This window comes from Hippopotamus amphibius, chromosome 12, assembly GCF_030028045.1.
Source record: "Hippopotamus amphibius kiboko isolate mHipAmp2 chromosome 12, mHipAmp2.hap2, whole genome shotgun sequence".
Taxonomy (NCBI): Eukaryota; Metazoa; Chordata; class Mammalia; order Artiodactyla; family Hippopotamidae; genus Hippopotamus; species Hippopotamus amphibius.
This window is the reverse complement of record NC_080197.1, coordinates 11,822,561-11,966,739: the sequence shown is the minus strand read 5'-3', so window position 1 is coordinate 11,966,739 and position 144,179 is coordinate 11,822,561. Positions and strand designations below refer to the sequence as shown.

Genomic DNA, 144,179 nt, shown 5'->3' with positions numbered 1-144,179 from the left:
TCTACTCCCACCCACCCAGGGTCACAGACTGTCCTGAGTTTAGTGTGCTCCCCTGCAAAGGGCAGAAAGGAAACTGGCCCAGCAAAGCCCAGAAATAAATGCAGCACAAAGAGTTCAAGTTTAATATTTACTCTGAGCTGCCAGCCAAGACTGAGCTTATTAAATACTGTTTGCTCTGCAGCTATAAAAAGGAATGAGAAAATGTCCAAGCATGTAAAGTGATTTCCAGTACACGGTAAGTAAAAAAAAGCAAACTGCAAGAGTGTAAAAAAAAAAAGGGGGGGGGTGTTAAATTTATGTATACAAATACATACACATATAGACAGACACACAAGTGTGTGTGTTTATATGCTTATTTTTGCAAAAAGAAACTCAGGAAGGATAAAACAGGAACCATGGGAATTAATTTCCTACAGCAGGTGGGAGGGGACAAGATGACACTTCTGAATATATCTTTTTGTATAGTGTTGACTCCTGGAACCATTTAGTGTCACATATATTAAAAATATAAAAAGACAACTGAGTTGGGGAAAATACTAAAATGGAATATGAACAGAAATCTAAGTATTAAAGTGATTACATAATCACACAGAAGGAAAATAAAAATCAAATCCAACCTACATTAGCCAAGATACCCTTGAAAGGAACTAGGTTAACAGACTTACACAGCCAGATTTCAAGACCTTCTGTAAAGTTACAGTATCTATGACATCATGGTATTGTTTAAGGATAAACCAAAAGATCAATAAAACAACAGAATGCAGAAATATACCTGCACATCTACAATCTCTTGATTTTTGGCAAACACACCAAAGCAAATACAAAGTCTTCCTTTTTTTTTTTTTAATGTCATTGGAGCAACTAGATATCCACATGGGGAAAAAACTGAACCAAGATCTCAAACTCAACCAAAAACAAAAATTAATCGAAGCTAGAATACAGACCCAAGCATGAAAAGCTAAAACTATAAAGGTTTCAAAGGAAAACATAGGAGAAAACTTCATGACCAAGAGGTTGGCAAAGAATTCTTGAACGTGAAAAACACAAACCATAAAATAAAATTAGAATTGTTCAAAATTAAAAACTGCTCATCAAAAGACAACATTTAAAAAGGAAAAAGGGAACTCACAGAATGGGAGAGAATATTTGCAATATATGTACCAAACAAAGGAATTATATTCAGAACATTTAAAGAACTCCTACAAATCAATAATAAGAAGGCAAATATTCAATTAAAAAATACTTCAACAGGTACTTTTGGCAAGGATGCAGAGCAAGTGATGGGAGTGTAAACTGGTACAATCTCTCTGGGAAATAGTTTGATAGTTTTTGTAGACACCTACCCTTTGACTTAGCACTTCTGAGTGCATATGCACCCAAGAAGACTTAGCAGCCTTATTTATAACAGTTCCCAACTAACCAATGTCCATCAACAGGACAACGGATAAATTGCAGTTTTACATTCATATAGTGGAATAATACCACTGAGCATTAAACTACTGATACACATGGTTGAGACTTAAAAGCATTCTGTTGAAGATAAGAAACTCAACACCAAACAATCCATACTGTATCATTCTATTTATATGAAGTCTAAGAACACAGAAAAATCTATAGTGATTGCAGAAAGCAGCTTCTTCTAGGTGGAAAGGGGCACAGTGACTTATGGAGGTTATGATAATGTTCTATATCTTGATCTGGGTAGTGAATCATGGGTTTTTACACAGGTTAAAATTTAGTGGGCTGTGCACTTAAGGTACATACATTTACTATCTAATAGACTGTTAGCACAGGGAAAAAATAATCCAAGTAAGTTAGGAAAACACTGGTCTGAACATATACCTTCAATGTAAAGATAAAAAGAACTGCAAAGATAACTTGGACTTTACTTGGTGTGTTTGTTGTTGAAGATGTAGATTAAATATATTGATGTAGCTGGGAGCCAGATTCTCATGATGGGAAAACGGAGATCCAAACATGGAATAAGGAAACAGAGAGGAAGAAGCCTGTGATGATGGACTGAAATTAGAAGAATAAACTTGTGATTTTAAAAGTATTTCCTAACACTATCTGTTAACAGGGTCTAGAAGCAATGACTCTCCAGCAGCAGCGAGCATACCTCCACCTCACCTCGGCCTCTATATTCCACTCTCTGTTAGAGGGAACCAGGGCTCCTTGGATAGGAACAGCTGAGACCATTTGCATGAGAATTTCCATTTCTGCTGGGGCCAAAGCTAGAGCAAGGAAAGTTCAAAGCAAGGTGAAAACGTTGTTGTACTGGAAAGTAAGGAAGTTCTCTCAAAATCTGAAGAGGAGAGTTCAGAGTAAGGACGCAGGGACAATTAGACATCCACGTACAAAACACAAAAGAAAAAAGAACCTTGATTCTTACCTTACAGTAAATATAAAAACTGCAACTCAAAATGAATCATAAACCTAAATTTAAGAGCTAAAAACTATAAAACTTCTAGAAGAAAACAAAGGAGAATGAGCCTCAGGTTAGGCAAAAGTATCCTAGATAGAACACAACCACCACGAGCCATAAAAGAAAATTTAACAAATTAGACCTCACCAAAATTAAATATTTCTGCTCTTTGGAAGACTGTTTAAAAACTAAAAGACAAGCCACAGACTGGGAAAAACTATTTGGAAAATACCTATCTGATAAAAGAATTCAAGGGGGAGGGGTGGGATGAATTGGGAGATTGGGATATACACTAACTAATATGTATAAAATAGACAACTAATATACTACCAACTGTAAAATAGTGGGAAGTTGTTGTATAACAAAGGGAGTCCAACTCGAGGATGGAAGATGCCTTAGAGGACTGGGGCAGGGAGGGTGGGGGGGACTCGAGGTGGGGGGAGTCAAGGAAGGGAGGGAATACGGGGATATGTGTATAAAAACAGATGATTGAACTTGGTGTACCCCCAAAAAACTAATAAAAAAAATAAAAATAAAAATAAAAATACATACAAAAAAAAAAAATAGACAACTAATGAGAACCTGCTGTGTAGCACAGGGAACTCCACTTAGCTGTACAGTAGAAACTAACACAACATTGTAAAACAACTATACCCCTTCAAAAAAAAAACAATCAACAAAACAAAACAAAAAAAGAATTGTATTCAGAATACATAAAGAACCTTCAAAACCCAATAATAAACAAGTAAGTCAAAAACCTGACAAAAGATATGAAGAGATACTTCTCCACAGAAGATGTACAGATGGTAAATAAGCATATGAAAAGGTGCTCAATATTGCTAGTCTGCATGGAGATACAAATTAAAACCACAAGTTACGGGACTTCCCTGGTGGTGCAGTGGTTGAGAATCCACCTGCCAATGCAGGGGACAGGGGTTCAATCCCTGGTCCAGGAAGATTCCACATGCCCTGGATCAACTAATACCATGCACCACAACTGAGCCTGCATGCCACAACTACTGAAGCCCACATGCCTACAGCCCATGCTCCACAACGAGAGAAGCCACCACAATAAGAATCCTGCATATCACAACGAAGAGTAGCCCTCTATTGCTGCAACCAGAGAAAGCCCACGTGCAGCAACGAAGACCCAATGCATCCAATAAATAAATTTTTAAAAAAATTACCTTAAAAAAAAAAAGAAAACACAGTTACTACTACTAACCAACTAGAATGACTAAAATTTTTAAAACTGACAATAATACTAAGTGTTGGAGAGGACACAGGGCAACTAAAGCTCTCAGACACTGCTAGTGGGAAGGTACAATGATACACCCAGTTTGGAGAATAGATTGGCAGCTTCAAAAGATAAAAAGAAAGTTAAACGTATATTTATTATACAACCCAGCAAATCTGTTCCCAAGTATTTCCCAGGGGAAGTAAAAAACATGTGTATACAAATATATATACATATATATGATAGCTTCAATCATAATCACCAACAACTAGAAACCATGAAAATGTTCTCTAACTGCTAAATGGATGAATAAGTTGTGGTACATCCATACAATGGAACATTACTCAGAAATAAAAAGAAATGAACTATTGATACATACAACACATGGACTGCATTATGTTAAGTTAAAGAAGCCACACAAAAGGCAATATACTCTTGTCAACAGATTCGTAATTTGGCAAGATTACAAATTTCCAAATGGACAACACTGAACACATTGCATCTGGTTGGCCATTTGTTAAAAGGTGAAAGGCCTGAGGGAAGGAACAGTACAAGGAACTTTGGCCTTTGTTATCATGATTTACAGTTATGGAAAGGTCATGTCTGGGTTGTGTTTTCTAAGATGGCTTTATATTTTTATGTGCTCCCTCCAGGCTTCTCAAAATATTATTACTCATTCTATTAAATAAATAGACAAAGGGAAATCCCAGGGCCAAAAAAAAAAAAAAAAGGCAACACACTCCATAATTTCATGTATGTAACATTTTGAAAAAAAGCAAAACTGTAGGGACAGACGTCAGATCAATGGTTGCCGAAGGCTGAGGATGGAGGGAAGGGATTGACTGCAAGGGGACACAGGGGAAACTTTATGGGGTGAAAGATGTTCTTTATCTTAATTGTGGTGGTAGTTATGCAACTATATCATCGAATCATATACTTAAATAGGATGAATTTTACTTTATGTAAATTATACCTCAAGAAACCTGACCCCTCATCCCCCTGCCCCGCCCCCAAAACCTGACAGAGGCAAATCAAGGATACAGGAGCCAGTCTGAATGGCAATCTGAGCATCAAAATGATTAGTGATAATAATGGAGTAACACTTTGAATGCATCCATATTAATATAAATCCATGTAATACAAAACAGGGGACATTTTCTTTGCACATGCAGAAAATCAACATTTGACCTCCACCACAGTAATATTTGGTGCTGGGAAGAATTATCAATGACTGCTAGAAACACTAGGGAACTCTATAAGGGCATAGCCTTCAAGCAGTTCCCCATAGTTTATGGATTAATTACAAAGGGAAAGAAAGTCTCCTTAGAGTGGCACACATCTGGTGGCAGCAATGAAACTAACATCACTAACACAGATAAAATGACATCATGTGATGCTGAGAAGAACCAATATTACTTTTGTAGCGTTCCTGCCAAAAAAACACATAACCTGAAACTAGTCATGAGGAAACAATCTGACAAACCCAAATTGAGGGCCATTCACTCTCCTATCCTTGAAACTTTTCCATTGGTTTGCAATGTTTCAAAGTAAAAAGTTGAAAATACTGCTAGGAAAACTGTGTGAGCTCAAGAACTGGCTGTGCTGTGCTCCAAGGTGAGAACAGGAAGCACCTGGGAGGGCGGCCTCTCTGCCCCACAAAGGAAGAGGTTTGCTGGGAAGAGCCCCGCTTGCACAGGCACCTGCAGACTCATCTCAGAGAGCCCCCCGGAAGCCCTCCCACACTAACAGCCTACACTCCAAACGCTACCTCCCTGAACAGCGCTCTTCACGTCCTCAGATGAGAGTGGAAAATTAAGAGTAGCCACCCTGATGGCTCACTTCAAACTCACAGTCCATCCTGGTCCCTCAGCAACCATTTTCGTTGTCTGCTCACATCATAATCCCACCAATCTGTAGCTGCAATTTGACCTAGAATGTATTTAGTGGGATCAAGTCACACCTGCCTCCCAGTGACTATATCAATCAGCACCATAACGTTTTCTATTCTATCAAAAATCAAGCTGTATACATTTTCTGAAAAACTTTATGAATGGCTCCTGTCTTCTCCTATCACACACTTAACTCTGCTTCCAACACGACATACCTCACTATCTGTCAAAAAAACAAAAACAAACAAAAGACAACTATTCTATTCATGTATTCGATAAATATTTCCCAAGCATCCAATATATGCCAGGGAATCTTCCAGGTGCCAGAGACAGAACTGTGGGGAAAAAATGAAAGCTCTCAGCCTAATAATGGAAGCAAATATAAACCTCTGACATACGAAAGCTACTGAATGTAAGCACTCATATTAACAAACTCAATGCCACCACCTACACACAAACTATCATGTTTTAAATTATTACTTTAAGAGATATTCACCACCAGAGGGCACTCTCACAATTTCTTTTGTGACCACTTGACAATTCCCTGCTATATGTTTCATATTCCTGAACAGAAGTTTGAAAGCCAAATCTAAAACTTAAACAGAAGTAGAGGTGGGACAGAGGCAATCTGGTCCCCAAATCCCACAGAGCAAATATATTAAATGGTAATCCCTAAGGTCCAGAAAGCTCTGTGACTCTCAGGCACAGCAGCAATCAGTGTGAGCAGGTGGCAAGCTTCACAGGATCTAGGACCCTAATCCTAGCAGTCCTCTCTATAACCCCTAGGTGACCCAAGAAGCCAGACATCTCCCACTCTCACAATCTTTGTACTCCTCCCTCCAATCTTTAAACATCCATTCTTGTGCCTCAAGGAGGGAAAAAGCAGCATTTCTTCCCTTTCCCACAGCAGGTTCCCAGGAAGACCTTTTGCCTTCTTTGGGTGAAGCTCCCATCTAGTTCCCACCCAACAACTAGCCCTGTTATTCTGTATGACCCCTGTCTCATGGCCTCCCCAACCACCAACTCCCACAAGGACAGAACAGAGAAAGAAAAGCTGCAAGGGATGTAGGTCCAGGTAAGAAGGGCCAGCCCTAGGTCCATCTGGAGTGTGCGTTCTGGAAGGGGAACAATATAAACTGGTCTTGCCTGCCAGGGCTGGGTAGGGATGGGTGTTGGGGGATGCAGGGTGGCCCTGTGACCTAAGTGCAAATCCCACCCCCACCTGCACCTCATGACAACAGGTGAGCATGGCCAGCTTGTAGGTCAGAAATCATCATCACTCAGCTGATGGGATAAGGACTGCACTCAGAAGCCAGTTTAGGGCACTAGTACATAACAGGAGAAGGTATGTATTTTATGAAAGTCAGACATGAAATTTGGGGATTACCTAAAACTACAAAATTAAAGTATTTTACAGGATAATAAACTTCAGGTAGGCTTTTTAAAAAAGAAATAGGCCAAAAGACATTTACAAGCCACTTTAAATTGTTTTAAGCAGATGTCCCACCTCAAATTACATTTGCCTGAAGTAACAAATCTTGAGCTTTAAAACTCTCTGAAAGACTAAACATATACTCTTCATAACTTTGAAAGACCAAATAACTGATAAAGAAAATCTATTAAAAGACAACCTTGAATAACGAAGCACAGAAATTGAAATAGAAATTGCAAAGAATTTTCAAAAATTAGGGAAACTTTAAAAAAATTCCCCTTACCTGCCTAGTCTGTTTGGACTCACTGTGTCTTTGAAGGAAACATATTAAATGTATCTTATTTTCCATTTTGAACTAACAATTTTTTTTTCCTTTAAAATTTAGACTGTGCCAAGTCTTAGTTGCAGCACTTGGGATCTTTAGTTGCAGCACGCATGTGGGATCTAGTTCCCTGACCAGGGATCAAACCTGGGCCCCCTGCATTGGGAGTGCAGAGTCTTAACCACTGGCCCACCAGGGAAGTGCCTTAATTGTTTTTAGACCACAGAGTCTCCAACAACAAGTGAGGTTATTAAATGGGCAATTTGGGAGGCACACTGGACAATGACAAAACCTATGTCCTTTTAACAAGTACTCTGACATGATTTTTAGGAACCACTTAGGGAGATTCTTAATATTGAGAGGGGGGAGCAGATGCTTTGGAGAGACTTTTATGAAGGCAATGGACTCTCCCTCCAGAAGAAAACACATTTCAACATAAACACAATCCCCTTCAGACCATTTTAGGAGGTTCGTAGATCTCCTGAGGCCATCCATGGACTGTCCAGAGATCCATGGCTGCTTTGCTAAATATAAAGTTTGAATCTTACATTTGAAGATTCACATATATGTGATTATCATTCCAATGTTATTTAGGAAAAATACAACTCCGATGATGAACGCCAATAGCATTACAGATGTATAACAGATGTGTAAAATAAGCTTACCTCAAAATTCACAGGCAAGTTCCGTTTAAGTGCAATCTCAAACACTTGACTTATTTCAGATTTATTGAGATTTTCTTCTTCTGATTCTCTTCCATTCACCTAAAGGAAGAATAATCGGTCAGTAAACTCTTGGTAAAGCCGTCAAGATCCCAGGTGTGATGATAAACCTTAAAATTAAAAGCACTGAACCTAGGCTTTATGTACTGAGCACTAACTAGTGAAGAGAGCCTCATGTGTACCATGTGTCAGTGAAATTAAAAGGTTAAAAAAAGTGTCCTACCAAACTTTGGTCAGTTTGCACCTCTTAAATCTAACAAAACAATCCACACACAACAGGCCCTTTGGGGACTTTCCTGGTGGTCCAGTGGTTAAGACTCTGTGCTTCCACTGCAGGGGGCGTGAGTTCCATGCCTGGTCAGGGAACTTCCAAATGCCACGCAGTGTGGCCAAAAAAATAAACAGACAAACAAAAAACAAAATAACAGGCCTTTGGGTATGAATCAGCCTAACTGTGTGGCAGTAAGAGCCATGGCTGCTCAGTGAGAGGGAATCCCAAAGCCCCATTGAGGACTGGCAAGCCACATTCTGGAAAAAGTCCAAGTACAGACAGTGTATGTAGGCCATGGCAAGGACAAATGTAAATCTCTCCACCTAGGTATGTGGGTTTCTTATTTGGACAAAAAGACCCTGGGAACCACTTTTTAAAAAAAGTTGCAGTGAAACAATCACAAAACTGCCCTGTGTCTCACAGTTAACTGCTGCTGGCAAAAATGCAATGTGCAAACTAATAAAGTACCTTGAACAAAAGCTGACTCCAGCATTGTAACAAGGTTCATTTACAGTCCTCCGCAGACGGGGACTACAGAGGGGCAGAGACCTCTGTGCATGCAGACCACGTGGATTCTATACTGTGCAGCAATGATAACATGAGAAAAGAGATAAGCTCAGTAATAGCAAAGTGACCCCAAAACAGGGCAAGGCAGCTGTGTTTTTCTTATTACTGGGAGTCTTTTGTCAAAGAATTTGTAAAATCTTATGTCCAAGATCAGAACTATATGACAGGAATCCATGGCTGAAATCTCAGAACAGGCACTATCCAGGATTTGATCTCTTGTACATTTCCTTAGGTCTATCAGGTAGATCCTAAACCTACACAGGATCCATATTTCAAGCTATAATTAAAAGAAAGAAAACTCTAAATTAAAAACAATAATTAAGAATATAATCCTGCACAAGTAAATTTAACCAGACACTGTAATTCCTTCCCTCCTTCCATGATGATAATGTTTTCTTTCCAATATGGTTTCACTTCACTTGGTACCTGGACAAAACTGTTTGCACAGCAATTTCTGGTGGTATATTAAGCCAAACACACTTTTATGCTTGTTGCTTAAATCCTAAGGAGAAAGAGGGCCTGCCTTTTTATGAGTGAATCCTTAAAGCCGGAAATCTTCAAGCAAGGTGTTTTAGATGGCTAGAGTTCCACAAGAGGTTCGGTTTGAAATTTATTTTTTAAATAGGGTTAAACACACAAACAAAAAATACTGTATTTTAAAAAGTAAGCATGTTCAACAAACAGTGCTAGGAAAACCAGATATTCACACACACAAAAAGTGAAGTTGGACTCTTATCTCATACCACATACATAAATTAACTCAAAATAGATCAAAGACCTAAACACAAGGGCTAAAAGTATAAAACTCTTAAAACACAGGGGAAACGCTTCATGACACTGGATTTGACAATGATTTCTTGGATATGACACCACCGAAAGCATAAGCAAAAGAAAACCGATAGATACACTGGACTTCATCAAAATTTAAAACTTTAGTACAAAAAACAAACAACCAAAAAAAAAAATCACCCCAAAAAACTTTAGTACATTAAAGGACAAAATTAAGAGAACAAAGACAACCCACAGAATGGCAGAAAACATTTGCAAGTCATATATCTGATAAAGAATTAATGTCCAGAATATATAAAGAACTACAACAACCCAACAACAACAATGCAATTCAAAAATGGAGAAAGAACTTGAAGTCACTTCTCCAAAGAAGACATACAAATGTTCAACATCACTAATCATACAGAAGTGCAAATCAAAACCACAATGAGACCACTTCACACCCATAAGGACAGCCACAGAAAACATTAAGTGTTGTCAAGATGTGCAGAAACTGGAATCTTTGTACACAGCCAGGAAGAACGTAAAATGGTGTAGGCTCTGTGGAGAACAGTATGGTGGTTCCTCAAAAAGTTAAATACAGAATTACAACATGATCCAGCAATTTCACTGCTAAAGAATTGAAAGTAGGGACTGAAACAGATACCTGTACATCAATGATCACAGCGGCATTATTCACAATAGCCAAAAATGACAGCCACCCAAACACCCATCAACAGATGAACAGATACACAAAATGTGGACTACCTGACACAACGGAACAGTATTCAGTCTTTAAAAGGAATGGGGGAATGGAATTGTGAAACAAGCTACAACATGGATGAATCTTGAGAACGTTATGATAAATGAAATAAGCCAGACACAAAAGACAAACAGCCACTTGCACATGGTATCTATAATAGGCAAGTGCAGAGACAGAGGAGGTTTACCAGGGGATGAGGACGGGGGAGAGGCAGAGTTATTGTTTAATGTGTGCAAGAGTTTCTATGTGAGATGATGAAAAAGTTTTGAAATTAGTGATGACAGTTACACAACACTGAGAATATATTTAATGCCACAGGACTATACACTTAAAAAATGGTTAAAATGGCATCCTTTGTATTATCTATATATTTTATCTTAATTTTCTGAAAAGCAACAAAGAAAAGTATGTTTCATACCAAATAGTAACACACTAGAGACCATCAACACATTAACTTGTGCTAACACGTTAACTCACTTTTTGTGCACAACCAAGTTTTTTGACAGCTGTTTATTTGAAGAGTAGCCAGAGATTTTTTTAAATAAATGAGCTATTTTTAAAAAATGGTCCACTCTCATGATAAGTAACTGTGTCAATTAGAATGCTTTCCTTGGGTGCAACCAGAACCAAATTTGGAAGTAAACCAGGTGCTGAGGCATAAGACTTCAACTGCCATGCAGTACCCCAATTTTCAATTTCTCTGTTCACTGTACCAGCTCAACTCCTTTTAACTTTTTAGTTACGACCTATTTCAAATATACAGAAAAGTACAGATAATAATGTAACAGGCAACTGTGCTGGATTTAACAAATTCCAACACTAAACACTACTGACATCAATTTTTTTTTATAAGGAGAAGAGTGAATGAAGCCCTTCTCACTCTCCTCACCACAGAAGAGTTAACCACTATTCTAAAAAGGGACTGGATCTTTCCTAGCCACGTGGGTTTTGTTTTTTGGTTTTCTAATGGACAAAAACAAAATATAGTATAATTCTGTGTTGCAAGAATTCACGTAAATCATTCTCACTGCTTGCCTTTATCAATATTCTAAGATTCAAACTTACAAGTTTTACTAATGAAATGTTATTTTTCTATTTACATATTGAGGTTCCACATAAATCTGAGAGAAAACAATGGTCTACTACTAAATTCTAAACTCTCGAGCCAGTGGTTCTCAACCACAGCAGCATCAGAATCACTGGGAGCTTTACAAACAGAGATGCCAGAGCCCTGCTCCAGACAAGTGAACCCAAATTTCTGTAGGTAGGGCCTGGATATCCATCTTATATATAGTATTTTTATTTTTTTTTTTAAGTCCCCAGGTGATTTTACTAGCAACCAGAGTTGAGATTCACTACTCAAAGCTTTTGCTTCCAAAGGAATTGCAAAAGGGACAAGTAGCCAGTAAAATAAAAATGCAAAACAGGAAACAAAGATATACATTTATCTGGAAGTGAGATTATGTTGCTCTCTTACATAATTTCCATATTATCTGGATTGGACAAAATGTTGCAATGCGGGAAGCAGCAAATGACTCAAAACAAATCCACAAATACCATTCCCAGTGAGATAAGGAAAGAGTAGGGGGGCCCTTAGTCTTACCTTGGTGAAGTGGGAATTACTGTTAACATCAATCCCATAGTGTATGGTTCAGCAATAAAATCTAGGCAACATTAAGAAAAGAAAAAAACACTCTGAACCATGCTTAACCCTCAATATGCCAGGGAAAAATAGTCATCACCATTTACCATCTGGCTTCAATGGACCCTCTTTATTTTTCTATATTTAAAGTCATTTTACAAATAGCATACAGAATAAAAGAACAGCAGAAATCATTTCATTAGAGCTTTTAATAAAAAATTAAAATAACAAACCTAAGTTTTTAATTCCAGGTTTGTAGTCAGGAAGGAAGGCAAATATACCCAAGATGGGCAAGGTCATTAAATGCAACTAACTGCTCACCAGCTGTCACACCTGAACTTAGAGCACAGCCCACAGCAATGCTGCCAGGTTTCAAATCCATCTCCAATGGGCTCTAGCTTATCATAATTCTGATTCTTCTTGTACTGGTATTATCAAAACATATTACTTTTGAAATTGACTCATAACTTTGCTGAAGGGAGAAGAGCCATCTTCTTTGCTCCATAACTACAAAATGCTTTCATTTCTAGATTTACAGACACCAAAAGAAGGATCAATCTAATGATTTTTTTTCATTGTTATATCATCAATTTCCTTCTAATACACACACCTCCTTCTGCGTGTATCCAGTTATTCTGTGGACATTAAGTGGTAAGAAAACTCTGGTGGCCAAACATCATATAAGATGACAGAATGCTGTCACACAAATTTCTTAGAAATCAAAACAGGATAGTCCAGTTCTTGTTGCAAAATATTGTTTGGTGAAGTCCTTCTTATTGAATGACTAACCAGAAGAAGACGCACATTTCTTTTTCATACACCACAGAAATACACAGTTCACTTGTCAACCCTTGAGTTTAGGAAAATTCATCTAAATTATCACCTGAAGACTCCCAGTCTGAGTCACATCAACACTCAATCTCACCATCACCATTAGAGTCTAGAGTGCTGCTATCTGTCTCTTCGCACCCATTTTCTGATTTGTCTAATAATGAAAATGTCTTCCTCCATCAATTTTCTTCTCCTTGCCAGTACGAACAGAAAAAGAAAATTTCTGAATTCTCACCTGGGTTCAACGAAAGCTAAAAGTAGAGTAAAAAAGATAGTGTCTCCATTATTCTTTTGTGTCTTCTTGAAAGATAATGTGATACAGCAGGCAATGCAATAAGAACATTAAAGGATGATGCAATAATGACAATTATTTCACTACTGTATCATCCACCCAGGGATTTCATCATTCTTCCATTTTCTTATTACTTTAGTCTTGTTTATTGTGTATTTGGGAATAAATGATGAATAGTGCTGAAGTGATATGTAGGACGACAAGCAGCAAAATGTTTCAAAGCATAGGAAAATTAAGATTCCATAATATAAAGATTTATAAAAGGGTCCAAAGGACCCACATGATCATTGTAAGAGAGAAATCATTATTCTATTTTCAAAAATAAGTATGTTTTCTCTTTGTTCTTTTTAAAACCTTCTAGAAAAATAAAAGTCATGCAGTATCAATTCTTACAGAACTAGAAAAAGCTCACAAATGAAAACTGGGTCCAATGGACCCTGACAGGATAATGAAGATTAAGGTCTCCAATTTTAGTGTTAGTCCTACTTAAACACGCCCCTGGCTCAAGTGAAGATAAGAACTCAAGACCAGGAAGAGCTGCATTTATTTATTTTTACAGAAGTAGTATTAAAAAAAGAAAACTTCAAACATTACAACTAAAAAAAGTCTGTCTTCTATCCACCAAGAGAAAACTACTTTTAAAATTTGATATAACCTTCAAGATAGAAACTATGTACATCCAAATATATACAGATAAACACATAGTTGGCAGTTTTGATTACTTAACACAAACAATCACACTATACATGTAGTAACAGCTCTGGATCGTGGTTCCCCCCATTCAATAGATTATAGGCCTCCTTTCACATCCATGGAAATAGATCTACCACATTCTGGTACTCCTGGGATAAATGTATTCATTTATTTAACCATTTCCCTACTAATGGACATATTAGGCTAGCTCCTGTTTTTCTCTATTACAGATACTGTAGCTATGACCATCTTACTCCTAAGACTGCAACACTGAATAAGTCACCCTTTATTAGCCGAGCCATAGAAAAGAAAAAAAAGATGAGAAAAGAAAAGGAAAGGGGGACTTCCTAGGTGGCACAGTGGTTAAGAATCCACCTGCCAATGCAGGGGACATGGGTTCGAGCCCTGCTTTGGGAAGATACCACATGCCGCGGAGCAACTAAGCCCATGCGCCACAACTACTGAGCCTGTGTTCTGGAGCCCGTGAGCCACAACTATTGAGCCCATGTGCTGCAACTATTGAAGCCCACACGCCTAGAGCCGTGCTCTGCAACAAGAGAAGCCACTACAATGAGGAGCCCACACACCACAATGAAGAGTAGCCCCCATTCGCATCAACTAGAGAAAGCCCGTGTGCAGCAAGACCCAAAGCAGCAAATAAATAAATAAAATTAAAAAAAGAAAAAAAAGAATCCACCTGCCAACGCAGGGGACACAGGTTCAAGCCCTGCTCAAAGAAGATCCCACATGCCATGGAGCAACTAAGCCCATGAGGCACAACTATTGAGCCCAAGTGCCGCAACTACTGAAGCCCATGCTCCTAGAGCCCATGCTCCACAACAAGAGAAGCCACACCACAATGAAGAGTAGCACCCGCTCACCACAACCAGAGAAAGCCCATGTGCAGCAACGAAGACCCAACGTAGCCAATAAATAAATATTTTTTTTTAAAAAAGAAGGAATAGAAAAGAGAAGAGAAGAACAGAAGTGCTTTCCCAACTCAGGACCTCTGCATAAGCTGCCCCCTGCTGGAATGTACTCCCCTGCTCTTTTGCTCATCTGCACTCTGAGCTGAAATGACTCGTCCTCGATGCGCCACCAGCACTCTAATCTAAACAAGACACTCGTGATACTTGCTACTTCCATCCCAGCCCTGCACTTTTTGATGATACTCCATTCAATCAAGCTCCACATGTTTACCTTCAGGGCAGGCTGAGCACAATACCTGTCATCAAGGGACCAGGCTACACCTGTCTTACAGACAGAAACCACTGCCTTTATTGGCTATATTTTAGAGAAGATGAATTGATCCACCACACCATCACATGTGCTAAAATTTTCAATAGCAAAATGGACAATCTGTTTAAAATGATAATTTCCAATGCTGGCAGGCTATGGGCAAACAGGCTGCTCAGGCCCTGTTGGCAGAAGCCTAAAATGGTACCATCTTCCTGATGGGGAACTTACCCATATACATTACCACGCAATTCCACTTCTAGGACTGTGGCTCACAAAAATAACCACGGACATACACAAAGATTTAACTACAACGATGTTCTTCGCTACCTATTTTATAACAGGAAAAACTGCAAACAACCTAAAAACCAAACCTCTGTTGTTGAAAAAAATAAACTGGTATGCTCTCAGAATGGAACACTTTGCAGCCATTAAAAAGTGCTTAGAAAAAAAAAAAAAAAAAAGTGCTTAGGAGACTTCCCTGGCAGTCCAGTGGTTAAGAGTCCATGCTTCCAATGCAAGGGGCACAGGTTCAATCCTTGGTCAAGGAAGTAAGATCCCACATGCCACTCAGTGCGGCAAAAAAAAAAAAAAAAGTGCTTAGAAGCATATTGAATTTGAGTCCTCCATGGAATTATAAGTAAATGATGTAACATTTATAATAAGCACTTCAGTGAAAAAAAGGTGGTTACTGTACAATATCATCACATTTTTGTGAAACAGGTGCGTGTACTTACATATGCACTGACATTCACAAAAATGTTTACCACGACTATCTGCCAAGTGGTAAATTTATACATTATTTTTTTTTTGAGTTTTAAAATATTTATAGTTCACAGGTATTACTTGTAAGAAAAAAAACTTTAAAGCTATCTTTGAAAAATGTCTTTCTCCCCTGCTGCCCACCCCCTCCAAGGGGTCTGGTAGACCAGGGACAGCTCATTTAGGTAGGAAGCCAAGTGTTTCATTTATTACTTCAAAGAAAATGTCACATCCTAGTTAATGATTCTTGTTTCTGAAGCACTTTTCCGGCCAGTCTTTGGGCCATTTCTTAAGGGAACTGTATCTACTTCAAACCATACAGAACCAGAAAAGGGGCAAAGAGGAAGGAAAAGGGGGCACAAGTGATGGCCATGACTCCCAGGCAAGCTGCTTACAGACATCAGGTGAGCCAAGGAGAGGGCGTCCACTAAAGCCCCTGCCCTCAGGCCTGAGCCAAACATCTGCTCCAGTGAGTGATGGGTCACTCTGAGACACTGACAGGCACTTTCCCTTTGCAGCAGTATGATGAATACATACTTCCAAGGAGGATTCAAGGAGGGAAAACTGCCTGGGAAGCACTGAAAATACTTAGGATCTGTGATTCCCAAACCCCGACTGTGCTTTAGAGTTACTCTAAGAGCACATTAAAAAAGAAAAAAACACCAGGACTTCCCTGGTGGTCCAGTGGTCAAGACTCTGCGCTCCCACTGTAGGCAGCGCAGGTTCGATCCATGGTCGGGGAACTAAGATCCCACGTGCTGTGCAGCACGGCCAGAAAAAAAAAAAAAAGCCAGACTCGTGAATCTTAGCCTAGACCAACTGCATTAGAATCTAGATTCATGTGTGTTAGGCCAAGGAATTTTTTCTTTAACTTCTCAAGTGATTCTGAAGCAGACAACCCACATACCAGTGTTCAATGATCGTTTAACAACTGCTGGCTAGAAGGAACCAAGAAATACCTACTCCATCTGACTCCAATTAGATTAGCACCAAAGTCAACTCAAAAAATGAAAAGCCTCCAAAAATGACTTAGATTTCACTACCTTTGGTGTTTTAACAAATCTCACCACTAAGGACCTCATCCTTTCACTTCACTAAATCCTCCTCTTCTAGGTTAGAGTCCACTCTCTTTCATTTGGTCCTCAGTGGACCCTGGAAACAGATCATCTCTGTTAAAATGTGTGATTACACTCAAGATGGAAATGCACTGTAATGAAAGAAAAACAAAACCTTCCTGTGCAGCCAGCGGTGAAGCCACAGAGTACCACCCTGAGCTGGGTCATCCTGGGGGACAGCTGGACACAACGGACCTCAGCAAGCACCCTGCCAAGGGTCCCCTCAACTTCATACCTATCATTACCCATTTAGCCCAATGTCCTGTGCAAGGTCTTCTTTTTCTTTGAGGACTAATTTCTTAAGGAAGAAAAGTCAAATGCTCCCCAGGGATATTTTCAGGAAGCATTTCGTGCTGTGATTAAACAGAATCATGAAATCTCAATGTTTTCTACTCAGTGGGTTTCTCCTGGACTTTTGGTGATAAGACTGCTTTATCAGAAATAGCCACTAATGCTCTGGCCCTTCAATGGCATGGAGTCACTGACTTTCTAAGACCCAGAGACCTATTTAGTCACAGTTTAAATCCTTTACCTACTGTGATAATTTTGAAACAGCCCCCAAGGGAATTCCCTGGTGGTTCAGTGGTTAGGGCTCCACACTCTGACTGCCAAGGGCCCTGGTTCAATCCTGGCTGGGGAACTAAAATCCCACAAGTCGTGTGGTGTGGCCAAAAAATCAAAAATAATAAAAAATAAAACACAGCCCCCAAATTCTTTGATACTCCTCTCATCCAGAAATAGGGTTCTCAACATTGTGAAAGTACTAAAAGTCACTGAATTGTACACTTAAAACGGTTAAAATTGTGAAATTATGCCATGTGAATTTTACCTCAATACAAAAAAAATAAGTGAGATTCTATATCTCCTCTTTTTGAATCTGGGCTCGATGCCTGCTTGATCTATAGCTGTGGCAGAAGTGATGCTGTGCTGGTTTCTGGGCCTAGGTCCTAAGAAACTGGCAGCCACTTCCATTTCCTGTCTTCTAGAATGCTCACTCCTGAAACCTAGCCACCATACTGTGAGGATGTGGAAACAATCTCCGCATAGGTTAACTAGGAGAGGAACTGAGGTCCCCGGACCAAAGCCCCCCCTTAGTTCCCAAGTGACAGCCAGCAACAACTCACCAGCCATGTGAGGGAGCTATCTTGAAAGAGATCCTCCAGCCCCTGCAGAGCTGCCTTGGCCCAAGCTATATGTGGCAGAGACAAGCTCCACCTAAACTGCAGGCTTGTGAGCAAAACAAAGGCCTATAGGTGTTTAAGTTTTGTGAAAGTGTGTTGTTACACAGCAATGGATAACTGGCACTTCAAGATAACAAAGAAAGAAAAGCTGGTCAAATGGCTTCAGAAAATGCTCTAACCTGGAACCATAAATCACAGGTTCTGACAAGAGTAATCTTCAGCACCAAAGAATACATCCCTGCATGTTCTTCACAACTCAGGTGAGTCAATCTTTCTAACATGGTCACTCAAGACTATTCACTGAATGCAAAAGGAGCCTGACTTTCTTGCTAAGAAATTTTTTTTAAAGGGGAGAAAAGTCAAGAAAGCTACATGGTACAAAAACCTGTAAGCTATCAAATAACAAACATTATGGACAGCTCTCAGTACATCCTCTTAGAAAAAGCAACTTAAGATGATGTCTCTCCTACCACCCTCCTGCAACACCCAAAGCGTCAAGGAACGCCAGCTCTGCTCTCTCCTCACCTCCAGCCTCTCGGGTGGCGGTTCGTTCTGCAGGATCCTCAAAGCTTTTGCAGCAGCATCGTGTTTCGCAGCCTGTCTCGTCTTTCCTTTCCCATTAAATTGCTGTCCCCCCACAGAAAGTTCAACTTGATAAAGTAAAGGTGGTACTGGAAATGGGTAAAAGTACCTAAAAATAGAAGGGGGTAAGGAAAATTAGTCTCAGGTAAGTCACCATACATTCTCTGACAAATTCCAGGTATTTCCTTCATCACAGGTCCTAATCACATCAGCGCCTGCTTGCCAATAATGACTCCTCATCAGTATATCCAGAGATTTCATATGTGTATGCTGGATTGGAACTGCCACACTATATGAGCAAACACTGTTTATGTTCCACAAAATGCACTGCCTTACAAATTCCATGAGCTCAATGTATAAAGCTAACTCATATTTACAGAATCTTAAACGGATCAGGCTTTGGCTGAGCCAGAAAACAACTTGCTTTACTTTTTCATACCTGAGATTCACACTTCCATGTCTCCAGAAAAGGACAGAAATTTTTTAAACAGAAGTCTTTTAGAAAGGACCCTCATTTCCAGAAATCCCAATAGCTTATAGCCTGGCAGAGGCTCGTTTCTATTTTAAAATGGCTTTTGGCCTCTATCTCCCTCCCACCCCAACATAGGGCAGGGAAATAAAGACCTCCAGTTTGATCATCAATCTATCCACTCGTGTTTTATGACCACAAGCAGAAGGTTTTTAACGCATGGCATTTTCAGGTTTCAATTAATATTTTACTGCACCTGCACACTAAAGCTATTGACAAAGCACAAAAGTAAGTTCAAAAGTCAAAAAGTACCCAACAAACGGTCATCAGGAAATCTAAGAATGCTGAGAATTGTGGTGTTGTAGGAATCATGTTCAAATATGACTCAGCTGCACAAAGTAGTTAGAAGGATGATCTTTAACCAGATTGCTTACGGCATGAACCATACTGCTTGAGAGGAATGTGCTCAGCCCCTTTCCAATAACAGGAGTTAAAAGAGCATCAAGATACAGTTCCAATGACACCAAGACAATTAAGACTGACTTAAGCATTTGGCAGGACAAAGATGACCAAACCATTATGCACTCTACAATCTACAAATCTTATTATTCTATGTAAAAGATAGAATACATTTTCACCTGTATTTAAAACAAAACAAACACATACCTTGGGGGATAAGCACCTCCTCTCATGTTGTAGTTATAGGTGGACTGCATCCGAGAGTAAGGGTCGACAGGCTTATACATTGGTTTTTTTCCAAGTTTCATGCACAGTGCATTTAGCTCTACAGTAGGGGTTATGCTTTCTGCAACACAGAATGAACACAAAGAACTGTTTTCTTCTTATATGAGAAGGATGCTCGCTAAAATCAAGAATAGCACGCTTTCTCCTAACTGGATTCATGATGCATTTCATGAAAGGCTTTATGTACTTCATTGCTAGGCATCAGGTCAGGAAATCCAAGAATCTGCTGTAATTTCTAGGTGTTAATACACAGTCAACAGCACAAAATACACTGTGAGGGTTATTAGGGGAGCGGCAATGTAACACAAGATGTTAGCAGTGAAAGCCAGTTGTCAGAAATAAGTTCCAATACACATCAAATTCCATGATTAAAAAATCCCATAGGACTGTCCAAATCATCTCACTGTTTGGGAATACTAAACCAATATAACTTTGGTTGTACTGACTGACTGGCTTACACTTAAAAGGATGTTTGTACACACTATCTCACAGAACAATGCATTTATTCAGTACTAACTGGAGGCAAAGCACTGTGCTAAGCTTGAAGAACATGATTCTTGCCCCGGAGGAGTTCAAAGAACACAAACACACTCAAAGAACTACAATACTACAACATTATGTGTGCTACAGGAAAGCTGCAGTATCACTGAGGAGGAGACAAGTAAATTCTACCTGGAGAAGTCAGATGAGACCCACAAAATATTTAAATGTTTTCATTCTTCATTAATTAATTAATTAATTAATTAATTAATTTGTTTTTTGGCCATACCTCATGGCATGCAGAACTTTCCCGATCAGGGGTTGAACCCACGCCCTCAGCAGTGGAAGCTCAGAGTCTTAACCACTGGACCACCAGGGAAGCCCTAGATGTTTCCATTCTTGATATTTATAATGGGATTTGACTTCCGGTAATACTTGTTAGAAAAATGAGTTCTGTTTCCATGTACAACATGAATAAGTATATCTTGGGTTATCTCAGAATTATCAACTTTAGAAAATACTCATTTACACATCTTTTTTTCCCTCTCAGTTCATTTAATTCATAAACCTTTAAAAATCATTTAAAAAGAAAACCAGCCTGGAAAGATTAGTGTCGGCGCACAATCACATTTAAATAAAAATAACACTTTCACGTCAAACACAGAACAACACTAGCAATGGCAAAGTTCAATTTAAATGCACACAAAAATCTACTTTAAAATGCCTCTTTAGGATGTATGTTGAAGAAAATAAAAATGCCTTGATTCTGTACCATAACTGGTTTGACTAAATTTAGTGCATAAATCAAATTTATAAGAACATCTCTGAGTTTGCAAAGTCAGAGGGTCACACGAGTAACCAACCCCTCTCTAGCTAACATAAGAACTATATTTTTTACACAATTCAAATAGTTGCATTTTAAATAAGAGCAGCTCTGACCCATAAAATTTATCTGCAGTAGAGAATAAATTTGAAGAAAGAATACCACAAGAAAATCAAAAGCAACAAGAAAGCTATGACTGAGATCTTTTGAGATCTTCCAGGATCATTTCCACGTGCAAAGGGCCTTGGAGTGACTTCATGTACTTAAGAGTAACTCTCCTAAAATAGCCACTTCTACCTAGAGCCGCCAGGTCAGTGGTTCCCAAGCTTTCACCAGACACTCCTCTTTATCAGTATTCTCCCCGATTGCGTCCTTTGCTTGAAGTGATATTATCTACTGATTTGTATTTAAGAAATAAATATCTAAATTACTTTCTCATTCTTGTTAATGATTAGGAGACATAAAACTGACAATCAGGGGTTATAATCAATATGACAACAGAGTTGAAGTAATTTTAGCTAAAACCCACATTCTTGGCAATCTATACTACCTTATCAAAAGAAAAAAACGTATTTTCATTAAGCTTTTCTAAAAATCTCAGAAATTCTTTGGTGACATCCCCCACCTCCCATGACCACCTCTCCAGATCATTAGGGACTGTAGATTGGGAACCACTGCTTTAGAGTAAGGTTAAGATTCTGAAAAGACAAGCATTTGCCACTGGTAGTGCAGAATCTGTGCTTTCAAAATCATCATTAGTTAAGAAAGAATTCATATACATACTAAACAGATACCTCTAGACACACTTTTGAAAGGAACCTGTCTTGGCCCACGCATAATACCTGGATTCCTTCCTTCGCTACGAAAAGGGCGGACTATAGGTTTAGGAAATTTTGTTCCTTCCAAAGCTTTGGCAGCAGCTGTGTGTTGGGCTTTTTTAATACTAGTTCCTTCAGCTTCCCAGTGCTGATCTCCAAGTGTTAGCTGTACTGTAAACACCTACAAATGAAAATTGTGAGCTCTCAATTCATGAAACCTGATGTTGACTATAAAATGTCACTTGGTCCTTGAACATAATGTATGGTCATGGTTTAAAAGGCCTGGTCATTATCTTGATAATTTATCCCTTCGTCCCCTTTTTTGTTGTTTTTATAAACACAAAAAGATACATATATCATTCCCTTGTACTGCACAGCAGTCCATGAAAAAACTATGCTTTGAAGATGGGGGTACAGAGATTAAGAAATGTTCTCACGAAGCGAGAGAGTAGCACAGACATATATATACTACCAACTGTAAAAGAGATAGTCAGTGGGAAGTTGTATAACAAAGGGAGTCCAACTCGAGGATGGAAGATGCCTTAGAGGACTGGGGCGGGGAGGGTGGGGGGGACTCGAGGAGGGGGGAGTCAAGGAAGGGAGGGAATACGGAGATATGTGTATAAAAACAGTTGATTGAACTTGGTGTACCCCCCAAAAAATAATAAATAAATAAATAAAATTTTAAAAAAATGTTAACCTCAAAGCAACTATGCTCCAATAAAAATTAAAAAAAAAAAAAGAAATGTTCTCATATATTAAAATATTAAATGCTGATTATTTGGAAGCTATCCAAATAGAAATTGTCTTCCCAATACTTCTCACAGAAGAAACTTAGCAAACTTTATTTAGACACATAGTAGTACCCCATACAAATGAAGTATTTGTTTTGATGATGTAATTTGTTTGTGGACTCTTGTCTGAAAACGCAACCCCATTTGGACAAAAACTCAAAAAAATTTGAGAATGTCAGCCAGGTTCTAAAATGTTGCCTTTTAGTCTCCTAAGACTGCACTATTCAGACATTGCCTCCACTTTCAGAAGAAAATCAGATTCACAGCAAGCAAAGATCTAAAACCATTCCTGAACTCAATTCTAGGGAGGCATCCAAAACAGCTCATTCTGTCCTCAACAAATACTGACAACGGCAAGCTTCTTTTTCCCTTTTTAAGTACAAAGGTAACTCATGTGCACACTCCATTCATAAAATTAGTTATGTTAATCCTATCAGAACTGGACTAATACTCTATCAAAAACAAAACTATGACCCATCACAGCACAGTGATTCTTTAACTTTGGTGTGCATCTGAAGAATAACCTGGGAAGCTTGGTAAAACACACACGCCCAGGCATTTCTGAACTGCGTGAGAGGACACCCAAGCATGTGTATTTTTAATAGGCTCCCAAAGTGATTCTGATGCACTTCAGTGATTGACACTCACTACTTTGGAGCTTTTATTCTTCTGATTTTCTTTATCACCGAATACCACTTTATTTCATTTACAAATAATTCACATGAGAAATGGTAATGTGAGTATGTCTAGGTCATTTAAATTTGATGCCTAAAGGGATGGGGCCAACTTGCCTTCATAGCTGATTTTTCTTGTAGGTCTTAACTTCAGGATTCCCTCAGTGCACAGCTTCCACTAAAGGGGAAAAATTAAAGAATCCTTTATCCCTCCCCTGAAATATTAGGGGTCTCCTGTATTTATGCTGCAGTTCATAAAATTACTCATTTAAGCACCAAGAGCATGAACTCAAAACCCTGGCTGGTATGAGAAGTCAAATGGCAGAAGAAACCTGCGATGCTGTGCAACCCCTGAGGCATTTTTGTGATCCTTTCATGGAAAGACACTGAAGGGGAAAATGCTAAAAAACAGAAAAGAGTTAATTTCATGATCAGTCTTGCCTTTCTCCAGGACTGTCCCCATCGGCGCTGCTACCACTCTGCTGCCTTCTTTGTGGAGGATTGGTAGTGAGGTTAGATCCTGGTTCAGACAGAATTAAAAGTACACCAGACCTCTAACTTTTTAAATAGTCTAAATAACTTTTCCTCTTTGAACAACTTGTAGGTAAAAAAAAAAAAAAAAAAAAGAATGCAGTTACAGATTGAACACACAGCCAAATTACCTAAAGTACTAAAGTTGAAGTGAGAAAGTACATATTTCCAAAACACCAAAAACAGTTAATAAAGGGAATCCCAAAGTTAAGATCTGCAAAAAAAAATCCTGTAGAGGAAACAGAACAGTTATAAAAAACGGCTAATTGCCTTCTAATAATAAAGAAACATTTCAAATATAATTACGCTTTAGAATAATATTAAAACTAGCTTCATGTGAGTGGGAAATTTCTGTTTTTCTTAAATGCATAATTGCTTAATAATAATAGCTACCATTTCTCAAGCATTTACTATGTGCCTGACATTGTGCTCCACACTTTAATATATATTCTCACTACAGACCTATTTGGTAGGTATTATTAACCCCACTTTACAGATGAGGACTCTGAGGTTCAAAAAAAGTAGCAACTTGCCCAAGATCACACAACTAGTAAGAAGCTAAGATTCAAACCCAGATCAGTTTGACTCCAAAGGCAACTCACCTAACTGCACTATCCTACCCGTGCCTATTTATGACTGTGGTTGATGTTACTTTTAGTCAAATGAAAAGAGAAACTCGGTATCATTCAAGGTTTAAGGTTTGCATGTCAAGAAAAATAAGGCACAAAGAGACAACTCATCCTCATAAAAGTATTTTACCTTACTACAAGGCTAGGATCAGAAATAGGAGGCCCAATTCCTTTTCTCTCATACTACAGCTGCAAAAGATAAACCCAGATACGCAAACACTTAAGTTCCAAGATGTACGGATACATTAGCACAGATAACAAACAAGCTTAAAAGACTGAACTCCTGAATAACAAATAGTAAAAATGCAAATTACAGACAGTCTTTCATCCTCTAAGATGAGGGCAATGACAAGGGTACCTGAAATAAGAGATAATCCAAAATACTCACCGGGACACTAATTCCTACCTCTCATATTCAAACCTTGTATCTAATTGCTAACAAGTGGCAAAACTGATTTTCCATTCACCTCCTCTCCCTGCCCAGCCTAAACTACACATGCACCTTCGAACAACCAGGAAAGGAGCCAGAGGTAGGCTGCAGCCAGGAGGCCCAGAGCCTGGAAAACTCACAGGAAATCACTCACAGATCCTTGGGAATTGTCTCTATTCAGAATCCTAAACAACCACACACTAATTGGAGTTTTAAAAGCCATGTATCCCCCAAAGAAGCGTATCTTTTCTTTGACCCATTCTGCAAGGATGAAAAAAGTGACTCGCCCCAATCTGTACTTTAGCATCTCTTTAAGACAACCTCAGCAGTTTGAAAATATGTATTTTGAATCACAGAACCACTTGCAACTATATAAAATGAAAGAAAACATTCCTAGTGGGTTACAAATGCACAAGCAGTACAGACAATATTTACCTTACAGTGAGCTGGACCTTGCTCACGCAAAAGCTTATACTCAGGCTGAATCTTGTTGAAACGGGCTAACTCATTCACAAGACACATTGGGGTTTTCTCTTTGGGGTGTGCCATGTTAGAAGGAACTGAAAAATAATGCAAGAGCATTGAAGTCAACTAACAGTATTTAAGACTGCGGCTCTCCAAGGGATATGAAAAAAGAGGGATAACAAACTGAAGGTCTAAGGATTTAAAGCAGCAGTGATGCAGAACTGCAAACGGCACTGGGGGCACGTATCTGAAGACACAGCTGGCATCTTTTCCGAACCAGCTGAAGCCAGGTAACCTAGGAGGGGGTGTGTCTTCAAAAGAGAGAGAATATAAGTCAGAGGAATAACTAAACCATGGCAAGCACGCAAGATTTGAAATCAGATGAAGTACTGCTATTATAACCAAGGGAATATCAAGGAGGTCTTCTGAGCAGAGACACACTGGTTACCGCAACAGCTGTCAGCCATACCCTGTTCGTTATTTCACAAAACTCAATATGCCAATAACATTTCTCAAACAATGACTGGCCTTTTCCACACAGCTAACTTCTCATTCCTGGGGTGTCCTCTAGTCTTATCTCCAGAGGCTGCCCTCCTCAGACCTTATCTATTTCTGATAATTACATAAGTAAAATAAAATGGCTTTGGTGGGTAGGAGTTTTATAAAGTCAACAAAATGTGGATATAAGAACACATTTGAAGAAAAAGCAATAAATCCCAGAGGACTGAAACAGTCTGTGCCATTTCCTATTGAGATGGTACAGAAATGGCAAATACGGGGAACACTGAATCTCTAGGGAACCATGACAAGTCAAGAATGCTATCTGGTGAGCTGGTCCAAGGAAGTCTAGAGGTAGCAGCATGATTGATGCCATGCAGCTGAGAGCAGGACACGCTAAAACTCTAAGAACAGACTTACAAAGTAAAGGAAACGAGAGGATGAATGAGGAAATGCAAGGGAAACTGTTAAGCATAAAGGGTTGAAAAGAATTTGTTACAAGGTGACTCTAGTATAGAGACACCTATGCTGATACTCCCATTTAATCAGTTTTGCAACTTGGGGGAAAGGGAGCAGAATATTATATTTAGGGTTTTTTCCACCCAGGGGTTTCAAGTCTTTTCTGATCAATGAGCACATTTATTTCATTTTTATTTTCCTAATATTCAAATTCAAATGCTTCTAAACTTACTTCCCTTTTTAAAATCTCTGCTTCTTTGTTCAATTTCTAGTTGGTCCTCACTATGATTTCTTAACTACCTCTGGAATCTCAACTTAAACGTACTTATTCAAAATAAAAATGATCAAATGCCAACACACTATTTTGCTTTCCAATAAACCTGGCTGCCCCTCTGAATGGGATAAATCTTACAGACATTCAAAAAGGGGGCTTAAACCTACAAATCAGTTCTGGGAAATAATTTTAAAAGCAGAATTTTCCCATATAACAATAAATACCCAACGTGGTATTTATTGTTCAATTCTTTATGCCAGCTACCACTCTGTAATAGACTAGGCTTTACAGTTTAGTTTCCAATTTTCTTTCTTACACGTTGAAATGGTCTGTCAAAGGCCTCCATCAACCCAATATACAACCAAGTGTGTTTTATATTTGGGATAAAGAAGCGTGGGTGGTATATTTTCTTCTGCTTCTTGAAGGTAAACATGTGAGAGCTCCCTACATCTGCAATCTACTTATCAGATCAGAAAACAGGCGAAGAAAACATTTGAAACAGAAGACACTTGGAGTCATACGCTTACCTGCAGCTGCACTGGTGGATGTAATAGATGCAGAGGGTAAAGCAGAGTTTTGAATAGGTCTACCTGCATTTTCAGAGGGCAGAGAGCTAGCAGTAGAAGGAATACTCATCAAAGGCTGTGAGAGAAGAGACTGGTTCTTGTTCAGTATTTGGCTCCCTGAGAGAGCGGCAGATGGGTTCTGAACTTGCACTTGAACTTGAGACATGGTCACTTTCAACAAAAGTGAACAACTGCAGGTAAACAGCTTTCAGTGCAGGTTAATTCAGTGCTATGAAGTCTAAAGTTCTACCTGAAAGTTGTAAGGGAAAGAAAATAAAAAGATAAATTATAGAGGAGATATGTAATTGCCAATATTCAGTCAAAATTGGTGTCACCTACTCAAATATGATAATAGCCCCGTTTAGTATGTAGCTATGTATTAGAAATGTGTTTCTCCTTGGTATACAGTAAAGTTCACTAGCCTTGTGAATTTCTCATAGTGTTTTTAAATGACTTACAATAAATACCCACATGCCCTGCATGTTCATTTTACAAAGAGAATTGGCATGGTATAATAATATTTATTGTTGAATATTAAGAATTATAAACTATAGCTTATATTAAAAAATATGAAGAGGTTTTCCATTGTATATGGGATATGGTAAAAGTTTCTGGTTTCAAAATGATAAGAAATTGAAAGCAAACTGGGTTTGTAATACCATTAAATAGGTGAATGTAAACACTGCTTCCATTTTAGGGCCATGTGCTCAGAATGGCACCCTTAGAGCTTTCCTTTTAGTTGACTGGAGAAAGAATTCCTCACTTTTGCTGTTTCTTTTTCCTTATGATGATAAAAGATCTCTTTGTTTTCCTACGAGGTTTGTTTGAGATGGTCTCATCTATTTACAGATCCCAAACAAGAATTGTTGCACCAACATCAATGCTCATGATCCTGAGAAATTATTTGAATAGCAAAGAACATTCTATAGTATTTGTATTATTAAAAGCAAAAGTGGAGAAGATGAAGAAGAGGAACAGATTTCAGACTGACGATTTTGCTAGTGTGACTTGTGGGGGCAGAGCCTGGGGAGCAGAGGAGATTGTTTTGTAAGTTCCAAAGGCATTAATTCTAAATACATTTAAACTTCTTCACAAGTCAAAAATAAGGACAGTTCTGCTCATTTTCATGGCCATCGTTCAAAAAGCTGAAAATATCTAAGCAAATCAAAAGTATTCAAAAATAACCAGTAAGCAACAAAGAACAGAAAAAGGCAACCAAAGCAGAAATGAGCAAGCTAACAAATCAGAAGTTCTATTATAGAGTAATTTTTGTTACTTCAACTTCTTTTTTAAGTCTCAGGATGATTTTTAATTAAAGCTGGACCTCTAGAAAGAGATGAATGACCAGAGCAATTAAGTTCCTCGAGGAGTCCTGGCACACCCTCTCTTGCTGAGAGCATAAGGGACTATAACATTCAAGACAAGACAAAAAACAAAAACAAAACCTCAGCTAAACCATGGCTTTGGTTAACAGATGCATAAACATTACCTTATACAACAAAAGTCTCCAATATTGCAGTTGTTCCTTGTTTACTTTTGAAATCAGAGCAAAATAACAGAGGAGACGCACTGAAGATCAAGGTAATGGTCTTAGCGGACAAGTTGCCAGTGTCAAGTAACAAGTCCCTTTTAGAAGTCAGCTATGACCTTGTTTCATTGTTGTTATTTCATTCAGCTGCCAAAATATAAATATTTCTCTCTCAATCTTCCCCTCTCCTTCTCTTATTCACTCTCTCCCCATCTTTCTTAAGCTCTGTCTTGAGGACATTTTTCTAACCCCACCTCCCCAAAAAACATTTAGAGAGTATACTCACAACTTCACAACACCAACCACAGATCATAGGTCAAAACATAAGCCAAAAGCAAAGTGTTTGCTCCAGTGTCTACCCACATCCCAGAAGGTGCAACCAACTCTGCCCTGGGTGGCTCTGAGAGTCTGAGGCTGAATGAACTAAGTTTAGAAAGGGTGGGGCCCAAAGGGATCTTTCTTGGCTAATATTCTCTACAGCAGGCCCACTGCCAGCATTTCCAGTCAGACATAAATTCATAGGCTTTCTAGAAGCTGAGAAAGGGAACCAACAGGTTATTAAAATTGCCCCCAAAATGTTAACCTCAGGTACACCTGGAGGAGTTATGTCTTTAAAACAACTGGTTGAAACAAGTAGCTCAAAACTGCAAGTAAAAAATGTTTTAAACCCTCCTAAATAAGGCTCTCTGTATTTTACAAATTTTTAACTTTAAATACGACTAATTATTCAACAAACTGTACTAATTTACTAATTTAACATTTCTATGTGTCTTTAAGCCTGAAAAGAGAATCTGAAGCAGTGGTTCTACAGAGGGGGCAATTTTGCTCCCCAAGGACATTTAACAATATCTGGAGACACTATTTGGTTGTAACATTTGGGGGATGGGAGAACCTACCAGTATCTAGTGAGTAGAGGGGCGAGGATGCTATTTCTAGTACATATATACAAATCCACAAAATAAAGTCTTACTAATGTATTAAGTAGCTTATATTCTCAGACAGGAAAAGAAAACCCTGCTTTCATCTCAAAAGGCTCTAAAAAAATTGATGCTAGTATTTTACCCAAACACATGGTCTTCCCCCTAAGACAGGCAGCTATCATAGTTATGAGTGAGGGAAAATATATGGTTTACTCACATAATTCAAAGAACAAATAAAGCTTTTCACTACTGCTATCTATATAGTTCACAGAAGCATTCAGGGGAAATCACAGAATTTCAGAGATATTACTTCTATATAAATTTAGAGCCTGTTGCTCAACAGTACTCCATCCTGAGATTAAACCCTTAAATGAAAACTTATCTTTTCCTTTACACCTGTCTTTAAGGATTGTTTTCCATCAGATAAATTAGGGACTTAGATTAAAATGCTTTATTAGTGTCTTCTTATAGAACAGTATTTCACACACAGTAAAATTAGGTTGAAAAAATCTGAAACACAAAGACCAGTTTTCCCCAGTGTTGGAGTGTTGGAAACACCTTTGACTGTTAAGCCTGTGTTGTGCTATTTCCCTGACTCCAGCACAGATGAGAACCTTTAATCTCCTGTTTGTTTTGTTTCTGTTTGAAGAGCTTGAGACACCAACTCAAGAAAATGTTTTCATTCTATCTGCAAATCCTAAATTTATGGAGTATATATAAGCGCTATAACATTATGAAGGGTGAGATGATGCAGTTATGGGTACCACTATAAAAGCATTTTTAAAAATTGTACATGATGTGCTAAAATGTGATCAGGCACAAAATGCACACTCCTAACTTGGCAATGAATCTACCAAGACTGGGCCATACTGAGTGCACAGTCTGAGTGATTTAATACATAAAAAGAGATTCTTCTAGAAACAGTTTACAGAACCACCTACAGTACTACTTAATCCTAACCACTTTCAACTAACAGACTGTTAAACTGTTGCAGTATGAAATACCGACTTCAGCAATTATGGAAAAACATTATTTTTAATATCCAATTTAACAGGATTAACACATGACATAATGAAGTATCTATACCTCTGTGCAATCAACATATCATTCCCCTTTGTAATAAGTGATGTTTCCAAACAAGATGTGTTTAAAAGAAGGAAGAAAGGAAGGGAGGGAGGAAGGAAGGAAGGAAAAAAGAAAGAAGTCATCCCAACTCTGGACAAGCTTTTAAGATAGCCAAAACACTGCACTAAATATCTCTCCTTCTCTTCTGTATTACATCTTACACAGTATGGGTACACAGATACAAAGGAACATTCCACTTCCTCACCATGACGGAACATTTGCAGTACCAACAGCAACTTTAGGATATATTTATTCACTATTCAACAAAAGTTTATTAAACATCTACTATATGTGAACCCTTTTATGGCAGAGTGTACATTCTCAAGTGCTAGAAACCACTTGTTAAACTTTTCCTCAAAGACACAATAAGAGCTCTTTAAGTAACCAACTGTACATCTATTATTAATCTGCCCTCTACAGCTTCTGAGAGGCTTCACTCTCAGAGAAACTTTGTCAACAACAAAAAGTTAAGCAATAAACCACTTTTCCTATAAAAGCATTGAAATACACCTAAAACATCCACATTATTCCCTTACATCCAACAGTTACTTCCAAGATCCTTGTCGGATACATCTTTCTAGCTGTTATGTGGTCGTATGTTTTCTGCAAGTGAACTCACTCCCCCACCACTACCACAGCACCCTACCTTCACCTCCCCCCACCAGCATCCACCATCCCTTGCTCCCTAGAAACAGCAATTCACTGACTCCAAATGTTATGTCCTACCTGTGTAGGCAGGACAGCCGCAAGTACAAAAACATGACAATCACTATCATCCTACATAATCATTTTCAAAAAGACAATGTCAATGTCAAGCAAATACTGTCCAATAGCAGGTCCATATATCAAATCACACAATAATAAAAGGTTCTTGAAAAGAAATATGACCAAACTACTTAAAAGAAAACAAAACAAAAAAACCACAATGTACTTGGTGCTCAAGAGAAAGACACAGGACAAACAGCTACGATGAGGTAATCACTTGCAAGACAATAAAATGAGCCAAAAATAATGCCTGGAAACAACCCAGACTGTTCAAGACCTTTGCATCCAATACAAGTGACCGACTGCAGCCGCCTCTCACATTTGGCCCAATGCCAAGTAGGCAATGGAGGATTTCCTTTCCACACAAATGTAACCATTTGGGTGGTCCACTTAAAGAAATATTTCCTAAAAGAGAATTCATTATTAATTGTTCATCATAGAAAAACCATCACACCATACTGTGTACTAAAGAGGAAAAAAAAAAAAAAAACATTACCTCTGCAGCCCAACAAGCTGCAAACCTTATTTTCTTTTCTAGGTTTGAAACCTTATCAAGTTCCCCTCCCCCTTCCCTAGGAGAAATTCTTAAAAATAACACAAACACTATTTTTGTAAATATAGAAGTGGGGTGTTTTTTGTTTTGTTTGTTTTTGTTTTGTTTCGCCACGCTGCACAGCTTGCGGGATCTTCGTTCCCCAACCAGCAATTGAACTCAGACCCTCGGTAGTGAAAGCGCCGAGTTCTCACCACTGGACTGCCAGCGAATTCCCAATATGGAAGTATGTTTTTAAATCAAAATGATTACCTATTTGTGATTTGCTGGAGATTTTTAAGAGTAATACTGTGAACACATTCTTGAAAAGGAAGGGATTTGGTTCAACACACTTAACTGGCTTTTCCTTTCAGAGAAAATAAATTGTAGTCTGTAGCCATGTGCCGTGTACCTAGAAACATAAAGGCATTTACCATCATCTTCACACAAAACAGACCAGTGCCAAGACTTAGTTTCTAAGAAACCAGCCTTGAGGCTGAGTAGCAACCAACAACATTAAATCAGATCAAACTTCTGAGTTGTGGCTTTCAGTTCTACTCCCAACTCAGATAGCAATTATATGTCTGACTCTTGGTAATCCATTGCGTGCTGCCTCAGTTTCCCCAAAGCACTCTATAATAGGCTTTCTGACAAAGCCTCAGTTGTAGCAATCTGAGAGCTGAAACACTGAAGGAATCCTGAGGCACCGTAACAGTTATTCATTTCTTTGAAAAGAAAAGCATTATACAAATTCAGTGTGATGAGTGCAAATCCATTCCCTGAGCTTTGTATAATTTCTCTAAATTCCTTCTGCGTCAATTTCCTCATTCCCAAAGAAAGCAAGGGTTAACTTGTCTACTAATTACCACCTCAGAGATAGGGTAAGATGTTGTGCTTTCAGCTCTTAGAGGGAAAGTGCTAAAGAACACAAAGCAGTGTCAATGCCTGTGGTGTTTTGCAGTGTCCTGAGAAAGGGCTATAAAATCCTGAACACTCTTAGACTAAAACTTTTTTGGTCAAGATGATCACAAGCAGGCAGTGGTAAATGGAACCTGTTTTCATTCACAACAGAAAACAATGCTGAATTATTTCCACAAGTTTGAAAACCAAGTTTAACGTAAGCAATCTGTGAAATCAAAGGCAAACTACAAAAGTTTCTATGACCAACATGCCACTGACCGAGTTATGTTTAATGACGTTTCAGTGGTCAATGTTCATGTCTCTATGTTTAAAGTATATGGCAAAATAAATATAAAGTATATGGCAGTGCTGCCTAGGTTTTACAGTCTTGCCAACAATTTTCCCTGTATTTACTTTCTAATTAAATCCCAAGAATAAAAAGAAATCAAACTGAATAAAATTTTTGTTTCTCTAATAAAGCCAGAAGTAGAAGTACTTTTCCACACAAATCATTGAAGAATTCAAAAACATTACAGATTATGAACAGGCCTGAAATTATAGAGCCAAATTATGTGTACCTTAAAAACAGGTGCTCCAGCAACAATGTCGTTTTGGTTCAGTTCTGAGAGGTTATGTGGTTGGGAAACTCCTGGAAAATAAGGAAAAAACAGTAATTTACTAGAGTAGATCTTTTTCTGAAAATTAAGATACATATTGCTAAAGTTTGGGGGAAACCTAAAATTTATAAGTAGGGAAGTTTCTGAAAGCATGATGTCATGGCTTGAAGCAGCACACTATAGAATCTAAAAAAGACACAACTGCCTGGGAACTAACCAGGTAAAAAATACTTTGCAGAGACACAAACATAAGAGACAGTAGAAATTTCCTTGTTAAGTCTTAATTCTGCTAAGAGAACTATGAATACCTTGGAATTAATTTTTTAAAAAGGAACTAGAGGGAACTGCCTGTTGGTCCAGAGGTTAGGACTCTGCGATTTCACTGCCAAGGGCACAGGGAAAATAGAATTGTTTACCTTGAGATGCTTTTTGCAGTTTTACAACATAAAGTAATTTTGCTCATTTCAACTTCACATTGCTACTATGACCTAATCAACAACAAAAAGTAGGTGTTCACTGTCCAAATAATTTCAGAAATAAAATCATGGGCTCTAATTGGTTCTACAGTATTTTAACAACCCAAGTTCTTTCTGTAAATAGTATATTATACTAACAATTCTCCAATCTATGAGGTTGGCCAAAAAATTTGTTTGGTTTTAAGTAAAAACAAAAGCCACATTTTTCATTTTCACCAAGAATGTTACTGAACGTATTCACTAACCAAACTTTTTGGCCAACCCAATAGAACCCTATTGTTCCACAATCTCACCCATTCAAAAGACTAGCATGAATGGAAACTGAAAAGGGTGCTGCACAGCCCAAACGGATGTCTAAGACCACCTAACAGAGCCCATGCCTTTTACCAGTGGGGACTTCCCTCAATTCAAGCCCATCTAAATCTATGCTGAACACCTGTGGTAGGTTTGGTTGTCTAGTTTTCTAGCCCAAACCTGAAGTTAAAAAATTAAAATGGAAAAAAGGAGCTGCTAGAATCGCACAACAGAAACAACTGCCAACAACTTAACAGCAAGGAAAAAGGGGGGGAATGAGGAGAAAAAGAGCAGCCTACAACCACTTGGATTTCAAACATCTCAATACACAGGTGATAGCTGAGATTCATATACACATCCACACTTCCATGAGCGAACTTTTTAAAATCCCCAACCATTTCCAAAACCATCATGATTATTACTAGTGTATCTCTATAACACTTAAACTTACTCCAAGCAGCAGCAGAGAAAAAAAGACTATAGGTTAAGCCCAATTCCCTTTCTTTCCCACTCCAGAAGCACACCAGAACGCGAGAGTGAATTAAACTCACTGCTTTACTCACTCAACAAATAATTACTGAACACCTACTAAATAGCAGGCACTATTCTGGGCACTAGGGAAAGAGGAGTACACAAGTAAGATGTAGTCCCTTTCCTCATGGAATTCACATTTGTATTGGAATAACCTTGAATCCAACACAAATTTAAATAAATAATTCACGGTGGCATTTTAATTAGTAGTAACATCATTTATAACACACATTACCTCATAACTAAAGAAGACACAGAAGAACATAAAAGGCCCCTTGGCTGCAAGACATTGATTTAGGATAAGGGCAAACCAGCTATTACATGGCTGACTGGGTGAGGGAGAGAAAACTCTTGACTGGGAATCTGAGTTTGGATCCCAACTCTGATGCTCAGCTGAATTACCCTAAGCAAGTTACTCTGTAGGCTTCAACCTTTTAATATATTAAATAGGGTTACCACCATCAATTTTATACATTTAATAAACAATAATCATATTATTCCTGGGTGGATTAACTGGTAATGTAGGTGAAATGCTTGTAAACTATGACATGTCATACCAAAGTTAGCTATTAAACATCACTTTCTTAGGGTACACAGTAACCAATATTATAAGATAATATTAATAAATTATGTTCAAAGCACACCAAGAAAGAAAAAAAATGTAGCAAACTTAAAAAGAACCTTATCCCCTCCAAAAAAAAGTGTTGTTTTTTTTACTTTATGTTTGGTGCTTAATAAATTCTGAGTTAACAGGGAAAATTGTTCCTTGAAGCAGTCATCCTCTAAATGTTCCAGACTGTAAAGGTTCACTCTACTACAAACCAAAAGGAAACTTATTTACCTGACTATATTCGACTGTCATCTAGGTAAAGAGTCACAGAGCCTCAATGAGCAGGTTAAATTGTGCAACAAAGAACATAAGCCTCCAAGAATAATCACACTTATCATTACACATAAACTATCTACTAACAGAGGAAAGGACTGCCCAGCATTTTGTACCAAATCACAATGGCACTGGCAGACAATGGCCCTATTTGTATCAGGATGGAATCTGCAAGGGTAGAAAATTCATGCCTCGGTTAATTTTAATCTATAGACAGCATGGACTTCAAAAAAGCAAGCGAGAATCAGACAAGATCTAGGTAGACAGATCATAAAGCTCATGCCTGAGAGGAGCTAATATAGTAACAATTTAAGAAGAATTATCTGGAATATTACTCAGCTATAAAAAGGGATGAGATGGAGCTATATGTAATGAGGTGGATAGACCTACAGTCTGTCATACAGAGTGAAGTAAGTCAGAAAGAGAAAGACAAATATTGTATGCTAACTCACATATACGGAATCTAAAAATGGTACTGATGAACTCAGTGACAAGAACAAGGACACAGATACAGAGAATGGACTGGAGAACTGGAGGTTTGGGAGGGGGCGGGGGGTGAAGGGGAAGCTGAGACGAAGCGAGAGAGTAGCACAGACATATATATACTACCAACTGTAAAATAGATAGTCAGTGGGAAGTTGTATAACAAAGGGAGTCCAACTCGAGGATGGAAGATGCCTTAGAGGACTGGGGCAGGGAGGGTGGGGGGGACTCGAGGTGGGGGGGGAGTCAAGGAAGGGAGGGAATACGGGGATATGTGTATAAAAACAGATGATTGAACTTGGTGTACCCCCAAAAAAATAATAAATAAATAAAATTTAAAAAGAAGAATTATCTGCTCACTTCATTCCCAGGAAAGACATTTACAACACCTTTTCATGATTAATGAGATACACTTAAGCCTTGGTTGAGGGTAAACAGAATGGAAACCCATACACTATCTCACTAAAACCCCCACTGATCTAGCCTTTTAAGACTAGCCATAAGAGATGCCTACTGCCTACTTGGAGAACCAAAGAGGCTATTTATTGAGATCAGTGATTCAAAGAAAGTAAAAAAGAAATTAAGATTTCAATACCAAAAAGAAAGTTACATTAAATATTCTGAATACCATTAGCCAGGAAATGAATGTTAGAAATGGCTGGGAAGCAAGGAGGGCAACAACCCCATGAAGTTAATTAGAGGCTTAGTTAACTCATTTCCAATAAAGCAGAATTATACGATTCTAAAGAAACTAATTTTCTTAGCAACAACCTTGTCTATAGTTAATAAATCATTCTTAATAAACTTCATGAAAGATTACAGCAATAATTTAGCGGAGAGCATCCTTCAACACAAAGGCTAACGAAACATCCTCCTCCCCTCTTACTTTTAAACTCCACCCCCAACCTTTGAAACAGCTTAAAAATTTTAATTTGATTGCAGCAACCTATCACAACAGACAAAAGAAAATTGTAAATCTTCAAACTATTTCAAGGAAATTACAAATAGCATTCACTTAAAAGACTGAGTATTACTGAGCCAGGCTTTTTTCCAAAGTGGTCTGAAGTCCTAGCGAACAAAATTCATTCTAACTGCGGTGGGTGGGAGAATTGGGGGAGAAAGCACTGGTGACATGCAGAATAAATTACCCTAAACAAAAAGCACCTGAGAATAATTAGAGACTCTGCAGTTCAGTGTAAAGAGCTCAGGACCCCGCTCCAGTTACTTGGCCTCTCAGAAGGGCCTGAGCACCTCAGCTGCAAAGATACTGGAGAGTATCAGAAATACGACATAAACCATCCATTTCAACCTCCGGCACAATGAAGAGCTCAATCAACAGCAGCTTTTATATTATTAAAGTCAATCTGACCTTTCAAATTCCTTTGCTGCATCAAATAACTCTACCCTGTAATCCTAACCTGGCACATGGTAAGAGCTCAATAAATAGTATCAAATATTATTATCCAGCAATTCACTGATCCTGTCCTCAGTCACATAAACATCTATAAACTTACAGTTACACGCCACTTGTAAAAAAACATTTTAAATGGGAATAAAGAACACACTGGGGCAACCAATTCTAACCCTACTTCAAATACAGAGACAATCTGAGGAGCAACTATTTTCATTTTGGGAAAAGACCCCAGGGCACTTAGATTTTCTTAGACTTTGTAGTCCAGTAGACATTTCCAAAAAGGCTCTAGGACAATTATGACCTCTGTATTATATTATAATACAATTATCTGTTTTGCTTCCATTACTGTTATAAGCTCACAAAATCATCACACTTTTCCAAATTAGGTTCCAGATTAAACAGAAGCAGATGGACTACAGATTTAAATATTTAGAAGACTAATTTTTAATTGAAAGCAAATACATTCTTGGATAGATTTTTCTACTTTTCAGTAAATATACTTTGAGGGAGCCCCCTGAATATACCCTTTTAACAAATAATTGAACATGTGTTATTCCAGAATATATAATCAACTCTGAAGAGAGTTTGTTTCTACCTCTCACTTATCTGGTGACATAAATCACTTTACATCAACCTTATCCGCTACTATGGGAATGAAAATATTTTAAAAAATAAACTATTTGCAGTAATATCCTCATTTTACCATTTTATTAACATAAATAATTCTCTCTGGTAAAGTTTTTTAGTTCAGGGCATTAATCTATCATCAAAACACACCCAAGCCAGCCATCTGGTGGCATTTGTTAAGATCAACATAGCTGCATATTTATAATCTTATTATCTCCTTATGTGAGAAGAAAGGATTTGATCAACATTACTTAAACTTCATAATACTTGATTCATAGGTAAGCATATCTTGGTGCAAAAAGTTCTTTAAACAATTTCCTTTAAAAACCAGAGTTCTGGGACTTCCCTGGTGGTCCAGAGATTAAGACTCTGTGCTTCCACTGCAGGGGACACAAGTTCAATCCCTGGTCAGGGAAGTTCCACAAGCTGCGTGGTACAGCCAAAAAAAATTTTAATAATAATAAAAAAAAAAAGCAAAGAGTTCTGTAATCAAAGTAAAATTGGTAACAAAAGTCAACGAGGCTCTTGGCTTTTAAAGACCTTGTAGAACTGTCTCAATTTAAAATTAACTGTGGTAGGGACTTCCCTGGTGGTCCAGTGGTTAAGAATTCACCTTCCAATGCAGGGTTCGATCCCTGTTCGGGAACTAAGATTCCACATGCCGCGGGGCAACTAAGCCTGTACTGCAACTAGTGAGCCCATGTGCCACAACTAAGATCCATCACAGTCAAATAAATAAATACTTTTTAAATAAAATAAGTAAATAAAATTAACTGTGGTAGATACACAAGCTGTGTGCTAGTGTTATAATTTACTTGGAAATGTATTGAAAAATAAAATGGATTAAAAGATGGACGGATGGAAGAAAGTAAATATAAGTAAAATAATGGCAGAAAGTAAATGGTAAATATAGAGGTGTACACTGAAATTCTTTAAACTTTGTTACATGTGTGATATTTTTCATAACAAAATGTTGGGGGAAAATAACCATAGCAACTAACATGTCTATCTCATGGTTCGATCACTAAGCTATAAATTAAATTTTTTGGAACAGCGTAAATAAAACCTGGTCAAAATCAAGCATTTAAAGAAAAGCTCATGCAGAAAATTACACCAGAAGCATTTTAACCACAAAGGTCTCCGTCATAAGAAGTTAATTTGAAACAATCTGTTATAGGTCTAGTGTGAAACAAAAATTTGTCATAAAATCCTCTAAACATTTTTTTAAGGTTAATTTGTACTTTTATTTGCCAGTATAACTTAACTACAGTGGCCTGCAAACTTTTTTGATCTAAAAGAATACATTTTACATTACAATCTGACAAACACATATGTATATAACATGTATACACATACATAAGTGAAACAAAAGTTCTGTAAATATTTTCGAAGGCCCCAAAGTCCTGTTCTGAGAGAATTAAAGCAACTCCAAAAGTTCTCATTTGAGGGGGAGGAATTTATATTTCCCCAAACTGAGCAATTCTTTGTCACTAAGTATGACATCAAATGCGATCCAGTTGGGAGGTTCATAAGCAAGGCTCTTTGGATTGATTTAGGACATCCTACGGAAAGATAACTTTTTCATGAAAGTTGCATCTTTATGCTGGTGAATTTCGCTCTTACTCACTCCACCTAGTAAAAGGTCATCAGAGAAAAGTGCCCCAACAAGCTGAGACCTACTCTGCCTCCTTACTTTGTCACTGTCTTATTGGGGAGACACTGGATAAAGCAGCACAGTATAGCCCCATGTTTAATGATTACACCCAGAATGTTAGTGGGTTAGACTTCAGAACTGGAGGGGGGGAAAGTTCCATGAGTCATGCTCATTTCTAAACTTAAGATAATCTGTATATAAATAGGCTTTCTGGCTGAATCGTAAAAGAGAGGACTATAGTCTGAACAAACCGTATTAACAGTAACAATTTCAAATACTTAAAAGTTTTACTTAAAGCCTACTGGAAAGCACTAAGTATTTTTTTAAATAAAGTACATTTTGTGTCCTTCCTTAGATACCAAACTGGTTGGGGCTTTTCCCCCCTAATTTTAAGAGGTATGCATAGCCCTCCTCATCTCCCAGCTTGTAACACTTAAATCATAAGTTAACTGTAACTGATCAAGCTCAAAAGTAAACCTACACAATTTTAATAATGACGTCACAGGTCTACAAGTTGAAAACCGTTCATGACCAGAAATTTCAAATGTAAGTAACAATGACAAACATAATATTCCTGTCAACTTCCATTCTAGGAGAGATCTCTTTTTAGAAGAAAAACATGAACTTTCATGCTGTGAATTCATTCATATTTACAAACCTGGTTTGTAAATACAGCAGACTGCGGGGGGTGGGAGCAGTCTTCAGAAAATAATTCTACAACAGTTTTGAAATCAAATATCCTTTGCTTAATTCTTAACCTAAGGTGATAGCAGGATATTTACACAACTACTGTAAAGAAACTCTGCAAGTTTCATTATGAATTATTAACTGTACTTTAACTTTGACACAAAGTTATTCTCCATTAAAAGTGGGTTTAACAGGCCTCCACCAAAACAGGATTAGGGATATCTGTATTTCTGATTACTTTTCAATTATAGTCATTAATAGCTCAAGAATTGTTGCTCTTGTATGCAAAGAAGCAAGGCAGCATTCTGCATATGACTTTGAGGGGGGTAAGGGTTTTTTTTTTTTCCTGCTGTACAGTAATCATGTATAAACTAAGATAAGAAGCCCAACAAACAAAATGAGAACTATATTCTACTAAAAGTAAATTTTGTGACAGATTAGAAGTCTGGGGCAATCTGGTAAAATTATATGATATTCAGGATTTATTTCAAAGTAGCCCAGTTTGGGGGAGGGAGTACTACATGAAACAAGATTGACCTTGGCTGAGTTAATAATTATCAAATGTGAGTGACCACTTCAGGGCGGTTCTCTATACTATTCGACTTTTGTATGGTTTCCATAATGAAAAGTTTTTAAAAATTAGATTATTGACTGCAATGTTAAAACATCACTTCCCCAATTTTTGATATGGCAGAAGACATGCTTTGTGTTGCTTGTATAGCTGTTTGCTTAGGTGCTTTTAGAGTCATCAAAACAAAACCTTTAAACTATTTCTTGACAGTAAGACTGTGCCAGAAAATTCTAGGAAAATGTCAAAAACTGGGCGGCCACTTTGCATCCTGTGTGTTACTGAGGGATGGGTGTAAATCAAAACAGTTTAAGTTCAGTAAGGAAATTTACCACCTAAAACAACCCTATGATGTTGAAGATCAGTCAGTAGAACACACACACACACTCCTTACTCTTTCGTAAATTTGAACCTCCATAAATTGAATTGCCTTAATGAAGGGTACATCTATACAACTACGAACAGAATTAAAAGAAACAGTATCCTTAAAAGAAGTTGCTGTTTTAAAAATCCCACCTGTCACCACGATGACTGAAACTACTCCTTCTACAATCCCACTATATTTTTAGTTTCTACTTCAACAAGCTGCAATGTAATCTACTGAATACATGTGGTAAGCACACTGATTCCTAAAAGTCCAAAATCAACCAAAAATCTGGTCTCTTTTTCCACCACCCTATAAACAATTAACGCTACAAGCAGAAGGGAAGAGTGACCCTAAAAACGTCCCTACAGCAACAGAACAGAGGCAGAACAGACTGAAGCACACATCTTCGCTCGAACAGAAGAAAACTTCCACATAAGCAACACTGCAACACGGAGGTGGGGCAAGGGCTTAAAAGGAAAGTCGGCCAACAGGGACGGAGGGAATAAAAGCAAAGCTGCAGTGAGAAAAAGTCAGAAGTTAGAGATGCAGCGGCAAGGACAGAGAGACATTTTTCCAGCTTCGTATACCCTCCCCTTCCAGAGCCTGACACACAGCAAGTTGCTCCAGAAAGGTCTGCTAAACTCAAGGAAACTTTCCCAGAAATGGAATGACAACAAGAAGCCGGATGATGGCAGAAAGATGGTCAGGTTGCTCATACTGAGGGAGCTGGTGAAAATCCCGCAGTTGACTCAGCGGAGGAGATGGAAATAACAACACTATCTTTTACAGACTGCCCACTTACAGAGTGTCCCAACTAAACGCATGCCCCTTTCAGATGTTAACGACCTAAAACAATGCCCCGGCGCTGGCGGTGGGCACCACGCTGAACGCTTCTGCCTCTTAAGGAAACCCAAACGGGTAGGTAGGTCAACTTTGGTCCGCTCTACCCATTAAGTTATACCTTAATATCACGCTAATAAATTATGCAGACGGTTTATTGGGACACGCTGTGGGTCTGGCACTCTGATAAGCGCTTTACACGCCCCATTTCACCGAACCTTAACAGCCTTCAGAGGCAGGGACGGCATTAGCCCCTTTCTCTAACCAAAACACAAAGACTTCAAGCGACTTGCCCAAGGGGACAGCGCTGGGATTTGCGCCCGCGTTGGACACCTGGGCCGTGCTCGTAACTATGACGCTACAGACCCCGCTAGGGAGACTTAGGTGCCCCGCACCTCAGGGACTTGAAGCGGGGATCCCTCCGCCCCCCGCCCCGGGAATAACTTCGGCATCGCGGCGCGAGAAGAGGAATGAGGAAAGGCGGCGTGGCACCTGTTTCTGGGCCCAGCAAGGGGTGGAGGGGCTGGGGGCGCCCGAGGCCCAGGCCGCCGAGCGCCCCGAGGCGGGGGTCGCGGGGGAACCCGCCTCCCCCGGGAAGGCCCCGTGGGCGGGAGAGAGGCCCAGGGAAGAAGGCCGAGCGCGCGGGCCCGCCGAGGCCTAAGCCCCACCCGCCGCCCACCTCCCCGCGGCCGCGTAGCCTGCGCGGGGCCCGCCAGGCCCGGCCGGGCCGCCTCACCTGGCTGCTGCCCCGAGCTCGTCCCCCGGCCGGCGGTCCTGGGCGGCGGCGGAGGCGACGGCGAAGAGGGGAAGGAGGAAGGAAGAAGGGAGAGGAGGATGGGACGGCGGGAGGAAAGAGGCGGAGTGGCCGCGCAGGAGGCGGGCGCCGCCGGGCCGGGGGTCAGAGGAAACGGGGAGCCGAGCCAGACGCGGCCGCCGCCGGCGTAAACGCTGAGGAGCCGCTCCGGCGCCCGCAGCCCGGCAGGAAGTGACGGGGGAGGGGCCTGCGCCCGCCCTCGGCCCCCGCCCGTTTCCATGCCCTGCCCCACCCCCCCCACCGGCGACCCGAACCACAAGTCCCGGCGGGCGCTGCGGCGGCGCCTGCGCTCGCAAGGCATGCCGGGAGCTGGGCTGACTGGAGTATGGCTGGTCCCACCTGAGCCTCCTGGACCGACCCTGGACCCCGAGGCCTGCTGGGAGATGTAGTTCTACTGGGAGTTGCAGGCTGCCCGCTGGATCCTAATGGAGGCTGGGTCTTTCTTCTTTCCTCCTTCCGCTTCATTCTTCCCTTTTCCTTTTCCCTACTCCTTTTCTCCGACCTTCGTTACTGCTTTCTCTCCTTCCCTGAAGTCCTTCTTTCATAAATATTTATTAAACGCTTGCTACGTGCAAAGCACTGCTCCAAGAGCTAAGCGCATAGTGGTGAACAGACAAAAATCCCTGCCCTCATGTAACTTACGATCTAGTGAGGGTGAAACGCAATAAAATCTATAATTTTTATAGTGAGTTAAAAGGCAAGAAGTGCCAGATTGCTATTTCTTTCACCCAGTTCTAAATAAACTAAATGGTTTTTTGCAGCCCTCTTATATGAGAGATTGAGATTTGGTCGTGAGGAATGTTGAACCTCTGGAACACACTCAGCAAAGAATCACGCGTGTGGTAGGTCCAGGGAACAGTAAGTGAAGGGACTGCAGATATCCAAGCAAGCTCTCTCTTGCTCATTCTAGGACTGCTAAAAATAGTTTATCTCTGTCTTACTATCTCTCAGTCTAACTATTGCTCAATCTTTCTTGCCAAGGCAATATAGTTTAATTTGTATAAGTTCGTGATATGAAATGCAGTGGCTGACGGGGCCATTCCAAATGGTGCTTTGGGACCTTGCCCCAGCCATGGAGGACTCCCTTCTCTGGACAGGCAGGCCTCCTTACTCCTTACTTTGCTCCTTGTAAAATACAATGAGACTGAATTTCAGGACACCACAAACGGTCAAAGGAATTTCACTGTCCATTTAGTGCACATCTAAGACATTTCTAAGCAACATTCAGATATTGTCCAGCCCTCTGCTAAAGGTGAATTTTTTTTTCTTTCTAACTTCCAAGCAATCTGGATCCCACAGATCAACTTGGGTAAAGGAGCAGACACAGAGGGGGTTTCTCTAAACCCAAAGCTGAGGTCTCTGCACAATCAGACAATCTCTTCAAAGGTTTAAAGGACTCCTGGGGACCCAAGTGATGGACCTATGACTTCTAGTCTCAACTGTTTTCCCTCCTTCTATTATGTTGAAGGGAGATCTCTCTTTTCCTTCCCGCCGCCCCCTCCCCCCAACCCAGTCTTTGGATTTTATGCTATGACTTGGGCCTCAAAACAGCTGGGCCTCAGTTTCTCTCTTAGTTAAATGAGAACAACAGTTTCCTATTTTACCCCGGGGTCATGAGCATTAGAGTTTGATGACACCCTGTCTCAACTTTCCCATCTAAAAGGTGACAGGACATTCCTTAGTGTTGTGAAGTCCTAAATGTGCTGCTCTGAGCAGCCAAGGCTACTACATACTCTTGCTTTCTCGTTTTTTCATTTGTTTTTTGTTTTCGGCCACTCCTCGCAGCATGCAAGATTTTAGTTCACCGATATAGGGATCGAACCTGTGTCCCCTGCAGTGGAAACATGGAATCCTAACCACTGGACTGCCAGGGAGTTCCCTACCTGCTCTTGACTGATCACCCATCATCCTAGAGAATCACTTGTTCTTAGGGAATTGCATTCACCTCCCTCCCCCAATCCCTGGTAACCACTGACCTTTTAACTGTCTCCTGCAGCTTTGCCTTTTCCAGAATGTCATATAGTTGGAATCATGCAGTATATAGCCTTTTTAGATTGCCTTGTTCCACTTAGTAATATGCATTGCATGTAAGTGGTTGTCATGTCTTGTCTTTTTTTTTTCTTTCGGCCACAACTCGAGGTTTGCAGGATATCAGTTCATCAACCAGGGATTGAATCGTGGCCATGGCAGTGAAAGCACCGAGTCCTAACCACTGGATCACCAGGGAATTCCTGCCTCCATGTCCTCTCATGGCTTGATAGCTCATTTCTTTTTCTATTTTTTTAACAGATACATTACATAACAAGAAGTATAAGCTTTCAACTTCTCACAGGGCTTTTATGGGCTTTGCATGTTCCCATTCCTTATTACAAATACATATAATTTATCTTCTGGGAAGGAACACAGGATTTAGTGTAACTTACTTAATGGTTACAATTTCTTTTTTTATATAAATTCATTGATTTATTTATTTGTTGGCTGTATTGGGTCTTCGTTGCTGCGTATGGGCTTTCTCTTGTTTTGGTGCAAGGGCTTCTCATTGTGGTGGTTTCTCTTGTGGAGCACAGGTTCTAGGTGCACAGGCTTCAGTAGTTGTGGCACGTGGGCTCAGTAGTTGTGGCCCATGGGCTTAGTTGCTCCACGGAATGTGGGATCTTCTGGGACCAGGGCTCGAACCTGTGTCCCCTGCATTGACAGGCAAATTCTTAACCACTGTGCCACCAGGGAAGTCCCTAGTCACAATTTCTTACTTCTATTTTCTTCCTAAAGAAAAATAAATAATTCCTAAAATAATAATAATAATTCTTTGATTATTAGGCAAGAGTCAAGAAGTATTCTGGCCCTTGGAAAGGAATTTGACTGAAAGTCTCTAGATCCAAATAGAGAAAAACAAATCCAAGCAACCCACTTCTGAACCCCAGCCAGTCCATGGCAAACCTATGCCTCAGTTAAATACAATCTCTTGGTTACACAAAGTGAGACTTCAGAGTTGTTTTCAAAAAACAAGGAGTATAGGCCTAGAGTCTATCATACAGAGTGAAGTAAGCCAGAAAGAGAAAAACAAATACCATATGCTAACGCATACACATGGAATCTAGAAAAATGGTATTGATGAACCTAGTTGCAGGGCAGGAATAGAGACACAGACGTAGAGAATGGACTTGAGGACACGAAGGGTAGGGGAGGCTGGGATGAAGTGGGAGAGTAGCATTAACATATATACACTACTAAATGTAAAATGGATAGCTAGCGGGAAGCTGCTGCATGACACATGGAGATCAGCTTGGCGCTTTGTGACAACCTAGAGGGGTGGGGTAGGGATAGTGGGAGGGAGGCTCAAGAGGGAGAGGAGATGGGGATGTATGTATACATGTGGCTGATTCACTTTGTTGTACATCAGAAACTAGCACATTGTAAAGCAATTATACTCCAATAAAGATAAAAAGAAAAAAAAACAAGGAGTATGAAATCTTCAGGTGGTTGTTTTTCTTTTCTCTCCTTTTCTTTCTTCTGGATTTTTAGTTTTAATTAGTTGCTATCATTCTAACACACACATAATCTGGGTTTGTGTCATCTCCTTTAAAATGAGGCAGATTTCTGCTGAGTGGCAGCTGTGCCCTAGAGATGGGTACTTTTATTTCACAACAGTCCCCACCCTGCCTGCATATCTCATTTATGTTACTTTCCTGTTCCTGTTGGTATTTGAGTTTGCAATGCCTGGCTTACTGTGTAACTGCATGACTGAACGCTGCTCTGTGGAGCTGAAGACTTGTCAGAAAGACAGTGAAAGCGTGTCCAAATACAACCATGTATAGAAAGCAAAGGCACCCAGTGTTATGAGGGCATTATGAAACCCTAGTTTCACAGTTTAAGGACGGAGCATCCAGAAGCATTGTAGCTTTAGCAAAGATCTGAAGAAACACGTAGGTGGTAACTAGGCAAAAGCAGTGCAAGTGTTCCAAGTAGGAGGGAAAGCATGTGCAAAACCCTGTGGTAGGACACGTGGCTCAGGTCCCAGTTACTATGCTACAAAACAAACTGCTCCCAAATTTAGTAGCTTGAAAGAGCAGCAATCATTTTATTATCTACAGTAGATCTGTGGATCTGCAATTTGGAAAGAGCATGGCTAGGTTTTTCTAACTTGGGGTCTCTATTGTGGAGTGGCCCACTGGGGGATAGAGTGCCTGGGTGCTGGCTGAGCTTCTCTCTCTTCAGGAAGTCTTAGGGCCTACCCATGTGGCCTCCAAATGGGCTACTTTGAGCTTCCTCACAGCATGGCAGCCTCAGGGCTCTCAAATTGTTTACACAGCAGCTGCAGTCTTCAAGAGTGAGTATCCCATAGAGCAAAGCAGAGCTGCACTACCTTATGTGACCCTGGATGTAACAAAAGAGCCACATCCACTGTACTTAATTGGCTACAAGCAAAACACAAGCCAGTCCAGATCGGGGTAGGAGAATTAGACTCTACCTCCTGATGGGGAAGTGGAAATGGAGTTTAGAGGAGAGGCAGGACTGGAGACACAGGTGTGAATGAGTAGCATTTGGGTGGTAATTGAAGCCTTGGGTGTGGATGTTAATCTGATGTTAATACCTGACAATTATCTCTGCTGCAATCTCATAGCCCCTTAGCAGAACTTTGCACCCTTATAATTATTGAATCATTTGCTGAGTTTGCTCTGTTTGGCTAGATCTATGTGATCAACTTTCATGAGGGCAAGCGACTCAGGCTGTCTTAGTCACCATGGTGTCCCTGGCCCTCAGTACGGTATCTGGTACACATAAATTTCCATCAACTGCTGAAGAACCACAACCTCTTTCTCTGTTGGAGTCTCTAAAAAACAAGGAACACCTGTAGGATTGATTGGCATATGTTAAGGTCACCTAAAGTATGTGTTGCAAGGGGAAACAGATTGAGAACTATTTACTAGTCTAGGTGAGTAATTCTCAGGATTATTTAAGGCCGTCTGAACTCCTAGGGCTATTTCAGAAATCTTAGGGATATAAGAGAAGATATAATGAAAGACCCCATTTCCAAATAAATTTTTAAAAATTCCTAGGAATAAACTTTACAATAAAGATTCACAATCTATGTGAAGAAAAAATTTGATTTCACAGAAGGACACAGAAAAAACCTCAACAAATAGAAATATAAGCTATGTTCTTGGCTAGCAAGACTCCACACCACTAACCTATCAGACAGCTAATGAGATTTAATCTAGACATTTAGAGAGAGCCCAATAAAACAAACAGGATTTTGTTTTGGAACTGGATGAGTCACTTCTAAAATTCTTCTGGAGAAGTAAACAAGAAAACATTTCTGAAAATACCTGATCACGTAGTGAACATATTATAAAACCTTATTCCTTAAGACTATTAGGTACTCATAGCTCATTAGTTCCACAAATTAGTGGAAGAGAAGAAAAATTCCCAAACAGACCCAAATACATAGTCATTTAATATTCAATAAAAGTATTTCAAATTGGTTAAGATAAGATGGATTTCATTCAGTAAGAGGTTTGGAACAACTACCTAGCCTTTGCAAGAAAAAAAACAGACTTAAACCCATACTTCATATCTCATACCTGGAAAAATGCCGAAATGATCAAAGATTTAAATGGAAAGAAGGAAACCAAAAAAGTACCAGGAAAATCCCTGGGAGAATTCTTTTATAACCCTGAAGTGGAGAAGACCCTTTTAATTATAACAAAATTCAGGAGGCTTAGGGGAAAAGATCGATGTATTTGACTTCATGAAAATACAAACAATAATCATGTGAAATAAAAAGACAAATGACAAACTGGAAAAAGAATTGCATCTCAATTACAGAAAAGGCAAATTTCATAACATATAAAGAGGACCTAAGAAATGGGGGGAGGGGAATTAGATGAAGATGGTCAATATGTACAAACTTTCAGTTAGTTATAAGCAAGTACTAGGGATGAAATGTACAACATGATAAAGATGATTGATGCTGCTGTATGTTACAAACCAAAGTTGTTAAAAGACTAAATCCTAAGAGTTCTCATCACAAGAAAAAAATTTTTTTCCTATTTCTTTAATGTTGTATCAATATACGCTGATGATGGATGTTCACTAAACCTATTGTGGTCATCATTTCATGATGTGTATGTGAGTCAAATCATTATGTTGTACACCTTAAACTTATACAGTGCTGTATGTCAACTATATCTCAGTAAAACTGGGGAAAAGAAAAGTTTCTATGAATAACAAAAAGATTAGGGCTTCCCTGGTGGCACAGAGGTTAAGAATCCGCCTACCAATGCAAGGGACACAGCTTCGATCCCTGGTCTGGGAAGATTCCACACGCCGCAGAGCAACTAAGCCCATGCGCCACAACTACTGAGCCTGCACACTGGAGCCCAAGAGCCACAACTATTGAGTACGTGTGCCACAACTACTGAAGCTCGCACGCCTAGAGCCTGTGCTCCATGACAAGACACCACAATGGGAAATCCGCGCACTGCAATGAAGAGTGGTCCTTGCTCTGCAACTAAAGAAAGCCTGCGCGCAGCAACGAAGACCCAACACAGCCAATAACTATTTTTAAAAAAACATTAATGCATAAAAAATAGCAGCAAACAGTTCATGGGAAAGGAAAAACAAATTGCTTTTAGAAATAACAACATAAATTCAAGGAGACAAATTGTAATAGCAAAAGTTTGGAAATAATATCAATGTCCGTCAATCTAGACTGGCTAAATTAATTATGACAAATACATACAATGGAATAATAATCAATGCTTTTTTTTAAGAAAAGGAATTAGGAAATATACCATAAAGAAAATGAAAAAACAAGACACAGAGCTGGAAGAAAGTATCTGCAAATCATGTATCTGATAAAGGATTTGCCTCTAGAATACATAGAATACTTAAAGCTCAATAATAAGAAAACAAACAACTCAAGAAGAAAAAGTGGTCAAAAGAACTGAATAGATACTTCACCAAAGAAGTTACAAGGATAATGCATGTCAAATAAATATATGGGGACTTCCTCGGAGGTCCAGTGGCTGAGACTCCACGCTTGCATTGCAGGGGCGTGGATTTCATCCCTGGTTGGGGAAATAAGATCCCGCATACCGTGCAACATGGCAAAAAAATTAAAAAATGAGTATAAAACAAACATATGAAAAGACGTCATTAGGGAAATGCAAATAAAACACACACACATGCACACACACACACTGAGATACTATTACACACACAACAACACCAAATAGAAGAATGCAGACCAACAGGAACACATTCATTGCTGACAGGAATGCAAAACAGTAAAGCCACTTAGGAAGACAGCATGGCAGTTTCTTATAAATTTAAACTTACACTTGCCATACAACCCAGCAATCCTAGTCCTAGGTATTTACACAGGTGAATTGAAAATTCACCTTAAAACCTTACACTAATGTTTACAGTAGCTTTATTCATAACATCCAATCCTGGGTAAAACCAAGATGTCCTTCAACAGGTGAATGGATAAACAAATGGTGGTCCATCCATGCAGTGAAACACTGCACAGCAATAACAAGGAACAGGAGCCAAGTTTGTGGAATTACATGGATGAATCTTCTTTTTTTTTAAGCTCTTTATTGGAATATAATTGCTTTACACTGTTGTGCCGGTTTTTTCTGTACACCAAAGTGATTCAGCTGTATCTATACATATATCCCCATATCCCCTCCCTCCCACAGCTCCCTCCCACCCTCCCTATCCCAGCCCTCTAAGTCATCACCCATCATCGAGTTGATATCCCTATGTTATGCAGCAACTTCCCACTAGCTATCTATTTTACATTTGGTAATGTATATATGTCAATGCTACTCTCTCACTTTGTCCCAGCTTCCCCTTAGCCTCTCCACACACCCCGTGTCCTCAAGTCCATTCTCTACATCTCCATCTTTATTCTTGCCCTGTCACTGGGTTCATCAGTACCATTTTTTTTAGATTCTGTATATATGAGTTAGCATACGAAATTTGTTTTTCTCTTTCTGGCTTACTTCACTCTGTATGACAGTCTCTAGGTCCATCCACCTCACTACAAATAACTCAATTTCATTCCTCTTTATGGCTAAGTAATATTCCATTATATATATGTGCCACATCTTCTTTATCCACTCATCTGTTGATGGGCATTTAGGTTGCTTCCATGTCCTGGCTATCGTAAATAGTGCTGCAATGAACATTGTGGTACATGTGTCTTTTTGAATTATAGTTTTCTCCAGGTATATACCTGGTAGTGGGATTGCTGGGTCATATGGTAGACAGATGAATCTTAATTGTATCTCTCTAGGTAAGAAAAACAAACCCCAAGAGCCTATATACTTTTGCTTCCACTTATATAACATTCTGGAAAAGGCAAAATTATAGGGACAGAAAACAGATCAGTGATTGCCAGGGTTGGGGGAGGGGGAGGTAGTTGACCAAAAAGCTACATAGGAGAATTTTTAGGTGTTTAGGTGATTGAACTGCATGCTTCTGAAGTGGTTGATATGTGACTCTGCATATTTTTCAAAACCATTACAGAGCAAACTTTACCACAGGGAAATGTTTAAAAATCAACAAAGATCACAAGATGGAATGAAGACCATAACAAATGAACCTCACTGATGGGGTAGGGGAAAAAAAGGAGCTGACCTAATTAAGTTTGGAAAATGGTGTTTTGAATGGTAACTGTAAAGCTAAAGGCAAAAAGAACTGCATATGAACACTGCACTCTAGTTGGTAAATTTGTTTCTCTCAGGGATGAGAAATTTTAAAGTATTTTGAACTGAATGAAAACGAAATTACAACACACCAAAAATTGGGGGATGCAGTTAAAGCAATACTTAGAGGAAAATTTGTAGCCTTAAATGCTTATATTAAAACAGCAGAAAACTCTCAAATCAAGTCTTAAGAAACTTTAAGTCTCTACTTAAGAAATTAGAAAAAGGGACTTCCCTTGTGGCACAGTGGTTAAGAATCCGCCTGCCAATGCAGGGGACATGGGTTCGAGCCCTGCCCCAGGAAGACACCACATGCTGCAGAGCAACTAAGCCCGTGTGCCACAACTATTGAGCCTGTGAGCTAGAGCCCGTGAGTCACAACTATTGAGCCCATGTGCCGCAACTACTGAAGCCCACGTGCCTAGAGCCCGTGCTCTGCAACAAGAAGGGCCACTGCAATGAGAAGCCTGTGCACCACAACGAAGAGTAGCCCCCGCTCACCACAACTAGAGAAAGCCCGTGTGCAACAACGAAGACCCAACACAGCCAATTAAATAAATAAATAAATAAACTTATAAAAAAAAATTGTATCTCAATAAAAGTTCTTGGAAAAAATAAATAAATTTTAATTAAAAAAACTCTATTCTTTTGAATGTGCATATATAATCACCCATTAAAAGTAAATAAAATGCTTTTTTTTTTTTTTAAAGAAACCATCTGCATTTGGGGGCTGGTAATTTTAGAAAGCATATTCAGGGACTTCCCTTGTGGTGCAGGGGATAGGACTCCATGCTCCCAATGCAGGGGGACAAGGTTCAACCCCTGGTCAGGGAACTAAATCCCACATGCATGCCGCAACTAACTGTTTGCATGCCACAGCTGGGGAGACTGCCTGCCACAACTAAAGAGCCCATGTGCTGCAACTAAGGAGCCTGCCTGCTGCAACTAAGGCCTGGTGCAACCAAATAAATAAATAAATAAATAAAAAGCATATTCACTCATTCATTTGTTTAATATCTAGTATTTCTTATTTCCATGCATTTTTATACTTACACTGCAAATGAAGGCTTCCTTAAACAATATTGTTTTGTATATTTTAAAACTTTATATAGGGCTTCCTAGGTGGTGCAGTGGTTAAGAATCCGCTTGCCAATGCAGGGGACATGGGTTCGATCCCTGCTCCAGGAAGATCCCACATGCCGCGGAGCAACTAAGCCCGTGTGCCAAAAAAAAAAAAAAACAACTTTATATAAATGGCATCATACTAATATTTGAATTCCTCTGTGACTTGCTTTTTCCCCTCAACATTACATTTTTCAGTGGTTCATCTATATGTGCATGAGTAGTTCTAGTTGTTCATTTTCACTACTATAGAGTATGCCATCAAATGAGTATACCATCTTGTACTTACCCAGACTTCTATTGATAGACATTTAGGTTAGTGCCATTTCTTGCTATTATAAATAATACTGTCAACATTTTTGCATATCTCCTCATGCACTTGGTAGATTTCACATTTCCAGTATTTGTAATTGGCTGTTTCACAAAACATCCAGTGAAGTATGCTTGTCTAAGGGCTATCTTACCTTTTGTTTTTTATAGATCTATGAACTGTAAATATAACATAATTTTATTCCAATGCACACAGACTTTGAGAAAAATGGGGAGTGAGGGTCACTCATTATTTATTCAATAGATTCTTAGATACTTACTGAGCATTTCTATGTGCCAGACACTGAGAATACTAAAATGAACGAGACGGGACTTCCTGGTGGTCCAGTGGTTAAGCCTTCACACTTCCACTGCAAGGGGCCAAGTTCTCCTAGTTGGGGAACTAAGATCCTGCATGTCACGAGGCGCAGCCAAAAAGTTTAAAAAAAAAACAAATAAATAAGTAAACAAATAAATAAAATGAACAAGACAGGCCCCTGTCTTCATGGAGGTGACATGAAGAACATATCTCTGTTTTTCTCTCATGGTCTTTTTCTCTCACCCATTGTCCTAAAAAATCTTGATAGGGTTTCATCACCGGGACGTTATGGGCTCCAGAATAAGTAAGGGGAGAAGTGGTGATCATGAATCAGTTCTAGGTCAACAAGGTAGCCCCTATTGGCTTAGCTGACCTGGTTATTTCTCAAATTTAATACCAAGTAACCCAGTGGGAAAAACATATCCTTCACGATATAATTTTAAATTGATCCTGTAGGAGAATCCACTGCTTATCTCAAGATTATTTGGAAATAGGAGGGTGTATTTTCATTTTATACTGGAAGCAGAAAGCTAAAGGGAGTCATTTTCTCTGTAACATTAGAAAGCTTTCTGGTCACGCAAAATAACTTCTGGCTTCGTGCAAATCATTTCTCAGTAAGAGCACAAGTGCTCTTGTTATATTCAAATATTATTTAGTCTCTAGATAATTTCTATGTTTTATTACAGTTTTAAAAATTAAATTGCTTAGTCAAAGTAATGTGTTCATAGTTTAAAGGGTCAAATAGTTTTAAGAAGCTTATCATGAAACAACATTCCCACTCACTCACTTTGAACACTTTCAGCTCTTCTGGTATCTTCCTTCCTATTTCTAAATGACATGCCTGTACAGATAATTCTTGATTGTTTCATTTAGACTTCTGCTTACTTACTGTGGTATACGAGAATTGTGTTCTCTTAATCCTGTTCCCACCCACTCCAACACACAAATTTCCCCTTCTCCTATCCTTCCAATACGTTTGTATCACAATTCCTTTTTTTAAATAAATTTATTTATTAATTGACTGCATTGGATCTTCGTTGCTGCGTGCAGGCTTTCTTTAGTTGCAGAGAGCGGGGGCTACTCTTTATTGCAGTGCGCAGACTTCTCTTTGAGGTGGCTTCTCTTGCTGCGGAGCACAGGCTCTAGGCACGCGGGCTTCAGTAGTTGTGGCGCACGGGCTTAGTTGCTCTGTGGCATGTGGGATCCTCCCGGACAGGGCTCAAACCAGTGTCCCCTGCAGGCGGATTCTTAACCACTGCGCCACCAGGGAAGTCCCAGTATCACAATTCTTGATTCAATCAATATTTACATTATTAAGATTGTATAAGTAGTATTCACCACTGAGTATGTAGAGTATTATGGTTAAAGTTCACTTCTTACATAAATTTCCTTGCCCGAAGTTATTAACTGCCTTGGTTTTTCATTTTCCTGTGTAACAGGATGTAATAGAGAACTATTTCAGTCTCAGTTTCAGCTGATGCTTCCCCATTCCAAAGTAAGTCCACCCAGGCGGGACTTGTAAAAGAGGTGATTAAAAACTGGTTATAGCAGCTTTATTTATAATTGCCAAAACTTGGAAGCAATCAAGATGTCCTCCAGTAGGTGAATGAATAACTTGTGGTCCATTCAGACAATAGAATATTATTCCACACTAATAAAAAACAAGCTATCAATCCATGAAAAGACATGAAGAAAACTTAAATGTATATTACTAAGTGAAAAAAAGCCAATCTGAAAAGGCTGAAAAAGCCAATCTGTGTGATTCCAACTCTATGACATTCTGGAAAAGGCAAAACTATGGAGACGGTTAGAAGATCAATGGTTGCCAGGTGCTTGGGGGAAAGGAGGGATGAATAGGCAGAGCAGAGAGGATTCTTAAGGCAGTGAAACTATTCTACATGACACTATAATGGTGGATACATGCCATTATATATTTTTCCAAACCTATAGAATACATAACACCAAGAGTGAACCCTAGTAAACTATGGACTTTGGGTGACAATAATGTGTCCGTGTAGGTCCATAATTGTAACAAATGTACCACTCTGGGGAGGGATATTGATAGTGCAGAAGGCCGTGCATCTGTGGGGTCAGAGGATATACAGAAAGCCTCTGTACCTTCAGTTCAATTCTGCCGTGAACCTAAAGCTGCTCTGAAAAACCAAGTAAATTAAATCTACTGAATTAAAAAAACAAAAACTGATTTTATCTTTGGTCCCTTACCCATTCAAGAGCATAAAAGGGCTAAGTTTGAAATTTCCAGAGATTATAAAGAAAAAGTTTGGAGAGAGCTGCTGATGAGCTGTGACAATACATTTGCCCATTTGTGGGAAGGGGAAGAGAAGGATGCTTTTTCTTTGAGCCTGAAGAAAGGCGCTTCAGTCAGACCTCTTGTAGAGCTTGATGTGCCTCCAGAAGCTCAGGTGAGACAGTAAGTGGTGTCTGACTTGCACCTGACAGGGATAAATGAAAGGCACTGTGGCTGGTTAGCAGCTTTGATAGTGGCAGAAGGAAGAGGAGGTGGTGTTTAAGGGTAAGGACAGTGTCCTGATTGGGCTGTGCTGGGGAAACACCAGCATGCATCCTGTCTAGTAGGTCTACCCCATCGTATGAGGTGACCCCATCAAAAGAGGCTGGATGCCTGGGGGCTAAAGGTGGAAATGTAAGCAGTCATCAAATCAAGGCATCTTCAGGTTGACCAAGGCCCCACGCATGGAGTGGAGTGCAGGGTGGGGGCTGAGGGGTGGAGGAGTATCTGTGAAGCATCACAAATGCCAGAAATGGGACTTCCCTCGTGGCACAGTGGTTAAGAATCTGCCTGCCAGTGCAGGGGACATGGGTTCGATTCCTGCTCCAGGAAGATCCCACACGCCTGGCAGCAACTAAGCCCGTGTGCCACAATTATTGAGACTGTGCTCTAGAGCCCATGAGCCACAACTATTGAGCCTGTGTGCCGCAACTACTGAAGCCCACACGCCTAGAGCCTGTGCTCCACTACAAGAGAAGCCATCACAATGAGGAGCCCATGCACCACAATGAAGAGTAGACTCCACTCGTAACTAGAGAAAGCCCACGTACAGCAATGAAGACACAACGCAGCCAATAAATAAATAAATAAACAAATAAATATTTAAAAACAAAAAGCAAAAAGCAAAAAACAAATGCCAGAAGTACCCTGAGAGAGGTTAGAGTCCATTGCGAACACCTGCCAAGCTCAGAGACTGCTCAGCCTGCCTCCACATAGGATGACTCCTGAGTGGAAGAGGGTGGTGGAAGGCCTGGGTGGAGAAACAGAGAAGCCCACCAGGCCTCTTCTTCTCACCTCAGGTGACCAGTCCAAAGTGCCAGAAGGGGAGGTGATTTTATTTTAAATATATTTGGAACTTTTGACTCATTAAAATGAATCAAATGAAATTGTCAATATTCAACCATCTATGCTCACAGACAGCAATTTCATGTGATTCAACTTAATGCATAAAAGCAGACTTTTTAATTGCTGAACTGAGACTGCTTGGGGGTTTTAAGTGATGGAGAGAGTTTTATTACCTGAGAGTAAGATTTGCCCTAGACTTCATCCAAGGGTATGAGGGAAGAAGTGGCTTCCCAGAGACAGTTTGAACATGCAAAGAATAAACTTCGTATCCAAGAATAAACTTCTTTTCTGCCTACACCCCATAGGTCCCATCTGTTCAACAAACTGGCTACACTTCATTTTCTATGTGTTTATCACCAGTCAACCCACAAAGGCTCTGACAGGAATAGAAATCTCTCAATAGAGTCAAACACATCAGGTATCTTATTAATTTCTTTCTTTCTTTCTCTCTCTTTTTTTTTTTTTTTCTTTTTGTCTTGGAGACATTCCCCCATGCCTCTCTGTTCTCCTGCTCTGATTGAGACTGATTCCTCTCTAGACCTGCTGGAAGCTGCAGCACTAGCCCTTCCTTTTGCCTTTTTCCTGGGCTGGGACTCCTGTTTCCTGGATTCCATAAGTTTCCTTTTCATGGCTTTCTCCCTTATGCTCCATTCAGTTTCTGAGAAAGAGAAAATTTTGAGAGATTACATATTTGGAAATATCTTCATTCTATCCTCACATTTCATGGGTAATTTGGCTGGGTATAGAATTCTAGGTTAGAGATCATCGTCCTTCAGAACACAGAGGTTTTCTTTCTCACACTGGCAGAGGGAATGAGGGCATGGAAACCTGTTCCTTAGAACTTTACACTTAGATGGGAAACCTACTTTTCTCTTATTTCTTCCCTTTCTCTCTCTGTCTCTTTTTCTTCTCCTCCCCCTCCTTCTCTAACACCTTCTCTTTCTTCTTCTTGATGGTGGTGGGGAAAAATTCTACATCACTGGGTTTTCAAACTTGAGAGCTGTCAAAAAGCACAAAACAGTTTTCCTTACAGAGACTTGTATGTACGTATGTATGTATGTATGTATGTATTTATCTATTTAAATTTATTTATTTGGCTGTGCTGGGTCTTAGTTGTGGCATGCGGGATCTTTGTTGCCATATACAGGACCTTCATTGCAGCATGTGGGATCTTTAGTCGTGACATGTGAACTCTTAGTTGCAGCATGTGGGATCTAGTTCCCTGACCAGGGATTGAACCTGGGCCTCCTGCATTGGGAGTGTGGAGTCTTAGCCACTGGACCACCAGGGAAGTCCATAGACTTGTATTTACATAATAGAGAAGAAACTTGGTGCTTACACTTTGTACTGTGCTTGAACTACTGCTATAGTGAGAACACATATCATGTACTGCTTTCTTCAGTTAAAAAATTAGCTTGTACCTTGATAAGTGACTTTTCTACTATTCCTAATATGACCACTCTTCCCCTTAATTTTTACTGAGGTGAAATTCATATAACATACAATTAACCATTTTATAGAGAACAATTCAGTGGCATTTAGTACATTCACAGTGTTGAGCAATCACCATCTCTGTCTAGTTCCAAAACATTTTCTTCGCTCCAAAAGGAAACCTTGTACCTATTAAGCAGTTACTCACCATTCTCCCCTCCCCCAAATCTCTGGCAACCACTAATCTGCATTCTGTTTCTATGGATTTACCTCTTCTGGACATTTCATATAAATGGAATCATAAAATAAGTGATCTTTAATCTCTGACATCTTCCCTTTAGCATAAAGTTTTCAAGGTTCATCCACATTATAGCATGTATAGGTAGACCTTCATTCCTTTTATGTATTTATGTATGTATGTTTGTATGTATGTATGTATGTATTTATTTATGGCTGTGTTGGGTCTTCATTGCTGCACATGGTCTTTCTCTAGTTGCAGAGAGTAGAAGCTACTCTTCATTGTGGTGCATGGGCTTCTCATTGTGGTGGCTTCTCTTGTTGCAGGGCATGGGCTCTAGGCACCTGGGCTTCAGTAGTTGTGGCACTTGGGCTCAGTAGTTGTGGCACACGAACTTAGTTACTCTGTGGCATGTGGGATCTTCCTGGACCAGGGCTCGAACCTGTGTCCCCTGCATTGGCAGGCAGATTCTTAACCACTGCACCACCAGGGAAGTCCCCTTCATTCCTTTTCACAGCCGAATTTCCACTGTATGGATATGCCACAATTTGTTTATTCGTTCATCTGTTTGTGGATATTTGGGTTGTTTTCATCTTTGGCTACTGTGAATAATTCTGTTATGAAAATTTGTGTACAAGGATGTTTTTGAGTACCTGTTTTCAGTTCTTTTCGGTATATACCTGGGAGTGGAATTGCTAAGTCACATGGTAATTCTATGTTTACTTTTCAAGGAAATATCAAGCTGTTTTCCACAGCAGCTGAACCATTTTTATATTCCCACCTGCAATGTACAAGTGTTCTAATTTTTCTACATCTTTGCCAATGATTGTTATTTTCCTTTTTTGAAATTATAGCCATCCTAGTGGGTGTGAAGTGGTATCTCATTATGGTTTTTTGATTTGCATTTTCCTAATGTCTAATGATATTGAGCATCTTTTCATGGGCTTTTTGGTCATTTGTATGTCTTCTTTGAAGAAATGTCTATTCAAGTTCTTTCCACATTTTTTATGTGGGTCGTTTGTCTTTTTGTTTTGAAGAGTTCTTTATATTTTCTATATATTTCCCTTAATTTTTGAGGCTACCTCAAAAATTTGAGGCTACACTGTTGTAGTATCTGTTAACATCTGAGAGAACACAATGTAGAAGAGACCATTTGTTGCCTAATGATATCCATTTTCCCATTTTTTGCAATAGAACCCTAACTTTATTTTTGGAAGAACTATGCGTCCAGGGGGAAAAATGCTATATTTCCTGGTCCCTCTGCTTCTAGACTTAGCCACATTGTTAAGTTGAATATATCTATTAGACATCTAAGTGGAAATATTGGATAGATAGCTGAAAATTCAAGAATGAAGTTCAGGAGAGAGGTAATTCAGCTATAGCCCTGTTGTCCTTTCCCCACTGCCTTCATTCATCACATTTTTGTACCTGGCTCACCTAATTTCCCTCCACTCACCATCCTAGTGACCTCAACATTCACACACACAGCCAATCAAAGACTCTAGTCATTGAATTATAAGACCTTCTCATTTCCAGCGGCCTCCTGCCTCCGACCTTAGTCACCCAACCTATGGCCATACACTGGGTCTTGACATAAAAAATAAACATATCCAAAACATCATTCTGCATTCTGGCTACAATCCTTCCCGCGTCTATATTCAATGACCCACTAAGACTGTTCTTCTAGCTCATCAGGACTCTAGTCTATTTCCCTATCTAGCTTCTTCCCTTCCATCAGCTTTCTTATTCTTCATGCTCTTCCTTACTTAGCAAAATTTTATGGTCCATCATTTCAGGAACACTCTTTCCAACACCCTAAACTCCCATGACCATTTGTATTTTGACTGTACTTGCCTATCAAAACCTATTTATCTGCTTTGTCAGTGTCTATATTGAAAAATTCATTCATCCTCCCCAAACAAAACAAAAACCTACCCACATCTGAACCAATCTTCTTTCAGTTGCCACAGGATTGGTTGGTACCTCTCCTATCCAACCCAATCTTTATCTCCTCCTCTCCTTCATATAAACCTCACACTTTCAATGATTCATTTTCTCTTCTGGATATCTAGGCATTAGCTCTCAACTAGATTCTTCCAATCTTTATTTAAGCATTCTCAAGTCTCTCTTACTGAAAGGACAAAAACATAACGAACAAACAAACAAAAAATGCCTTAGTCCCATTTGCTCTCCAGCTCTATCCCATTTTCTTCTTTCCCTTACAGCCAAACTTCTTGATAGGTTTGCCAATACTTTATTAAAAGATGTCACTAAAGTCATTGGACATTTTCAGATCTCTTGTTGACCAGTTTTTCAATGGCATTTGACATGGTTCATCACTCCCTTCTACAAATAATCTTCCTTCTGGGCTTCTGGACCTTACAGCCAAACTTCTAGTTTTCATCCTATTTCTCTGATCACTCCTTTTCTGTCTTTTAAGGTCTCAAAATGAGATAGATGAAAGTGTTTTGCAAATCTGAACACTGTAATTAGCAGAAATCAATATTTTCTTGTTACTCATATAAAGAGAGGAATGCATTTGGAGCAAATCTGGAATGTGGACTGGAAAATGAAAGTGGTTTTGTTGAAATGGTAGATTACAGGTGTTATGGTCTATCTTTCTCTAATTTCCTTTATACTCTAACAGTGCTTTATACTACATATGTTTTATTTGGGTATAATTAACATGCATTAAAAGCGTTTTAACAACAAATATAAATCAAGCATATATTTTAGAAAAAAAATTGACTCATAGTACATTCTGAGAATGTAAATGTTGGCAATGGCACGGTAAAGTTGGTGTGGCCACAGAAGGAAATGAGAACAAGGCTCTTCTTCAAGGAAAAAGTATTTACTCACAGGTCCCAGAGAAGAGATCGCTCTGTGCCATGCAGGGCCACAGGAGAAGCACTGGGGTTGGTCAGGTGGCAGAAGACAGGAGAGAGCGGAAAGCCTGGGCCAGGCTTTATTGGAATAAGGGTAAACAGTTTAGGATTGGTTAGTTTGAATAATCCCAGTGGGCTCTGGGCTACAGGGGTAGTGTCTAGTTGCCTGGTACTTAGCCTTGGGATGCTGTAGGGCTACAGAAATATTGGCTTGATGAGTGAGTTAGATAAGGAGGTGATTAGAGCTATATACTAGAGATTGGTTGGTTTGTATATGAAAGATATGCCCTGAGCTGAGCCCTCTGCTAGCTCTAAGGATTGAGTAGCCTGGGAAGAGCAGCCTCCACCCTACCAACAAGATTTTTAAGAGGTCAAAACATCAGAAAATACAGAAAATTTAAAACATGATTAATACTACACCTCCTAGGGAATTGCATTACTCTTTCAGATGCTGATATTGTCCATCAAATATGAGAAGGATAATGCTTAGGTAGATAGACCCTGCATAAAGCAAGCATGGTACTCACAGTTGCAGCTGTTGCAGGCCTAGATCAAAGACCATGGACAGTATTACTTAGATTAAATGTCCTCCATACTTAAAAGAATAACATTACCCAAGGCAAACAAAGTGTTCCAGTGAAGCAAAAGCTTTTGGAGGGTGTGGGCATGAACTGCACTTCTGAAAGGGTGGAGCTGGCTTGACAAGTTTTTGTTTATAAGCCCTAGGAGAATGCAAAAGGAAGTAACTGCTAGTGGGGTGGGAGAAGGAACAGCCTTCAGTTTTCATCAACGTTTAGGGGGAAAGAGGGAGAATCATGGCTCAGTTAACATTGTGATAAAGGCTTCCTGGTAAGTTCAGGTTTTGGTTTCCGGTGGACTTGGGTTCAAATTCTGCACTGGCCACTCATTGGCTTCTTTGGACAAGTCGAGTTAATGATAATAAATAACATTTATGGAGCACTAACTATGTGTCAGGCACTCTAAGTGTTTTATGTGTATTAATTAGTTTAACCCCGACAACAATCTCATGAGGTAGGCACTGTAATTCCTCCATTTTATGGATGCAGAAACTGAGGCATGGAGTAGTTAAGTCATTTGCCCAAGATCAACACACTTTTATTAAGCGGAGGAACTATTTCCAACAGAGCCTGCCATATATCCCATATCCCTCCAGTAAATTCCTTTTCCTGCTTGAGTTAACCGGATCAAGCTTCTGAACTCTGACACAATATATTCCAGGCTTTTTCACACGTGTTGTCACAGATGTACAAAGAATAAACTGCCACATAAATGGTAGATATTACTTATATTCAATGAGATATGAGAGAGATTGTAAAGTGAAGAAAAGATTAATGTTAAAGTAAGTTAACAGAGGGTACTTCCCTATTGGCCTAGTGGTTAAATCTTTGCACTTCCAGAGCAGGGGGTACAGGTTCGATCCCTGGTCAGGGATGAAGATCTCATACACTGCGATCCCACACACTGCAGGGCGCAGCCAAAAAAAATAAAATAAAATAAAACAGCCTATTCCCAAGCTCTCTTAAAAAAAAAAAAAAAAAAAAAGAGTAAGTTAACTGAGAAAATTTGAAACCTCACTGAAAACTACTGTATTTGTTTTTAAAAAACAATCTCAGATTTACAAAAAAAGTTCATTTTTTTTGTCCTGAACCATTTGAGAGTAAATGCTGACTTGATACCTCACCATCCCCAAACACTTTGGTGTGTATTTCCTACAACAAGGACTTTCTTCTATGTGATACACACATCTAAATAAAATTAATATGATACAGGACTATCATCTAATCCTCACACCTCTTTCAGGTTTGCTAATTTGCCCAATAATGTAACTCCCAGCAAAAAAATCTTTGCATTCAAATTGTTCTGTTTCTTTCAGTCTGGAACAGTTCTTCAGTCTTTCCTTGACTTTTTCATCCTTGACACTTTTGAAGATTGCAGGGTGGCATGTTCCTCCGTTTGGGTTTAACTGAGGTTTCTTCACAATTTGATTCAGGTTTTTGGCAGGAAAATCAAACACCAATAATGGTGTCTTCTCATTGCCTCTGACCAGGTGACACGCGACCGTGATTTATCCCTTGCTGATGGTTTTCACTCTGATCGCTTGATTCAGGCAGCATCTGCTGGGCTTCACATCTGTATAGTTACTCTTTTTTCCTTTTTTTTTTCCCTTTGATTACATATTTTGTGGAAAGACACTTTGAAGTTAGGTAAATATCTTATTTCTCATCAGACGTTCAATTTCTTAAAAAAATTTTTCTTTCGTTGAGGTATAGTTGATGTATGATATTATATGTTTCAGGGGTAAAACATAGTGATTCATAATTTTTAAATATTATACTCCATTTATACTTATTATAAAATATTGGCTATAGTCCCTGTGCTGTACAATATATCCTTGTAGCTTATTTCATGCACAGCAGTTTGTACAGACTTCAATTTCTCTATTTTTCTCTTTCATTCAATGGATTATAATGTTACTTTTTTTTTTTTTTGACCATGCCATGGATCTTAGTTCTCCAACCAGGGATCGAAGTTATGCCCCCAGCAGTGGAATTGCAGAGTTCTAACCACTGGACTTCCAGGGAAGGCCCTGTTACTTTATTTTTAATTGAGATGTAATTCACATACCATAAAACTCACCCTTTTATTTTTTTACTTTTTATTTATTTAAAACTCACCCTTTTAAAAAATTCACTCTTTTAAAGTATACAATTCAGGAGTTTTTAGTATACTCAGAACTTTCTAATTCCAGGACATTTTCATCACCCCAAAACAAACACTGTACCCATTAGCAGTCACTCTCTGTTCATCACTCTCCCCAGCCACAGGCAACCAGTAATCTACTTTCTGTCTCTGTGCATTTGCATAGACCATATCTGGACCTTTCATACAAACAATCATAAAATACGTGGTGGCTTCTTTCACTTAGCATAATGTTTTTCAGGCTCATCTGTGTTGTAACATGTATCAGTACTTCATTCCTTCTTGTTGATGACTAATATTCCATTGTATGGATTTATTTACCACATTGTGTTTATTCATTCATCAGGTGATGGACATTGGGGTTATTTCCATTTTTGGTTATTATGAATAATGCTGCTATGAACATTCACATACAAGTTTTGTGTGGATAGATGTTTTCAATTCTCTTGGGTATGTATTTAGAAGTGAAATTGTTGGACCATATGCTAACTCTATGTTTAACTTTGTAAGGAGTTGCCAAACTGTTTTCCAAAGGGGCTGCACTATTTTACATTCCCACCAAATATGTATGAAGGTTTCAGTTTCTCCACACTCTTGCCAACAGTTCTTCTTTTTTTTTTTAACAAAGACATTTTTTAAATTTTATTATTTATTTATTTTTGGCTGCTTTGAGTCTTTGTTGCTGCACTCGGGCTTTCTCTAGTTGTGGCAAGTGAGGGCTACTCTTCATTGCAGTGCACAGGCTTCTTATTGCGATGGCTTCTCTTGTTACAGAACACAGGCTCTAGGCACACGGGCTTCAGTAGTTGCAGCACATGGGCTCAGTAGTTGTGGCTCGCAGGCTTAGTTCCTCTGCGACATGAGGGATCTTCCTGGACTAGGGATCGAACCTGTGTCCCCTGCACTGGCAGGAGGATTCTTAACCACTGCGCCACCAGGGAAGTCCCTTGCCAACAGTTCTTATTGTCAGTTTCTCTTTTTATTATAGCCATCTTAGGGGATGCAAAGTGATAGTGCCTGTGGTTTTTATTTACATTTCCCTCATGATTAGCGATGTTGAGCATCTCTTTGCCCAGAACACTCTTTGCCCTCATCATCTCCAACAGCCTCTGAGTTTTCAAATCTCAAAGTAAAGGTCATCTCCTCACAGAAGCTTTCCCTACGTCATTTTTCTAACATTCACTGCAGCTGTCATTATTAATATAATTCTGTAAATGTCTCTAGTTCTCTTTTCAGCACTTTAGATAAGACTGTACTTTCCTGTCCCCTTGATGTTGAGTGTGGCTCTGTGTCTTGATTTGACCAGTAAAATGTGAACAGAAGTGATTTATATCATTTCTGGACAAAAAATCTAGGAGGCAGTTCACTCCTTGTCATCTATCCTTCTCACTGCTGCAGTAATCATCAAATCCTGTGTTGAGATGAAGCCTTTGTGAGCCTGGGCCCATGAGTGATTAAAAGAAGCAGAGTTCCTAACCTGATGATCCTGATGTTGTTTTGATGAGTTTTGCAGCTATTTAAGAATTTAAACATAGAGTTAACATATGACCCAACAATTCCACTGCTAGTACCCAAGAGAACTGAACACATATGTCCACATAAAAACTTGTACATATATGTTCACAGGAGCATTATTCATGATAGACAAAAAAATAGAAACAACCCAAATGCCCATCAACTGATAAATGAAATCTAGCATATCCATACAATGGAATACTTTTCAGCCATGTATAGAAGAATGAGGTACTGATACATGCTACAACATGAAAGAACCTGGAAAACATGCTAAGTGAAGGAAGCCAGTCAACATATTATACAATTATATGAATGGTCCAGAAGAGGTAAATCCATAGAAACAAAGGGCTGGGGAGTGTGTGGGAGGATTTCTGAGAAATCTTCATTTGGTGCCTCTTTCTTCACTTTCAGTTCTCAGCTTTGGAACAGCCCCTCCTATCAACCTGCCTTTTTTTCTTCATCTCACTTATTACCTGTTTGTACTGGTTCTACAACCTACCAAGGGTGTGACCTTGGGCAAGTTCCTTTATCTCCCTGTGCCTCAGTTTCTTCACCTGTAAAATGGGGGTATGATAGCACCATTAGAAGGTAACATCTCAAATTCATGAGAATGTTTGTCTCTGGTGAGAGGAGAGAGAAGGAAAGAGAAGGCAATGTCCCCAGTGAGTAGAACAGAGGCTAGAACAAAGTAGGAACTCAATAAATACTTATGGATTAATGAAAACGTTTGGTACCACCATTCAGTAGTAGCATACTGCTCAACACTAATTACTGAAGAACATCCACCTTGACTCTGAGAATGAAATCAGTTGGAAACTCTCTGCATTGAATTGGAGTGGGAAAACTTGGTTCTCCCAAATACAGCTAAAGTTCTGGGGCTGATGTTAGACCCCCAAGGAGAAAAATAAGAAAGCTCTTTTCCTTTTCTCCATTCTGTTCTTCTTAGACGTTAGTTTGGAGAGGAAATAAGAAATTAAGTGAGGATGGTGAAGAGGAGGGGTGGAAGTGAGAGTCAAGAAGGATTTTACAGGCAAGTGCAGAAAATCTCCAAAGCTCCCAACATCTTTGACCTTCAAAGATTTCAGAGGAGTTGCTCATTCTTGGGCAAGGTTGTTAAGATTTCCACATCTACCTAGATCTTATCTATCACAAATCATTTCAGAGAATTAAGATGTGAAGGCAGCCTGGATTCAGCTAATAAATATTTAATGAGGTTTAAGTCCTTGGGGCACCAGTGTGGTACAGGGAGATGCACAGCGTCCTGGAACACAGTCTAGTGGCAGGAGAATGCAAGTAGACACATGTCAGTGCAAAATGCCTCGTGCTGTGACAAGTCCAAACAGATCATCCTGGCATTCTGGGGAGGAAGAGATCTTATCTGTAGATGGAGAGGACCAAATACGGTTGCTAAAGGAAACTGCATTTCCAGGGAAGTTTTACTTCCTCGGGAGCATTGCACAAGCCCTTCTGAGAGCAGAAGTTCTTGGTATCATTTTAAAACCATGCAACTCAGACTGGGACTCGAACCCACGCACTAGCACTCAAACCCGGCCAAAACCCAGATTGGAATTTGTACCCACAGTCTTTTAATTAAAGTCACACACCTGGTCTCAGGACTTAGTGAAGCTCAGGTTCTCGATGTCTCGTCACAGAGAGAATTCAGTGAGAGACAAAGTGATAGATAAGAAGTGGATTTATTTAGAGAGAAACACACTCCACAGAGTGTGGGCCATCTCAGAAGGCAAGAGGCCCTGAAATATGGCGTGTTTAGTTTTCATGGGCTGGGTAATTTCATAGGCTAATGAGTGGGAGGATTATTCCAACTATTTGGGGGGGGGGGGGGCGAGGAAGGGTGGGGATTTCTAGGAATTGGGCCACCACCCACTTTTTGGCCTTTTATGCCTAGCTCTGAACTGTCATGGTGCTGGTAGGTGTGTCATCTAGCTAACATGTTATAATGAGGCTCAAGGTCTGCTGGAAGTTGAATCTTCCGCCATCTTGGATCTAGTTAGTTCTAACCAGTTTTTATCATGTCCTATGGCTATGTCATTCTTTTAACGGTTGTACCCTGCCCCCTTCCCTTCTGTTTCATTTTTACCATTTCTTTTACTCATATTGTATTTCCCCCTCAAATTGAAAAGAGTGACAATGCTTTCCCTTCCCCTCTGATTACAAACATATGGTCAGTTTTTTATAAAAAGCAAGTATTATGGAAAACTATAAAGAAGTAACTAAAAATCACCCATAATTTTACCCCCTTTCCAGAGATGAAATTTGGTGTATGTGCCTCTTGACTGTGACAGATTTCTTGTTGTCCGCAATAGCTGTTATCCATTGCTTCCACTGAATTTTAGTTGGGCATATGGCTGCTCAGAATGAAACCTATATTTCTCAGCCTCTTTGCAGGTAGGTGTGCCCACAGACTAAGTTCTGGCCAATGGAATGGAAGCAGAAGTTCTAGAAACGTGATTAAGAGTAGGATATGTGCTCTTCTTTCCCTTCCCCTTCCTTCCTGCTTGCTGGAATGAGGCCTGATGGCTGGAGGCTCAGCAGCTATTTTGGACAGTGTGGTGGAAGCCATGTGATGATGATATGGAACAAAAGGATAGAAGGAACCTAGGTCCCTGATGACTTTGTGAAACCACTTTACTCGCCCTTTTATTCGAAAGAGAACTCGATGTTGAATTTATTTGATTCAGTCTCCATTCACCAAGTTTGTCAGTAAATTCAATGTCAACTCTTTTGGGGGGCTCTTTCCCATCACTTGGAATCATGTAAAACCAACCAATAACCAACCAACCCACCAACCCAGGTTCCCATAAAACAAGAAAACTGGGGAAGGCCCAATTTAGTTTTCTGCTCATGACCACTGCTGATTTGCTCAGAGACCAAGTCCAAGACCTAGCCCCTCCAAAAATTAGATGGCTCTGCTCTCAACATCCACTTCCTCTGTGCAAAGCCTGGCCATGGGTAGACCCCAATCAAGGAACTTGCTGCTTTGGAGGGCACTGAGAGCATGAGAGATGTATGTCTTGAATACTCAGAAACTCAGCACCCTCTGTCCTTCCAGCCTTCCTATAGTGAACATCTGTTATTCTTTATGGCTGCTCAACATCCTTGGATTCCTTCCCCTCCCTATTTCGGGACTATCCCACCTAACAATTCATGCCTTTCTAGGATTAACACCAGATCATCACTTTCTCAGGATCCCTGCAGCTGGAATATAGGCTTGTGACCTAAGCCCCGCCAATCAGATGATCAGTGCCCATCTTCCATGGGAAGCAGAGAGCCATTCAGAATCCACTGTAGCCAGCATGGCAGAAGAGACCCTTGGGACTTCCCTGGTGGTGCAGTGGTTAAGAATCTGCCTGCCAATGCAGGGGACATGGGTTCAATCCCTGGTCCAGGAAGATCCCACATGCCACGAAGCAACTAAGCCCATGCACAACTACTGAGCCTGTGCTCTAGAGCCTGCAGGCCACAACTACTGAGCCTGTGTGCTGCAACTACTGAAGCCCACGTGCCTAGAGCCCAAGATCTGCAACAAGAGGAGCCACCGCACTGAGATGCCCGTGTGCAGCAACGAAGACCCGATGCAGCCAAGAAAGAAAAAAAAAAAAAAAACAGAAAGAAGAGACTTTCAACTTTAGAGGCAGCAGAGACCTCTTCTGATCAGTAACCAGCTGTAGCTTCAGTGGTCTCTAAATCAAAGGAGATTTATGAAGTAATGTGGCCATTGTTTCTGGATGTAGCCTTCAGGTCTGAAGATTATTTGTCTATCTTTCTTTCCATCTATTTATCTATCTATCTAACTATCTATCTAACTATCTATCTATCTATCTATCTATCCATCCATCCATCCATCCATCCGCCCATCCATTGACCTAGAGATCCAGAGATACCTATATGGCTATAGATACAAAAAGAGACAGAGACGGAGGAAGATTGGGAGAGGGAGAGATAAAGATTATAAGGAATTGGTTTATGCAATTATGGGTCTGGCAAGTCCAAAATCTGTAGAGCCAATGTCCCAGTTTGAGTCTGAAGGCTGGAAACTGTTTTGGAATCAGGATTTCAGTTTCAGTTCAATAAATGCCCTGAGGTAGGAAGAATTCTCTCTTACAAAGGGAAGGGTCAGTCTTTTGTTATATTCAGGCCTTCAACCGATTGGATTAGGCTCCTTATGGAGGATAATCTGCTTTACTCAATCCAGCGATTTTTTTTTTTTTTATTATAGTGGCTTTTCTTTTTTTTTCCTTTTAAAAAGAATTTTATTGAGATATAATTGACATACAATAAACTGCATATATTTAAAGTGTACAATTTTTTCTTATTAGTCATCTATTTTATATGTATTAATGTATGTATAGCAATCTCAATGTCCAAATTCATCTCACTCCCACCCCCCCCACCTCTCATGCTTGCTTTCCCCCCCTTGGTGTCCATATGTTTGTTCTCTACATCTGTGTCTCTATTTCTGCCTTGCAAACTGGTTGATCTGTACCATTCTTCTACATTCTGCATATATGCATTAATATACATGTTTGTTTTTCTCTTTCTGACTCACTTCACTCTGTATGACACTCTCTAGGTCCATCCATGTCTCTACAAATGACCCAATTTTGTTCCTTTTTATGGCTGAGTAATATTCCATTGTATATATGTACTACATCTTCTTTATCCATTCATCTGTTGATGGACATTTACGTTGCTTCCATGTCCTGGCTATTGTAAATAGTGCTGCAATAAACATTGGGGTGCATGTGTCTTTTTGAGTTATGGTTTCCTCTGGGTATATGCCCAGTAGTGGGATTGCTGGGTCATATGGTAATTCTATTTTTAGTTTTTTTAAGGAAGTTTCATACTGTTCTCCATAGTGGCTGTATCAATTTACATTCCCACCAACAGTGCAAGGTGGTTCCCTTTTCTCCACATGCTCTCCAGCATTTTTTGTTTGTAGCTTTTCTGATGATGCCCATTCTGACCAGTGTGAGGTGATACCTCATTGTAGTTTTGATTTGCATTTCTCTAACAATTAGTAATGTTGAGTAGCTTTTCATGTGCCTCTTGGCCATCCATATGTCTCCTTTGGAGAAATGCCTATTTAGGTCTTCTGCCCGTTTCTTGACTAGGTTGTTTGTTTTTTTGATACTGAGCTGCATGAACTGTTTATATATTTTGGAGATTAATCCTTTGTCTGTTGATTCATTTGCAAATATTTTCTCCCAATCGAGGGTTGTCTTTTCTTCTTGCTTATAGTTTCCTTTGCTCTGCAAAAAAGCTTTTAAGGTTCATCGGGTCCCACTTGTTTATTTTTTGTTTTTATTTCCATTACTCTGGGAGATGGGTTCAATCTAGTGATTTAAATGTTAATCTCATCCCAAAACACTTTCACAGAAACACATAGAACATCTGATCAAATATCTGGACATCTTGTGGACCAGTCAAGTTGATGCAAACAGTTAACCACGGCACTGACCAATAAACAACTTTCTGGGATTGGGTTAGTTGTTCATCTTCAACTCAAAGCAGGAGCTTCCACCTCTTTTCTATTTTAGAAAACCTACAACCCAACATAAGCATTAGGCCACACTCTTCTCACAACCCTGAAGCCACATACCTCTATTGCTTTCTCCTCTGTTTCTCTTCAGTTCAACCTTCCTTGATGGGCCTAAAATCCCATTGGCCCCTCTTGGTGAATCCACAGCAGCAAAAAGCACAAAATACCAACTGTTTTCTTAATAACTCCCCCATATTTCAGACACACAGAATGGAACCTTACCACACATGTTTTATAATCTGCCTTCTTATGGTGTCTTAGATATTATTCTATGTTACCATAAATGAAGCTACATATTTTTTAATGGCTACTTACTTACTTTGTAAGAATGTACCACAATTGAGTGAACTATTTCTTTATTGTTACACAGTAGGGTCATTTACAAGCTTTTACCATTATAAATAGTTTTGATGTATCTGTGATTCTGTACACTTGTCTGAATGTATACTTTTTGGCTTATGTGTCAGTCAAAGTTATAAGACAGAAACTATACTACTTTATTTTAACAGAGAAAAATCTAATGTAAAGAATCAAGAACCCCCAAACAGCCAAAGCAATCTTGAGAAAGAAGAACAAAGTTGGAGCCATCGTGCTTCCTGGTTTTAAATGAAATTACAAAGCTATAGTAATCACACTAGTATGGTATTCTTACTAAAAAAGACACATAGATCAATGGAACAGAATAGAGGGCCCAGAAATAAATCCACAAATATATGGTCAATTAATTTATGACAGTGGAGCCAAGAATATACAACGGGAATGGGACAGTCTCTTCAATAAACAGTGTTGGGAAAACTGAAAAGCAACATGCAGAAGAATGAAACTGGATCACTGGGACTTCCCTAGTGGCACAATGGTTAAGAATCCACCTGCCAATGTAGAGGACGTGGGCTCAATCCCTGGTCCGGGAAGATCCCATGCACTGCAGAGTAGCTAAGCCCATGTGCCTAGAGTCCATGCTCTGCAACAAGAGATGCTACCACAGTGAGAAGCCTGCACACTGCAACGAAGAGTAGCCCCCACTCACCACAACTAGAGAAAGCCCACGCACAGCAACAAAGACCCAACGCAGCCTAAATAAATAAATAAATACCTCACACCATACACAAATATTAACCTAAAACGGATTAAAAGCTTGAATGTAAGACCTGAGACCATAAAACCACTACAAGAAAACATAGGCAGTAAGCTCCTTGACATCAGTCTTGGTGATGATTTTTTAGATATGACACTAAAAGCAAAGGCAATAAAAGCAAAAGTAAACATGTGGGGACTTCCTAGGTGGCACAGTGGTTAAGAATCCACCTGCCAATGCAGGGGACATGGGTTCAATACCTGGTCCAGGAAGATGCCACATGCCACAGAGCAACTAAGCCCACGAGCCACAACTATTGAGCCCATGTGCTGCAACTACTGAAGCCCACGTGCCTAGAGCCTGTGCTCCACAACAAGAGAAGTCACAGCAATGAAGAGCACGTGCACCACAACAAAGAGTAGCCCCTGCTCTCCGCAACTAGACAATGCCCGCGTGGAACAACGAAGACCCAACACAGTCAATAAATAAATAAATGAAAATAAAGTAAATTGGGAAAAAAAGCCACTCATATACTTAAAAAAAATAAACGTGGGACTACATCAAACTAAAAAGCCTCTGCACAGCAAAGAAAACCATCAACAAAATGAAAAAGCAACCTACCAAATGGCAGAAAATATTTGCAAATCATATATCTAATAAGGGACTAATTAATATCCAAGATATATAGAGAACTCATACAATTCAATAGCAAAAACCCCAGAAAATCTGATTTTAAAAATGGGCAGAGGATCTGAATAGACATTTTTCCAAAGAAGACATACAGATGGCCAATGGTTACATGAAAAGGTGCTCAACATCATTAATCGTCAGGGAAATACAAGTCAAAACCAACAGGTGATATCACCTCACACCTCACACAGTTATACACACACACACACACACACACACACACACACACACACCTATCTGTTCTCTAAGAGAGTAAATCTTAAATGTTCTTAACACCAGAGAAACCACTCACAAAATTACCAATTTTTTATAAAAGGATATTAAAGGATATGATTCAACAGCCAGATGAGGACAGATATTAGGGCAAGGTCCCAAACAAAGGAGGCTCTGTCCTTGTGGAGTGTGGGCCCCTGCACAGTGCCCTGTGGAAGTGTTTTAGTTCCCCAATGTGGAAACTCTCCAAAAAGAGCAAAAAGCTCTCCTTTTGGGGTTTTTAAATGGAGGCTTCACTACATCATCATGATTGACTAAATCACTGGCCAATGGCGATTGAGTCAACCTCCAGCCTCTTTCCTCCCTGGAAACCAGGGGCTGGGAGTGAAAGTTCCAACCTTCTAATCACCTGGTTGGTTCTTCAGGCAAACAGCCCCCACCCTTAGGTGCTTCTAAAAGTCACCTCATTCACATAACAAAAGACACATTTATCACCCTGAACACTAAGGAAATTCTCAGGTCTTTGGAAGCTGTGAGCTCGAAACTGTGGAGGAAGACCAAATATATATGAGAAATACATTTTGGTCATCTGAATAGCCAAACATCTGCAAAGAGACACCAACTGACTGAAGCTGATGTCTGAGCCCAGGGGAAGTTCCCATGGAACTGGGACCCAAACTAAGGTGGAGGAGACAGCATTGCTCAGCTGTCAATAGTGCTCTGAGTAGGTACAGTGAAGCTGTTAAAAAGAAAAATAGGTGGAACTTCCCTGGTGGTCTAGTAGTTAAGACTCTGTGCTCCCAATGCAGGGGGCCCGGGTTCGATCCCTGGTCAGGGAAATAGATGCCGCACGCCACAACTAAAAGGCCTGGCGCAGCCTAATTAATTAATTAAAAGAAAAATAAAAAAGCTGCAAACTGGAATGAATGGCCACTTCTGGGAGAAGAGCTGTTGGAGTGACCCTCACAGGAATGTGAGGCAAACCAAGAACAAAAGTCCCTTCCTACCTCCTCAGGCCCTCCAGTCTCTCCCAGGCGCCCCCTACTGGCAGATCCTAAAAGGACGGCCAATAGCAAAGAATATACACGCATTCACTTATGTAATAACAATATAGTCACTTGATAATAACTGACATTACCAGGTGCTTACAATATGCCAAGCACTGTTTTAAATCATGTCATGTAAAAATTCGAAGAGGTTGGTGTTATTCTACTGCCATTTTATAGGTGAGAAAACTGATGCACGGAGAAGCTAATCTGCCAGTGTCACAGTAAGAGGTAGGGCCAGGATCTGAACCTAGAGAGCTAGTTCTAGAAGCTGTGACCTCAACCACTCTGCTAAATTGCCTTGATAACAAGTATTTATTGAACACCATCACTGTGTGTTCAAGGCAGTGGAATCAAATGTTGAGCAAAAACAGACCCAGTCTTGGTCCTCAAGGTAATCTAGTGGGGGAGACCACCAACCAACTCGCCACAAATGAAAGTAAAGTTGAAACTGTGCCTGGTGCTCCTAAGAATTAGCTTTGATCATGAGAGCCTTTTATTAAAATAGTGGGGTTAGGAGGAGGAATAGGGCCAGACCAAGAAGGGGCTTGTAGGACCCAGGAGAAGGCGGTTTGTCTTTATCCTAATAAACAATGGGAAGCACTCAAGGATCTTCAGCAGGGCTTTTGGGGTGGAATGATGGGCCAGACTGGATGCAGGGAAGCTGGTTATGAGGCTACTGTCCAGGTAAGAGGTAATGGTGGTGGTGGATGGAGGATTAGAGGGGGTTGTAAGATACTTAGGAGGTAATATTCAGAGGATATGGTGATAAATCAGAGGTTGGGGAGGGAGTATAGAGGGAGAGGGAGAAATCAAGGATGCATGACTCCGTGGGTGCTGTTGTCATTCAGAGTTGGGGGATAGAGAAAGAGGTCTAACTGTACCAATTTTTAGGCAGAAGAATAGGTAGATCTTGGAAATTGATTGGATATCAGGTGCTAAAGGAGATGGAGGCATTGTGTTTTCAAAGATATAACCTGATATAACCACTATCAAAAGTATTTGCCACTAGCCACATGTGGCTTTTATTACTTACTTATTTTAGAGTACAAGTTGATTTTATTTCAACTAACATGTATATCAGCGATATAGTGGTTTAACTCACACTATAATTTGGATGTCCAGAAAATATTTAATTTTGTTTAAATTGAAGTATAGTTGATTTACATCATTGTGTTAGCTTCAGGTATACAGTAAAGTGATTCAGTTATACATATATATATATATAATTTTTCAAATTCTTTTCCATTATAGGTTATTACAAGATATTGACTATAGTTCCCTGTGCTATACAGCAGGTCCTTGTTGTTCATGTTTGTTTGTTTGTTTTTTGGCCGTGTCATGCGGCTTGTAGGAGCCTAGTTTCCTGACAAGGAATTGAACAGAAAATTCAATTCCTCAACTTGCTAATTACAAGTGCTCAGTAGCCACTTATGGCTAGTGGCCATCATATTGGATATCACAGATATAAAATATTTTCATGCTGCAAAAAGTTCCAATGGACAGTGTTAATCGAACAATTGGCACTTATTTGATGTTTTGTAGTAAACAAAGTCTGTTCACCTCCATCTTTGTCTTAAATCCCGTGTGATGTTGGCTTGGTTTTCTAAGAGCTCAAGGCAGTGTGACTCCAAATATGGACAGTGTGACTTAAATTTTAAACTTTTCATTACCTGCTCAGGACACTGTAAGTATAGAGACTGAGAGTAAATTTCCAGAAAGTTTTCTAGCAAGCTGATACTCCCACAGCATTTTTACTATATTTTACAGAAGTACCAGTCTGCAATGGATTGGAAATTTAAAATGCAGGTCCTTCAGTATAGATTGTGCACTTGCAGGTACACTCCAAAGTACAAGCATGACTTGGACATGGTTCCGGCCCTCCAGAGTTCAGGGAAGAAGAGTGGAGGGAGCCAGAGTTGACATAAGGCCTCTTTGAATTGAGCAAACATTGACATATAGACTTGACAGACATCTGAAAATGATTCAAAAACACACAAGGACATTCATTCACTCATTTATTCATCTGGTAATTACTGAATGCCTACTATATATTAAGCACTAGGGATACAGCTGCAAACAGGATAGAATGTGGAGTAATTGGAGCATTCAGACATTACTGATGTAAAATAGAACAGCCGCTGTGGAAAATATTTTTGTGGTTCCTCAAAAAAGCTAAACACAGAATTACCATATGACACAGCAACTTCATGCCTAGGTATACACCTGAAAGAACTGAAACAGAGACTCAAACAGATTCTTGTATGCCAATGTTCATTGCAGCATTATTCACAATAGCCAAAAGGTGGAAACAAGCGAAGTGTTTATTGACAGATGAATGGATTCAAAATGTAGTATATTCATATAACCGAACATTATTCAGCCATAATGAAGTTCTGACACATGCCACAACATGGATGAACCTTGAAAACACTATGCTAAGTATAATAAACCAGACACAAAAGGACAAATATTGTATAATTCAACTTACATGAAATATTTAGAAAAGGCAAATTCATAGAGACATAAAGTAGGTTAGAGGTTACCAAGGACTGGGGAGAGAGGAGAATGACGAGTTATTGCTTAATGGTTACAGGGCTTCAGCTTGAGCTCATAAAAAAAGTTTCGGAAACATACAGCAGTGATGGTTGCACAATACTGTAAATATAACTAACACCAATGAATTGTACACTTAAAAATAGTTAAAATAGCAAAAAAAAAAAAAAAAAAAAGACTACTGAGTCTACTTTTATGGCACAACTACAACTCTGTTGCAAGTAGAAAGCGTTAACATGGAAGGAGCAAACAGCTATGAAGGAGGGTGGGTAGCCCAGGAAGACTTCATGTAGGAGGTGGTGTTTAGGGAAAGTTAATATTCAGTAAGATTCCACAAGCAGAGAAGAGATGAAAACTTCCCGGTAAGCTGTGACATCTGCTTTCCAAAGGACCCTGGAGCCACTGCCTCAGTTATAATCTTGGCTCTGTTATTAACTGGCTCTGTGACCTTGGGAACCTCTCTGTGCCTCAGTTTCTTCACCTGTAAAAAATGTCACTAGTAATGGAAACTTCTACTAGGGTTGGCGTGAAGATTACATTAGTTGATACACGTAAAAGTGCTTAGATCAATACTTGGCACAAAGTAAATGTTACATAAGTGTTAGCTATTATTTTTTATTTTTTGGCCACAATGCGGGGCTTGCGGGATCTTAGTTTCCGGACCAGGGATCGAACTCGTGTCCCCTGCAGTGGAAGTGAGGAGTCTTAACCACTGGACCTCCAGCGAAGTCCCAGCTATTCTTATTTTTAATTTTTTCTTTTTTATGAAAGTAAGTGCTAATTGTGGAAGAAGCGAAACTAAAAATCACTTATATTTTTACCAGCCAGAAACAATAACTTCTGTTTATTGTATTTTCTTCTACAATTTTTTGCACATAGATATACGGAGCTTATCCACGCACATCTTTAGACTTTCTCCTCCACAGCTCGCACACGCCTCCAACCGACCGAGCGTCTTCCGAGCACCAACAGAACGGAATTTGCTTAAAGCAAACGCCGTCGCCTGATTTCGCCACACAAACCACGCCCCCGGCTGCCGCCTGCGCGTCCCCAGAGTTTGGCAGAGGGGCAGGCAGCGGCGGCCTCCGAGCGGAAGTGACGTGCGCAGAAGCGCAGTGACAACGTGGGGGACGCGGAAGCGTGTGAGCCGTGCGTCGCGCCGCGCTGGTTTCCGGCGCTGACTGCTGAGGCAACATGCTTGCGGAGCTGGGTTTAATCGCGACCATAGGCGAAGATGATGAGGTGCCGGGGGAGCCAGAGACTGACTCCGAAGACGAGGAGGAGGTATGAGCCGATCCGGGGGGGGAGCGCGGCGGCGGGCAGTCGATGTCCTTGACTGCCTGAGGTCCCTGCCCCCAAGTGCTCTGCGTCCTCTGCCAGGCCGGCAGGTGTCCCAGGGTCTTAACGGGACCCCCAGATCTTCCTCAGTTTGCTCGTCGCTAGCTTTTCCTCACCTCCGCGCCTGTGCCCTTGCCGTTCTGTGTCGCCTTGGTGAACTCAGTGCGCATTCACTGAACTGGTATTTAATCCAGGAGCTGTGTAATAGAGATCCAGAGACAGAGTCCGTCCTGGATCCTAGTCGAGGAGCCACGGTTATCCATGCGTTCATTAAGTCAGTATTCATTGAATATTTACATATGCTACACCTAGTGTTAAGCATTTAGGACATAGCCGTAAACAAGATAGGCAGGGAACACGCTCTCCTGAAACTTACGTTGGGGTGGGGAGTTAGAGACATTAAGCAGTATGGCAATTAAAAACGGATCGGTGTCGTGAGAAGGTGCTTACCCCATAAAGATCGAGCTCAAGTGTTTTCCCCTCTGTGGGCGCATCTGCCTACTGAACCTCCGATTTCAGTGTCCCTTGGCCTCTACAGATTCCACTTTTCCAAAGCTGAACTCTGGTCTCCATCATCTTCCCAACCTGTTTCATCTCAAGCCAGAAAGCTTGGAGTCATCCAGCTTCTTTCCCCTCTCTCCTTTCCACTGTTCTGCAGGCTACCTCAGAAATCTCTCTTAAGTGTCTTCCCTGCACAATCCACACTGCTTCCACCCTGGTCCAGGCCACTGCCATCTTGTGCCTGGATACCTACAATCCTAGCATACCTGGTCTCTAATTGTTTCTCTTGCCGAGCCTCCCCTCGCCCCCCGACCTCCCAGTGTATTTTTCACTTAGCGTCCAGAATGATCTTTTCGTTTCTTGAATGGAAAACTGTCATAGAAAAATTATCACTTACATGTGGAATCTAAAATACAACACAAATGAACATAAGTATCTACGGAACAAAAACAGACTCACAAATATAGAGAATAAACTTACGGTTGCCAATGGGTGGGTGGGGGAGGGAAGGACTGGGAGTTTGGGATTAGCAGATGCAAGCTATTATGTATAGAATGGATAAACAACAAGGTCCTACTGAATAGCACAAGGAACTACATTCAATACCCTGTGATAAACCATAATGGAAAAAAATATGAAAAAGAATACATATGTATAACTGAGTCACTTTGCCTTACAGCAGAAATTAAACACAACATTGTAAATCAACTATACTTCAATAAAATTATAAAAAAAGAAAACTCATAGAAAAGGACTGAAGGAAATATGGCAAATGATAATGCTAAACTTCAAGTATGAAGTGCTATACAATTACCGATTTAAACTAGGTACTGTAGAAATGAGACATAATCATTACTAACAATAAAGCTTAGGGTCAGAGTTCTTATGAAATTGTTTAACTCAAGTAAGAAAAAAAGTCAATATAGCACTTTTTAGTTCTCAGGGTTTTTTCTTCTCAGTTTATCCTCCTGAAGCCATAGTTCAGCTAGTTCTTCCTTTTGCACTTCCAAATGTATGAGTTTTTAAAGTTTTTTCTGTTGTTATTTATTTCTAACTTAATTGAATTGTGGTCAGAAAACAGAGTCTGTATAATATTAATTTTTTTTAACTTATTGAAGATTTGCTTAAAAGGAGTACTATTTGATCAGTTTTTGCAACTATTCCATGTGTGCTTAGAATGTACATTCTCTAGTGCAATGTTCTCTATAGGTTCATTGGAATAAAGCCTATTAATTGCGCTGTTCACATTTTCTACGGACTTAACTCATTTTCTTGTCTGCTTGATCTATCAGTTATTGAGATGTGTTAAAGTCTCCCAGGACAGTTGTAAATTGTTCTGCTGCTTCTTGTCATCTGTCAGCTTTTGCCTTGTATATTTCTGTTCTCATATTGGGTACCCTCATTTCCTTCTTCTTTTTCCAGTGTTCTTTCATCTTAGTCTCATAGTCATCTTGCCTCTCCCTCTCCCCAGGGGCCCATTGTGCTGGGAAGAAAGCAGAAAGGCTTGCAGAGGAACCGCAGTGCTGATTTCAACCCTGACTTTGTTTTCACTGAGAAGGAGGGGATGTACGATGGCAGCTGGGCCATGGCAGACGTCATGAGCCAGCTCAAGAAGAAGGTGAGACTGACACTGACAGGCAGTTCCAGGCCATGGGCTGTTAAGGTTGGACAATGGGTTTCAGGGTCCAATGGTTTAGGAATGCCAAATGTTACATATACAAGGGCGAATCAAAAATTATCTGCACAGCAGTTATGTTAAAACTTCTATTGGCCGCACTGTCTTATCAGCACTTTAAGTTCAGCTACTGTCTCTCCAGTCACTGCTGTGCAGGTGTGAATGTGTTACATCAGTTCATACGTAACTGTGGTGCGAGTAAAAATGGATGTCCCACTTTTGGTTTGCACGAAAGAAGAGCAGCTTGCAGTGATTCATTTTTTGTGGTCTGAGGGTGTACCTGGTGCCGTTATTTATCGAAGACTTTGCGTGCAGTATGGAGAAAATGTTTTGTCTCAAAGAAGTGTGTATGAATGGATAGAGAAGTTCAAGGAAGGTTGCACAAGTGTTAGCCATCAAGAAGGAGCCAGACACCTGTCCACGTCCATGGCCGATGACCACATTGAGCGTAAACGTGAAATGATTCTGTCGAATAGACGAGTGACAGTGGATTATGTGGCAAATCATTTGCAGATCAGCCATGGCTCTGCCTATGAAATAATCCAGGACAGACTTAGGTTTTGAGTAATTTGTGCTGAAGCCTAAACTTCGGATTAAACGCAGAGGACTGCTGTCCAAGGGTGTTGCGATCTTGCATGACAATGCACCTCCGCACTCTTCTGCCCACACTGTCGACACTCTGCAGAAACTTCGCTTTGAGGTGTTAAAGCATCCTTCCTATGGTCCTGATCTTGCTCCATCAGACTTTCACCTGTTTAGTCCCCTGAAAGCAGCCCTACGAGGATGAAGATTCACTTCTGATGAAGAAGTGAAGGCAGCAATGCATTTGTGGCTCACAGCTCAGCCTAAAACATTTTTTAATGAAGGAATACGAAAGCTCGTTGACAGATGGACAAAGTGTATTGAAAAGCAAGGAGATTATGTCAAAAAATGATATATTTGTCTTTTCTAAAAGTTAATTAAAATACACTCTACAGCCAGAGTGCGGATAATTTTTGACTCACCCTCGTAAATTGCTTAAAAAATGGACATAGCTATGTTAAAATGGTCTCTTTTCTAGGTGTTCACTTTGAGTATTAGAAAGAAACCTTTTTTATGGTGGTTTGTAACAAAGAACAATTTAGCAGGCATCCTTGGTAGTGGTGTTTTTGAAGGCTTGACTCTGCCTCACAGATACTATCACTCTTTGTCACTTGCCAGGTGATCTCATGTGGCCTTCCTGTTTAGGGTCCCTGGTTCCCACACTTCACAGCCAGAACTGCCACAAATGTCATTGTCATCTGCTTGTTTGCCAAGATCCTGTGCTTTTCTTTGAATCTGGTTAACAAGGTAGAAGATGCTTGAAAGTTATTTTCCACTTCATATGCTTCTGAGAGAAATGTTGCCTGCTCTGGGCAGTTTAATCCAGATTCTGCTGGTCCTTGTTCTGATTCAAGTAAAACAGCATCGCCTTTTCAAAGTCTCTTGAGAGGGTTTTTTTTTTTCTTTCCTTATGTACTTCATGTAATTATCAACTTAGTCTTATAAAGCTTACATTCTGGCAGGATAGAAAATAACTAGACAAATAATTAAACAGCTAATTGTGGCTCTGGTAAGTGCCGTAGCAGTTCAGGGTGCTTTAAGCACACGTAAAGGGGGCCTGCCGTTACCTAACCTTTCTAAAGTTTAGCAATATCCAGCATTACCTGAACTCGCTCGCATTTCAACATTTTATTTGATAGGCTAAATTGTGTCCGATTGGCAAGGGGAAGAGTTTTTCCAAGTAGCATTCAGATATAATGTGACATCTTTTGGTAATCGTATCATTCTGAATAGTAAGCACCTTCTACAGTGTGGGTGTTCTGATTGGTTCCAGGTAACTTAAAGTTTTTTTTACAAACAGATCATTTATTTTAATTTTTTTTGTTTGCTTGTTTGTTTTATTGTGAATAATCTATGGATTGATTAATCTGTCCAAGGACAGACCAGCTTTTTCATTTGTACCATCTGAGACCCTACCTTAAGGAGACCTTTGCTTTATCTCTTTCTCATGTGTATGTTCCTTTTTCATCTCTTTATTTTTATCTGCAGAGGGCAGCCACGACATTAGATGAGAAGATTGAGAAAGTTCGAAAGAAAAGGAAAACAGAGGTGAGTAAGCAAAGCAGTTACTTCTCTTTGTAGGTAAACCCTGAGCTTTACTGTTAGTGCAACTCCACCAGTTCTCTTTGAGCCTAGGTTGCAGTGCGGCTGGTGCAGGAAGGCTTTCTATGTGTGTCTGTGGTTAATATTCACTAAGAATCCACATATTTTTTTCCCAGGCTGGAGAGCGTAATATTGCTCTTCACAGTTCTGGATTTCCTGAAGTTTGTGGTCGCCTTGCTTTATTACAGTTTCTTTTTCTAGGATAAAGAAGCCAAAGCTGGAAAGTCAGAGAAGGAGAAAGAAGCAAAGGAGGGCTCTGAACCGGAGGAGCAGGAAGACCTTGAAGGGAAGGATGAAGAAGCCACAGAAGATGAAGAATCAGAGACTGACTACTCGTCAGCTGAAGAGAACATCCTCACCAAAGCAGGTAGGTGATAATGTCAGAAATGGGCACAGGAAATTGCATTGTTCACCTTTACTTTGTAGGTTATCCTGTGCTCTTCTACACATTTAAATTTAAGATCTCTGTGTCGACCTCCTTTCTTTTAGCTTCTCTTTTCCCTTGGGATTTTGTTAGGGTTGTTGTACTTTGTAGGCAGAGTTCATGCTTTTTCTTTTTTTGGGGGGGGTGCGCGCCACACGGCTTGCAGGATCTTAGTTCCCCAATCAGGATTAAAACCCAGGCCCCAGCAGTGAAAGCACTGAGTCCTAACTGTTGGACCTCCAGGGAATTCCCAAGTTCACTCTTTCCCTCATCTCCAGCCCCACACAGCTGTTGGCACTTCTGTGACTCAAACTTATTTGGGGTGATAGGTCCCCCACCTCAGATGAGGCCAGCCACGTAGTAGGTGCTCCATTAATATTTCTTGCAGAAATGAGTGCTAAAGCATCATTATATAGCACAGTGGTTGAAGGCCTGGTCTCTGGAACCTGCCGAGTTTGCTTCCTGTCTGACCTTGGGTGAGTGACTTACCTGCACAGCCACATAGCCTCCTCTTCTGTGAGGTGATGTGAGGTGATGCTGGTGACAGGAGCTCCCTCAAGTCATTGCGTGGATTCAGTGAGGTGTCCATCCATGTAATGTGCTTAGGACAGTGTCTAGTAGACTGAGTGCTCAGCAAGTATGAGCCCTGATTATCAGCTCTTTTTCTCCATAGATACCCTCAAAGTTAAGGAGCGGAAGAAGAAGAAAGGACAGGTGAGCATGGGCTTGGACAGCAGTGTGCAGCTTGTTTTTACAACCTGAAAGGATTTTAAGGTCGTGTAGTTTTCTTGGGCCCTTTTTGCTGAGTTCTCATTCTGTCTTTCGATTTTCTGGTGTAGGAAGCAGGAGGATTTTTTGAAGATGCATCTCAGTATGATGAAAACCTCTCATTCCAGGACATGAACCTTTCCCGCCCTCTCCTGAAGGTAGTGGCTTCTTTTGTCAACCATGGGATTCTTGCAGTTGCCCCGTACCTGGGCTCTCTGCCCTGAAGTGGGCCTGTGGCCTTCCTGAGCTCTGCCGTCTACACGGCGGCCAGCGAGCCCTCTTAGACGCAGGTGTCCATCTCGGCCTGTACGGCCCTGCCCCTCTGGTCCCCTCTGATGATGTCTCTCAGCAGCCACTCTGTTCTGGCCACACTGGCCTCCTCACTGGCCCTCACAGGCCAGGCATCTTCTTCCTCAGGGCCTTTGCGCTTGCTATGTCCACTGCCTGGAAGATGGTTCCAGAAATCTGGTGAGGGTGCGCTTTACCTCTTTCAGGGTTCTACTCAGTATCCCCTGCTCAGTGAGACCTTCCCTGACAGCCCTGGTGTAAATTGCACTCATCCCCTCCCCCCCGCCCTCCCTAGCCCCTTGGCTGCTGTACTTTTCTCCGTAGCATGTATCTTCACATGACAGGTGTTTGTTTTCAGCCTGTTTTTTTCTACCAGCTTCTAAGATTGCTAAGGGCAGGGTTGTTTCTTTTATTTACTGCTATATCCTCAGCACCTAGCGCAGTGACACACACACAGTAGGTGGACTGAGTGACTGGGAGGGATTGAAAGCTGTTTGGAAACCTGCCTTGTGTGTTTTGTGCTGAGACTCCCCCTCCCCTTCCTTTCTGACCCTGTCTTTTCCCTTCAGGCTGTCACAGCCATGGGCTTCAAGCAGCCCACCCCGATCCAGAAGGCGTGCATACCTGTGGGTCTGTTGGGGAAGGACATCTGTGCCTGTGCAGCCACTGGGACGGGTAAAAAGGATAGGGACTTGGGGGTGGGGGAGGGAGAGAAGGAGGCAGAAGGAGGATGTGTAACATAGAGTACGCTCTGGGTTGACTTACCAAAAGACTGCTTTGCTAAATATGCAATTATCAATTATAATTTAATAACACTATATATTCTGTACAGTAACTTCCCTTTTAAAAAAATATTAGTATATATTTTTCTATTCCTTTACTCTTTTTTCAAATAGGGTAGTCATAGTTTACAGGTTTCAAGGGGTCTGGTGAAGTTCATTTTTGTTTAATCCTATCAGGGTGTCCCTGTGACCATGACCTCCTGTCACTCCCATGATAGACCCCTGTCATAGGAGTAAAGATTTTATAAAAGGGATGTTTAGGGACTTCCCTGGTGGTGCAGTGGTTAAGAATCTGCCTGCCAAGGCAGGGGACACGGGTTCAATCCCTCCAGGAAGATCCCACATGCCATGGAGCAGCTAAGCCCGTGTGCCACAGCTACTGAGCCTGCACTCTAGAGCCTGTGAGCCACAACTACTGAGACTTTGTGCTGCAACTACTGAAGCCTGCATGCCTAGAGCACAACAAGAGAAGCCACCGCAGTGAGAAGCCTGTGTACCGCAACGAAGAGTAGCCACCGCTCATCGAAACTAGAGAAAGCCCACAAGCAGCAACGAAGACCCAACATAGCCAAAATAAATAAATAAATAATAATAATAAAAAAATTTTTTAAAAAGGCAAACTTAAGGGAAAAAAAGGATGTTTATCACAACATTGTGTATTAGTGCAGTTAATTATATAGTCACGTAATAGAGTAGAATAGAAACAGTCATGTAATAAAATACAATCCAACCATTTAAAAAAATTAGAGTACTTTAAGTAATAGGAAAATATATATATATTTTTTAAAGGAAAGTTACTAAACAATATATAGTATTTTGCATTAAAATTTATATTTTTTATATTTCTGTCTATTAAAAAAAGATTGGTATCATAGATACTATTTTGTTAACACAACTCCAGATGGCTGAACTGTGGGTGATTTTTATTATTATTTTTTTAATTTTCCAGATTTTTTACATTGACCATATGGTTTAAAACCAGAAAAAAAGTTTTATGAAAAATAAATTACTTCATTTCCCTCTGAGCAAATATGGAGGTTTTCTGTGTGAAGGTGAAAACCTGGACCTGGGAGGGACTGAAGCTCTGCTCATTTTGCTTTCCTGCTGCCCTTCCCTCCAGGTAAAACTGCAGCTTTTGCCCTGCCCGTCTTGGAGCGTCTGATCTACAAACCCCGCCAGGCTCCAGTGACCCGCGTGCTGGTGCTGGTTCCCACCCGAGAACTGGGCATCCAGGTACACTCCGTCACCAAGCAGCTGGCCCAGTTCTGCAGCATCACTACCTGCCTGGCTGTGGGTGAGTGTCTGGCTGAGGGCTGGCTGCCCCTGTGAGCCTGTGACGTGGTGGAGGAGGGATGGATGTGCACCACTGTCTGAGTGGAGCCTCTGTCAGTCTTGTTTCTGCCATCTGCTCCGCATCTGCCGTGAAACCTGGCAGGTGGCTGGGCCCAGTCCATACTGGTGAATGACTCCGCTGGCTGCCTGCTGGCTTCTTCTCTTTGCAGGCGGCCTGGACGTGAAGTCTCAGGAAGCAGCCCTTCGGGCAGCGCCTGACATCCTCATCGCCACCCCAGGCAGGCTCATCGATCACCTGCACAACTGCCCTTCCTTCCACCTGAGCAGCATCGAAGTGCTCATCTTGGATGAGGCTGACAGGTACACCTGAGAAGGTGGGGTCCCCAGGACCACACCCCCGCATGGGAACCTGCACTCTGGATGGTCCTATGTGGCTCTGACCAGTTCAGCTGTTCATGTTTGTCCATCTTAACCCAGGTTATCCTGCTCTCTTTCTCTCTCTCTGATGTGATGGTTAAGAGGGAAGGCAAGTCACATTCTGGCTCTGCTGCTTCCTAACTGAGATTGGGAAGCGTTGTTTAGATTCTCAAAGCAGATCTTTCCTTGTTTGTAAGTGGGGGATAAATATCCACCTCATGGTGTTGAGGATTCAAGGAGTACCCGGTACACAGTGAGGATGCAGCCAGCAGCTTTGACTGCTGTGAGGGGGGCTCCTTCTCTCCTTTCCCCCTTCCTCCTCCTCCCCACCCCTTCCTTCCTTTTTCTCATTCATGTCCCATCCGTTCACCTCTTTTCCTTCATGACTCAACAAAATGAGCTCTTAATGAACTGGACTACTGTGGAGGTGGCAGGAGAAGGAGCCTGTTGAAGTTTACTCTCAAACCGTCTCCAAACTAACCAGGCCCTTAACCTTCTCATCCTCTATGCCCCTCCCCCTCTCCCTATCCCCGGTGAAGGGCAACTCCATCCTTCCAGTTGTTCAGGCCATAGTCTCAGTGTCATTCTTGTCTCCTCATTTTCTCACCCCTAGGACATCCATTGGTAAATCGCATCCACACATGCCCACTTTGGGGCTTCTCTTCTACACTTGTTGTTCCCTCAGCTTGGAGTGACCTCCTTTACCTCCTCAGGTCTCTGCTGCAGCTGTCACTTTGCTGGCCACTCTCTATAACAGTTCCTGCCGTCCCCCCCACACCCCCGTCTCATCCTTCCCTTCCTGCCTTATGTCCTCCAAGGTGCTACGTGTTGATCTTGACCTGCATTGTTACCTGAATGCTTTTGTGGTGGCTGTGTCCCTCTTTTCCCCAGAACTTCATGTTCGAGAAGGGCTGGCTTTGTGTTTGTGCCACCCGCTGCCGCATCCCAGTGCAGGGCTGTGTCTAGAATCTAGCAGGTGCACAGTAGGTGTTGAATAACTGATCGATTTCCTTCCCCGAGCATTCTTGAGGAGGCAAAGGAGATTGTTGTAAGCCAAGGGAATGTGATCTGATTTAGATTTTAAATATCAAAAGTATCAATGTCTCAAAAGACCAAGAAAGGCTGTGGAAATTTCAGATTGAGACCAAGGAGACACGACAACTAAATGTGATACCTGTTCCTCAACTGGAGCCTGAACTGGAGGAGAAATACTGTAAAGGATTTGGTGGGTTGAAAAAAATTGGAGTCAAAGTCATCTTACAGATGACTATTACCTGCAAAGAGAAAGAGGTTCCTTTCCCAGTGGAGAAAGCTGGCAGGCACCACCTTAACCTAGTGACCCAGCTCACACCCACGGTGCTAGAACAAACTGACCGCTAGGTCTCCAGATGGAGTGACAGTGAAACGCAGAGCCGCCCCCGCCCCACTCCCAGCAGTGATTGTTGAATCCAGTCACTGGGGAATAATTAGATTCAGAGTGTGAAAAAGGGTGAAAGGACTTTCTAGACTAAGGGAGACTAAAGAGACATGAAAACCAAGTATAATGTAGGAAGTTTGGTTCTTGGACTAAAAAAATAAAGTGACAGCTATAAAATGAAATTTTGGGGACAGGGAAATTTGAATATACATTGTACTTTTTTTTAAAGGAAACTTTATTTGGTTGCACTGGGTCTTAGTTGAGGCACATGGGATCCTTAGTTGCGGCATGCATGTATGATCCCTGACCAGGGACCGAACCTGGGCCCCATGCATTGGGAGTATGGAGTCTTAGCCACTGTGCCACCAGACAAGTTCCACATTGTACTTTACTTATTCAGACACTTGCCTTTCTCAGGTGCGGTAATGACATTGTGTTTATATAGGAGAAAGTCACTGTTCTTAGGGAGTGTGTGCTGAAATATTTAGGGGTCAGGTATCGTGATATCTGCAACTTAACAGCAAATGATTCAGCAGAAGAAAAAAGAAAGATTAAGCAAATGCGGCCAAATGATAATTCTTGATGAATCTTGGTAAAAGTGTAAAATAACACTCATAAAATAAGTAAATAAATGAGCCTGAAACACAACCAGTGACAGTGTCACAGCATCGCTTGCCTGGTGTTTTCTGTCCTTCGTCGACACAGGCACAAGCTCAGTCCATTTCTCTTGATTCCTCCCCTCCCCTGCTCGCTAGGATGCTGGACGAGTACTTTGAGGAGCAGATGAAGGAGATCATCCGACTGTGTTCCCACCACCGCCAGACCATGCTCTTCTCAGCCACGATGACGGATGAGGTGGGCCGTGGGGAACAGAGGGGCAGCACGGAGGCCCCCAGGCTGGGCTGGAGCACTGGCTTGCCTCCCTCCCCGCCTCCTGACAGGCCGGTCAGCATCCCTGTCTCTATGCCTGACAGGTGAAAGATCTGGCTTCTGTCTCCTTGAAGAATCCTGTCCGGATATTTGTGAACAGCAACACGGATGTGGCCCCCTTCCTGCGGCAAGAATTCATCCGGATTCGGCCAAACCGGGAAGGGGACCGGGAAGCCATTGTGGCAGGTGAAAGCCCAGGGTGGGACTGGGCAGGGCAGAGTGCTCAGCTCCCCTGAGCTTCACACCGAAGCATTGGTTTTTCCCAGGCACCTCCCCCATCCAGTCTCCCCTAACCCAGTGCGTGGTTCTGCCGTTCACCTGCTCCGTGCTTTCACCACGAGTTCTTTCTCCCTTCCTTTCATCACTTCACCTCCCTTCCACCATCCAGTCCTCTTTATGTCCTGCTAAACTCCTAGCCACTTCCCTCCAGCTGCCCCTCTGGCCCTTCGTCCAGGCCACTACTGTGGCCCCTGGATTGTCACAGCAGCCTTTCACCTAGCCATCTGCTTCCGCCCCGTCCTGTGAAAGTGCCTTCTCCACACTGCAGATCATTTAAAAGGATCGTTTACAAACGACCATTCACTCCTGTTCCTTAGCTGTTTAAAACTCTCTGGTGTCTTCCATTGCTCTTAGACTGAAACCCACGCTCCCCAGCGCGTCCTGTAAGATCTCCCGCCTGCCCGCCTGCCCGCCTGCCCGCCTGCAGCCCGCAGCCCTCAGCCCCCAGCCATGGTGCCTCAGCTCATGGTGCTCCAGCCGTGACCGCCCGCTTCCTCTTTCTCAGACCCACCAAGCTTTCTCTTTCCTCTGCCTGGAGCCTCCCCCCAAATCTTCTCGTGGATGAGACTGCCTTGTCATTCAGCCTAATGTCACCTCCTCACAGAGGCCAGCCCTGAAGCTGTCCCTTCTTCTCTTCACTCTCTCCTGGCGTTTATCACCCTTGAGAGTTGAGCATCTGCCTCTCTGTCTCTGCCCTGGAGTGGGAGCTCCACAAGGCAGGGATCTCACCTGCCTCCCCCGAGCCAGGCACAGCAGCCACTTTGCGGGCGAGGAGGGAGACGTGTTGGAGGTGGCCGCTAGCTCACTCTTCTCTCCCTGCAGCTTTGTTGATGAGAACCTTCACTGACCATGTGATGCTGTTCACCCAGACCAAGAAGCAGGCCCACCGCATGCACATTCTCTTGGGGCTGATGGGGCTGCAGGTGGGCGAGCTCCACGGCAACCTGTCACAGACACAGCGGTTGGAGGCCCTCCGGTAAAGTTTCGGGGACTGAGGCTCCCGCCCATCCTTCAGAGAGGGCTCCCTTCATTCCAGAGAGGGAAAGTACCATCCAGAGGTCATGTGTGAGCGATAACGGGATATAGCACAGTTCCCCACTGCAGAAATTTTAGCCTAACCATTGTAAGGTCATGTCTTAGATATGTTCAGAACTTTGACTTTGTAGAAAAGGATACTCTTGCCCCATGCTCCCAGGACTTGAGCGTGGGAGCTGCTGAGTGGGGTCACAGCAGGAAATTCTGACTTGGGAAGATGCAGCACACATTCTGACCTCTGCAGCCTTTCCAGAGCAGGGAACGTAACCGGGTCTGCAAGAACAAGATCCTGAATCAAATCTATTTGTGTTTCTTGAGCATTTACTTCACCAGGCCCTGTGCTTTTCCATGTGATTTCTTGTTTAATTCTTGCAGAATGGAGTCAGCTTGGTAGGCAAGGAGGAACCCCTTAGAACTCTCCACCGATCCCTATTCTTAGGCAGCTGAGAGTTATTTCTTTTTCTTTTCTTTTTTCTGGCTGCATTGGCTCTTTGTTGCTGCGCACGGGCTTTTTCTAGTTGTGTTGAGTGGGGGCTACTCTTTGTTGCGGTGGGAGGGCTTCTTATTGCAGTGGCTTCTCTTGCTGCGGATCATGGGCTCTGGGCACATGGGCTTCAGTAGTTGAGGTGGAGAGTTGTTTCTTAAAGGCTGTTTTGTTTTGTTTTAATTTTTTTTTAACATTTTTATTTATTGGCTGCGTTGGGTCTTTGTTGCTGCGTGTGGACTTTTCCTACTTGAGGAGAGCAGGGGCTACTCTTCTTTGCAGTGTGCAGGCTTCTCATTGTGGTGGCTTCTCTTGTTGTGGAGCATGGGCTCTAGGCCTGCCGGCTTCAGTAGTTGTGAAGCATGGGCTCATTAGTTGTGGCCTGTGGGCTCTAGAGTGCAGGCTCAGTAGTTGTGGCACACGGGCTTAGTTGCTCCACGGCATGTGGGATCTTCCTGGACCAGAGATGGAACCCATGTCCCCTGCCTTGGCAGGCAGATTCTTAACTGTGCTACCAGGGAAGCCTTTAAAGGCTGTTTTGAATGCTGAGACATTTTGGCTATGCTCCTTGCTATAGTCTAGCTCTGTGGTTCCTAAGCTTCCGTATTTATAGGAATTGCTGTTTAAAGTGATACATACAAAACTATGTTTATGTTGTGGGATGTTTGGGAGGCATGTAAGTGTCGTTAGGCTGACATTTAGGATCTGTCTCCACTGTGATGGTCTATTCTCTGCTGTTTGACTCCAGAAGGGTTTGTGTTCTCTCTGCTGGCTCAGGCTTCTGCAGAGTATTGGGGTCAGGTATTCAGAGGAACATGTTTGTGGCTGTTTCCAGGCGCTTTAAGGATGAACAGATTGACATCCTCGTGGCCACAGATGTAGCAGCCCGTGGACTTGATATTGAGGGGGTCAAAACGGTGAGCAGGTCCCATCTTCCTTGAGCTTTTGGTGGGAGTCCTTTTGCCTCCTCATGTCTCCTCTCCCCGCCAACTCCCAGGTCTGACTGATGCTTAGTTTTGGCCTTCCAGGTAATCAACTTCACGATGCCCAACACCATTAAGCACTATGTCCACCGGGTGGGGCGAACAGCTCGTGCCGGCCGGGCTGGGCGCTCAGTCTCCCTGGTGGGAGAAGAGGAGCGGAAGATGCTGAAGGAGATTGTAAAAGCCGCCAAGGCCCCTGTGAAGGCCCGCATACTGCCCCAAGGTGAGCAGGCATTGGTGCAGCAGCACAGGGCGGTTTGGGTGGGTGGGGCAGGGTCCTAGATCAGACCCCGTGAGACGGAGCAGGGGGCAGAGGGTCATGGGTGAGAGCAGGTGCTTTGCAGTCAGGAGCCAGATATGAATCCCAGCTCTGCCACTTCCTTGCTGAGGGGCCCTGGGCAGGTCTCCTTTCGCTTCTCTGGGCTTCATTCTCTCTGTGTGTGAAATGGAATGAGGAGAGACTTATGCCCCAAGTGCTTACTCATAGGTATTTGCCAGCCTTTGGGAAGAGAAGGCCTCTTCCTGAGGCACCACCCCCACTGACCCTTCCTCACTTCCTCTTGGTGGGGGCAGAGGACGGGGAGGAGGTCAGTACTCATTCTTTTTGGATATCTTTCATTCTTTTTGTTGTTCTCATCCATAGGGGTCATATAAAGCATATCCTTTAAAAAGTTTTTTTTTAAGTTACAAAATAATATGTATTCAGTGTTGAAAAGAAGTCAGATAAGAGCAAAAATGTAATTGTATGAGAAAGAGCTCCCTGTTAGCATTTAGATACACATCTTTTCAGACCTTTTTTTCCATTCATAGATCTTTTTTTCCTTTCATTAAAAATTTTTTCATTTAATTCATTCAATCTCTTGCTATTTATTGTATTCAAAGTATTGGGGATACAGCAGGAAACAAAACAGCTGACACTCTGATGGAGAAAAAACAATAAATAAGCTAATAGCAGATGTGATTGAAAATGACAGGTGAAGTGCTTGCTTTAGGAAAGCTGTTGAGGAAAGGCCTCTGAACAGATGGCATTTGAGCTGAGTCCCCGATGCTAAGAATGGGGTGGCCATGGGAGGTCTGGGGACAGAGTGCCAAGCAGAGAAAACCAGGGCAAAGCCTCAGAAACAGGAACACACTTGGTGTGTGAGTAGAATAGAAGGAAAGCCGGAGGCCCAGGGCCTGTGAACAAGGGGTAGACAGAGGTCAGAGAGGTAGGCAGGGACCACGCTGAGGAGTTTGGAATTTATTCCATGGGCATCAGGAAGCCTTTGGGGAGGTGTTAAGCAGAGAAGCCACAAATAAAAAAACCAAGTTTTCTATGTCAGTAAATATTCATCTGCATTATTTTCATCAGCTACACCATATACATCCTTATTTTAAAATCTTTTTTGTTTTTTTTCCCTTGAGATGTCATCCTTAAATTCCGGGACAAGATTGAGAAAATGGAGAAGGATGTGTATGCAGTTCTGCAATTAGAGGCTGAAGAAAAAGAGATGCAGAAGTCAGAAGCCCAGGTGAGGCTGTGAGGAGGGCTCTGGTCCACAGTGCTGCTCCGTAAGCAGACCACGTGGGCCCCTGCTGGCCTGCCTCCTGATATGTTGTGTCTGTCAAACGCATCATCAGAGCCCCAAGCTTTCGCAGGCAGTGGCTTCCTGCAGCCGCCATGTTCTGTGCTGTCAGATGTAGGTTTCATGGCAGTCATCCTTTTACTATCCCCACAGATCAACACAGCACAGCGGCTCCTGGAAAAAGGGCAGGAGGCACTGAACCCTGAGCCTGAGAGGAGCTGGTTTCAGACCAAAGAAGAGAGGAAGAAGGAGAAAAGTATGTCGGGGAGGTGCCTCAGAAAGCTAAACATAGGACTTCCCTGGTGGTTCAGTGGTTAAGGCTCTGCGCTTTCAAAGCAAGGGGCGCAGCTTTGATCCCTGGTTGAGGAACCAAGATCCCACATGCCACACAGCAAGGCCAAAAAACATTTTAAAAAGCTAAACATAGAGTTACCATCAGGCCCAGCAATTCCACTCCTAGGTCCATACCCCAAAGAATTGAAAACAGGGACTCAAACAGATCCTTGTATGCCAGTGTGCATTGAAGCATTATTCACAATAGCTGAACGGTGGAAACAACCATGTCCCTCAGCAGGTGAATGGGTACACAAAATGTGGGTATGTACATACAATGGGATGTGATTCAGCCATAATGAAGTTCTGGTACGTGCTGCCAGGATGAGCCTTGAAAACGTGCTAAGTGAAATAATCCAGACACAAAGGGACAAATCTTTATGATTCCATTTATATGAGGTACCTAGATAGGCAAATTCATAGACACAGAAAGCAGAGGTTACCAGGAGCTGTGGGGAAGGACTTGTTACTTAATGGTAATAATAGAGCTTCTGTTTGCGATGATGAAAAAGTTTTGGAAACAGATAATGGTGATGGTTGTATAATACTGTAAATGTCATTAATGCTACTGAATTGTACACTAAAGAATGGGTAAAATGGCAAATTTTATGTTATATATATTTTGCCACAATCAAAAAAAAAGTCAAAGATATTTAGACATATATATTCCCTTTGTTCTCCCTTTGAAAAACAAACGAATTCACTTTGTTCTACACCTTGCTTTTTTCAATGAATTTTGTAGTTTGGAGATCATTTTGTATAGGCACATATGTAGCTGCCTTTTTTTAAATGGCTGTGTGGTCTTCCATCCTATGGGTGGATTATAGTTTATTTTAATTAGTTCCCCATTGAGGGACAGTGAGGTTGTTTCCAGTCTTTTGCTATTATAAATAAGTGATGTAGCAGATAGCTATACAGATGCCCTTTCACAATTAAGTGAGCATATTTGATTTGCAAGGTAAGTTCCAAAAAGTGAAATTGTAGGTCAGAGGGTATATGTATTATTTTGTTAGGGATTGCCAAATTATCCTCCGAAGAAGTTGTACCAGCAATTTAAGAAATACTGCTTATATTTGATGGGAAAGAAAATTAAGGTGTATATATGTTAAGTTTCTGTGTTATAGAGTTATAACTATGTTGTGGGAAGATGTGGGGAGTATATCTTTCATAATAGGAGGTAGATAGATAATGAATGTCTCAAGTGGATGAATTAAGAAATAGAGGGACAAGCATGTTACTAGGGAGATGGAGGTAACCACCAGGAGAGGAAGTGATTGCTGCTTCTCATTTTAAGCCCTTAAATGTATCACTCTAAAATATGTGCACTTATTGTAAGTTTAAAAAAGATTTTATAGGGCTTCCTAGGTGGCGCAGTGGTTAAGAATCCGCCTGCCAATGCAGAGGACATGGGTTCAATCTCTGCTCCAGGAAGATCCCACATGCCACGGAGCATTTATAAAATGGTACCTGAAATCTCATGCTCTCTTCTCATCCCAGTTGCCAAGGCTCTGCAGGAGTTTGACTTAGCCTTACGAGGAAAGAAGAAAAGGAAGAAGTTTATGAAGGATGTCAAGACAAAGGGGGAGATGACAGTGAGTGGCCTCCCCTTTGGAGTTGGGTCCCTGCCTGAGGACATGGGTCAGGGCTGCCTGTCTGTTCCATACTTACATGTCATCCTTCTCCCCAGGCGGAGGAAAGATCCCAGTTTGAAATCCTTAAGGCACAGATGTTTGCCGAGCGGCTGGCCAAGAGGAACCGCAGGGCCAAGCGGGCCCGAGCAATGCCCGAGGAGGAGCCAGTGAGGGGCCCTGGTAGGCAGATGGGGAGCCTGAAGGAGCTGGTAGGAAGGTTCTGCCTGAAACCTGTGCTTGTGGTCAGGGACAAAAGGGGAGGGATGACGACAAGAGCCCACATTTTTTGAGTAATGAGTATGTAAGTGTGTACAGCTGTCTTTTATTGGCTCCAGGTGGTGAAGTCACCCCGTGGTTAGTAGGGACAGCTAGGATTTAAATCCAAGCCTTTCTGCTTCTGGAGCCTAAATCCTTACCAGCTGCTACTTGGAGAAGTGGATCAGCGTAGAATGAAGTGAAGATGTTTTGGGCCCATTTTATGTTTAGGTAGTCCATTCCACCTTTGGACTCTGCAGGCATCCTTTGGAGTGGTTCTTCACACCTGGTACTTCTGATTCCTTATCTCTTTTTGGCTGGGATCTGATGTCTCGCTTCCATGTCAATAAAACATCAGGCCAGAGCACCCACTGAACTTGGAACCATTACCTTGAGCTTAAGGGGATTTAGGAGCTTGGGACAAGGAGGCCATATCTAACCCATTCTCTCTGTTCGCAGCAAAGCAGCAGAAGCAGGTGAAGAAATCTGTATTTGACGAAGAACTCACCAACACAAGCAAGAAGGCCCTGAAACAGTATCGAGCTGGGTAAGGTTTTAAGTCATCATGGAGCTCTCGGTATTCTGATGAAAGCTATGAATCTTCTCCCTCCTTCCCCACTCCCAATTCTCATGTACCTGCAGCTTTGTAATACAGGCAGACCTCGTTTTATATACTTTGTTTTATTGCACTTCACAGGTACTGCAGTTTTTACAAATTGAAGGTTTGTGCCAACCCTCAGTTGTCAGATGATGGTTAGCCCTTTTTTTAGCAATAGAGTATTTTTATTCTTTTAATTTTTATTTATTTTTTGGCTGTGCCACACAGCCTTCAGGATCTTAGTTCCCCGACCAGGGATTGAACCTGGGTCCCAGCAGTGAAAGTGCCGACTCCTAACCACTGGACCGCCAGGAAATTCCCAGCAATAGAATATTTTTTTTTATCTTAAATTAAGATACATGCATTGTTTTTTTAAGACGTAGTGCTACTGCACATTTAATAGACTACAGTATAGTGTAAACGTAACTGTTACATGCATTGGGAAACCAAAAGATCCGTGTCACTTGCTTTATTGCAGTGGTCTGGAACCAAACCTGCAGTACCTTTGAGGTCTGCCTGTATATAATTTCAGCCCATCTGTGGATCCCAGGGTGAGACTAAGAGGAGAGAAGTGTTAAGGCCCTCCTGCCTGGGAGGTGAAATAGCACATTTTTGGTTCAGAAATAGAGCTTTCTCTCAGGGGAGTGATAGAACCCCAAAGGATCCTGGTACGCTCTTGGGAATGTGTTGTTCCTCCCCACTTCCTCTGGGCTAGGGTTAGCGCTGGGTAGACTAATTACCCAAGTAGTTTTATTACATATGCAAGAAGGAAAGGCCCCTTCCAGTCTTGTTTTAGAGCTGGGCCCTGTCTTCCACAAACTCATATTATCAGGTAGAAAAATACAGACTTAAACCTCAGGCCCTTTTTGAAAATGACACATCTGGGGTGTTGCTGCTTCATGTGGGAGCTGGTGGGGGGAAGGGGATGAGATCACTCGCTTGTCCAACATTTTTCTGTCTTCTCTCATTCATAGCCCCTCCTTTGAAGAAAGAAAACAATTGGGCTTGGCCCCCCAGAGACGAGGAGGAAACTTTAAATCTAAATCCAGGTAAAGTTTGCAGTTTTGCAGGGCCAGAGGCTGTGAGTGGGATTGGAGAAGAAAGCTTTCCTGAGAAAGGAGCTTCTCCTTCCTTTCTGGTCTTGCGGGTTGGTCTTTACCCTGCTCATTTTCTTCATAGGTACAAGAGGAGGAAGTAACCGTGGTGGCCTGGAGAAGTCTGTGGGGCAGCTTTTAGATCCCTTCGTTGTGGGAAGTCATCCTGGCTTGGTCTCTTTTCTCTGTTTGTAAAGAAATTCTTTAAAACTTTAATAAGTCTTTGTCATTTGTACATTAAAGAAAGGGAAAAGTTGGGGGGGGGGGGGTGTGTGTAGCTGTTTCCTAAGCATCCTTGTCAGCCAAGGCTCCCTTCTTGATTGGCTTTCACATAAGGAAAATGCCAAATGGAAAAAGTATTTTGGGAGGGTAAAGGGATCAGTCTAATTGTATATCTTATTCTTCTGTCTTTTCCCTCAATAGCACAGTCTTCGTCGTCTACTCACTTGGCACTGCCATATGTACTTGGAATGCAGCTCTATGCTTGTAGAGGAGCTGGATGTGCAGTAAGGAAATTCTTGCTAGAAGTTCTTTTCTGTCAGTGTCCTAGAATGAAAAGCTATCATTTATTGAGCACCACTGTGTACTGAGCACTGTCTCATTCAATTCAGTACACCCCTATAAGGCAGGTACTGTTCTCCCCATTTTGCAGATAAAGAAACAGGCTTAGAAAGATGGAGTAACTTTCCAAAACTGCACAATTGGGAATTCAGGTTTTTGAAATCAGAGTATACCTGCACCTGTATCCTGACTCTTTACTATGGTGTGGAAGTGCTGCTGGAGAGTTGGAAGCTCAAAGGGGATAGAAGGGATACCAGATAAATTAGCTCTTTGTTGCAAAAAACAGCTTGTACCCTGTAGAATGGTGGTTTTCATCGTTTTCTGAAGTAGATGAAAGCCAGGGGACACTCCTTGGGAAAACTGTGATTGTAGTTAGTTATATATAATTTCAACCAGTACACAGACCTTTCCTCTAGCTCAAAAATTAATTATCCAGTAGCACATACCCTCAACATTAGAATATCTTCAACACTATTCATTCAGGCTGTACCTGAAAGTTGCCAACAGAGGGGTCCAACACAGTAAGTAATGGCACACACAAGATGAGACCAGGGATTGAACCCATGCCCCATGAAATGGAAGCGCAGAGTCATAACCACTGGACCGCCAGGGAAGTCCCCAGACTCAACCATTTTTATGTGCTTACAGAAAGATCCCCAAGCTAGATCATTAGGCCAAGTGCAGAGCTACATACTTTTCTAAGGGTTAGATATTGCATGTGCACAGACTGACTATCTCTGGGAGGACTCATAAAACTGTTAATAGGATTGCCTCTGGGGAAGGAAAATTCAAGTATACCTTTCTGTACAGGTTGAAAATTTTTCTTTTTACCAAGAGTAAAAATGACTTACCAGCCAAAAGAAAAAACCCTGTACCACAGAAACAGCAGAATGGCCTTGTTGTAGGCAGCGCCTCCACTTCCATCCTCACTGTCTCTCAAGCTGCCTGAGCTGCTTTTAACAGTTGAGGACAAACATGGACAACTGCTTTTCTCAATCACTGTTTTTATTAATTGGTTTTATAGGCTAAAGTGCATAGTAAAGACAAAAAAGGAGATGTATACATAGCAAAGGGATGTTTTCTTGCCAACATTAGAAAGACCTGAGATGCCTAAGTGTCAGTTCTAAGGAACACTGGACTGAGGGAATACATATACAGGCAGCAGGCCTGGGGGCTGGCTTCTGGTATGGACCTGGGACCTGCAGAAGCTGCTGGCATGCTAACCCTGCCCAGGCAAAAGCTGTAATAGTGGGTGTTGGGACAAAGGGTCACATTTTGGATAGGTGTTGCTGGTACCAAATGAGAGTTTAGCTCCATTCAGGGCCCTGGGGAACCAGCACAGCTACTGAACCTCTCCTACTGCAGGGAAGGAAACCTCCACCATCCCAAAGTGCAAGTCACAGGAAAGGTACGGGGATCACTCCTTAGTTAGCCTGGGCCTGTTGCATAAGCCCCCAGCTGTGGCTGCTCACACTTTCCCCCACTCTCAGTGAATATGTAACTGGGTCAGAATTAGTCACTAAAGTCTTTGTCTTATCACGTGCCTCCATCTCCTGGAATGAGGGTGCCCGAGGAGCAGGGTAGGAGGGATTCTTGTGCTCCTTGAAAAGATAAGCAGTTCATAAACAACTCCTCTGGGCCTCTTTATTAGAGTGGAAGTTAGTCTGCAAGTTAGGGCCTGGCAATGTAGAATGAGTCAGCTTCACTGAGCTCATATCTGCCTCCGGAGCACAGCAGAAAAAAACATCTGACTGAGTCAGGACCCAGAGATACTACTAGGTAGCCCTAGGTGGAAGCCCTAAACATGCTCCAGGCAGTCTGTCCACTAACTTGCAGGAGAGAAAAAGAGGAGAAATCTGTTAACTTTGCTCTCAGTTCTGGAGGTAAAGTGCTTACTCTAGCGCAGGGGTAAATCTAGAAACAAATGTGGGCAAGCCCTAAAAGTGGATCCTTAAATAGGTGCTGAGACTAAAGGACAGTAATAAAAAACAAACTTCGGTTCCTTCACGAGGGAGCTGGCTCAGCCATATGGTGGCCGGGGCAAAAGGCAGCGGGATGCCATCTTCCTACATCATCCTCTGGATCTCCTCAAAGTTCATCAGGTTGTTGGCCGTGTCAGACCAGGCAGGGTGCTGGGCTCCATCCATCTCGGAAGCAAGCTGATTGCTTCTTTCCAGAGTATGATTTACACCCCCAATCACCTCCTTACAGTCAGGACATGTGCCCCTCTGCATGGCTCCCCCACAATCACTGATCACATAGATATGGCCATTGGGGCACTTGAACCAGTGCCCACGAGGGAAACCCATGGCTTTGACGATCTGCACTCGTTCTTCCTCTGAGATGCCCAGGCCAGAGCAGGGAAGGGTGGCTTTCAGAGCTTCCATCTTTCTCTGCACAAGCTGTTCATCCTCCTGGGTGAACTTACATGTTCCCTCGAGGATCTTCTGGACTCTGGAGACCTCTTCTGCTACTCTGCCTCTCACCTTCCCCTCTGCTATCTTGCAGCGTGTCAGGAGGTTCACCAGGTATGTGAGCCTCTGGATTTCACTTTGGAGGTCATCCAATTCCTGGCTGGTGAAGCTCAAACGCTCCTTGGCTAGCCACTTATGAACCTGGTCTAATCGAGTCCTCACTTTCTTTTGTTCTAAGACGTGCACTTTTTTCAGGGATTCATACAGGCCAGCCAGGTGGTCATAGAAGCTGATATAATTCTCAACAAGGCCCAGGTCCTTCACTGACAGATTCTTCTGGGCCAGCTTCTCTTTCAACATCAGGAAATCTTCAGGGAGCAGCTGGTAGAGGAGGTTCTTCCTCTCCAGTAGGGCATTAAGTCGTTCCTGGCTGACTGCAATCTCCCCTGCTGAGCCCAAGATCTTTCCCTTGACAACTTCAATCTCTTCCAGCCGCTGTTTGATGCTGGTTCCATACCTCAGATTTTTGCGGATGGGCACCTGGCAGATAGGGCAGACCTTCAACCTGATGGCAACTTCGTCATCCTGCTCATTCATGTAGCGGTCCAGGGCTTGCACCTCGAATATGTGGCTGCAGTCTTCCAGCTGTACAAAGCGGGCATCGGGCTCATCCTCAAAGCCAAAGAAGATTTGGGTGACTTCTTCCTGGTGGCACACACGGCACTTCTTGGGGCATGGTTCCCCACACAAACCAATGCAGGGGTGGCCGCAAGCCAGCAGCTTGGTACAAGGCACGTAGCATGGGGGTCGGTCACAGGGCTCAGAGCAGAGTTTGGTGCACTGGTAGTGCTGGCAGCGCCAGTCACAGGGTTCCACGCAGGGACTGCACAGTTCCCCACACTTCTTCTTGCACTGGCTGTGGACACAGCGGTTCTGACAGGTCCGCTGGCAGGGTGGGCACTCGCCAATGCATGGCTCTTGGCACTTGTGGGAACAGATGAGGAGGCGCTTGCAGGGCTGCTGACAGCGCTCATGGAAGCGCCCTTCGAAGCAGCTGTGGCAGGAGCCGGGACACGGATGCCCGCAGTCCAAGATGGTACCACACCTGGTAGTGCACTTGACTGGCAGGTCATACATGAGGTCTTCCACATTGCCACACTTCACCTTTTGGTTGTGCCCACACTTGAGTTTCACGGTGACCATTTCTGAACACAACCGCACACAGTCTTCACCACACGGGTGACTGCACCTGTGCCCACATTTCAGGACCTTGGGGCAAGGCTTTTGGCAGCAGAAATCTGACTCAGGCATGGAACAAGGGACCATCTGTTCATGGCCACACCGGAGAATAATTTTGGGCACCTTCACCTGACAAGGCTGACACTCCTGGAAGCAAACAAGGGGGCACCGATGCCCATCTTGGCAGATCACCTTCTGGCACGGCTTCATGCACTGGAACTCCTTGTGCGAGGAGTCGTAGGGGTGGCAGGCACGGGTGCAGACGTGTCCACAGCCCAGCCGGAACTCGCAGGGTAGGCTGCAGCCTCCTTCGGGCACTTTCTGGAAGTCGGAAGCTTTGGCTACCAAAGTGTGGGTGTCGGGGTGGTTCTGGCAGCACAGCCGGAGGGCGTGGCCGATCTGATTGCTCTCGCGCAGGGTGTGGATGATCCTGCTCCACAAGGGCACCCTGGCCAGCATCTGCATGTTCCCAATGCAGTACATGCCCTTCTTGGCGCGGGACAAGGCCACGCAGATGCGGTTGGGTATCTGGAGAAAACCCACCTTGCCTTCCTGGTTGCTGCGCACTAGTGAGAGGAGGATGATGTCATTCTCCTCCCCTTGGTATTTGTCCACCACGTGGACTTTGACGCCAGCAAACGTCTTGGCAGGCATGAGTTTGCGCAGGCAGAAGAGCTGCCCGGTGTAGGTGGTGAGGATGGTGATCTGAGAGGGCAGGTACTCCTGGCACAGGAAGTAGTTGCACAGCGCCACCACAAAGCGAGCCTCGTGCTGGTTCTGGTGGCTTTTGCCTTCTTGGATTTCCTGTTCAGGAAAGTTGTGTTCTACAAAAAAAAGGCTGGAAGAGACCCCCTGGAGAGAAAAAGAAGAGATGTGTTAGAAGGTTCACTCATGGTAGTTTTTTCTATCTTCATGTGCGCTGGCCACTGACCCTGTTACAGGGAGGGATCTTAGAAGGCTTCCGTATACTCTGTACCATAATCTAACTTATGAGCATCCCACTGTGCTGACTGCTTTATATACATTATCTCCTTCAATACAATAATGTTACGAGGCAGCAACCATCATTCTCACTGTACAAAAGACACTCATCCTCAGAACTGGTATATAATTTGCTAAAGGTTACACAGCTACTGAATGGCAGAGCTGGGATTCAAAAACCCAGGTCTGTATTCTCAACTTCTACACTATTCCTCTTTTTAATGACTAGCTTTTTACCTTTTCTTTTTTTTTTTGGCCGCACCGTGCAGCTTGTGGGATCTTAGTTCCTGGACCAGGGATCAACCCAGGCCCTGGCAGTGAAAGAGCTGAGTCCTAACCACAGGACTGCCAGGGAATTCCCAATAGCTAGCTTTTTAAAAAAGTTGGCTATACTCCCTTGTGAAACCCCTTTTTCATCCTGAGGAATATATAACATCCTAGGTTGCTGACAGCGTCAGAAAAGATCAGATAGGGCACATTTACCTTAATCTTCTCATATTTGAGAACAGAGGGATGATTTTCTAGATCCTGGTAAATGTGGGGGGTCAAAAGCCGGGCAATTTCAGGGCGCATGCGGTGCTGAAACAAGACATGTATGTCATTAAAAACATGGGCAGAGAATAAATGGACACTTTTCTAATAACTAAGTTGCTAGTGGAAAATGTGGGGAGATAACACTTGAAAAGAATAATAGAGAGAAACAGCTCCTTTATCTGACACGAACTGAACTCAAGCTGATCTTGTGGTATTTTAAAGCAGAAAACAAAATAAATCTGTCAGTCATTTCATTACTAAACTAGCTTTATTTTTATGAAACCTTTCTTGCTGGCAGCTGGCTGGTTCCCAGGAGCCTTCTCCTGGTGGACATTTGGTAAAAACAAAGATCTAAGCTTCTCACCTGGTAATTCAGACGGACAAAGGGAATGTTTACTTTCACCAGCCGTTCAAAGAGGGACACCTCAAGGTTGAAATTCTTGGCCAGGTCATACACGTTGGCACTGGGGCGCAGCTGAGAAGAGAAACACGGCTGAGGATTCTCCATTGAAAATATATTGTAGGGCTTCCCTGGTGGCGCAGTGGTTAAGAATCTGCCTGCTAATGCAGGCGACACAGGTTCGATCCCTGGGCCGGGAAGATTCTACATGCCGCGAAGCAACTAAGCCCATGCGCCACAACTGCTGAGCCTGCACTCTGGAGCCCGTGAGCCGCAACTACTGAAGCCCGGACGCCAAGAGCCCATGCTCCGCAACGAGAAGCCACAGCAATGAGAAGCCTGTGCACAGCAACAAAAAGTAGCCCCCAAGCACCACAACTAGAGAAAGCCCATGCGCAGCAACGAAGACCCAATGCAACCAAAATTAAAATAATAAATCTTTAAAAAAAAAAAAAACAAGGAAAAGAAAATGTATTGCAACCATCCATCCATCAATCCACCTATCACATGTTTTTCAAGTAGCTTCTGTGTTCCAGCCACTGCTCTAAGTATTAACAGGCTAAGGACACCAAAGGCCATGAAGGCGAGAAATAAGGGTGATGTGACAGAATGTCCAGGGGTGGAGGTTCTTTACATAGGCCTCTCTGAACAGTGACATCTGAGTTGACACCAGCATGGAGGAAGTCACCAGTCATTCAAAAAGCAAGCTCTAAGAGGGAGCAGAAAGAACAGAGGGTGGAAACACAGTGAGCAAATGAGATAGATGGTGGTATGAGGTGAGGTCAGAGAAGCAGGCTGAGAATATTGGCCTTTGTAGGCCACTTTAAGAAGCCTGACTTTTATATTAAGTGCAATGGGAAACTACTGGAGGGTTTTAAGCTGGGGAGTAACATGACCTGATTTACTTTTTTAAAAAGATTCACTTTGGCTCCTTTACAAAGAATGGATTAGAGGGTGGCAAAAATGGAAGCAGCGGGATGGGGAGCGTGCTGTTGTAATAGTCCACTTAAATGGCCATGATTAAAAAGTAGCAAAGGGAACAGATGCCATGGATGATGCTACCTCTACAATATGCCCCAAATCTAAGAGCACCTGCTCTTAGTTGAACATGGGAGGTGAAGAAGAGAGGAATCACAGAAAGCCACTAATAAGCTTGAGGACAGGTGAAGCAGAGACCAGGGTCTTCCTGTCTGATTCCACTCCTGCAGAGAGCCAGTCCATCTTGCAGGGGCCCCTGGCCTACCTGCTGGTGGTCCCCAATCAGAATGAGGTGCTGACAAGCTTTGCTCAGTGTGGCAATGGTGTGGGCCTCGAGGACTTCAGCAGCCTCTTCCACGATGACGATCCGAGGCTCCACCTTCTGCAGGATCTGGCGGTATTTGGCAGCACCTCGAGTCAAGAGATCAAAGAGACTCCTCTGAGCAGATGTACTGGACTCACTGTGCCACTGGGCTTCTGGATTGGTGACCCCTGAACCTGCGTCTGTGACAACTGATCCCTCACACTGATCCAGGGCTATGGTGACCACTGGATGAGAATGAGTGCTGCTGGGTGGTCTCCAGAGCATCCTCCCCATGTTGTCACTGTTGAGGTTTCAAATGCAATAGAAGAAAGTAGGTGAATTTCACCAAGAGAACCCTAAACACAGCTTGCTTTCAATAGCTTTTCATGGTATTTTCCTCTAACCTACTAAAGAAGTTTCTCTTTACCTGTCCTAGAAAATCTGATAGGCATTTGGCATCAAGAGTGAACTCCATGCTTTCTTACCTGTTGTGGTCATTCCTACAACCTGGGCATCTTTCAGGATATGCAGGTCTTCCTGGAGTCTCAGCTCAGCCATTCTCTCTGCTGACGTGCGGTACTGGCGTTCATAGTTGAGGATCTTTCTGCGGGTATCGGCCTGGTACATCTGTAGCCACAGCCTGGAGAATGTGAAGAACCAGGGAAAGGAAGCCATGTGCTCTTTGAGTAGGTGGAAGAACCCCCTTCAGTGTGCCCTGTGCGTGAGGCGGACTCTACACGCTAGAGGAGATTACAAGCCACAGAGAAAGGAGAGACCCAGGTGTGCAGGGTCCCGAGAGTCCAAAACACCCAATAAAGAGATGTGCGGAGAGATGCATGTAAGTGGTCAGCAGCTAAGGAAGGAGGAGGATAAAGAACAGAGGTTAATTACTGGACAAGAGTAGGGGACTTTAAAAGCTTCAAGAAGAATTTCTCAAAAATTGTCTCTGTTCAATTTCTATCCACGTCTCCACCCCTCCTCTCCCGTAATTCTCCACAAGTAAAACAGATCATGTCACCACTCTGCTGTAAACTCTTTAGCCCTAACAGGCCCTGTACAGTCTGGCCCCTGCCCACCTCTCTGACCTCACTTTCCATTTGTCTGAGCCACAGCCATGCTGGTTGCCTTCCTTCAATTTCTCAAACATGCTCCCTCCCATCTCGAGGCCTTTACTCACGTGGTCCCTGCACGCTCATCTGCTCCCCCTTCCCAACTGGCCTTATTAATGCCTCATCTTTCAGATCTTGCCTCCGATGTCACTTTCCTGGCTATTTCAGACCAGCTCAGCTCCCCTGTTAGCACTCCTTGCTCTTTTCTTTCTTAGTGTTGATGCCTATTTGTAATTTTTTCTTTGTGGAACTAACTACTTTGTCTCTCTGGATAGACTCTAAACCCCATGAAGGTAGAGCCAAGCGTGTCATTCTGTCCCATGGCTACATCTATCACTGAGCTCAGTGTGGGCGCTCAATCAATCATTAGTTAACACTAATGCTGAAGATCTGAAGGGCTTATATTCTAGGAACAGAAAAGGAACCCCCTGGGGAAATTACATGGGCTGGCTGCGGGGGCAGCCGGGGGGATCGGGCACAGTACCTATAAAGCTGCCAGCGAGAATTCAGGTCCAGCTGCCAAACGTCCTGGATCTCGCTAGCCTCGGCCTCAGTCATGGCGTTCAGCTTGCGAAGCTCCACCTTCACTTTCTTCTTCATTCTTCTCTTCTGGCCGCGCTGCGTCTGCAGGTACCAACACCAGTCAGAGGCGCTGAGTAGGGGTGCGCCTGGTTTCAAGCCCGAGGCAGGGGCCAGAGCACATTTAAAAAAGGAGCTGTCATCTCTGATGAGCTTCTCTAAGTGCCTCACACCTCTCAACAGCTATTTCATTGCTAAATGAGGGCTCTGGAGCCAAAGTCTTATTAGTTGTGGGACCTAGAATAAATTATGGAACCTTTATGTGCCTCAACATCCCCTTCTATAAAATGGGAATAATAATGGTACCTCTTCACAGAGTTGCTGGATTGACTGCAGGAATAAATACATGGAAAGCACTTTAGAAGAGTGCTGGCACTATTTATCATTGAACGTCTTTTCACCACAGTCTGCTTCTCATTCCTAAAACATATGTCATGATAATAGTGGAGGTACGTTTCTCTCGTTAAATGCCATATAGGTCCTGCTAAGATGGTCTTAATGCCATTATATTAAGATAGTACCTTCAACAAGTGGGTGAAAAGCACCATTCTGGAGAAAGTGCTCTCCCCCGCCTGTCACTAGGTCTGAGCATGCCAGATGGATGTCACAATATTATGGACCCCCTTCCACTTTAAAACCAAACAATTCAACTCCTCCTGAGGCCACATGGCAGAGAGATGCCCAATCCATGCTTCCAAGTATTGGGATCATGATTCTGTCTCTCACATACAGTGATGGTGAACTGAACTAGGAGGTCAGATTCAAAGCCAGCAGACTGGAGAAAGTTGCATTCAAAGTTGCCCTTGAAAGCCCCCTAAATCATCAGTGGAGTTCAATGCTCTGCTGTCATAGTAATACATGGTAAATTCTGAGGTCCACTAGGTTCTAACAAAGGAAGGAGTAGACAGAAAGTCTGGGCATTTATACTACTCTGGCTCTAAGAGAAATATCAAATTTCAGAGTGAATGAAGGATGAATATTCCATAGCTTACTTCATTCTGTTTTACTTGAATCCTCTAAAATCTTAATGCACAGATTTGTTTGTAGTTGAGAAGAGAATGTCCTTGAAAGCACCAAGCGCTGAGACCATAAGTGTTTGATCTGACTCATATGCGCTGCATGTCTCTAAAAGCTCAGGAAAAGCACTGGGCTACCTGCTTCCTGTCTTTCTAAGTTAGCACTTCTTGCTAGGGCCCCTCTAAAAGACCATAATTTTTATACTCTTGGAAACTGGACCTATCTTATACTAGGATTAGGCTATAAAAGGGTAAATTAAGCTAATTATGGGGATGAAGTAAATACAGCGCAACAGAAGAGGGTGAAAATCAGGGGCTGCAGTTCTGGTCAGAACAGATGCTCTCAGGCCTGTTTCAGAAAAGTGACCCACACCCACCTGGCAGTAATAACCGAACTCCCATTTCCCACTCTGGTTAGGGCTTTCAGGGGCTACAAGGAAGTGAGTTTACCTCCCACTCTCCTGCAGCTTGCTCCTGCCCGGCTGCTGTCCCGGGGCCATAGTTGTCTAGCCTCATGGCCAGAAGCACTTTAGCCAACTCCTGGACTGCTCCATTCTCTTCCTTCTTTCGTCGCCGGGGCCTCACCACCTCTTCCTCCTCAATCATCCGGTCTGCTTGAATCAGTTCGGCCTCCTCTGCGATCTCAATCAGCGAACCCTCCTCTTCCCCTTCTTCCTCCTCCTCCTCCCCTTCTGCCTGGGCTAAGAGAGGAAAGCAGGCAGGGCAGGGATGGAGACTCTTGAAGCCAAAGGATGAAAAAGACTACCTATAAGAGCTTAGGTGCATGAAGACATTCTTAAGGGGCTTAAGTGGTTACCTCTGGGTAGGGAAATGGGAGGAATGAGAGGGGAGAGAGACTCAGGCCTCCTTACATATATTTTTGTTACATTTAAAAAATCACATGAATGTATGCTTTTTTAAGGAAGGTTTTACTTATGTCAAATACATATACAAAGAAAAGTATACAATGTAAACGTGCAATTTAAAGGATAATAAAAGAAAGCCCACGTGCAGCAACAAAGACCCAACGCAGCCAAAAATAAATAAATAAATAAATAACATATATTATATATATGAGCTGAAAAGCTATTTTTAAAAAAAAGGATAATAAAAATATATAAAATGAACATCCAGGTGCCTTTCACCCAACTTAAGTAGAAAGTCACCAATTTCTTTGAAGACCCTTGCGGGCTCTACTAACCTGAATTTTATATTACTCATTCCTCCCGTTTACCTTTACCACGTACAGAATGTGTATATACCTTCAAATAACACATTACCTAGTTTTGACTTCTCTGAGCTCTATATAAATGAAATCATATTGTACATATCAATTTTTTCCTGTAACTTGCTTTTTTCATTCAGCATGTTTCTAGAGTCATATATATTGCTGTATATGCTGTAATTCATTGCTTTTCACAGTTGCATCCATTATCTGAACAGACTGTAATTGATCAATCTGTTGTACAAATGTGGATGGACATTTCAGTTCCTTCTGTTTTTCTCTTATTATAAAGTGGTTTTGCCAGTTAATGTCTCCACTAGCATCACATCAGAGTTCCTACTGCTCCACAATTCTTATCAATGTGGGATTACAGCAAACATTTTAATTTTTGCCAATCTAGTAGGTGTGTGTAATGGTATATCATTGTAATTTTAATTCCTTTCATTTCTAATGAGCACTTTTCATGCTTATTGGCCATGAGAATTTATTTTGCGATGCACTTTTTAAAAGTCTTTTGTCTGTTTTCCTATTAAGCTATTATTTGTCTTTTTCTGATTGATTATAGCTCTTTATAAATTCTGGGCATTACTTTTAAGTCCTGCTCTTCTAGTCTTCGTCTTCACCATATTCCACCTTAAGATGTGATCTAGGTAGACATGCACTTCTTACCTGCATTTTCAGGTCCTGCTGGAGCAACATTTTGGGTGAAAGAACCAACACCTAGACCCAGCCACTCCAGCATCATGGAATGCTTCCAGCTCCGGGAGCAAACCCATTCACTATCCTGAGGAAAGAAGAATTATTAGTCATGAGACTTCTATGACAACTAGTATGAAGGAAAGGTCTTCTCAAAGGATCAAGAGGTAATTCCCTTAAAATTCTCTTAAAAGTGCAACATTTGGGCAACTGGATCGTTTAATATGACTGCATAGAATTAAAAAAAAAAATTTCCTGCCTCCTCTGGCAAAATCAGGAGCTATAGGAGCCATGAGCCTGCATTCCTGAATGGCAACACATGGCTCAAGTGGGCTGCTGCCACCCCTTTTCCAGTTTGCCTCAGTCCTCGCTACTTCCCAACACCTCACACCGAGCCTACTTCAGTCATTTCTAGGACTCGACTGACCGTCTTAGGCTTTCGGGTTTGTAACCCTGGAAATGACCAACCTATTGATAGTAGATCTAACATTTCACTGGATTCCTGGCCAACCACTTTACAGAGACTGTGTCAGGGACTTCCCTGGCAGTCCAGTGGTTCAGACTCTGGAGCTTCCACTTCAGGGGGCACGGGTTCAATCCCTGGTTGGGGAGCAAAGATTCCTGCATCCCCACAGCACGGCCAAAAAAGAAAAAAAACATACACAGATCATATCAGCTACTTCTTATAATGTCCTTTGAAGGCAGGCATTATTATTATTACTGCTTGACTGCTGAGGGACCTGAGGATCACACTGGCTCAAGTCACACAGTTAGCATGACAGATCCATCAAGTCCCAGGCCTTCTATATGTGCTAGGTTGCCTCATTATGATTCTGTTTCATTTGACAAGCACTTAGAGCACTCTTATGAAATTAAGAGGTTTACAAACATTGACTTGTTTGTCCAATAACAATCCTATAAGAATTAAGTTGATCTGTAAGAAACTGCCATTTTTGCAAGTTAAATTTACAAATATTGGCAATTTCACATGGTTCAATGGGATCTTAGTTCCCCGACCAGAGATCGAACCCGTACCTCCTGCAGTGGAAGCTCTGAGTCTCAACCACTGGACCACCAGGGAAGCCCCTATCCCCACTTTATAAAAGAGGAAACAGGAACAAAAAAATTAAGTAACTTGCCTAGAACAAAGTCAGGATTCATACCCAGCAGACTGGCTCCAGAGTCTTGTTTCTGACAAGTATATTCAGCTGCCTTTTCTAATGAAAAGGAACTTCTCGTATCACAGCAGCACCACAGAAGATTATAGCTAATGCTCTGGACTGCTACTTCTGCTGGATGCTCCCTCCAAATGTGGGGACAAGAGAGATGCTTGTGACCCCCAGGATGACCCCTACCTGTATTGGTCCATTCATCAGGCTTTTCCAGTGCTGGTGGGAGATGTACTTCTCCAGATACTGTTCCCGTAGAACGCCACGCATGGTGCACTCCAGGGTCTGGGCCCCTTCATGCAGCTCTTGCTCTGACTCCTTCATCTGTGTCACAATCTATCAAGAACAGAGGGAAAGAAATGATGAGGCTGTATCATCTTGCCCTAAACTCAGTCTCTGCCTTGAGGGAAAACAAAACTAACAAAGGAACAGCCAGTATTAAAACCAAAGGATTAGTATCTAAAATGTCTAAAAGCCTCCTACCAACTAGTAAGAAAAGGAAACCAATAATACAACAGGAAAGCAGGGCAAGTAAACTATGGTGGAGACTTCTCTCTTGTCCCCTTAGTAGTAAGAACTCGGAGCTTTGATTGGGCACAATGCTGCCCAGCTAGATGACACTTACGTGGTCAACAGACTCTAAGTAGAAGTGCTACGGGTGGTTTGCAGGAAGTACTTTTAAGGTCCTGGCAGGGGCTGGGAGGGGTGGTGTGCCCTTTTCTGTCCCTTTTCCATCTTGGATTATGACAGCAAAGATCACACCACAGGATTAGCAGAATGCTGGAAGGAACCTGGGTCCTTCACAGCTCTGTGGAGCCTCCCTATCTCCCCTGGACTGCCTACCCAGAGAGCCACTGCTCTCTTAGTGAGTTCTCCCTTGAGCTACCTCAGATCTCCAAAGCTGGGACTTACACTCATGTAGGCCCTTCGGAGGTGCATGGGGAGGTTGCGGCGGAATTCCCGCTTGTTCCTCAGCTCCCTCAGAGTGAACTGCTTCAGGATTTCACTGTTGCTCCTTCCACCTACCCGCACAATGCTAGTCTTTTGACACTTGTAGATGCCTATGGAGCAAGGCAGAGCATGGCAGAGTTAAGAGGGGCTATGCTGGATTCTCTCAGGTGAGAGCTGTATGTGTTTGGGATGTTGTTGCAGCTGGTCCGTTAGGGTACAAAATGGTACTTACAGGGAACCTACCCCAAAAGTGAACCAGAAGGCCCCTGAGATGTGACGCGCAGAGCAGTGAAGTGTGGTGCTTAAGAGCACAGGCTTTCAAATCAGACACTCAGGGACCCAAGTCTTGTCCACCACTTACTGCTATGTAACCTGGGGCAGGTTACTTAACTTGAGCCTCAGTTTCTTTGTCTGTGATTTGAAGACAGTGATACTTCCCTTAGGGACTGTGCTGGTGGCACAGTGGTTAAGACTCTGTACTCCCAATGCAGGGGGCCTGGGTTCAATCCCTAGTCAGGGAACTAGATCCCACATGCATGCCACAACTAAGAGTTCACATGCCATAACTAAAAAGCCTGAGAGCCGAAACTAAGGAGCCCGCCTGCCGCAACAAAGACCCAGAGCAACCAAATAAATAAATAAATAAATAAAACATTAAAATAAAAACCCAAAAAAACTTTCCTTATAGGGCATAGTCTGGATAAACGAGAGAGTATCTTTACAGCTCCTAGGGAGGGCCTGGCACAAAGTAAATGTTCTCTAATAGTCACTCTACAGATATTTACTGATTGCTTATTACGTGCCAGGCATGTGCTAGGTTCTGAAGATACAGTGGTCAAAACACAGGCTCAGCTCCCCATTTGTTCTCATGTCTACCAGAGAAGATATATATTAAACATTTTATTATAATAAAACTTAATACTGTAAATACATGCTGAAAGTATATAACAGGGGACCTTACCTAGTTTGGGTGGGGTAGGGATCTAATTTTTGAGGATCTAGTTTAAATTGAGACTCTAGGAATAAGGAAGATTTAATCTAGGTAAAAGGAGGATATTAAAGAGTGGGAAATAATAGTCTAAACATTATTTTCCAAAGGAAAAACAAATACTTATTCATTCATTAATGCAATTAGTATTTTTTGAGTGTCTAGTATGTGCCAGGATCTGTGAATACAGCAAGAAACAGGACCAATCCTTTTAGTGTTTACAGTCTAGGGTAGAGACACAGCCAAATACATTGTTACACATGTGCTAATTAAGTCTTAGAAGAAAAAATACAAAAGGAGTCTTCACCTTGTCTTGGTCTATTCTTCTTTCTTTTTAAATTAATTAATTAATTAATTAAGTTATTGGCTGCGTTGGGTCTTTGTCGCTGTGCACAGGCTTTCTCTAGTTGAGGTAAGCAGGGGCTACTCTTTGTTGCGGTGCATGGGCTTCTCACTGCAGTGGCTTCTCTTGTTGCGCAGCACGGGCTCTAGGTGCACGGGCTTCAATAGTTGTGGCATACGGGCTCACTAGTTGTGGCTCGCGGGCTCTAGAGCAGAGGCTCAGTAGTTGTGGCACACGGGCTTAGCTGCTCTGCAGCATGTGGGATCTTCCTGGACGGGATCGAACCCATGTCCCCTGCATTGGCAGGTGGATTCTTAACCACTGCGCCACCAGGGAAGTCCCTGTCTTGGTCTATTCTTAGACTTTCATGAGGGAAAGTCCATATGAAGTGAGACCTGAGGAACGAGCTGGAGCCATCCAGGTTGGATGCAACAAGATGGAAAGAAAGAGAGAAAGAAAAAGTACATGCTAGGCAGAGGGAATAGCATGGGCCAAGGGAGAAGTAGGAGGAAGTCAAGAAATGGCAGACGATCAGTGCTGCTGGAGTTAGAATAAGGGAAGAGGTAGGTGAGGTTCAGAATTAAGCTGGAGCAAACCACACCCAGCCTTTCAAGTCATGGTAAGGACTGTGGACTTTATCCAAAGAGCAACAGAAAGCTACTGAAGTTGCTGATGGTTCAACTATAAATGTCTTAATAGAGAACTTTATTTTTTGGCCACTCCATGCAGCTTGCAGAATCTCAGTTCCCTGACCAGGGACTGAAAGCGGGCCACAGCAGTAAAAGCCCAGAATCCTAATCACCGGGCCACCAGGGAACTCCCAGCAGAGAACAGTTTTGCCTACAGATATTACCTTCCAGAAACTGGTCCAAAGCATGATTAGTATAACACACAACCAAGATGGGGAACTTCTGGAGGCTAATTTGCCAAACAGGCTCGTTGGTTAGAAGGGCTTGAACAATTTTTAGACCCACATAGGTTTTGCCTAAAAAACAAGGAAAAAGGAGAGTTAAAAAGCTTAGAGACTTTCTAAAAGGAGTAATTAATTACTTACAGCAAATTATTATTATTATTTAAAATTTTAAGGTAATATATTGAGACGATTTAAAATCCTAGAAGCACAAATGGGTGTACCATGTCCTCCTCACTCTTCTGTCCCCAGCCATCTAGTTCCTCTTTTGCAAGCAACCAGTGTTTCTACTTTCTTATGTAACTTTCCAGAGGTAGTCATTCTAAGCACATACAAACAAAAACAAATATACAGTCTTTTTCTAGCCTTCCACCTTCCTTTTCAAAATACAACTAGTACCAGACTATCTTCACTATTTCACTGTTTTGCATCTTGCTCCTTTCACTTAATATATCTTGGAGGTAGTTCTCTATCAGTACATAAAAAGAATCCTCTTTTTGTTTTTCACTGCTGTAAGGCATTTTTTAAGCCAGTTTTCTATTGATGGACACATACACTGTTCCTAATCTCATATGGCAAACTACTTAGAAATGCTTTTAATATACCATAGTAGACTTGCCTTTGTGATAGAGGAGGGAAAAACGCACAGAAATCAACACTGAAGTTAGAGTTATGGGCTCATTAGTAAATAGCCAATAATTAGTTGCTTACAAACAGCTAAATTCTTACATTGTGTCAAGCTGGGAAGGTAGCCACTGTCCTCAAAAATACTCAATGTTGAGTGAGTCATACAAAAAAATAAAAAAAATTCAGTATAGCTGAATACTTTTCAGCATAGATAAATAACAATTTCTTGCTCCCTTTTTTTCTTTAAATAATATGTACTGAGTGCCAAACAGGTGTTAGACACTGGGTTAGGCACAAGAAATACAATGGTGAGCAGAACAGCCATGGTTCTTATCTTCCTGGACCTTACAGACTTGCAGAAGAGAAAGATAATTAATCCCACAAACAAATGCAAAAAATCACAGGTGAGAAATATATGGTACCAAGAAAACAAATAATTCTGATTCTGGCCTGCTCAGTGAGATTAGAAGAGGCTTCCCTGGGAAAGTGATAACTGAGTAAGAGTGGACAAGGCAGGGTAGGGATGGACTGGTTGGGAGGTTCCTGACATCTTCCAGTGAATGAGGATAAAACCTGGCTCCAGCAGTTGAGATAACCAGGGAGATGGGGGAGAAGTTTCAGAGGTAAACTTGATTGGAACTTGATAATGGTTTGGCTGGGGTGGGGAACAGAAAAAGATGATTCCTATGTCTCTAATTTGCAGGACTGGATGGATAAGGAGACCTCTGAAGGAAAGAAAATCTTTATAATTCAATATTTACCCCATCCTCTCCCACTGCTTCCTTCCCCTTAAGAATGGACACTTTTTGGGATTTCCATCTTAAAAATGACCCCCTTTGTCATTTTCCCCTCAAACTCACAGGTGGGCTCTTTCTTAGCAGTGTGTGTGTGTTTGTGTGTCTCTCAAGCTAGTGTGGAATGATCAAATTATTACTGTACTTGGAGCTAAAGAGTCCCCATTCAAATGGTAACATTTGGGGAAATTATTTGCAACATGCATATATTGAATATACAAACAGTTCCTACAAATTAATAAGAGAAAGAAACCATTCAACAGAAATATGGCAAATATGAAAAGGCAATCTACAGAAATGGTTATATAAATAGATAATAAGGACAAGAAAGGATATTTAACCTCACTCCTGATTAAAGAAATATAAATTAACCATTGTAATATACATTTCCAGAGGGCAATTTGGCACTATCTATTAAAATTACTAATTCATATCTTCTTTGATTCAGTTAGGGATTTCTCTCCTGGATATAGTCTGCTTCTGTGTGAAATGACTCACAAACAAGGTTATTCACTGACTCATTGTTTGTATTAGTAAATCTTTCCAGGAACTGGTTAAAGAGATGATGAGCTATCTATACAATGGAATATTATGTAGTCACAAACAACAGTGAGATACTACTTATGCACCAATATGAAAGAATCACCAAGATATTTTATAAGTGAACAAAGCAACATGCAAAGTGTTTTCTAGCAGAATGAGTTAAAAAAAAAAGTGGGGGGGAAATAAATATAAGCATGTATTTCCTTGAATATTCATAGAATATCTTGGGAATGATAAACAGGAAGACAATAACATTGTTTGCTTTAGTGGGATGGTGGGAGAAGAGAGACACGGACTTTTTAAAATATCTGAACCTTTTTTTATTAAAACATAAAATTAAAATTAATAATGAGCCAAAAATTCTAACCTCTCAGATGAGCAAAAACTGTTAATGAGCACAGAAGACTGATACCATAAAACACTGCTGGAAAGTATATAAGTAAATGGGAACACTAATTCATTCCTGGTGGCAGTACCAAACTGGCATATCCTTTCTCTTCTCCTAAAGTCCTGAAAGCATCACTTTAATTATGCATATTTTCCCATTATATGGGTGTTTCTTACCAGAAAGAACTTTCCATTTTGTTACATTAATTTTTTATCATGAGTTGCCATTATTTTATCAGTATTTTTAAAGAACCTCTTCCTGGTTTTTTTTGTTGTTGTTTTTAATATTTTTAATATAGCAGTACCTACCCTAACTATTAACGTGAATTCCCACCTTAGGAAAAAAACTACATAAGTAATAAGCAGAGTACTCAAAGATAAACACACACAGATATAGATATATGAATATACTTACTAAGCACTGTCTGTGAAAAAAAAAATCATGGTACATTCATGCCATGAGTGCAGGCATGGTAAAAAAGAGTGAGGTACATTTCTAAACGTGACTGTAGTATAAAGAATGTAAAAATACCCCTAACGTTGTTATATACATATATATAAATTGTAGACCAATACATAGAGCATAATCTTATTTTTGTTATTTAAAAAAGAAGAAAACTGTGCATGTATGTATGTAAACATATAAATACACATAAAGACACAAAGATATATCAGTTTTAACTTTGGAAAACTTTTGGAAAGATACTCGTCAAACTGCAAATAGTAGCTATCATCCCAGAGGAGGATCAGAGAGTGGTACATGGGGAAGAGGATGTAGGGAAGCATATTTCCAAGAGAAGCAAGTACAGTGTGGTAGATAGAGAAGTCAGGAGCTGGCTTCTAGACTTCCTGAGTTCTAGTCTGAGGTCTGTCACTTGCCATCTGTGTGAGCTTCAACATATTATTCAACCTCTCTTTGCCTTAGTTTTTTCATCTGTAAAATGGAATGGTTTCTATCTCACAGAGTTGCAATGAGTTAACATATCAAAGCAAATCATATACAGTAGTATTTGGCACACAGAGCTATTATATACTTGATATTATTTAATTTAAATTTATATAAAATCAAGCAAATTAACACAGCCTTTGATGAAGCAGAGGTAATACATCTCCCCAAGTCTGACCCCTTAGCAGTCTTTTCTAACCTTGTGATTTTGATCTATTACTATGCATACCAATGGGTCCTCACTGGAAAATCACTATGAGCAGCTGATTTTTAAACAAGTTTGGTGCCCATTTCAGAAGAATGTTTTAAACTGAGACATTCTAGAAACCTAGAATCAAGCCTCACTTGCCTATCTCATAAGGCAGATGTCATGTGCTCTAAAAAATTTTCTTACCTGTTCCAGGAGGTCCTTGAATAATAGCCAGTTCTCTTGTGAGAGCAAACTGCAAGGCTTCCATCTGGGAGTCATCCAGCTTCAGGGCTTCTTTTGAGGGCCACTGGCTGGGGTCTAAGACATTAACTCTGGGACGTCTCAGGCCTTCGGCATTTCTCAAAGATTCCCCAGTGGCCGAGGGATTCTTGATCAAGGGAGTGAAATCATATCTGCCCCCCATTAGCAAGTACCTTGGCTCCCTCACATAAGAGTCACACTCCACGATGTTCCTCTGGAAGGGGACGTCTTCCTCTTGGACTTCCTGGAGTCCTTCCAGGACGTGCCTATAGGCCTCAAAGTATGCGGTTGTCTCCACCATGAGGAAAGAGTCAGAGGGCTGCACATCTGCTAGCAGCTGCTGGCTCTGCTCATTGAAACAGAGCTGGACAATTCCTCGGCAGAGATCTTCCTGCTCCCGGTTAGACACGGTGGCAAAGAGAAATGTCTCGAAGTTGTCTTTGGACATGCACACCAAGGACCCATAGAGCAATCGCTTGGAGTTCTGCCAGCGAACAAACTTCAGTGGTTTTGTGTCAAACTGCACCTTGTAGACAATGCCTGTCGATGAACATACGGGGGTGATAATCCTGGTATCAAAGTAGATTCGGATGTCATCAAACTTTCTCTTCCTCAGGCCTTGGTCTTCGAAGCTTTGGAGAAGTTCCAAAATACCCTCTCGTAGGGGTCTGACAAAATCCTCTCGCAGGAGTCGGAAGTGGGTGTCCAGATAGACAGCAGTGCTGTCATACTTTCCAGAAATGATGTTGGGGCGAAGGAACGGCCTCTCATCCAAGTGCACTTCATTGTAAGTGGGATAAATGGGCATGGTCCGGTAGCTCTCAGCATGGTCTTCTGCCTCAGGCTGCACGAGAGTGTAGGTATCCACTCTTAAAGTTCCCTCTCGTCTCTTTTCCTGCAGATGTTCGATGATGGTCTGGACCTTTTCCAGGTTCTTCTCTGTCTCCTCTTCTATGTCAACACCAGAGGCTCTCAAAGCATTAAGAGAAGCGGGCAGGAGAGAAATGAGCATGGAGGTTTCCTGCACAGAGCTGGCAGGAAAGACACTTACAAGGTCCTGGAGGAGGGAGATGATGTTGCTAATGTGTTCTGGATACTGGTTTCGAACATCTGGGATGGGTTCAGTGATCATCCCTACCACGTAAGTCGGCAAGCAGACTTTGAGGAATCTGGAATTCTTCACTATGCCCAGAACATGGAGAACGCTGTGGCGGTCCATTTTGGAACTGCAAGCCTTCCGAAGAACCTGACAGATAAGCTCAAGGAAGTTGGACTTCATAGAAGAATGAGACAAGAGCTCCTTCAGTCCTAAACTTGTGGCAAGTGTGATGACCACCTCAGAGGGGTCTTTCTGCAGGAGACCTTCTAGGAACCTGTAGCCCAGTTTCTTCACCTGCTGTGGCTGTTCTGCAGGTTTTTGGTGGGGGGTCCGCCACTGCTGAAAGTTTTCATCAGATCGTGGTGGCCTGCGGTTCCTTCCCTCCTGGTTGCCATTTCTCCGCCTGGTATCATTTTCCTGACCGTGTCTTTGGCCTCTAGGTTCATCATTGGCATGCCCCTCCTGGTTCCTCCTTCCCTGATGTGGGTTCCTGCCCATGGCCCCTAACCTCTCTTCTCTTTGCCGATGAGGAACAGGATGGTTGTTGGCCCTAGGATGCCTTCCGGGCTGGTTGGCTCCTCCTCTGAGAGCACTGGCTAGTGGATTATTGGCTTGATTTCTAGCTCTTGGTGGTAATTCTCCATCCATAGGCCCTAAACACAATGGGAATTTGGGGTAAGCACAAAAATCAAGATGCGAGAAAATCCAGTAGTACAACAATATGAACATACTCATATTCCAAAACTACTAAGGAGCTTAGATTTTATTTAGAGAGAAAAAAGGTTTCCTACCAAGTCATGTAATAAATATAAAATAGATTACTATGGTTGCTGTATATATTACAAAAGTATTGATTTTTCAAAGGTTGAAAAGGAAAAAAGGAATAAACATTTGTTGAGTGCCTACTACATGATAGAGAATAACTACTCATTTAATCCTCACGAGCTGGGATTATTTCAGGGGCTCAAAAAGATCATCTCATTGCTTTCAGTCTCTTGCCAGTACCAACAATAGTAAGAGCAAGTTTCACAGCCAAGCAGACCTGGTTCAATTCTTGGTCTAGGTTCTTCCTTACCGTATAACCTTGGCTAGGTTGTATAATTTCTCTAAGCCTCACTATCTGGGTTGCTGCAAAGATTAAATGTTTATAAGATGCTTAGTACACTACCTGACACATAAAAAGCTCTCATTAATGTTAGTTATTACTAGCAGAAATACTAATAATTTTTTTATTGGGAATATCCTATTGATTTCTAGGGCCATTGCTTCTGCCTCTAAACAATTAGGTCAAAGGCGACAGAGGCATCGAGTGGGATAAAAGTAAGGGAAATGCTTTTCGAACTTTGCTCAGCATCAGATGGCAAAGGGGAAGGTAGGGCTTCCTTTGCCGAGATGTTTCTGAGCCAAGTAATAGATTGTGAAGGAAACTGAAAAACAAAACTCAAGTTTTATTTCAGGAAACTGGAAATTGAAACTCAAACTTTGATTCAGGAAACTGAAAAGTGAAACTCAAACTTTGATGCAGAAACCTGGAAAACAAAACTTAATTTTTTCTCCTTGCTGCAGCACAAGTTCATCTCCATAGCACTTATCTATCGCCAACCCTCACACAAGGAGCTATGGGGAAAGGGAGGAGACATACCCAGGACACAAAAGAAAGCTAACACCATCCTGTGGATGAAGCTGAACTTCTCTTTCTTGATCCTCCACACACTTCATAAGTGACCTTGGCCAACATACCCAAGCCCGTTTTATTTCACTTTCCTTTCCTCTAAAACTGACTCTGGAGCTGACCCAACTTAGCAGAATGACTTGGAGATTTTAAAAACAAACAAAATAAGACTGTACTCAATGATTTGATGATAACAAATGTTAAGAAAGTTTCAAATGCACATCATATTCAAGATGATTACACCATTTCATGCCATCACATTCTAAATCCACTAATGTACATATTTCCTTGTTTTGTACATTGTAGAGAAAACATTTTTTTAAATATAAAGTTTTATTTTTAGAAGTTACACATATTTCAAAAAAGCAATTTCTTTTTATTCTAATTAATATTACCATTAGTTAGAATATTAATTGAAAATATTTTCACTTAATGATAGTTGAAATCAAAACAGTGAGGCCAAAGCAATGAATACTCTTCAGCTCAACAAGAGATGCCTGGATACCTGAGGATTCTACTTCCCATTCTGCATTAAGAACCATAACATTAAAAAACTGCCACAAAAATTCAGACACTGAAACTGTTTAGCTAATAAAAGTTTATGCATTTGGTATATTCTACTTCATTTTTTTAATTTGAAAAAGCACATGTATGTTAAAATAGTTTTGATACAAATGAATTATAAACGTAACTTTAAAAATATCAGACTTTGTATTGTCAGTGGGGAATGTTTAAAACATTCAGCACACATTTCCTCTTTCTGTAAATTCTTAGATTAGAAAAGCACAGTTTTTGGACTTTACCAATTGATCTCAACTTAGGACTAAATTAGACTCCTTCCCCCCCGCCAAAAACAAAATCCAGTTTTTCTCACTAACTACAGAAGCGCTGCTTTTAAAATACTGCCTTTTTTCTTAAAGTACTTCCTTTTCAATTTCATAAATATTTATTGCTAGCAATATAGGGAATTCTTCTTATTGGATATCCACACCTTTTTATAAAGGTTAACACTAATCATAGTATCAAACAGAGAGAATACAAGCAGGAGTTCAACTCATGTTTTCTTTAAAAAAAAGTTCATAAATACCATTGCTCTCAATAGGCTGTATTTTATCATTCTAAGAAGCACACTTTTTAACAACTGTAAATCAAGATGTCTTACAATTGACACCAACTGCCCATCAGCAGAGAAAACTTTAATGTGACAAGATAAAGGAAAACTTGGTAAGATATAAATGCTGTAATACTGAACTTGGAATTTTTATAACTGTTTCCTTTGTATTTATTTTTCAAACTCTCTAGATATCACAAGAAAGTCCTATTTTAATACTCTGATCTGATTAGAAGACTCAGTGTTCTGGAAGAATGGAAAGAATTGTATCATTTCTCATCCTTTCAACATTCACAAAGCTCATAAAATAAAATTCAACAGTTCTTCCTCATTTGTTCCACAACTGAAACTCAGAGGACATGTTGCAAACTTACAAAAAGGCAAGAATCCATTCAGTTTACTTTCGTCTGAGAAAGTTCTGAGCAAACAGAATAATGACTACAGTAGAGTGATGCTTTCAGAACTAAATTTGCTTTGGTGACTAGGACTCTAGACACGTACTATCAAATACACAGCTACTAGCTATGTGTAGCTATTGAGCATCTTAAATGTGACTAGTCTGAATTAAGATGTGTAAAATGACACCTGGAATTTTAAAGACAATAGCAAAAAAGTTAAATATCTCACTAAAATTTTTTATATTTATAACATCTTAAAATGATAATATTTGAATATTGGGGGGTGTAAATACAAATACAGTATTAAAATTATTAGAGTACTATGAACACTAATTAGAAAAGGTACATGCACCCCTATTTTCACTGCAGCATTATTTACAATAGCAAAGATATGGAAGCAGTCTAAGTCCCTGTCAACAGATGAATGAATAAAGAAGATGTGGGGTACACACACACACACACACACACGCATATATACACATGTATGTATGTATATATGTGTGTGTGTATATATATGCATGTGTGTGTGTGTATAATGGAATATTACTCAGCCATAAAAAAGAATGAAATCTTACCATTTGCAACATGGATGGACCTAGAGGGTATTATGCTAAATGAAATAAGACAGAGAAAGACAAATACTATATGATTTTACCTATATGTGGAATCTAAAAAACAAAAGAAATGAACACACAAAAAAACAGAAACAGAGTTATACAGAGAATAAATAGGTGGTTATCAGAAGGGAGGGAGGCAGGAGGAGAAGGGAAATAGGTGAGGCAGATTGAAGAGGTACAAACCTCCAGTTGCAGAAAATGAGTCATGAAATATAGTCAATAATTATATCTTTGTATGGTAACATCATAACTAGACACTGTGATTATTTTGAAATATATAGAAGTACTGCATCATTATGTTGTGTAACAGAAACTAACATAATGTTGTAGGTCAATTATACTTCAAAAACAAAGTGACAGAAAAAGAAATCAGATTTGTGGTTTCCCAAGGTGAGGGGTTTGGGGAAGAGGAATTGGATGAAGGCAGTCAAAAGGTACAAACTTCCAGTTATAAGATAAATAAGTACTAGGCATATAATGTACAACATGATAAATGTAATTGACACTGCTATATATTATATATGAAAGTTATTAAGAGACTAAGAATTCTCATCACAAGGAAAAAAATTTTTTTCATTTCTTTAATTTTGTATCTATATGAGATGATAGGCTGTTCACTACACTTATTTTGGTCATCATTTCATGAGATATGTAAATCAAATCATTATGCTGTACACCTTACACTTATACAGTGCTGGTATGTCAACAATATTTCAATAAAACTGGAAGGAAAAAAACTCCAAGAAAAGTACTATAATAATAAAATATATTCAATTATAATAAAATGACATTCTTTGGACATATTGGCTTAAATAGGACAAGTACCAAATTTTATCAAATTAGTATTAAATTTTTAAAATTCATGTCACCTGTTTCTTTTTGTTTTTAATGATGCTACTAGAAAATCAAAAATTAAGTTTTCGGCTTGCATTCTGTTTCTACTGGATAATGCTACTCTAAACCAGCTACTTCCATTTCTGACACCTCATCACTACCTTTGCTGAAGTGAACTGCACCCATTTGAAGCTCTCTTAAGGAAAGGAGAGGGCCATCTAGTCTGAGAGTCATTCATGTTGCAGCTAAGGAATAAACCATTCTTTTCTTCTTTTAGCCGTGCTGCACGGCTTCCAGGATCTTAGTTCCCCAACCAGGCACTGAACCTGGGCCCTGGCAGTGAAAGCACCGAGTCCTAACCACTGGACGACCTGGGAATTCCCAGGAATAAACCACTCTTGAGAGATGCAGTCAATTTTGGTGGGTCTGCTCATTCATACAGAACTCAATTTCCTTCCCATTACAGATTTTCTCCGACTTACAACTGGGTTACTTCTCAATAAACCCACTGTAAGTTGAAAACATTGAGTCAAAAAAGCATTTAATATACCTAATCTATCAAACATCATACTTTGGCCTAGCCTACCTTAAATGTGCTCAGAACACTTACATTAGCCTACAGCTGGGCAAAATCATCTAACACAAAGCCTATTTTATAACAAAGTGTTGAATATCTCATGTAATTTATTGAATAACGTACTGAAAAAACTGGATGGTTGTCTGGGTGCAGAATGGTTGCATCAGTTCTTTACTCTTGGGACTGCGTGGCTGACCCGGAGCTGTGGCTCACTGCCGCTGCCCAGCATCACAAGAGAGTATCTCACCACACACATATCGCCAGCCCAGGAAAAGTTCAAAATTCAAAATATGAAGTATGGTTTCTACTGAATGCATATTGCCTTTGGACCATCTTGTAAAGTCAAAAATTCGTAAGTGGAACCACCATCAGTCTGGGACTATCTGAAGGTAGAATACTTTGCTCACCTCTGTGGTTAATATGAGGATTCCTGGGCCTGGCCTCTGGACAAGGTCTTCGGTCCTCCATCTCCGAGTCACCTGATTTCCTCCACGTTCACGTTACTTTCAGTTGTCCGGAAGTCCCCACAGGTTGAGAGTTATCAGTGCCTTTGAAACACAGCATCTAGCAGGAAAAAAACCCCAAATAGTATTAAGCTAATCTTTCTGCCTCTACATGTCAATGATTTGTTAACTAAGAGTCAAACACAGATTTTAATCATGTGCACAAGTGTTAAACTCTGTGAATACTCAATTATGACACAAAACACTAAATTCACAATTTAGGATCAAATTTCAAAGGATCAAATTCCCCCTTCCCTTTATCCTTGTATTTTCTTGGGGTTAAGGTAGTGTCATCAATTTCCATTCAAAACTCCTGTCTGGTTTATGCCTTTAGCCAAGTTACTTAATCAGTTGCTAGGTTTCATTTTGCTCTCCTATAAAGCAAACAAACAGTGTTGCCAGGACAGAAAGAAGTATGTTTGTATTAACCCCCAAATCATGTATTCGCCATTCCATCCAGCATTTATATTATATAATGCCCTATAGCTTACTGTATAGTTTGTAAATTAGTGAGCAGTTATCCCTAGCCTACTCTTTGGAACACAGCCAAACTGATTAAGCCCTCTGCTCTACTAAATCAAGAGAAAGAAATTACATGTTTCAATAACCAGGAGGCTAAGCATCTACAGGATGCTGCTTCCCCAGGACCAGTTAGAAATCTGCAATTCTTTCCTTCTCCTCTTTCTTCTATCTTGATGGTTTTCGACAGTAATCCTGTAAGAGAAAGAGGAAGTCCCTTTTAAGGAACTTCTCCATCCTACTCATACACATCATGTGGGCTGGGGCTAGGGAAAGAGTGGGTAACTCAGAGTCCTCAGCAAAGGGACTTTTCCAACTATGCCTCTCACTAAGTTTTAAAGCATTCATAGTTGGAAACTGTGAATAGATCTGGCATTATATGAGGAGTAGCTTTTATCCTCATCAGAAAAAGGAGCCCCTTTCCTTCCTGCTGGGAATGTTTTTGGTGAATTTCATCCATCATCTTATCAAACCCAGCTCTCGTGGCAGAGACTCAATATTTAGAGTCTTTTTGTTTTTTTGTTTAATTAAAAAAAATTCCCAGGAGAAAACTCCTTCTTCCTCTTGTTGAAAAATACTAAAATAGAAACAAATTTTCTGAGATAAAAGAAACAGAAAAAAGAAAGGCAAGGAGTAGAGAGGAACAGGAAATGCTACAATAAAAAAGCAGACTAGAGTGGGTTTCTTTGGGAACCAAGGCCTTTCAAAAGGGCAGGATAAAGAAAACCAGTGATGGTCAAGCTGGTGTAGCAGTTAAATTAGAGAAGAATGTTAGTGACCAGGATGGGATGAAAGAGGTTAGCGTTGGGTTTCAGGGGGAAGTCTCCAGGGTCCTGAGAGAGTATAAGAAAGGATGGAGGAGTCCCTGGCACCCAGGAGCCCAGTAGATCCTGATGGAGATGTTACAGGGTCAAGGGAGAGCCAGGGTTGTGTGGGGCCATGAAGAAGGTGCCATGGCAAGGCTGAAGCGGGGAGCGGCTGGGGAGGTGGGGGAGAGTGTAAGAGGTTTGGGGGCCTCGAGAAGAGGGTGGGGCTGAGCTCAGCTGGGGGCTGTTTGTTAAAGTAGTGAGGGCCTGGAAATAGGGATGGGGAGTCTAGGTGAGGAGGGTGCTTCTAGAAGATGGTGATGAATGAGGTGATGGGAGGTGAGGACGGAGGAAGATGAGGGGGGCTGTGGCAGAAAGTGCAGGTGGAGATGGGGTGGGGGGCAGAGGAGAACTAGATAATGAGGCTGGAGGCGGGGGTGGTGATGAAGGCGCTGAGAGGAGTAAGAGAGGCGCTGAGAAGAGGGGACAGGGATTCAGGGTGATGATGGGGGCGCTGAAAAGGTGTCGGGGGCTGTGGGGGTGATGGGGGCGCGGGGACGCTGAGGCGGGCGTCGAGGCAGAAGTGGCGGCAGAAGCTCTGGAGAGGGTGGCGCAGGCACCGGGGGTCGCGGCGGGGCGGGAGCAGGTGCGGGACGGGGGTCGCTCACCGGGCTCCGGTGCGTCCTTTCTCGGCCACCGCCGCCGCCGACTGGTGCTCGGACTCGGGCCCAGGCAGGTCCGCGGCCCCGCCCGGCGCCGCGCACTTTCGGTTTCCTTTCCCCGCAGACACTGGGCGGGGCGAGAGGCCGGCCGGGAGGAGAAGGGCGGGGAGGAGGAAGGGGCCTGGGCGGCGAGCGAGGGGGCCGCGCCCAGACACAGCCGGCACCCCCGCCCTCAGGCCCGGCAGGGGCGGGCGGACGCGCGGACGTCGCCTCAACTCCCCCCGGCGGCAGGGCAGGCGGGCTCAGGCGGGCACCGCTGAGGGGAGGAGACTGCGGGGGGCGGGTTAACAACACCCAAGGCCGTTGCAGGCCTCAGCCTTCCCCCGAGGAGCGGGGACCCGGCGGACGGTTTAGTGCGTGTGAAGCGAGACATGGCGGCGAGGCCAACGAGCCTGGGAGGCCTCGTGTGTACAGGAAAGGGGCGGGGCTCGAGCGGCCTTGACAACCATTAGACTTCTTCCGGCTGGGCGGCGGGGAGACTACATTTCCCAGAGGGCCTCGCGCGGCTCGGGAGTGGCGGGTAGGAAAGGAAGCGCCTCGGGTCCAGTGCGCAGGCGTGAGAGTCCCATCTGGCTATATAAGGGAGGCTCGCGTGTTTCTTGTCCTTTTGCGTCTGCAGCGCGTTAGGGTTGCGTCCCTGTGCTTCGTCCGATGCTGTCCCACCCCGGGAACCAGGGCTTACTCCTGTATGTGGTGAGTGGAAATCTCGCTTCTAGGTCTGTGTATAGTCTCTTCCCTCTTTGTGCCGTCGTTCCTGCCGGTACCCCCCTTTCCTCGTGGCTTTCCTTGCTCTGAGTCTTTAAATGGGCCTAAGCGCCTTTGGAGAGGTCAGTTAGAGCTGGGAAAACCCGCCCCTTGTGCTCGGGCCTGAGGAGTCCCTGGCTGGTGTAAGTGATGACTTCACTTTTTCCCCATCAGATCGACAATGTTGATGTCTTTGAATACTTGCCAGTTAGTTCTGATACACCGGCCCCAAAAGGCGCTGCCATGTTCCGTTTCGACTGTGGGAAGATGGCGATTGGTGACCTTTCTTTGTTGGTTCGCAGGTTTGCACCATCAGAGGGTACAGAATGGATCTCGGAGGAGGGGGTTCCCTGCTGGGCCTTGAAGGGAACCACGTGTAGACCTGCACAACGTTCAGTCTCCTGACCTCTGGAGTAAGCATTTGTCTTTTGGCCTATTGTAGGAAATGCGTGCTCTGAGGAACCTCTTAGTTTGCTAGGCGACCTTGGAGGGAAAAAAGATTAAGGCCCGCTAATAAGCCTATTACAGTTTCTAGTTTTTCTTTGAGGTGTTAAGACAGTCCAAAGTGGGCTAGGTAGATTATTATCTCTTGAAAGTGAATAGGTGTTAATTTTTTAAAAATGTCTTTATAATGTTCCTTAAGGCACATTTTCAGATGCCATTCCTTCACTTGTTTCTTAATAAACAGCTTTCTTTTGTGCTTAAATTTCCAAGTGGATGGATAATGTGATGACAGCTTTTTTCTTAAGGAAAAGCCAAATGTGTTTCTTTTGGCCTAGTTACTCTTATTTCCAAGCCCCTCACTTTCAACAGAAGCTAGAAATGCCACCTTAAGGATGGGACTTCTTGGACACAGTTTTCCTTAAACCTTGCTGTCCCAAAGTGTTCCTTTAAGTCAGGTTTTAAGTGATGATATCTTGCATTAAAATGTAACATCCCGATGCATAGTCAAGCAAATCTTATTGCTAGCTCAGGGTTCTTTCTGTAGAGGCCAAGAGCTTCCTGCTGGCATAAATGATGACTGAACTTTTTTCCCCGACAGATCGACCATGTTGATCTAACTTCTCTAAGCCAGTTTCTGTCTGATATGCCAGCTTGAGCAGCTCCTCTGTCCTCTGTTCCTTGGGGCATCTAGCTGATTGGAGCTCACATTTCAGTATTTTCATTTCAGGTTCACTGTTGGCAGAAAAGCACACTTTGAATGGACCATGATGGATCCAGGATTGGGAGAGAATTGGTAAGTCATGTCCATTAATTGCTTTTCTTTTAAAGGGGCTATCCCCCTTACATTCCACTTTCTGTGACTCAAATATGGCCATTGCAGCTGATGACTTAACTTTTTTCCCCATCAGATCGACCCTGTTGATTTTACTGAACTATTAGCCAGTTATGTCTGATGCGTTGGCCACAAAGATAATTTCTATTTGTTTTCTGCTCACCACCGACAGACTACTTTCTGTGTGGGGTGCTTTTAGTGGGAATTCAGCTTGCCCTATGGGTTTTTCCCCGTTCCATCATTCAAGTCATTTATCTTGGCTTTATCTGTTAACTTCCTACAGGACCAGAACCCTGTGCATAGGGGTGTAAGTGGGTTGATTGCAGCCTAATCTCAGCTTGGTTCAGTCTGTCCTGTAACAAGTGAGGTTTCTGCAAATTTTTATCCAGGGGTTAACCCCATAGTAAAATGATTAAATGTGCTCGGAGTAGAGGGGTGTTAGGTTTGCCCACTTGGAAGTAACCAGGGGACCCAGTTCCAAGTTGGGTAAAACAGGAGGGGGAAAATTGTGTCCTTGGTAGGACTGTTGACCTGTTGGTACTACCAGGTCTTTCTCTAAGAAAGGGGGAAAATTTAATTCTGCCTTGACAGATAATACAAAGTGAGGACTGGGCATATACCCAGAGGAAACCATAATTCAAAAACACAGGCACCCTAATGTTCATTGCAGCACTGTTTACAATAGCCAGGTCATGGAAGCAACCTAAATGTCCATCAGCAGATGAATGGATAAAGAAGATGTGGTACTTATGTACAATGGAATATTACTCAGCCGTACAAAGGAATGGAATTGGGACATTTGTAGAGACATGGATCGACCTAGAGACTGTCATACAGAGAGAAGTAAGTCAGAGAAAAACAAATATACCATATATTAACACATATACGTGGAATCTAGAAAAATGGTACAGATCAACCAGTTTGCAAGGCAGAAACAGTAACACAGATGTAGAGAACAAACATGGACACCAAGGGGGGGGGAAGCGGGGAGGAAGGGTTGGGGTGGGATGAATTAGGAGATTGGGATTGCCATTAGTAATAAAAAAAAATCGTTATACACTTTAAATATATGCAGTTTACTGTATGTCAATTATATCTCAGAAGTTCTTAAAAAAGATATGAAATGAGCTCCAAGTCATCTTTGAGTTGAGATTCAAATTGATTGTAATTCTTTGTGAAAGACTGAATTCCGTACACTGTTAGCTGGAGGCCAACCACAGTTCCTTATCGCATGGCCACTTCAACACATCAGCTTGGTGGTGGATTGCTCTAGCACAGTGAGCAAGCCAAGGAGACAGGCAGGCTACACCTCCTGCTTCCTCTTTTTTTTAAAACAAAATAACACTATCTCTGATTGTCTGCTTATCTGCTTTATAGTCAGATGCCCCCATTTGGCCCTAAACTACCTTTTGCATGCATTTCATTTGTGTTTTCCTAGAAGGGCTATGGATGGAGGTTGAGGATAAACGTTTTGACGTATCGGGAACAATACAGACTTCAGTGAGGTACCAGACTCGAGACTTAAAGTCTCTTTGGTCTGGTACTTGATTGTACATCCACCTAGTTCCTGAAGTCTAAGTGCTCCCACATCCCAAACAAGCAGCAGTTTATATCAGTTTACATCAGAATGAAGTACTGATTGTGACGTATATTTTTTTCTTTCAAGGAGTTTCTCGGTTGTGGAGTTGGAATGCAAGGTCCCTTGAAAAAGATGACCCTATTTACTGAGAAAGCATGAAGGTTCTGGTTGAATTAGTCCCACAATGTTGAAATGTAACCTGAGTGTCCAGAGCTGAAAAGCCTGTGGCTGTTATGAAGAGTCAAGTATTATTTTAAACTTTGTAGCCTTTTTATCTGGAGAAACAAAATAAATTCTTTAATTCAAAATGCTGTTGTATTTATTTAGTCATTGGAGATGGAGGCCTTGAATCAAATGATATTCTGAGGTAAAAAGCTCCAGGGGTAGAGAGCAGGCATTTCTGAACAGGGTTGTGTACACAAAATCATGGGTTCTGTGCTTTGCAGATGATGGGTAAGATAAGTGATTGGAGCTATACCTGCTAGCTTTTTCATTTTATTGATCTGATTTAAAATTTAAATGTTTTAACCATGGAAAGTTTCAGACTAGTGTGATGCAGGGCTAAGCTGGTTTCACTTAAACTCCCCTCCTCTGTCCCCAGATGCTTGTCTAATCTTAGGAAGATAAAATTCCACTGTATTTTTTTGACTTTGTATTGTGCTTCCTAATCTGAGTCCTGATGCTGACTCCCTCGAGTCCCTTAAGGTCCGTTGAGTGTGAGGGCCTAGTGCATTCAGTGAATAGAAAGCTAGCAACTGGGCTTCCTAGGTGGCGCAGTGGTCAAGAATCCACTTGCCAATGCAGGGGACACGTAATGAAGCCTGCATGCCTAGAGCCCATGCTCCACAAGGGAAGCCACTGCAGTGAGAAGCCTGCACACCACAAGGAAGATTAGCCTCTGTTCACAAGAGAAAGCCCACGTGCAGCAACGAAGACCCAATACAGCCAAAAAATTAAAATCTTTAAAGAAAAAATAAAACAACATTGTAAATCAACTCTACTCCAACAAAAATTAAAAAAAAACCAAAACACAAAACTTAGTTTCTAAGTTTGTTCCTTTAAAAAAAACTGGCAAGAGGGGTATTGCTTTTTTATTTTGGCCACACCCCGCAGCATGCAGAACTTCCCTGCAGTGGAAACGTGGAGTCTTTAACTACTGGACCACCAGGGAAGTCAAGTGGGGTATTACTTCTGATACTAGGTTATAAAAGACTTATGACTTGTTGACATCCTCTTGCTAGTTCCCTTCCTATCCTATTCCTTGACTTGCTCACTTTTGTTTCTTTTAGTACTTATTTCGTTGTGTCAGTTTCCTTAGGCAGGCATTCATTTGGGATCTAGTTCCCTGACCAGGGATGGAACCCCGGGGCCCCCCTGCATTGGCACACAGAGTCTTAACCACTGCCAGGGAAGTCCCAGCTTGCTCACTTTGATGAAACAAACTAGCAAAGAATGGAGATTGGCTTCCAGCCAATGTACAGGGAATCTACACAACAACTGAGTTTTATTTTTTAAAAAAATTTATTATTTGGCTGCGTTGGGTCTTTGCTGCACGCGGGCTTTCTCTAGTTGTGGTGAGCAGGGGCTACTTTTCATTGTGGTGCACAGTCTTCTCATTGTGGCTTGTCTTGTTGCAAAGCACAGGCTCTAGGCGCGCAGGCTTCACTAGTTGTGGTACGCTGGCTCAGTAGTTGTGGCTTGAGGGCTCTAGAGTGCAGACTCAGTAGTTGTGGCACATGGGCTTAGTTGCTCTGTGGCATCGAATCCGTGTCCCCTACATTGGTAGGTGAATTCTCAACTGCTGCGCCACCAGGGAAGTCCCAGTAACTGAGTTTAGAGGCAGATCCTTACCTGGTATTTGGTGATGAGAAACACTGCTGACACCAGGATGCTTGAGGGGCCCTGACACAGGACCCACCTAAACTGCTTGGGCTCCTGAACTACTAAATGTGTTTCTAGTCACTAAGTTTCCCTTTTTTTTTTTTTTTTTTTTTCTTGGCTGCACTGCGCAGCTTGTGGGACCTTAGCTCCTGGACCAGGGGTTGAACCTGGGGTCCTGTCAGCGAGAGCACCAAGTCCTAACCACTGGACAGCCAGGGAATTCCCTCAGGTCACTGAGTTTTGGTGGTAATTTACCCAGCAATAGATAATACAGAACTGCGTAGTCAAAAGCCCTCTGTAATGGCCTTGGCACCTCCAGCATCACTAACAGCAATTTCTCGTCAGGACTTTGAAAGCTGTATATGTGGATGCAACATTTCCATCCTTGTTTCCGTCCCTTCCTACATCCAATTTAACATGTCCCAAACCAAACTGATCCCCTCTCCACCAAGGCTGCACCTCCCACAACCATTTCTATTCCAGGTATTGACAACACTGTCAGTCTAGTTGCTCAGGCCAGAAATCTTAGTTACCCTTGACATTTTGCTCTCATTCCCCATGTGGAACCATCAGCAAATCCTATTGGTTTGTCTTTTTCTTTTAGCATGCAGGGTCTTAGTTCCCCAACCAGGGATCGAACTCAGAGCCCGACAGCCACTGGACCACCAGGGAATTCCCAGTTTACTTTTCAAATACATCTAACACTCACCCCTTTTACCACCTCCATTGCTATCATCTTCCGGATCCAAGCCACCATCATCTGAGCTTGATTACTGGCCTGTAATTCCACCTTTGCTCCCTATAATCTAATTCTCTATATGCAGCCAGAGCACCCTTGAAGACTGGAGATCACACCACTGTCCTCAACCTCCACTGTCTCCCCACCTCACCCAGTAAACGCTGGAGTCAGTGGCCTGGACCATCGTCCTCTCCCTTAACCTCTGACCTCATCTCCTCCCTTCTCTTTCTCTTTTAGCCACATGGGTCTCCTAACTGTCCTCCATTATTTCAGGCTCACTCCAACCTGGAATGACCAACCCTAGCCCTGCCAGATCTTTGCATGGTTTCCTCTGTTTACTCAAATGTCACCTATCTAAAACCATCCTCCCCACCAGTTTCTATTCCCGTATATTTTTCTTCAAGTTATTTTTCATTGCCCAATAAAATATTGCCTATGTGTATACGGTATACATAGATTACATATGTTTATGTAGCATATGTATTTGTCATCTGTCTCCCTACATTAGACCACGACTCCACATAGATAGCAGCTCTCCCTCCTTTGTGGCCCCTCCATGCCATGTGGCACATGCCTGGGACATGGTAGGCCACTCAATGAATATTAAATGAAGAATGAATCAGACACTTGCCTTGAGCCGGGACTGCTAAGGTACTTGACCTGCACACTTTGTTACTCATCACAACAGCCTTGTGAGGAGAGAACTACCATGATTCTCACTCTAATTACACAGATGAGAAAATTGAGGCTCAGAGAGCTAAGGTTCCCCAACTACATATGAGACAGAATCAGGTGACAAACTGACTTACTTGACGCCTTTGCTCTCTCCAACTTACTGCATTATTAACCTCATTTGACAGTTGAAGGAACAGTCTCAGAGGTAAAATGACTTGTCTAAAGTCACACAGTCAGTAAGCAGTAGAGCCAGGACTCAAACCCTGGCTCTTGAGTTTGTAACCCTTGGCTTAATTGCAGCCTCTTACTGAAATGCAGTCTAACAGATACAGGAAGGAGCCAACCTCCGGTTCTTAAAAGTTCAAATGCTTTTGACTTCCTTGTTGGTGAGACATCTCTGAGGTCAGAAGTGGCCCCAAATGCCTACCAGCCAGGGGTCAGAGAAGTTCCCTAGAGAGCTCCCATCCACCTTGAGTCTCTTGGCTTTGCTATCGCTGCATCCCTGAACCCCAGGGGCAATGATAGGCCTTAGATGCTCACACTCTTTGCATCTTGTCTCCCCAGCTTCAGCCCCACCAAACATTTGATGCTTGGACTCATCCTACTTCTTTGTCCTCTTAGCTGAGGGATCTTGGGCACATTCTTTAACTCTATATAAGCCTCAGTTTCCTCAACTCATATCTAGTGAATAAAAAAATCTTCCTGCCACATTGAGATGGGAGAAGATCTGTGTCGGGGACATGTAAGAAGTGTGTGCATTGAGTGTTTACCATGTGTGATATTCTGTTAATTATCTCATTAATCCATACCCCACCCTTGTTCATTACTCTCCGGTTTTATCCCTTCCAGAACTTGCAGCTCCAGTCTGTGTCTGCAGGGGGCACTGTGGGCACACATTTCTGCAGCTTGTGAGTGATCCCTCCACCCACCGGCTAGGAAGAGGGAAGCTGGCCTGCAGGGGCATGGCAGTTAGACCAGCTTTTCAGATCCTGCAGCCAGCACTTTGGGGGTTAGCTGCCACAGGAGAGCCTGAGAAAGGGCGTGTTCCCCAGGCCTGAATCACGGGCACTCATCGTGTAACAAACCAAAAACAAATTTACCCACCACCCCTTCAATCTAACATCTCAGTAATCAATTTCCACTTTTCCATGTTCCCTTCTGTTCTCGTTATTACAGTGGGGCAGCTACTACCCAGCATGGTTGGAGCTTCCAATTTTTAAAGAAAGCCAGAAATCCTTAAAAGATTGGCAACTGATTCCAGTTTTATAAACTGTGAAGACTGAACAGTGCTCACGTGTGGGCTTCATATAGCCCAGAGGCCACCAGTGTGAGACCTCTGGAGTTTGAGCTGTGACCCTTTCAGCACCACCCTGTCATTCCTGGTCCAGATAAAACATGTGATGCCCAGTTATCATACATTTGAATTTCAGATAACAAATCATTCTAACCATGTCCCAAATATTGCATGGAACATACTTACACTAAAAAATTGTTATTTATCTGAAATTCAAATGTAACTGGATGTTCTGTATTTTTATTTGCTGGATCTGACAATCTCATTCCAGGGAGCATCTGGCTGGGATGATGCGTCTGTTCTTTAAGATGAAGCCTCAATGGACCTCATGCCTTCTGAGTAAATTTTGTATCTCTGCCGACTTGAACTTTCCTCCCAGATTATTTGATTGGGGGCGGGGGGAGGAGTTGGGGTTTATGGAATTTCCCGATAGTTTACAATTTGGCTTCAATACCTGGATGGGTAGAATTGGCAGGTCCTACGGTCCCCTGGGCTGGCCCCCTGATCCATTTCTCCCAAGGTCCCAGTGTTGATTAATTGCAGATTTGTTTAGAAGGCAACGGTCTTTTTCCTTTATCGGTTAGTTATGGCAGAAACAGACCATCTTGGGCTTATTTATATCTGTGGCTTTTTTAAAAAGAGAGAAAAAGAGAAATCTGGATCCTCTCACTTGGCAGACATTTAAACAAATGGTCCTTTTGCTAAAACAGACTGGCGCCACAGGGCCACAGTTTGCAGGTGGGAGGCTTTGGGATGGGGGTGGTCCTGGTGGGTGAGAGCATTTTTTTTTTTTTTTGTCTTTGCTCCAGTGTTAAAATGGTGGCATGTGCAGCCTGGGACTTTGTTGTCACTTTTGACTCTGCCCAGGTTGACCTTGTGTTTTTATAGCTAGAGGAGCTACCCGATGAGCGTGGTGATGTTTATCATAGTAAGTGCTAGGCTGCCTCGAATATTTCACTGTCCCACTGTTTGGTCAAGTCCAAACATACCTCTCTAAGCTCCATTTCTCCCTACTTGAATCATAATAGTAACGGCACAATCACTGCAATGCCATTTATTGAAATTTCTTACCAGCCTCCATGCTAGGTATTTTACATTTAAAATAGTTTATTCCTCACCGCAACTCTGCAAGGGCAGGTAATACTATTATCCTGACTTTACAGATGAGGAAACTGAGGTTGACAGAGTGGAAGGGACTTACCTAAGTCACACAGTTAGTAAATGGCTCTGCCAGTGTCTTTCCTTGCCTATTCAGGTCTCCTCGTCATCCTAGTCTACCTTGCTCAGAGCTCCTGGAGCAGGGATACATCAGCATCAGCTCTAAGCCCTGTGGTGGGAGCTTCAGCAGGAGGTGGGAGGCGGGGGTTGGTGGGGGGGAGTGAAGCTGAGCTGTGCATTCCCCTGGCTCCACCCCGGGGGGGCACCTCTCCAGATATTCTTCTACCTGACTCTCCTTCTGGGCTCTCATGCTCCTTCCCTGGCCCCTTCAGATGTAGGGGTACCCTCTCTATTTCCAGCTCCAAGGTCTTGCACTAGCTCCTGTGGTTTCCTTATATCCAGTGAGCAGCACTGCGTTCTTCTTGAATTAGACTCTGTTTGGAATTATTCTGTTTCCAGTGGGCCAGGACTTGTAGAGAGGCAGAGCTGGGATTCGAACCCAAGAACTCCAAAATAACCTCTTTGCTAATGGCCTCCTAGAACTGCTTGCCCCTGCCAGCCACAGCGTTTTCATTCTGGCTTGGACCATGATCTACTCCTATTTCTATCACTTTTCTCCAACAATTACAGGAAATGCTGCCAAGTGCATTTTCTGTGCCTGCGAGACTATGGACCCTATTAACAACAAATCAAAAACAATGCTAGCTTGACATGACCTGTTCTTAGGAACAGGCTGCTAGTGAAGCCTTGCACCCCCCACCCTCACCCTACCCCCAAGTGCTTAATGAGAATCATTTTAAAGTGTTTCCTGAACATTCCCTAGGTGGCAAAGCATTGACTGAGGCCAAAGGAGTGGCAAGATGGATAAATATCCCTCAGTCTCTGCCCTAAGCTAGGTCACAGCCAAGTCACCAACTACCTGATTAATTTTTCAGGCTAGATTTTTTTTTTAATTGTTTTTCATTTTTTGGCCACGTTGTGTAGCACGCGGAATCCCAACCAGGCATCGAAACTGCGCCCCATGCTAAATGTCCATCAATAGATGAATGGATTTTTTAAATGTGGTATATACATACAACAGAATATTATTCAACTTTAACAAGGAAATTCTGACAATGCTGCAACAGGGATGAACTTTGAAGACGGTATCCTCGAAATAAGCCAGTTATGAAAAGACAAAAAATGTATGATTTCACTTATATGAGGTACCTGGAGTAGTAAAACTTGTAGAAACAGAAAATAGGAGGGTGGTTGCCAGGGTCTGGGGAGAGGAGATAATGGGGAGTTGTTTATTGGGTATAGTGTTAGTTTTGTAAGATAAAGTTCTGGAGATTGGTTGCACAAATTAACACTAATGAATTGTACACTTAAAAATGGCTAAGATGGGGAATTCCTAGGTGGCGCAGTGCTTAAGAATCCGCCTGCCAATGCAAGGGACATGGGTTCAAGCCCTGCTCTAGGAAGATCCCACATGCCGTGGAGCAACCAAGCCCGTGAACCACAACTACTGAGCCCATGTGCTGCAACTTCTGAAGCCCACATGTGCGCCTAGAGCCCATGCTCCACAACAAGAGAAGCCACTGCAATGAGGAGCCCGTGGACCACAATGAAGAGTAGCTCCCGCTTGCTGCAACTAGAGAAAGCCCGTGTGCAGCAACAAAGACCCAACGCAGCCGATAAATAAATTAATTTTAACAAATGGCTAAGATGGTATATTTTCTGTTATGTGTATTTTACCACAATTAGAAAAAAAATGTTCCAAGGCAACAATGAACTCTGGCAATATGGAAGGAGCAGTATCTGCCACAGAGTTAACATAAAAGGTAACTTTCCACGACCCACATAGGTATAAAATAGTTCTACTCAATTCATCTTAGAGCTGGTCCCCTCTGGTTTTTACTGTTGTGGGTGTGGTAGCTTATGACTCTTATGGGAAAAAGGTATTTGCATCCCCTGTTTCATGGCTTAAAGCACATTTGGTAACTTATAGCCATTGGCTGCCAAAGATGTAAGAGCTGTTGGAAAACATTTAGCCCTCCTTCCACCCTATCCCCATTATATAGACGAGGAAACTGAGTCTCAGAGAGAGAGCTTGCTTTGTTCAAGGACATAGTGAGTTTCTCCTGACATCTGGCCCAGAGTCCTTTCTCAATGAGGAATAATGAACTTCTCTCTAGCAAGACTGGCAGTAGACTAATCATTCAAATATGTCATTTTCAAAGAAAGCTTCTGTTTAAAAGACAGTCTTGGGGACTTCCCTGGCAGTCCAGTGATTAAGACTCTGTGTTTCTAATGCAGGGAGCACAGGTTTGATCCTTGGTTGGTGAACTAAGATCCCATATGCCACGCGGTGCAGCCAAAAAATTTTTTTAAAAAAAGTCTCTTCAGCAAGTGGTGTTGGGAAAGTTGGACAGTCACATGTAAATCAATGAAGTTAGAACACACCCTCACACCATACACAAAAATAAACTCAAAATGGCTTAAAGACTTAAATATAAAACATGACACCATATAACTCCTAGAAGAGAACATAGGCAAAACATCCTCTGACATAAATCGTACCAATGTTTTCTTTGGTCAGTCTCCCAAGGCAACAGAAATAAAAGCAAAAATAAACAAATGGGTTTACTTACCAGCTTAGAAGCTTCTGTACAGCAAAGGAAACCATAAACAAAACGAAAAGTCAACTTACAGACTAGAAGAAAATATTTGCAAAAGATGTAACTGACAAGGGCTTAATTTCCAAAATATACAAACAGCTCATACAACTCAACAACAAAAAACAACCCAATCAAAAAATAGGCAGACCTAAATAGATATTTCTCCAAAAAAGAGATACAGATGGCCAACAGGCACATGAAAAGACGCTCAACATCTCTAATTATTAGAGAAATGCAAATCAAAACTACAGTGAGGTACCACCTCACACCAGTCAGAATGGCCATCACTAAAAAGTCTACAAACAACAAATGTTGGAGAGGATGTGGAGGAAAGGGAACCCCTCCTATACTGTTAGTGGGAATGTAAGTTGGTGCAGCTACTATGGAAGACAGTATGGAGGTTCCTCAAAACACTAAAAATAGAGTTGCCATGTGATCCAGCAATCCCACTCCTGGGCATATACCCAGACAAAACTATAATCCAGAAAGATACATGCACCCCTATGTTCATAGCAGCACTACTCACAATAGCCAAGACATGGACATTTAGGTTGTTTCCATCAAGAGATGAATGGATAAAGATGTGGTACACGTATACAATGGAATACCATGCACCCATAAAAAAGAAAGAAATAATGCCATTTGCAGCAACATGGATGGATTTAGAGATTATCATATTAAGTGAAGTCAGAAAGAGAAAGACAAATACCATCTGATATCACTTATATGTGGAATCTAAAATATGACGCAGATGAACTTATCTATGAAACAGAAACGGACTCACAGACATAGAGAACAGCCTTGTATTATATAATATATGTGTAGTTAGAATCCCTCCCCCTCACCTTCTCACCCTGCTCTGTATGTAAATCCCACAAAGATTGGCATCCTGGGATCTACCACTTCCCAACTGTGAGACTTCAGAAAATCATACATGATTTCTCTGCCTCAGTTTTCTTACCTGTGAAATGGAACTCATAATGATGTCTCACTGGGTTGCTGCAAAAATTAAGTGTGGAATATGTCTACTGTGTAATCAGTAAAGATGCTCAGTGAAGATCTGTGAAATGGACAAACTTTTAATGCCCACCAAAGATATTAGCAAAATAGGAGTGGGATTAGCAACTTAATGGCATGTTACTGAATTTAACTATGGGGTGCTTCCCCTAGGGCATTATTGTTTGAATCTGGAAAAAGTGAAAAAATTGAGTTTTCTCCCTCTTTCTCTTTTAGATCCACTGAAAACAAATGTGGTTTTTCTTTTTCTTCCTCCCTTCCCCCCTTTAAATCATCTCTTTCAATATGCCGAGTCCCTAATTTAGCAAATGCAGTCTTAGGTTGAGAAGTTCCCCCTAGTGAAAATCTCCTAAATTGCTGATGATTACTGGAAAAGCTGGCCAGTTGGTGGTTAGAGAAAAGTGCTCAGCCTGAGATTATTTTTCCGAGCAATAGATTTTATCTGATGCCAAATTCTGCACAATGGTAAGCTCTTAAAAGTGCTCTTGATGCACAAGAAAACAGATCCTGGGCGAGATGCACCTAACCCAAATAAGATGCTCAAGAAAACCATCCCTACAGGGGCACTGGGTTATTTAAATGATTTTTCATCCTGAATCTCTAAGTAGCAGTGCCTGATGATCTTAACAGACCAGGGCTACCGGGAGTGTAAAGTCAGCCAGTGGATATAAATCACTAAAAAGATGGCTAGTATATAGCAAGTGCCCACAAAGCAATCTCTACAATTTTTATTTCTAAGCTTTTTCTACATAATTAAAAAAATTGAGATTTAATGAAATTAGTAATTTTTACTGCCTTGTTACGGATGTTCCTGTGTGAAACTGGCTTTTTTTCTTTCTAATATATATTTATTTTTTGGCCACACTGTGGGGTCTCAGTTCCCCAGCCAGGGATCGAACCCACGTCCCCTGCAGTGGAAGCACAGAGTCTTAACCACTGGACCACCAGGGAAGTCCCAACTGCCTTTATTTATTTATTTATTTTTAACTATGGGTGTGTAGGGGTGCCACTGCCTTGATTCATGCTAAGGAGGCTTTAGTTTTTCCCATCACTGCTTTTGTACCATTAGTGTGACTATCAACACAGTGAAAAAGGTAAGTAACGTCTTACTGTCATTAGGAGAATAGTTTTGACCTTGCAGACCCTTTGAAAATGTCCTAAGCACAACATTTTAAGAGCCACCAGTCTATTCTATAAGCCTCGTTCAAATTTTTCTCATTCCCTTCTAATATTCTTTCTCTGGTCCAAGATCCAATCTAAGATCACATGGTACCTTCAGTTGTCCTGTCTCCTTAGATTCTCTTTAATCTGGAACAGTTCCTCACTCTTTGTCTTTCATGACCTTGACACTTGTAAAGAGTACTGCCCAGTTATTTTGTAAAATGTTCCTCCATTTAGGTTTGTCTGGTGTTTCCTCATGAATGAATTCAGGTTAAACATCTTGAGCAAGAATGCACAGAAATAGTGTTGTGCCTTTCCCAGTACAGAACATCAGGAGGCGCGTGATGTCAATTTGTCCCATTAATATTGATGTTAATGGGGTAATTTGCACGTTCCTTATTCTAGCTCTGGAATCAGTCATTTCTCCAAGGAGCTCTGATTCCTTTTATTGGAAACCAAGATCTAGGCAACAGGTGTGCCCCTTGCTTCTAGGCCCCTCAGCAGATGGAGCTAGGAAAGATGTGGTTTCTGATCTCATAAATCTTTCACTCTAGCTGGAGACACAGTCAATAAGTAGGTAAAGAAATACAGAGAGAAGACAATGATAAGTGGTAAATGATATAAAGGAAATAAAATAGGGGGATAGGAAAGAAAATGAATAGAGGATTGCTTTGGTTACAATATTCAGGGAGGGTCTCTGAGGATGTAACATGTGTGTCAAGGCCCAAAGGGTGAAAAGGAGCTGGGCATGAGAAACTCTGAAAGGGAAAAGCATCCTGGGAATAGGAACAGAAAGTGCAAAGTCTCTCTGATGGGAATGAGCTTGATGAAGCTACCCAGAATTGTGTTTAACATTTTCCTTCAGCTGCTGATCAGCCTGTCCACTGATGGAACTTGGGCCCCAGACACATAGAACTAACATCAAATACTTATCAGACCTGGACTCATGTTAATGTGAAGTAAAAATGGAAAACTCCAGACATTATAAACACTTGACGTGTTTCATTTGCTTTGGAGGAATTTTCCTCATCTCTAACTCATGGGCCTTCAATTTCCCAGACTCTCTCTGGCAGAGAGGGAAATTGAGCTAGAAAGTTAACCATCCAGAGAGGGTCATGCCCCTGGCTCTACCCTAAACTTCATCATTTCCAGTGGAGCCAGCTAGACATTTGGCAGAAAGTGGTGAAAATACTGTTTTCCTGGTGTCCAAGGGTGCTCTATGCCTTTTGGCTTGGGTGGTATCCAAAAGCAGCTGGGAAAATTCCAGTTTTATTAGGCATCCATCTCCTCTCTCTGGGTGTGGCTAGCCATACAGGAAGTCACGTAGATACATATTGCCCACTGAGTTAGCTCTGTCCTTAAAAAACATATTATTTAAGATATAAACACACACAAAGGACAAGAGGAAGGCAGCCTGAGGAAGTGGATAGATCAGTATATCGGACATCAGGGTTCAAGGCCCAGCTTAGGCACTGCCTCAGCCACCCTCATTTATGAAACTTTACCAGTTTTCTACAAAGTGGTGCGTACTTTCTAGTCTGTGACTTTAGGCAAGTGACTTTACACCTCTGAGCCTTGTCCATCCTCTGCAAAAGTCATTGATAATATTTGTGGTAGACACTGCTGGTTTCTACCCAACAGCTATTTCCCCAACCCGTGTCCTTGCTGGCAGAGCCTATCTCCCACCGTAGAGGCAGATGAAGCCAGCCACTCACCTTCCCAGCCCCCTTTGCATTAAGGCCTGCAGCTTAGTTCTCACCAAATGAGATGCAAGGGAAACTTGGCCAGGGAGCTTCTGGATGCAATGCCCATGACATCTTTTCATAGGATTATTAATAACCATGAAACTGAGTCCCCCTAAAATCAGGTTCCCTCTCTGAGTTTATGATTCATCTCTCTCCAAAACTTTATTCCCTTTCTTGTCCCCCCTGATCTCCATCCTACGCTAACCAGGCAGCTTGAGGAAGCTGCCTTGTGTTGAGGAAGCACTCATCAACCACAGTCAGGTGACTACAATTGCTGTTGTCAATGACATCGTCAATGTACTAAAATCGTTCTTATATATATATGTCATCATTAACATCCAAACCCAGGTTGTTTCTTCAGGGCAAGGTGAGCTAACAGACCCCCGAGCCATGAACCACCTGGCCAGAGAATCATAAACCAGAGACATTCTGACTCTTGAAAAACTACGATTAAGAAATGTCACAAGATAATGATTAATCCCAATCTCTTTGTTCTTCCTCTTTAAAAAACACAAACCTTAATTAAAGACCAAGATGGAGTCATCAGAGCCTTGTCTCCTACCCCTTTGCTTGGTGCCCTGCAATAAACCCTTACTTTGCTGCAAACATCAGCTGTCAAGAGTTTGGCTTTCTGTGCCAAGGGCACACGAGCCCTTGTGTGGTTACAGTAACATGATTTCATGCAGCTATTAGGTGGGGCAGGCAGCCCACCAAAAGGCCCAGAGAATCCAAAGCATACGTGCCACTGTGTAGGTTAGAGCAGAGTTTCTCAGGCCTTACTGTAGCGGTCTTGTTAAAATGCAGATTCTGCGGTAGGCCCGAGTTTCTACATATCTAGTGACAAAGTTAATTCGTATATCAGGACCCACAAAATGGTGGCCGCCCCAGAGGCCTGGCTCACGTCACAGATCCCAACCTCAGTCGGTCTGCACTTGTGGGAAACACCTGCCAAGGAATCCTAACATACACCGAGCATGATCCTCCAACTCAGCTTGCACGAGCTTACCTCATCCAGGACAGCAGGACCTCCTAGCCCATCATGCCTTGTTTTGTATGGCCTTCTCTGATGTTCTATAAAACTTGCTCTTGCCCAAATCCCCTGGGGACAGTGTCCCACTGCTTAGGAGGGGCTGTACTCCCTGACATGGACTGTTTGCCCTTGAATAAAGACATTGAACTTGTTACTAAATTGTTTTAGTTTTGTCATTTGATGTGAGCAAGATTTCAGGGGAAAGCAATGCTGCTGGTTCTAGGACCGCATTTTCTTTTTAATTGGGGTATAGTTGTTTTACAATATTGTGTTAGTTTCTGCCTTACAGTGAAGTGGAGCTCCCTGTGCTACACAGCAGGTTCTTATTAGTTGTCTATCTTATACATATGAGTGTATATATGTCAATCTCAACCTCCCAATTCATCCCTCCCCCCACCTCCCGCTTTCCCCCCTTGGTGTCCATACGTTTGTTCTCTACATCTGTGTCTCTATTTCCACCTTGCAAACTGGTTTATGTGTACCATTTTTCTAGATTCCACATATATGCATTAATATATGATATTTGTTTTTCTCTTTCTGACTCACTTCCCTCCATACGACAGTCTCTAGGTAGAACCACACTTTGAATAGCAAGATGTTACATACCTTTGGACACAAATAACAGAGAAGCCACTTATATGTGGCTTAAACAAAAAGGAAAGAAATTCCCAAGGAGGCAGTTTAGGGTTGGTTGATCCAGCAGTTCAGCAAGATCTTTAAGGACTCAGGCTCTCTCCTGTTTGCCTCTCCTCCATCCCAGGTGG

General features: G+C 41.8%; 3 protein-coding genes, 1 long non-coding RNA gene and 3 other non-coding genes across 17 annotated transcripts in view; 5 read left to right on the top strand and 2 right to left on the bottom strand.

Annotated features, from left to right (window-relative positions):
- STAU1 (staufen double-stranded RNA binding protein 1) overlaps positions 1-43,594 on the bottom strand; it is a 52,899-nt gene extending 9,305 nt beyond the window's left edge. For 2 of the 8 annotated variants that reach the window (XM_057702761.1, XM_057702762.1), the window contains exons 1-8: positions 43,332-43,594; positions 33,733-33,803; positions 27,346-27,634; positions 25,558-25,682; positions 22,089-22,245; positions 19,866-20,004; positions 18,674-18,839; positions 7,971-8,069 (exon numbers count right to left, since the gene is read on the bottom strand). In XM_057702761.1, coding sequence (XP_057558744.1) covers positions 7,971-8,069; positions 18,674-18,839; positions 19,866-20,004; positions 22,089-22,245; positions 25,558-25,682; positions 27,346-27,550 — 891 coding nt within the window. In that variant the 5' untranslated portion in view covers positions 27,551-27,634; positions 33,733-33,803; positions 43,332-43,594. Of the gene's footprint in view, positions 1-7,970; positions 8,070-18,673; positions 18,840-19,865; positions 20,005-22,088; positions 22,246-25,557; positions 25,683-27,345; positions 27,635-33,732; positions 33,804-43,331 lie in introns of those variants that run through there. The other 6 variants (XM_057702763.1, XM_057702764.1, XM_057702765.1 and 3 more) reach the window with 6 other exon arrangements.
- Positions 43,595-78,306: 34,712 nt separating this feature from the next.
- On the top strand, positions 78,307-97,833 carry DDX27 (DEAD-box helicase 27). Its single transcript, XM_057702865.1, has 21 exons — positions 78,307-78,463; positions 80,490-80,636; positions 82,764-82,823; positions 83,079-83,244; positions 83,975-84,015; positions 84,141-84,227; positions 84,927-85,032; positions 86,260-86,433; positions 86,642-86,792; positions 89,022-89,121; positions 89,241-89,382; positions 90,298-90,451; positions 91,830-91,911; positions 92,023-92,200; positions 93,382-93,488; positions 93,696-93,798; positions 95,373-95,467; positions 95,563-95,686; positions 96,221-96,308; positions 97,334-97,408; positions 97,539-97,833. The coding sequence occupies exons 1-21, from the start codon at positions 78,374-78,376 to the stop codon at positions 97,555-97,557; spliced, it is 2,289 nt and encodes a 762-aa protein (XP_057558848.1). The 5' UTR covers positions 78,307-78,373; the 3' UTR covers positions 97,558-97,833.
- Positions 97,834-99,001: 1,168 nt separating this feature from the next.
- ZNFX1 (zinc finger NFX1-type containing 1) lies at positions 99,002-126,650 on the bottom strand. 2 transcript variants are annotated; one of them, XM_057702040.1, is made up of 15 exons: positions 126,403-126,650; positions 125,005-125,123; positions 124,314-124,470; positions 117,542-119,350; positions 113,794-113,925; positions 111,571-111,719; positions 110,845-110,994; positions 109,463-109,577; positions 108,019-108,269; positions 106,458-106,597; positions 105,350-105,504; positions 104,826-104,971; positions 103,547-103,657; positions 103,132-103,227; positions 99,002-102,519 (listed from the first exon to the last, which is right to left on the bottom strand). In XM_057702040.1, the coding sequence occupies exons 3-15, from the start codon at positions 124,372-124,374 to the stop codon at positions 100,081-100,083; spliced, it is 5,754 nt and encodes a 1,917-aa protein (XP_057558023.1). In that variant the 5' UTR covers positions 124,375-124,470; positions 125,005-125,123; positions 126,403-126,650; the 3' UTR covers positions 99,002-100,080. The 2 variants fall into 2 exon arrangements, with proteins under 2 accessions (XP_057558023.1, XP_057558022.1); XM_057702039.1 differs by lacking the exon at positions 125,005-125,123.
- Positions 126,651-126,726: 76 nt separating this feature from the next.
- On the top strand, positions 126,727-130,357 carry LOC130832940 (uncharacterized). 3 transcript variants are annotated; one of them, XR_009048403.1, is made up of 5 exons: positions 126,727-127,149; positions 127,503-127,613; positions 128,372-128,437; positions 129,162-129,319; positions 130,143-130,357. It is a non-coding gene; the product is annotated as an uncharacterized LOC130832940 (long non-coding RNA). The 3 variants fall into 3 exon arrangements; XR_009048402.1 differs by having other exon boundaries at positions 129,147-129,319; XR_009048404.1 differs by having other exon boundaries at positions 129,068-129,319.
- LOC130834232 (small nucleolar SNORD12/SNORD106) lies at positions 127,338-127,427 on the top strand. Its single transcript, XR_009048618.1, has one exon. It is a non-coding gene; the product is annotated as a small nucleolar SNORD12/SNORD106 (small nucleolar RNA).
- LOC130834231 (small nucleolar SNORD12/SNORD106) lies at positions 128,205-128,295 on the top strand. The gene has a single exon (XR_009048617.1). It is a non-coding gene; the product is annotated as a small nucleolar SNORD12/SNORD106 (small nucleolar RNA).
- Positions 128,515-128,606, top strand: LOC130834233 (small nucleolar SNORD12/SNORD106). Its single transcript, XR_009048619.1, has one exon. It is a non-coding gene; the product is annotated as a small nucleolar SNORD12/SNORD106 (small nucleolar RNA).
- Positions 130,358-144,179: the final 13,822 nt, after the last annotated feature.

Coding starts and splice junctions, on each gene's coding strand:
- DDX27 (XM_057702865.1), top strand. CDS start 78,374: ATGCTTGCGGAGCTGGGTTTAATCGCGACCATAGGCGAAGATGATGAG. Junction 84,228..84,926: donor TTTCCCGCCCTCTCCTGAAG/GTAGTGGCTTCT, acceptor TTTTCCCTTCAG/GCTGTCACAGCCATGGGCTT. Junction 96,309..97,333: donor CTGAAACAGTATCGAGCTGG/GTAAGGTTTTAA, acceptor TCTCATTCATAG/CCCCTCCTTTGAAGAAAGAA.
- ZNFX1 (XM_057702040.1), bottom strand. CDS start 124,374: ATGGAGGACCGAAGACCTTGTCCAGAGGCCAGGCCCAGGAATCCTCAT. Junction 111,720..113,793: donor TTTGGACCAGTTTCTGGAAG/GTAATATCTGTA, acceptor CTTGCTCCATAG/GCATCTACAAGTGTCAAAAG. Junction 108,270..109,462: donor AGCAGGACCTGAAAATGCAG/GTAAGAAGTGCA, acceptor TTCCTCTCTTAG/CCCAGGCAGAAGGGGAGGAG.